Below are 144,179 nucleotides of genomic sequence, written 5' to 3'. Positions count from 1 at the left end.
CAGGCATAAACACAATTTAAATCTCCTCCCCATATCTGGGCAAAACACCACATTGGGCGAGCCGAGCATGCACGGCATGATAAAGCCAGTGTCTTGCCCAACCCAAATCAGCATGCCTCTGGCCTGCGCAGTGAAGCCCGCTGCATAGCAGGCACCCCACATGCGCCGCTGCGTAAGTAGCACACTCCCGGGAAGCAGGTGAGGTTTCTGCGGTATGGCAACATTTATGCTATGCTTTTGTAAATATACCCTCCTTTTGCACACTTTACTGCAATCATTCAGCCACCTGACATTCCAAGTGTGTAATTTCAAAAGCAAAGGGCACCTAGGGTCCACGCCTTCACCATCCTTGCCATCACCATTCCTCACAATTTACAAGAAGCATATTTCAGACCATGCATTGCAGTAAGCTCTCGCCAGTGCACATTTTATGGTTTTGTTGAACATAACACAACCCCACTCACATCCATAAGCCATCCTGATCCTACCCTTAACCCAAATAATATAACCCGATTCGAAACAATGTGGAGCACACATGGGGACAGATGTTGCCCTGACGAACTCCCCCACTACACTAAGGTGCAGGGAGCAGCTACCAGGCATAGTGTGCCTAAACATGTACCACAAATGTCAATTACTGGGTACTCCAGCCGCCACTCGGCCTCCTAAAAGATACTAATCTGCCATCTGGGTCCCATGCAGCTCTGCCAATGCAGCAAGTTGCACATCTAGGCCGCAGTACCTCACAACTGTCCTAACACAAGTTAAACCCAGCAGGACATCCACAGTCATAACCCGGGGACTCCATCTCCGGCATCCCAAGCAGCAAACAAGTAGAACATGAGCATTAGTTACCCCCACATATTCACGGAGCATGAGGGACCAGCCACCTAAACAGGGGCCACAAAGTCATAGAACAAATACCTGTAACCAGTTCATGAGGCAGAAAGGGTGTTAGTCATGCTACTCCAGGTCCTGCGATGCCACCAGTTCTCCCTCCTCTGACCACAGCGAGCACCGCCGAGCTCTTGCAACCACACATTGCTTAAAAGACACTGCTGTACCTGTTTGGGGTCACTCATGATCTTGGCCTTCCCATCCACCGTCACCCACAGGCGAGCAAGGTATAGCATTGCATATTCCAGGTGCAGTTCTTGCAACTTGTGCTTGGCCGGAATAAATAGTCTCCACGCCTTCTGGACATGCTGAGTGATATCCGGTAAAAGAGATAGTTAAGCGCCTTTGTGGCCAAGTACCATGAGATCCCAGGACCAGCAGAGCACCAGGTCCGATCCCTGTAGTTCACCAGCCTCGCTATGATCAGGGGAGGGCTTGCCCCTGTCACCATACGTGGTGCATGGGAGCGGTAGATGCGCTTAACCACAAATATATCAGAAAAAGTCTCATGCCCTAGAAGATCCAAGAGTATTGCTCTACATACCTTGCCATGTTGCTGACGTACAATCCGGAGTTGCTCCAGCATGACGAGCTTCCAGATCCTCTTCTTTAGCTTGCAAGGAAGAGTGTCTTCTCCATCTGTTTCCGGGATGCAGAGGCAGTAACCTGTTCATCCTCAACCTCCAATATGCACCTCTCCACCATGTCGTCACTCTGCATGCTTGTCCAGAGGCTCCAACATCCGATCCATCTGGAAGGACAATGCATCGATCTTACCAACGATTTTAGTGATTCTGTGCTGCATAGTGGACAGGATTAGTTGCAACTCAATGCCAATCTCCTGCCCTCAAGTGCCCTGTCCTGCCTCTAGCATGAATGCACCATCGTCAGGGGGTTTGGGAGCATTGGGAGCCCTTCGCTGCTCGACCTGCAGCCCTAAGTGCACCCTAAGTGCACCAGGTATGCCCAGAAATGGGTCCTGGGCTCACTGTGCCACTGGAATCAACAGTTTAAGTAATAGTAGCTTGGTTTGGTCAGGCAATGCAGCAAGCTACCCCACATAGTAACCACATTAATTATCTGCAGAAAAATTAATTAATAATTGTTCTAGTCCTGATGATGATCCCTATTATTTTCGAGCTTGGGATCGAAACGCCGTCGACATACTGATTAGTGCCACTTCTAATCTACAGATAATTAATGTGGTTACTATGTGGGGTAGCTTGCTGCATTGCATGACCAAGCCAAGCCCCCATTGCTCAAACTGTTGCCTGTGTCCTTTTGTAGTGTATGCTTAATGTTTATTGTTTCCTTGTTTCCTACATATCGGGTGCAGGACTGTGTCCCGTTAAAATTGTTTGTGTTCCTATTGTAACAAAATTTCTCCTATTTTGAAAATTAAAATTCTTTGTCCGGCTGGACATTGAAACACTATAGTACCCATTAAGGCCTATATTGTATCTGTTTTCGTTTCTATATGTTCTACTAAGGACCACTGTTTCAAAAAAGAATCAATTCCCGAGGTCCCTAGTTACTTGTCGGGCACCCTTGTTCGTCATAACAGACTGGAATCAAGCTATCCTGGCTGAAGAGGGGTGAAACCCCGAAACTGGTCGTAAGATGCTTGTTTCCGGTCCGGGGAGGTCCTGGTTTGGCAATTTGGGCTGGACTGTTCTCATGAGGCACAGGGTCAAGACTGATTTGCATATGACCAGGTCTAAACTGGGGTGGCATGGTGAGCAAAAGAATGATGGATTTAACCCAGATCTCTTGACTGGGGGTGAATGTTTTGATTTGTTCTGCATTCCACCCATCAATTGTGTGTCTTTTCCTTTCTCGCCCTAAGTGTGCCAGGTATGCCCACGTGGGTACTGGGCTCACTGTGCCACTGGAATCAAGTTATCCTGGCTAAAGAGGGGTGAAACCCCGAAACCAGTCCTAGGATGCTTGTTTATGATCCAGGGAGGACCTGTCTTGGCAGTTCGGGCTAGACTGTTCCCACAAGGCACAGGGTCAAGACTGATGTGCATAGGGCCAGGTGTAAACTGGGGTGGCATGGTGAGCAAAATAATGATGGATATAACTGAGATCTCTTGACTGGGGGTGAATGTTTGATTTGTTCTGCATTCCACCCATCAATTGTGTGTCTTTTGCTTTCTCGCCCTAAGTGCGCCAGGTATGCCCAGACGTGGGTCCTGGGCTCACTGTGCCACTGGAATCAAGCTATCCTGGCTGAAGAGGGGTGAAACCCCGAAACCGGTCCTAGGATGCTTGTTGCGGTCCAGGGAGGACCTGGCTTGGCAGTTCGGGCTGGACTGTTCCCATGAGGCACAGGGTCAAAACTGATTTGCATATGGCCAGGTCTCAACTGGGGTGGCATGGTGAGAAAAAGAATGATGGATTTAACCCAGATCTCTTGCCTGGCGGTGAATGTTTTGATTTGTTCTGCATTCCACCCATCAATTGTGTGTCTTTTCCTTTCTCGCCCTAAGTGTGCCAGGTATGCCCAGACGTGGGTCCTGGGCTCACTGTGCCACTGGAATCAAGTTATCCTGGCTAAAGAGGGGTGAAACCCCGAAACCAGTCCTAGGATGCTTGTTTATGATCCAGGGAGGACCTGTCTTGGCAGTTCGGGCTAGACTGTTCCCACAAGGCACAGGGTCAAGACTGATGTGCATAGGGCCAGGTGTAAACTGGGGTGGCATGGTGAGCAAAATAATGATGGATATAACTGAGATCTCTTGACTGGGGGTGAATGTTTGATTTGTTCTGCATTCCACCCATCAATTGTGTGTCTTTTGCTTTCTCGCCCTAAGTGCGCCAGGTATGCCCAGACGTGGGTCCTGGGCTCACTGTGCCACTGGAATCAAGCTATCCTGGCTGAAGAGGGGTGAAACCCCGAAACCGGTCCTAGGATGCTTGTTGCGGTCCAGGGAGGACCTGGCTTGGCAGTTCGGGCTGGACTGTTCCCATGAGGCACAGGGTCAAAACTGATTTGCATATGGCCAGGTCTCAACTGGGGTGGCATGGTGAGAAAAAGAATGATGGATTTAACCCAGATCTCTTGCCTGGCGGTGAATGTTTTGATTTGTTCTGCATTCCCTCCTTCAATTGTGTGTCTTTTGCTTTCTCGCCCTAAGTGCGCCAGGTATGCCTAGACGTGGGTCCTGGGCTCACTGTGCCACTGGAATCAAGCTATCCTGGCTGAAGAGGGGTGAAACCCCAAAACCGGTCCTAGCATGCTTGTTTATGGTCCAGGGAGGACCTGTCTCGGCAGTTCGGGCTGGACTGTTCCCATGAGGCACAGGGTCAAAACTGATTTGCATATGGCCAGGTCTCAACTGGGGTGGCATGGTGAGAAAAAGAATGATGAATTTAACCCAGATCACTTGCCTGGCGGTGAATGTTTTGATTTGTTCTGCATTCCCTCCTTCAATTGTGCGTCTTTTGCTTTCTCGCCCTAAGTGCGCCAGGTATGCCTAGACGTGGGTCCTGGGCTCACTGTGCCACTGGAATGAAGCTATCCTGGCTGAAGAGGGGTGAAACCCCAAAACCGGTCCTAGCATGCTTGTTTATGGTCCAGGGAGGACCTGTCTCGGCAGTTCGGGCTGGACTGTTCCCATGAGGCACAGGGTCAAGACTAGTTTGCATATGACCAGGTCTCAACTGGGGTGGCATGGTGAGAAAAAGAATGATGGATTTAACCCAGATCTCTTGCCTGGCGGTGAATGTTTTGATTTGTTCTGCATTCCACCCATCAATTGTGTGTCTTTTCCTTTCTCGCCCTAAGTGTGCCAGGTATGCCCAGACGTGGGTCCTGGGCTCACTGTGCCACTGGAATCAAGTTATCCTGGCTAAAGAGGGGTGAAACCCCGAAACCAGTCCTAGGATGCTTGTTTATGATCCAGGTAGGACCTGTCTTGGCAGTTCGGGCTAGACTGTTCCCACAAGGCACAGGGTCAAGACTGATGTGCATAGGGCCAGGTGTAAACTGGGGTGGCATGGTGAGCAAAATAATGATGGATATAACTGAGATCTCTTGACTGGGGGTGAATGTTTGATTTGTTCTGCATTCCACCCATCAATTGTGTGTCTTTTGCTTTCTCGCCCTAAGTGCGCCAGGTATGCCCAGACGTGGGTCCTGGGCTCACTGTGCCACTGGAATCAAGCTATCCTGGCTGAAGAGGGGTGAAACCCCGAAACCGGTCCTAGGATGCTTGTTGCGGTCCAAGGAGGACCTGGCTTGGCAGTTCGGGCTGGACTGTTCCCATGAGGCACAGGGTCAAAACTGATTTGCATATGGCCAGGTCTCAACTGGGGTGGCATGGTGAGAAAAAGAATGATGGATTTAACCCAGATCTCTTGCCTGGCGGTGAATGTTTTGATTTGTTCTGCATTCCCTCCTTCAATTGTGTGTCTTTTGCTTTCTCGCCCTAAGTGCGCCAGGTATGCCTAGACGTGGGTCCTGGGCTCACTGTGCCACTGGAATCAAGCTATCCTGGCTGAAGAGGGGTGAAACCCCAAAACCGGTCCTAGCATGCTTGTTTATGGTCCAGGGAGGACCTGTCTCGGCAGTTCGGGCTGGACTGTTCCCATGAGGTACAGGGTCAAAACTCATTTGCATATGGCCAGGTCTCAACTGGGGTGGCATGGTGAGAAAAAGAATGATGAATTTAACCCAGATCACTTGCCTGGCGGTGAATGTTTTGATTTGTTCTGCATTCCCTCCTTGAATTGTGTGTCTTTTGCTTTCTCGCCCTAAGTGCGCCAGGTATGCCTAGACGTGGGTCCTGGGCTCACTGTGCCACTGGAATGAAGCTATCCTGGCTGAAGAGGGGTGAAACCCCAAAACCGGTCCTAGCATGCTTGTTTATGGTCCAGGGAGGACCTGTCTCGGCAGTTCGGGCTGGACTGTTCCCATGAGGCACAGGGTCAAAACTGATTTGCATATGGCCAGGTCTCAACTGGGGTGGCATGGTGAGAAAAAGAATGATGAATTTAACCCAGATCACTTGCCTGGCGGTGAATGTTTTGATTTGTTCTGCATTCCCTCCTTCAATTGTGTGTCTTTTGCTTTCTCGCCCTAAGTGCGCCAGGTATGCCTAGACGTGGGTCCTGGGCTCACTGTGCCACTGGAATGAAGCTATCCTGGCTGAAGAGGGGTGAAACCCCAAAACCGGTCCTAGCATGCTTGTTTATGGTCCAGGGAGGACCTGTCTCGGCAGTTCGGGCTGGACTGTTCCCATGAGGCACAGGGTCAAGACTAGTTTGCATATGACCAGGTCTAAACTGGGGTGGCATGGTGAGCAAAAGAATGATGAATTTAACCCAGATCTCTTGACTGGGGTGAATGTTTTGATTTGTTCTGCATTCCGTCCATCAATTGTGTGTCTGTTACAAACTGCAGCTTGGGCTGCAGTTTGGCCATTTTGCCCATTATGAGGAATTCTCCCCCCCCAAGCCACAGCAGAAGGCACCACTAGTTGTACAGGCATAGCAAGGAAATGACCAGTAGGTAGGCGATATGTCCAAACGGCCGCTCCCAGGCTAGGGCCAAGCAGACCCCTCAACTCCTACAGCCACCACATCCGCAGGGGCAGCCCATGGAACAGGTCCAGCTCAGAGCAGTGCCCTAGCACTGCAGGAGGCAGTGCTCCAGCTGTCCATCGAAGCCCGCCGTGAACCCCCTGTTCCAGTCTATGCACATGCATACAAGCTAGTCTAAATGAAGAGGCGTCCTGTGCCACCACAATTGGCCTTCCTGCACCAATGGAGCCCAAGCAACACTGTTGTAGTCTCGCTCACTCCAGCCTGGCCCTGACACAAGGTCCAATTTGTTCACCGACATGGCGTGGGCATGATAGTGGCTCCAGGTACCTGCAGAGATGGGTAGCGATTACGACTAGGATCCACCACAGCAGGTGACCCCATTCAGCTCTCGCTGGCCCTTTGACAGCATCACTCTTTGCAGGGAGTCTGATATATGCCAATCAATCAGTCAATCACGGCATTTGTATTGCGCGCTACTCACCCGGAAGGGTCTCAAGGCGCTGGGGGAGAGGGGGACGTTACTGCTCGAACAGCCAGGTCTTGAGCTGCTTCCTGAAGGAGAGATGGTCTTGGGTCAGTCGAAGGTGGGGGAAGGTCCGGGAGGCATGGGAGCGAGATCTGGGGCACCCAATACAGGCTCACATTGGATGTACTGCTGCACTCAGATTAAAGCAGTATCCCTAAATAGCAGGCATAAATTATTACATTTTCATTATTTATGGAGGGTTTACATGACACCTGCAAGACTCCATTCAATTGACCCCAATTGTCCGCACAACTGTGGGAGTCCACAGGTGGATTTCTCTCATTTAACCTGGAACTGTGCTACGATTAAGGATCTCTGGAGAGCCATTTTTTGACTATTATCCCAGATGACTCACTTGGACATAGCTACCAAACCCGAGGTAACTTTATTGGGATATGTGCATACCATGTCTAAGGGGTCGCGCAGATTCATTACTATCGCATTGTCGCGGGAAATAGCTCTCAAATGGGGTAGTAGATCCTCATCCACAGTAAAGGCTTGGCTAGCTAGTCTAACTAACTGTAACACAAATAATGAACTGTATGCCACTACCCTCCCCCTGCTTTCCGTCCAAAAGACATCTAGGGTCCCCTCAAAGTGTGGTAAACAACAAGCTGACAGCAAGATATATTTAATACTTTAGCGACAAAATGAATAGGGCCCAGATATATGTAAAACCAGTGTGTAATATCTAAATAAATATTACATAGACATTTTGTTTTATTATGAAGTTATTTTTTCTTTATTTCAATTTTTTATATATATATATATAGAACTTCTCATCATTATGCGTTTTCATCACATTTAACAAACACTGTTTCTGGTTTTTATCTTTTAACCCTTTATATATAGTGATTCTTTTTGTACACACACTTGATAGTTTTTACAAACAAACAACCCAATCAATACTATACATAATACATTTAAAAAGCTAAAGGAGGAGTTTTATCATAATGTTAAGGCTGGCGGTCGATTAAAAAAGGGGGGCACAACGCGCGTTTCGGCGTTAAAGCCTTCTTCGGGTGAACGCTTTTCTTTATCTCGTATCCTTTTCCACCCTCAAATCCAGACTTTGAGGGTCACAGTTTTTGGGATATTTCTTAATGGGTCTTATGGAAAATCATGGATTGATACTAGAATATTATTCAGCCATATAGGCAGCACCAGTGGTTTCTGTTATTCTCCGATGTGCCATCAATGGAGAGAACTTGGTGACAGTGGATTACTTCTTTACTTCATAAAATTCTGAATACTTTGCTTGCAAGATATTGTCACAGGGCAGATTGGAGCAGGTTGACCAGATAGAATTTTTAGGGTAATGAAACCATTTCTCTTTCCATCTTCTGATTAGTACTCTGATGATATTCCTGAGATGGAATCGTTAGCTGCCGCAGTAGGTGGTTCGCTCTTTCCCAGCAAAGAAGAGATACCATGCCTAAGGGGTCGGTCAGATTCATTACTATCACATTTTCGTGGGAAATAGCACTCAAAAGGGGTAGTAGATCCTCACCCCCAGTAAAGGCTTAGCTAGCTAGTCTAACTTACTGTAACACAAATAGTGAACTGTATGCCACTACCCTCCCCCTGCTTTCCGTCCGAAAGACATCTGGCGTCCCCTCAAAGTGTTCCTGCATAGCACGAGTTCGCCTGCCCCCACACAAAATCGACAGGTATTGTCCTGACAGGGGTGGGCTGAACCTGAAGCATCCAGTTGTCTATACGATACACATCCCCATACCCTGTAATGGATGGTGACTCAGATGCAGGAAATGGCCAAGAAACCATGTATTTGGTAGTGAGCAAATGTTAAGAAATGACATTGTGACTACCCTGTTCCACAATGCGACACATGACTGTGCATGATCTGTCTGTGTAAGTTTGTGATACTGATTGATGTACTCTAGAGGTGAATTATCATATATTGTTTTTACTCATGCAGAAAATGATGAATAAAAAATAAAATAAAAACTTTGATCACACTATGAGCTTTGCAGAGATACGCTTTTCTTTTTGTAAATGAAGCAATACGTCTATTTAGATTTGTTAGGACACAACATGTTATGTATATTGGTTATGATCAGTGATGAGAAACAGACGAAATATAGTTAGTTAGTTAGATAGTTTAGCACTTTGAGAAAGTAGAAAGAAGATGTATTTGTACATCACAGTTTTTCAAGTATCTTGTATGGGTCTTAGTACCGTTTGGGATACTTTGTAATGATCTGTTTGCTTAAATGCGTTTTAATGCACTACACTCTTTGTCACTTGTCTTTTTGCATGTATATAACATTTATTCATTATCTGTGTTTGTACTTGTTTGCTCTGATTGTTTATATGTTTTTAGCAGCCCTTAAGAAGTCCCTATGTTTAGGGACGAAACGCATTGTGTGTCATTGCCCCTGTTTTTGAACTGCAAAACAAAGAAATAAAAAATGAATTTTCAGAAAATGTCAAATGTTTTGCGATGTCTAGTTCCTCTTTGGAGGGACATTTTTTCAAATGAGAAATTTTCAATGTTTTTGCTATTCAAGTGTGTGCCTCTCCCCATGGTTTATACTTTGTTAAAAACCAGGGTCTCTTGGACGATTGGGCCTATTAGAGAGCACCTACAGTCTGTGGGGACTATACATTACAATCATTCTGGTAGCGTTTTGTCTCAACTCATCCATTCATGTCTGGATGAGGGCAACTCCCTATACCTAGGGAGCCCAAAATAGATGACAATACCACTGCAGGTAGCCTTGAACGCTGCTGCGGGGACTCTCTTCACAATCCCCAGACACTTGTCAGATGCACTAGTGTTAGTATCCCTGCAATGGACACTGACTCACAATAGAATCCAGTTCAAAACACTCTGGGGCAGATTTACAATAACTGGCGCATCCCCAGGGATGCGCCATTTATTGTGCGCCGCAGCTCCGCCACCCATGGTGCGCCGCATTTACAATGCGGCGCATCATGGAGCAAAAACGGCGCAGATGCGTGACGCATCTGTGCCGTAAAGGCGGTGCATTGCTGGAGTTGCGTCGCAAGCGCGACGCAGCTCCAGCAATGCTCTGGGGGGCCCTATCTGTCCAATGCTGCGTCAAGCCTTATGCCTGCTTCAAGCAGGTGCAGGGTTTTGACGCAGCATTGGCCTAAAAGTGCCTGCGTGAAATCTTGTACATTTCACGCAGGCACTTTTGCGAGGCGCACCTGCCCCGGAAAGCCCACCCTGCGCCGGAACGCCCACAGGTGGCGCAGGGCTTTACAACGTTACGCATCTACCTAGATGTGTCACGTTGTAAATGGGTCGCAGGGATGCGCCACGTTTACGCCGCTGTTGCGTGACGCAACGGGGCGTAAACGTGGCGCAAGTCTGACATAAATCTGGCCCTCTGTCTGGTGCATTACGCCATCCATAAGAAAGGCCCCATGCATATTCATCACTTGGTGACACCTTATACGCCAAACAGATAATTGCAGTAAGGGCAATAACAATCCGACACCTGCTTTCCCTAACAGAGGTACCCTCTGCTCATCCTTCCCCACCAAAACTGCGCCATCTTGTAGTCACAGCCGCACAATCACCACCAATGTAGTGTCAGGACACTCGCATTCCCCATACACCCTCACAATCACTTGTTTTCTTAGATAAGTGACTTCGCTTTGCATTACCTCATGATACTCCTCTAATCGGACCTTGATGTCACCCAACAGACTCTGCTCTGCCATCTCTCTGTGTGCCCATTCTAGGCTTGCTAGTTTTGCTTCCAACCATCCCCAAAGTGACCAAAGCATACCAGCGTGCTTTGATATGGTAAACCATGAAAGCCTCCCAGTCTTAAGCAAATTTCTACACAGATCCAATGATGGCATTAAAATATTGATCAATCACCTTTGTAAGCTCCTTCCAGAACACAGCGTCCAGAAGTGAGTACTGTAGGAATCTCCAGCAGAATGCAGGAAGCCATGCACTATCCAGTTGAAGCACCTGCGAGTGATCTTAGTATGTGTGCGACAATGGCTCCCACCGCTGGACATGTGGCACCAACCTCTGGGACATTGACCAATACTCTATACACATGTGAGTATTGTGTACCATAGAGCAATGGATATACCCCTCACCCATGGGAAACCTATGTTGCCAAACATCCAGCAGTCCAGACTGCTCCCCAATATTCAGCAATACAGCACACTCGAAGGCGGACTGTCAAAGCCGCACTTCACAGTTCTGTTACTTATTCTGTATATTTTAAATGCAGATCGGCACAACAATTTCTGCACCTGCCGTCGTTCGGTGAAACTGCAACTCAGAACAGAAATCTTGAATTTTGGAATCATGCACTAACAAACGTATTCTCCACAATCAATAAGGATATGTGTAAGCTCCGATAATCCTTTTAATTCTTTATTTATTCATTCAATTCAGATTCTTTGCATCAACGCACAACATCCACCCAACACGTTTCGTTCAGTTTACACTTGAACTTCATCAGGGCTTTTACAATAATAACTCATTGGGTTGTCCAAATTCCTCTCAAAATGCTTCATATGTAAAATATGGCATGTATAAATTTCCTAAATATGTATTTCCATCACGTCCAGAGCAGGCAAACTTCGAAGAAACATCTGCCCATATCAAGGCCATGGGTATGATAGCACGTCAAATATGCCTGAATCCTGTCCCTGTTATGGTAAGGTGAGTGCCACCTCCTGTGCCTCCTCGTCTTGGCAACCCATCACTAATTGTTGGTGTCAAAGAAGCTCGGTAGGTATATGAACTTGGATATGTGATGGAGTCTCCTCCATTGACGACAAGGACACTGCATTTCTCTGAATCACCAGTACCATTATTTGGTGGCACTTCACAAAAGAGAGTACTTACGTTTGATAGTGCTGGGTTAACTCTGCAATCTGAGTTGCATATAAATAAGTGGGATTTACTGCTATAAAAGCCTGTGCCATTCACTCTCAATATCTGGCCACCACCAAAGCTACCTCAAGAGTAATGAAACTGTAGTTGACCGGTGCTCCCAAGGTAAATAAGAAAGTGATTGCTCCCCAATATCATTGATAGCATGGGCCGCAGCAAAAGGGCTACCTCTGTGGACCCGGGAACAATTCCAGTCCAGGCATAAACACAATTTAAATCTCCTCCCCATATCTGGGCAAAACACCACATTGGGCGAGCCGAGCATGCACGGCATGATAAAGCCAGTGTCTCGCCCAACCCAAATCAGCATGCCTCTGGCCTGCGCAGTGAAGCCCGCTGCATAACAGGCACCCCACATGCGCCGCTGCGTAAGTAGCACACTCCCGGGAAGCAGGTGAGGTTTCTGCGGTATGGCAACATTTATGCTATGCTTTTGTAAATATGCCCTCCTTTTGCACACTTTACTGCAATCATTCAGCCACCTGACATTCCAAGTGTGTAATTTCAACAGCAAAGGGCACCTAGGGTCCACGCCTTCACCATCCTTGCCATCACCATTCCTCACAACTTACAAGAAGCATATTTCAGACCATGCATTGCAGTAAGCTCTCGCCAGTGCACATTTTATGGTTTTGTTGAACATAACACAACCCCACTCACATCCATAAGCCATCCTGATCCTACCCTTAACCCAAATAATATAACCCGATTCGAAACAATGTGGAGCACACATGGGGACAGATGTTGCCCTGACGAACTCCCCCACTACACTAAGGTGCAGGGAGCAGCTACCAGGCATAGTGTGCCTAAACATGTACCACAAATGTCAATTACTGGGTACTCCAGCCGCCACTCGGCCTCCTAAAAGATACTAATCTGCCATCTGGGTCCCATGCAGCTCTGCCAATGCAGCAAGTTGCACACCTAGGCCGCAGTACCTCACAACTGTCCTAACACAAGTTAAACCCAGCAGGACATCCACAGTCATAACCCGGGGCCTCCATCTCCGGCATCCCAAGCAGCAAACCAGTAGAACATGAGCATTAGTTACCCCCACATATTTACGGATCATGAGGGACCAGCCACCTAAACAGGGGCCACACAGTCATAGAACAAATACTTGTAACCAGTTCATGAGGCAGAAAGGGTGTTAGTCATGCTACTCCAGGTCCTGCGTTGCCACCAGTTCTCCCTCCTCTGACCACGGCGAGCACCGCCAAGCTCTTACAACCACACATTGCTTAAAAGACACTGCTGTACCTGTTTGGGGTCACTCATGATCTTGGCCTTCCCATCCACCGTCACCCACAGGCGAGCAAGGTATAGCATTGCATATTCCAGGTGCAGTTCTTGCAACTTGTGCTTGGCCGGAATAAATAGTCTCCACGCCTTCTGGACATGCTGAGTGATATCCGGTAAAAGAGATAGTTAAGCGCCTTTGTGGCCAAGTACCATGAGATCCCAGGACCAGCAGAGCACCAGGTCCGATCCCTGTAGTTCACCAGCCTCGCTATGATCAGGGGAGGACTTGCCCCTGTCACCATACGTGGTGCATGGGAGCGGTAGATGCGCTTAACCACAAATATATCAGAAAAAGTCTCATGCCCTAGAAGATCCATGAGTATTGCTCTACATACCTTGCCATGTTGCCGACCTACAATCCGGAGTTGCTCCAGCATGACGAGCTTCCAGATCCTCTTCTTTAGCTTGCAAGGAAGAGTGTCTTCTCCATCTGTTTCTGGGATGCAGAGGCAGTAACCTGTTCATCCTCAACCTCCAATATGCACCTCTCCGCCATGTCGTCACTCTGCATGCTTGTCCAGATGCTCCAACATCCGATCCATCTGGAAGGACAATGCGTCAATCTTACCAACGATTTTAGTGATTCTGTGCTGCATAGTGGACAGGATTCGTTGCAACTCAATGCCAATCTCCTGCCCTCAAGTGCCCTGTCCTGCCTCTAGCATGAATGCACCATCGTCAGGGGATTTGGGAGCCTTGGGAGCCTTTCGCTGCTCGACCTGCAGCCCTAAGTGCACCAGGTATGCCCAGAAATGGGTCCTGTGCTCACTGTGCCACTGGAATCAACAGTTTAAGCAATGGGAGCTTGGTTTGGTCAGGCAATGCAGCAAGCTACCCCACATAGTAACCACATTAATTATCTGCAGAAAAATTAATTAATAATTGTTCTAGTCCTGATGATGATCCCTATTATTTTCGAGCTTGGGATCGAAACGCCGTCGACATACTGATTAGTGCCACTAATTTCTAATCTACAGATAATTAATGTGGTTACTATGTGGGGTAGGTTGCTGCATTGCATGACCAAGCCAAGCTCCCATTTCTCAAACTGTTGCCTGCGTCCTTTTGTATTGTATGCTTAATGTTTACTGTTTCCTTGTTTCCTACATATCGGGTGCAGGACTGTGTCCCGTTAAAATTGTTTGTGTTCCTATTGTAACAAAATTTCTATTTTGAAAATTAAAATTCTTTGTCCGGCTGGACATTGAAACACTATAGTACCCATTAAGGCCTATATTGTATCTGTTTTCGTTTCTATATGTTCTACTAAGGACCACTGTTTCAAAAAAGAATCAATTCCCTAGGTCCCTAGTTACTTGTCGGGCACCCTTGTTCATCATAACAGACTGGAATCAAGCTATCCTGGCTGAAGAGGGGTGAAACCCCGAAACTGGTCGTAAGATGCTTGTTTCCGGTTCGGGGAGGTCCTGGCTCGGCAATTTGGGCTGGACTGTTCCCATGAGGCACAGGGTCAAGACTGATTTGCATATGACCAGGTCTAAACTGGGGTGGCATGGTGAGCAAAAGAATGATGGATTTAACCCAGATCTCTTGACTGGGGGTGAATGTTTTGATTTGTTCTGCATTCCACCCATCAATTGTGTGTCTTTTCCTTTCTCGCCCTAAGTGTGCCAGGTATGCCCAGACGTGGGTCCTGGGCTCACTGTGCCACTGGAATCAAGTTATCCTGGCTAAAGAGGGGCGAAACCCCGAAACCAGTCCTAGGATGCTTGTTTATGGTCCGGGGAGGACCTGTCTTGGCAGTTCGGGCTAGACTGTTCCCACAAGGCACAGGGTAAAGTCTGATGTGCATAGGGCCAGGTGTAAACTGGGGTGGCATGGTGAGCAAAATAATGATGGATATAACTGAGATCTCTTGACTGGGGGTGAATGTTTGATTTGTTCTGCATTCCACCCATCAATTGTGTGTCTTTTGCTTTCTCGCCCTAAGTGCGCCAGGTATGCCCAGGCGTGGGTCCTGGGCTCACTGTGCCACTGGCATCAAGCTATCCTGGCTGAAGAGGGGTGAAACACCGAAACTGGTCCTAGGATGCTTGTTCCGGTCCAGGGAGGACCTGGCTTGGCAGTTCGGGCTGGACTGTTCCCATGAGGCACAGGGTCAAAACTGATTTGCATATGGCCAGGTATGAACTGGGGTGGCATGGTGAGAAAAAGAATGATGGATTTAACCCAGATCTCTTGCCTGGGGGGTGAATGTTTTGATTTGTTCTGCATTCCCTCCTTCAATTGTGTGTCTTTTGCTTTCTCGCCCTAAGTGCGCCTGGTATGCCTAGACGTGGGTCCTGGGCTCACTGTGCCACTGGAATGAAGCTTTCCTGGCTGAAGAGGGGTGAAACCCCAAAACCGGTCCTAGCATGCTTGTTTATGGTCCAGGGAGGACCTGTCTCGGCAGTTCGGGCTGGACTGTTCCCATGAGGCACAGGGTCAAGACTAGTTTGCATATGGCCAGGCCCAAACTGGGGTGGCATGGTGAGCAAAAGAATGATGGATATAACCCAGATCTCTTGACTGGGGGTGAATGTTTTGATTTGTTCTGCATTCCGTCCATCAATTGTGTGTCTGTTACGAACTGCAGCTTGGGCTGCAGTTTGGCCATTTTGCCCATTATGAGGAATTGTCCCCCCCAAGCCACAGCAGAAAGCACCACTAGTTGTACAGGCACAGCAAGGAAATGACCAGTAGGTAGGCGATATGTCCAAACGGCCGCTCCCAGGCTAGGGCCAAGCAGACCCCTCAACTCCTACAGCCACCACATCCGCAGGGGCAGCCCATGGAACAGGTCCACCTCAGAGCAGTCCACTGTCCACACATCCGTGCCCTAACACTGCAGGAGGCAGTGCTCCAGCTGTCCATCGAAGCCCGCCGTGAACCCCCTGTTCCAGTCTATGCACATGCTTACAAGCTAGTCTAAATGAAGAGGTGTCCTGTGCCACCACAATTGGCCTTCCAGCGCCAATGGAGCCCAAGCAACACTGTAGTAGTCTCGCTCACTCCTGCCTGGCCCTGACACAAGGTCCAATTTGTTCACCGACATGGCGTGGGCATGATAGTGGCGCCAGGTACCTGCAGAGATGGGTAGCGATTACGACTAGGATCCACCACAGCAGGTGACCCCATTCAGCTCTCGCTGGCCCTTTGACAGCATCAGTCTTTGCAGGGAGTCTGATATATGCCAACAGGGCCAGATACAGTTTGCAGCTCCGAACGTGGTCGCTCCGGTCTCGACAAGCATTTAGGCCTCACAACGACGAACCCTCCTCCAGGTGGCCCAGCAATCTTAGGGGGCCAGAGGCCACTGTGACGCTCTTGGTGCCCTGATGAGGTGATATTGATACAGCGATTTGGCTCACCCAGTGGCCCCGGGGCCTGGCGCCCCTTACTTGTTTACAAGTGGCTTAATTTTCTCTCTCAAGCCAACCTCAAAGGTCAGGCATACCCCTGTTTCTAGGGTCGGGTAGCGATGTAGCAAGCCCCCTCACTGCCTGCGTGGCCAGAAAGTGTGCCAGGCCCAGAACGGTTCCCGCACCACAGCAAGCAGGCATCACAGAACTCTTTCCTACTCTGCCGCCCACGATTAACCCCATTAGGTGCTCCAGCACCAATTGTAAGCGGAGTCCCGCTCCCAGTACAGTTACTATCGCTGTAGGGAATCAAGGAGACGGCTGTGGCAGCAACATAGCCAACTTGAGCACAAGTATTTTGTTGGATTAGTATGCGGCCGAAAGAGCGTGTTTAAATGGTGGCCGTCTTCAGGCCAGGCAAGCTCCGTTCCTGAACTAGTCTGGGGTGGCTTGTGTTACAGTGCAGAGGGGACCTGGCCTTGCACTTTGGTCTGGATTGTTCCTAATGATGCAGGGCCAAGGTTGAGTTGCATATGGCAGATTCCTGCCTGAGGTTGCATGGTGGGCAAAAAACAATGGACTGGAATGCAACCCAGAGTAATCATCAGTAGCTGAAATTAATTCAAGATGTGTATTGTATTGTATTTTGATTTATATATTGTCTACTACTCCTGATGGGGTATTAACACATTTTATGGTAAGTAGAACGATACTCCTGGACCTTGGTTAATAGGTAATTGTTAGGAATTGGCCTGGAAGTCCTCTTTCTCCTACCATGTACACAGCACCCATGTGACGAGCCGGGCGGGGTTAAAAGGGTTGTTTTCCCTGTTCCCGGTGCTCGTTATCTTGAATTGTGGTTCCTGGTTCGTGCTGGGAGCTGTTTTGGTACCTTAGGATCCTTGCTGCATTCACGAGCTCGTGGCATTCCCCATTTTGTGTGTTGGCTCCTGTTAATCCCTGTAAACCCTTGTTCAACCCAGACCCTCCCTATCCCCTCCTATTTTCTTGCTTCCCTCGACCTCCTGTTTGGTTTTTTGTATTTGGGTCCCTGAGGTTAGTTGTTTGTTCGTCTTGTCTGTGTTGTGTGTTAGTTCTCACTTTTTTGCTTTGGGGTGACTTTTATCCCGGCTGGGATTAAGAGGTGCTGGGGCTCCGGCGCTTCTTGTGGAACTCGGGTGATCCGGCTGGATTGTCCGGTTGTTCCTGCTGTTTGATTATTGGTCCCGGTGACGCAGACGCTGTTCCGCACTTCCGCCTCTTGTGCAGGCTGTCCACCTCTTTGTGCGGAGGCGGAGTGCTGGTTCAGGCGTTTCCGGGTATTGGAAGAGAGCACAACGGAGCTTGTGTTGTGCTGCGAGTAGATCCCGTTCTGACCCGAATTCGGTCTTTGTTCCAGGCGGTATGCTAGAAAGTCACTAAATCCAGTTAAAAGGAGGTTTTTATAGTCGTTCTAACGACTTTTTCCTCCTTTTCCATTGTCCCCCATTTGGTCTCTGGTTACCTGTGGCACTTATCCCTGCCGTCTCGCCCACCCTCCCCTCCTTTTTTGGTCCCGGACCTCTGCTTTTGCTCTCCTGCATTCTGCTTGCTGGCTTTGGAATCATATACTCCAGGACGGAGTACTCCACCCTGCGACTATTACAAGTAACGGTGGTAAGGAGGAGTGTTATAGGGTGGTGTGTGGGTGCATGAGGGGAGAAAGAGGGCTTTTTTGTATTCATATTGCTGATATCTGCTTTTTGTGTGCAGACGGTGTTCCAGACTGTTCCTTGTGATAATGTACGTGGAGTGACGTGGTCCCTGCAGTAGGACTCTACCCCTAGGAGAGAAGATCTGGGATTCCTTGTCTGTCCTTCCCTTATTCCCGCCCCCTGTCCCTTGCTATTCTGTTGGCTCATGGTACTATTTATGGTATGCGCCACGGAGTGGTAGGTTCAGAGGAACGGGGTTATCTTCGCTCCTGCAGTGCATGGGTATAGCTGGTCAGGAACTAACAGAATAACGAGCCCACGTAATAATTGCACTGCCTGAGCGACGATGGATGAGGACGTGGGGGCTACGGCTGGTACTACCCCCACTTTGCAGGATGTCATGGGTGCCTTGACTGCCCTCCAAAGCCAGATCCATGAGTTGCGACAAGAGAACGTGGCTATGAAGCAAGAGGTTGGGGCACTACTTAGTAGGGAAAGAGTGCAGCTTAGGACTCCTCAGGCCCAGGTGATACACCCAGCCACTTTCCAATATTCTGGTGGGCAAGGGCAGGGAGCCAGTGGGGGGGTACCGGTGGCGGTTACCGTGAATACTCCGGTTCCGGTCCCTTTGGCACCACCTGAAAGGTTTGTAGGGGATAGCGCCAAATTTGGCACATTCATGAACCAATGTCAACTGCACTTTATGTGCAAACCTACTGCTTTTCCTAATGATTCGGCTAAAGTGGCGTTCACAATCTCATACTTGGCTGGTACAGCGGCACAGTGGGCTATACCTCTCGTAGACAGGGATGATCCGGTATTAACAAACTATCCTGCATTTAAGGAACTAATGCGTGGTTTGTTTGCAAAGCACGCCTTTATGCAGGCAAGTGACGCAGAATTATTAAAGTTAAGACAAGGGCGCCAGGATTTATTGACATATATTTCCACCTTTAATCGCTTGGTGTCAAAGACACATTGGCCCGAAGATAAGAGGACTTCTTTATTTTATCAGGGACTGTCCGAAGATCTAAAGGACATAGTCTCACAGGTCGTAGACCCCCCTATTGACTGTGCGGCTTTTATTGACCTCGTAGTTAAACTTAACCATCGCCTAGCGGAGAGACGGGGAGAGAAAAGCCGTTATCAGGCGCCAAGGGGAGGGTTTGTGAGGCCCGATCATAAGTCCTTGGGAGCAGGAGAGACAAAGAGTGTGTCTGAACCTATGGAGATAGGTGGAGTAAGGGGGCCTTTGTCCGATGAGGAGAAGAAACGAAGAAGAGAGATGGGACTCTGTTTGTACTGTGGCCAGGGTGGGCATTTTGCGAGGGAATGTCCCGTGAAACCCTCTGGAACCTCTTATGGAAAGAGAGTGGCCTGTTTGTATCATGAAGGGAAGGATCAACAGTACAGTGTACTTGGAGCAGTAGATATGGCCCCTAGGCACTTCATTATTAATGCTCATTTGGCGTTGTACAGTGGAAAAGTGCCGGTATCGGTTTTGTTGGATTCAGGGGCAACAGGCAATTTCCTTGACATTACGTTGGCTAAGAAATTGAATGTTCCATGTTGTGTAAAGGACCAGCCGGAACCTGTGCGGGCGATTGATGGCACTGAATTGACATCGGGTTCTATTACTAAACGGACGGTGCCTTTGTGTCTGGTGTGTGAGAATGGGCATTCGGAGATGGTGTGTTTTGACCTCATTGATGCTCCCTCTTTCGGGATGGTCTTGGGCGTGCCGTGGTTGCAGGAGCACAATCCCAGGATAGATTGGGTACAAAGGCTAGTGTCTCTTGATTCCTCGTATTGTTTGAAGCACTGCTATAAGGATGCAGGTGAAAAGGAGTTGTCGTTGTCCTGTGCTGCCACTGGTATGGACACAGTGCCTTTGCAATATCAGGAGTTCAGGGAGGTATTCGATGTAGAAGAGGCGCAGGGTTTGCCCCCACATAGATCATTCGATTGTAAGATCGATCTTATTCCTGGGGCACCTCTTCCTTGTAGTAGGGTGTATGCTCTCTCTGAGCCGGAGGAGTTGCACTTGAAGGTGTATCTTGATGAGATGCTACGTCAGGGGTTTATTCGTCCATCGTGTTCGCCCGTTTCTTCGGCTATCTTTTTTATTCCGAAGAAAGAAGGTACTTTGCGGGCGTGTGTGGATTACCGCACACTAAATAAAGCCACTGTCAAAAATAAATACCCGCTTCCACTCATCCCCGTGTTACTAGATCAGCTGCGCAGCGCAAGGGTGTTCACCAAGTTGGACTTGCGTGGCGCCTATCATCTGGTGCGTGTGCGAACTGGGGATGAGTGGAAAACTGCTTTTAAAACAAAACATGGCCTTTATGAATACTGTGTGATGCCGTTCGGGCTATGTAATGCGCCGGCGGCATTCCAGTATTTCATAAATGAGGTGTTGCGGGAGTTCCTGGATCGGAGCGTGATTGTGTATCTAGATGATATACTGATCTTTTCGGAGACAGGGGCCGAGCATCAGCAACATGTGGTCCAGGTTTTGCGCAAGTTGCGGGAGCACCATCTTTATGCGAAACTGACAAAATGCCAGTTTAGTACTACTCAAGTAGAGTTTCTGGGATTTGTGGTGTCTGCTGGAGGGGTGCGGATGGATCCGCGAAAGATCGAGGCCATTATCACCTGGCCTGTTCCAACGTCTGTAAAACATATACAGGTGTTGTTGGGGTTCGCCAATTTCTACAGGCGTTTTATCTCGCACTTCTCAGATATTGTGGCTCCCCTGACTCAGCTGGTACGTAAAGGGGTATCCTTTGAGTGGTCTCCAGAGGCGCAGGGGGCGTTTCGGCGGTTGTTGGGGGCATTTACATCGGCACCCGTGTTGATCCATCCTGATCCGGCTCTACCCTTTTTTGTGGAGACGGATGCGTCAATGTGTGCAGTAGGTGGAGTGCTGTCCCAGAGAGTGGCCGAGACAGGTTGTATGCATCCTATTGCCTACTTCTCTAAGACCCTACTGCCTGCGGAGCGCAATTATACTGTGGCTGAAAGGGAGCTATTAGCAGTTAAGTTGTCTTTTGAGGAATGGAGGCATTATCTGTGGGGGGCACGACACACCGTTACCATTTACACGGATCATAAAAATTTGGAGTTCTTCCGTTCGGCGCGAGCCTTGACGCCACGCCAAATGCGGTAGGTTCTTTTTTTTAATGAGTTTGACTTCATCATTACGTATAGACCAGCAGCGCAGCAGGTTAAATCTGAAGCCTTGTCCCGTATCCATGTGGATCCCAAAGAGCTATCTCAGGAAAAAGAGAGTAGGCCTATGATATCTGAAGACAGGATTGTTGGGGCTGTGGAAAACGAGGCGTTTATTACATCAGTTAAGCGTCAACTGCGTGAGATGGATCTTACACCATGGTTGTCTCTGCCTCAGGCATCAGTTCAGGATGGATTGTTGTATTATGAGGATCGGTTGTTTGTACCCCCTGTTTTAAGAGATCAGGTCATGGAGTGGTGTCATTCATCTGCCTTGGTGGCACACCCTGGGACCCCTAAGACTAAGGAGATGTGTACAAGATGGTTTTGGTGGGATTCATTGGCCAAGGATGTACAGGGGTATGTTGCGGCTTGTCCGGTATGTGCCATCAGTAAGCCTTCACATAGTAAACCATCGGGTCTGTTGCAACCTCTGGAGGTTCCCCCTTCTCCGTGGCATACCATCAGCATGGATTTTGTGACCGATCTTCCGTCTGTTTCTGGGTTTACTGCTATATTGGTGGTGGTTGACTTGTTTACGAAAATGGCTCATTTTATTCCTCTTCCGAAGATCCCTACAGCCAGGGAAATGGCTTTGGTTTTCATGTCTTCCATTGTGCGAATCCATGGGTTGCCTTCTGCGGTCGTGACAGACAGGGGGGCTCAGTTCGTTTCACATTTTTGGAAGGAATTGTGTTCAGTGTTGCGGGTGGACGTCAGATTGTCATCCGCGTATCATCCACAATCTGACGGACAGACCGAACGCACCAATCAGACCATGGAACAGTACCTTCGGTGTTTAACGGCTTCACTGGCTTGTGATTGGGTGATGGCTCTTCCTATTGCTGAGTTTGCGTATAACAACAGTCAGCACTCAGCCTTAGGCATGACACCCTTTTACTGTTCATTAGGTTATCATCCCAGGGCGATGGCAATTCAGCCTACGGGACGTGTGCCAGCCATAGATGACGTTTGTGACCGTCTGGGCAAGATATGGGCGATTGCCCGGGAGCAGTTGTTGACAGCTAAGGCTACTATGAAGTTGCAGGCGGACAAACATCGTGTCCCTGCACCTGGGTATCAAGTTGGAGACCAGGTATGGGTAGCAACTAAGAATTTGAGGCTTGGGGGATCCCGTAAATTACAACCTAGGTATGCAGGACCGTTCTCGATCATACAGATTATAAATCCCGTTGCCATGAAATTAGATCTGCCCGGAGATTATATGGTTCATCCAGTATTTCATACGTCCCTGCTGAAGCCCTATATACCATCCTCACAGGTCATACCACCTCCTCCCCCTGTAATAGTGGACGGACAGAAAGAGTATGAGGTTCGGGCTATCCTGGATTCAGAAAGACGAAAGGGGCGTCTTTTCTATTTGATAGACTGGAAAGGGTATGCCCCCGAGGACCGTACATGGGAGCCGGCTGGGGGAGTGCACTCTCCTCGCCTGATCCGTATGTTCCATCGGCAACATCCGTCTAAGCCCTGCCCTGTGGGGAGGATCGTTGGGAGGGGGTACTGTTAGGAATTGGCCTGGAAGTCCTCTTTCTCCTACCATGTACACAGCACCCATGTGACGAGCCGGGCGGGGTTAAAAGGGTTGTTTTCCCTGTTCCCGGTGCTCGTTATCTTGAATTGTGGTTCCTGGTTCGTGCTGGGAGCTGTTTTGGTACCTTAGGATCCTTGCTGCATTCACGAGCTCGTGGCATTCCCCATTTTGTGTGTTGGCTCCTGTTAATCCCTGTAAACCCTTGTTCAACCCAGACCCTCCCTATCCCCTCCTATTTTCTTGCTTCCCTCGACCTCCTGTTTGGTTTTTTGTATTTGGGTCCCTGAGGTTAGTTGTTTGTTCGTCTTGTCTGTGTTGTGTGTTAGTTCTCACTTTTTTGCTTTGGGGTGACTTTTATCCCGGCTGGGATTAAGAGGTGCTGGGGCTCCGGCGCTTCTTGTGGAACTCGGGTGATCCGGCTGGATTGTCCGGTTGTTCCTGCTGTTTGATTATTGGTCCCGGTGACGCAGACGCTGTTCCGCACTTCCGCCTCTTGTGCAGGCTGTCCACCTCTTTGTGCGGAGGCGGAGTGCTGGTTCAGGCGTTTCCGGGTATTGGAAGAGCGCACAACGGAGCTTGTGTTGTGCTGCGAGTAGATCCCGTTCTGACCCGAATTCGGTCTTTGTTCCAGGCGGTATGCTAGAAAGTCACTAAATCCAGTTAAAAGGAGGTTTTTTTAGTCGTTCTAACGACTTTTTCCTCCTTTTCCATTGTCCCCCATTTGGTCTCTGGTTACCTGTGGCACTTATCCCTGCCGTCTCGCCCACCCTCCCCTCCTTTTTTGGTCCCGGACCTCTGCTTTTGCTCTCCTGCATTCTGCTTGCTGGCTTTGGAATCATATACTCCAGGACGGAGTACTCCACCCTGCGACTATTACAAGTAACGGTGGTAAGGAGGAGTGTTATAGGGTGGTGTGTGGGTGCATGAGGGGAGAAAGAGGGCTTTTTTGTATTCATATTGCTGATATCTGCTTTTTGTGTGCAGACGGTGTTCCAGACTGTTCCTTGTGATAATGTACGTGGAGTGACGTGGTCCCTGCAGTAGGACTCTACCCCTAGGAGAGAAGATCTGGGATTCCTTGTCTGTCCTTCCCTTATTCCCGCCCCCTGTCCCTTGCTATTCTGTTGGCTCATGGTACTATTTATGGTATGCGCCACGGAGTGGTAGGTTCAGAGGAACGGGGTTATCTTCGCTCCTGCAGTGCATGGGTATAGCTGGTCAGGAACTAACAGTAATGTAGTAGTGAGATGGTTTGTGGGTTTAGTCTTGTGTTCTGGAAGGCTACCCATCCATGCATTACCACAGTAGGTTCATGGCGTGGTTTGGGGGCATTAGCTGTGATTTCTAAAAGAGTGGGGTGTATTCACTCATCACTGTTTTATTTTCCTTAGTCTGCCCATCGGTATCTGTTCCCATCCAAATAGCCTTCCCCCAGTTTTCAATGAGACATGCTCCACTTGTCATGCTTAGACATCTCTAGCGCTCCGTTGTGCAAACCTTTTATTTCTACTATGCATTGAGTGGGCTTTGGGTTAGCCCCTTTATTATGATTTGTTGGCTTCAGTGTCTGTCTCACTTCCCTGCTCCTGATTCGATGGCTTTCCTCCATATACTTGTGTTTGTCCCACCCATGAGCATTTTAGATTAGTTGTATCCTTTCAGTGCTGACTTCCGTGGATAAGTTTTAGTTTTAGGTCTATTCACAGACAAGTGTTGCTGAAAGACCACTGGTCACTACCTACCCCCTACACACAATTCCCAGATACACAGAAAGGGGCTTGTATGCAACCCTTTTCAGTCATTTGCTTGGTTGGCTGATCCTCCATTAGACACCGGCTAGCTGGCTGTCTGTGATATTTAGGGAAACCCACGAAATATTGCATACATTTACTACCATTGCATTTTTCCTTTGGGAGTACGGCGGTAAGTATTTTCTCTGCAGTCTCTGTAGCAGTCAGAAAGCTGGTCTGACGGCTGCAAAGAGGAGCCCGAAGGTTTAGGCCAGCAGGAGTCATACAGCTGTGATGTGATGTTGTCCGTATGTGACAGAGTGAGGACAACAGTGCCAGTCCTTCTCTGTAGAACGCCTGTGCTTTCCACCCCTGCTGCTGACGCCATAAGCTCCAGCGCCATGGGCCCGGAGACACTGTTTGAACTCCCTCACGTGGCACGGAGCAGCAGCCTTGTCACTTGGCATTTTTCTTCGGCACTGTAGAGTACACGGTGCTGGCGGCAAAGAAGTGACACTCACACTATGGTAACTCTCACAGCAGCTGAGCCCGCTCGCTCAGCTGCCCCTTTTTAGGTCTCGCCTACGCAGCGCACATGCAGTGCATAGGAGGAGACCTTTAGGAATCCAAAAACGTGCACGCTTTGCATTGCATTGCTTTCAATGGCAACACGTGCACGTTTGGTGATTCCCTTGTGGGAGCGAGCTTTGAAACCATCTGTTTGTAATTAACTTGCAAACAGATGATGTCCTTTCTCGCTCCCGCAAAGGAAATGCTATGTGTGCTCCCCCACCCGCCCCACTTGTTTTACTACTATTAAAGTTAACCATTTCCTCTGAAGCTCGAGCAAGGGCAAGCAGCGTTGGCTGCAGAAGTGGGGTGGCCCCAGGTTTGGACAGCGTGGACTGCATTTCCCTGCTTGAACACCGCTACTAGGTCAAGCAGCCTATAAGTAAAAGCAGAAACAAAAGACAACAAGAGTGCCAGGCTGCTCTGGATAATTCCCGTGTCAGTGAGTCAGGAGAATCTGCCAAAACTGAAAGAGGAGGACTGGTGAGTCACCGATCCTTCATTCCAGTACCGGCGATAGCAAGACCCGTATCCAGCGCGTCCCGCCGCCGCACAGTCTGCTGGCCTCTACCATGGCCCTCAAGCGGATACATAAGGTGGGCATTGCAAACATCCTAACAATAGAGGCGGCACGGCGAGCTGACTGCCCAACTCTACGACTCTTCCAGGCAGATAGTGTTACTTACAAGGTCTCTGTGGAATTAGCCCGTGATCACACATCTATGACTTCTGGGGCAATACGTTGCCAGGTTCCCCGGTAAAGTTTCCCAGTACCCTGTTTCTGGTAATTGGATTAGGTTGCGCGGTTACACCGTCACCGATGTGTGTTCGAGGGTGCTTTTCATCCCTCCCATTCACCCGCCATACCTCTCTTGCTTCCGCCTTGCGAAGCGTTGAGGACTCGGCCTTGAAACCTGGCAGTTGAAAGCAGAAAGTCAACGCTACCTTGCTATTTTAGGCTTCACTGGCATGTGCTATAGTTCTTTATCTGACTATCCCATATACCTTCACATACAACCCATAAAGCAGAAACTAACGAAAAGAGCACTCGCCCCAAACACACCCCATATATGGAAGGGTCTAATAAATAAATTGCACATGAAGCTGGAATAAGACCTGAAGCCTAAGTAGAGGCGGCTTTTGTCCACCTGCCTGTATTTAATAGACTGTAGGAAAGCTGACATCTATCGGCACCTAAAAGCCGTGTAAATGGCAGACGTGCTATATGTAAACTGTGTAACATAAAACCCAAACATTGAGAGTAATCTTTTGTTACTTAATGCCTTTTAGGGTGTCATACCTTTGAGCAAGCACATGTCTGTTGTCTGGTACTTTGTGTTTCACTATGCACATCTGGTATTGGCTCAAATATGTGCGCATGCAAAGTCTTGTTGGTTGAATAGCCTTGACTACATGAAAATGAGACATGACGTGAAACCACTTGGACAATATATTTTTATGAGGATCTCATATGTCTTCTTTAAACAACATATTAAGGGTGCTCTAATAATATTTATTGACTCATTCTTACTTACTAATTTGCCTTATCACGTAGTGGGCGAATTACAGCTTGGATTTGCCACAATAAGTGTAATTCATGTTTAGTTGAATTCACTGAAGAATGAATCTTGGTGCCTTGCTTAGGTCATTCATGAGCTCACTACGTGTTTATATAGTCTATCACTAAATCACAGCACTACTTCAAAACATGAGGTTTGACTGCTTTCTACAGGGTTAAAGTAGGTGCTGCTGTTGGCCAGAGTTTTGCTTCTTTCTCTCCACATGCACAGTTTGAAAACCACTGTTTAGAGTAGGGAGTGTCCTTGTTAAGCTGTTGCAGGGGCGTAACAACCCCCCCCCCCAGCCCCCGCGGTGTGGGGGGATCCCACTCTTCAGTCAATTAAGGGGCCCCCTCAGCTCTTCGTAGAGGCTTGCTCGAAAGCAAGCCCCTATGTCTCTGAAGTAGCCTCTAAAGCAGCCTGCACTGAGCTGCTCCTGGTGACCCAGGACTGAAGAGATAGAAAGTAACATGTTACATTGTTTCTCTTCAGTCAGAGCCAGTCCGGAACAAGGATGGGTGTCCCAGAGACAGCAGGAGGCAGCACAGAGCCTCAGGAGAAGGATTGCAGCTCCCTCCAGGAACAGGATCTGCTGGGAAGCATTGCACGGTAAACAAGCATTTGCAATATATGGTTTTGCAAACAATGCATTTGCATATATGCTTGTCATATATGGTTTGGATTGGAGTAGTTAGTTGTGGAATTGTGTTGTGTGGATAGGATCAGTGTAGTGAAATAATGTGGCATGGTGTGCAGTATAATTATGTGGATAGTAATTGTGTGATATTGAGTGTACTGGAATTATGTGGAGTGGGATTGTGTGCCATGGAGTGGGATTGTGTGTCTTGGAGAGATATTATCGGGAATGGTATTTTGTGTTGTGGAATGGTATGTAGTGGAGTTTACTTATGTGGTGTGCTGTTAAATATTGTAGCATGCAATATGGAGTGGAGCATAATTATGTGGAGGTAAATTATGTGGTGCTGAGTGGTATTATGTGGAGTGTAATTATGTTGTGTGATGAATTGTGTGGGGTGAATTGTGGAATTGTGTGAAGTGTGGAATTATGTGGCATGGTGTGGTGTATAATTGTGCGGAGTGGAATTATGCAGTATGTTGCAGAGTTGTATTTTGTGGAGGGTAATTATGTGTTTTTGAGTAGAGTGTAAATATGTTGCGTGAAGTGTAATTATATAGGTTGAAGTGGAATTATGTGTAGTTGAGTTGTGTGGAGTGTAATTATATGGTTTGAAGTGGTATTAAGTTGTGTGGAATGTTATTATGTGATGTGGAATTATGTGGTGTGGAGTATGGAGTGAAGTGGAAATATGTGTTTTTTTATTATTAGGATTGTAATTATGTGGTATGTTGTAGGGTAAAATTATTTATAGTAGAATTGTGTGGCACAGAATTATGAGATGTTCAAATGTGCTGTGTGTGGTAGACTTAGCATAGCTGCAAGGTTTCAGCTTGCGATGTGTGACATTTTAATAATTTCAGTGTAATTATGAGTGACATTTCAACGATTATGAGTGACACTTTCTCGTGAGCAAAATCAAGCAATGAAGAGGAGGGAAACACATAAATACTAGAAATTACGCCCATTTGAGCAACTAGAAACCGTCACTGATCTAAAGTGCGCTAACAGCAGGCTTCTGAAAACTGAGCAGAGTCAGACTGTGTGAATGTCGCCCATTATTACAGTTAAATTATGAAAACTTTACACTTACCAATCTGAAACCTTGGCATCTATGAGTGAATCAGTAAGAAAATGTGCTCTAATTGAGGTGTATTCCTCTGCACCCTCATGGTGACCAGCTTACCAGGTGCCCTTGCAAACATGCTAGCGCCAAGCAGTTTTCCATCAGCTACATGTTAATGTAACTCTACAAAATAAATACATAGGATGTTTTCTGCAGAAATCGGAGGTTTCCCAGTGCCAGGTGCCACTTAATCCAGCACTTTAAAAGTGGCACTTCATTCAAGGTCCAATCAAGCCTTCCATAATGTCTGCTTACTCTGTGTTAGAAATGCTGCAACGTTGTTTTTAAATGCTAATCTGTGGTCAGATTAAACCTTCCAAAAAGAGCTGCTTTCATCCATGAGTATTCAGTCCGTTTCTGGGATGCTAATATCACAGTAAGACCCAGTGACTTACCCTCTAGTGCCTCCTCAGTGATCTTCTTTCGAAGGTAGGGTGCAACGGAAATCTAACATGTTTTAGGACTATGTGGTCTAGACTGCCCTGGTCTGTTATGTTATGTTATGTTAACTGTTTTGTAAAGCGCAAACAGCTGCCCCAGCAACGGGGCGTCCCGGCGCTAGAACCATAACCCAGCCAGCTGAAACGAGAGACGAGACCTACAAAGCGGGAAAGAGATGGGTTTTGGTCGCTCTGCGGAAGGCTAACATATTGTCAATGCATCGGATGTGGAAGGGAAGGGAGTTCCATAACTTGGCCCCCAGTAGTTTGAAGGAGCGCCCTCCGATGCGGCAGAACTTTATGTGGGGTACCATGGCTAGGTGTTGCCCCTTGGACCGGAGATTCCGTTTGGGAATATAGGGGGTCAACAGTGAACGGAGGAGCTCTGGACCTTCGTTCTTCAGGATTTTAAAGGCGAATATGAGGGCCTTGAATTGGATGCGGGCTTCGATGGGTAGCCAATGAAGTCTATGAATGGTCGCTCTCGCTGAGCACCTTCTAGGAAGACCTACTATAGCCCTTGCAGCCGAATTCTGGATCCGTTGGAATCTCTTTATTTCAGCTTTGTTTGCTCCTAGCAGCAGGACACTCGCGTAGTCCAGCCTGGACAAGATGGTAGATTGTACGATAAGTTGTCGCGTTTTGGAGTCAAAGTAACCTAAGATGGAGTTGAGACTTCTCAGTAATCCAATGCAAGTTGCGGCAACTTTTTTGGTGTGCGACTGGAAGCTAAGAGTAGAGTCCAGCCACACTCCTAGATTTTTTGCTAGAGTTTTCGGGAGGGGTGCTGGGCCCAATGATTGGGGCCACCAGAGGTCATTCCAGTTGTCACTGTTTTTCCCCATTATCAGCACCTCGGTTTTGCCACCGTTAAGTTGGAGGCAGTTTGCTGTCATCCACTTCGCGACGGCAGTCAGTCCATCCCTGAATCTAGTGGCCTCGGGAGAGGGGGCCTCATTGAGGCTGATGACCAACTGAGTGTCGTCGGCGTACGACACCATTGTGAGGCCCCATGTCTTGGCAACCTCTGCCAAAGGTTGCATATATAGGTTAAACAAGGAGGGACTGAGGGCAGAGCCCTGTGGGACTCCTTGTCCTATGTCTTGGGGTTGGGAGATAAACGGAGGGGCAGATACCCTGAATGATCTGTTGGTTAGAAATGATCGGAACCATTGAAGCGCCGAATCTACGATCCCGATGTTTTCAAGGCGTTTTAGTAGGATGGCATGGGAGACCGTATCAAAGGCCGCGCTGAGATCGAGCAGTATCAGCGCGGCGCTTTTACCGGTGTCCATAATTTCCCGTAAATTTTCCGTAGAGGTGAGGAGCGCGGATTCCGTGCTATGGCCCGGCCTGAACCCGTGTTGGGAGGGGTCCAGGATGTTGTTTTTTGCCATGTGATCACTGAGAATTTTGTTCGCGTGGGCTTCCGCTAGTTTTGCGACCCATGGGAGCAGTGAAACGGGCCGGTAGTTCTCCGGTTTAGAGGGGTCTAGGGAAGGTTTTTTTATAATCGGCGTAACCCAGGCCTGTTTCCAGCAGGTGGGTACCGCGGCAGTGGAAAATGAGAGATTAAGGAGTGAGGTCAGCGAGAATTCCAAAGCTCCCAGGAAGTGAATTGGCCTCATCGGGTCTGTGGGGGCACCAGATTTCACCTTCTTACAGAGTTTGGTAAGTTCTTCACCGGAGATAGCGGGTAGGCAAGTGAGCCTGGAGTCTCCAAAGGTGGCGTTGGGGGGGCTGGTGTCCTCAGGACTATCCTGGGTGAAGGCGTTGTAAATTTTCTTCACTTTTTCCGTGAAGAAGGTGGCTAGGTCTTCACATTGCTGCTTGGAGGTGATGTGAGAAGCCGGCTTGTCTCCATTTTGCAGTTTTTGCACGATTTGGAAGATAGTTTTCGTGGGGTTGGGGCTAGCTTTTATCTCAGTAGTGTAGAAGGCAGCACGGGCTACCCGGATTGCCTTGTGGTATGTTCTGAGAGTGGCCAAGTATGCGTTTTTGTCCTCCTGCTTGTATTCCTTCCTCCATTGCCGTTCCGCTTTTTTACAAGTCTTCCTCATCATTTTGAGGTTCTCATCGTACCAGGGGTTGGAAGGGTTGTTTCGCCCTTTTGTCCACTTGGCTGGTATAATGGCGTCCAGTCCCTTGGTGATCCAGTCCTGGAAGGACGCATATGAAGTTTCAATGTCGTTTGTATCCTCCAAGTTAGGTTCCCCTAGGTTGACCGCTAAATCACATTGTTGGAGTTTGTGCCAAGGTCGTTTTAGGCACGAGGTGGGTGGCTTTTTTACGGGAGGGGAGTTGTTCGGGATTGAGAGGGTTACTAACGAGTGGTCCGTCCAGGCCATGGGTTTGGGGTCGTCAGCTTTGGCCTCTGGTATGTTAGTAAATACCGGGTCAAGCAAATGGCCCGCAACATGTGTGGGGGTTCGGACGAGCTGAATTAGCTGCAGGGCAGCTAGGTCTGCAATGAAGTTGCTGATTTTAGCATCCGACAAATCGTCTAGGTGGAGATTGAGATCTCCTAAGATCGTGAAGTTGGCCGAGCCAGTGATCATAGCGTGTGCTGTCTCAGTAAGCTCTTCAGTGAATTTCGTAGAAGGCCCCGGGGGTCTGTAAATAAAAAGGCCAGAGAGAGTGCAATGGGGACTTGTGGAAATTTTGAAGCGAGCGCATTCGCTGTCCGCAATACTTTCCTTTTGAAAGGAGCAGGAAAAGGAGGATCTATGGATGGCGGCAATGCCACCTCCTCTTGAATCTCTATTGATGCAAGTCATAGAGAACCCATCCGGTATTGCTAGATTGGGGATGCTAGTTAGGTCGTCTTTAAGCCAGGTTTCACACAGAAACATTATGTCTGGGTTCTCGTCCATTAGAAGAGTTCTTACCTCCGCGTGGTGTTTGGCCAGAGATCTGACATTCAGCTGCATGATGGTAAGTGACGTTTCCTTTCTTTTGTTCTCTTTGTGGCTGATAGGGCGTGGTTCAGGTATGACCAGATTACAATTTTTACAGTGAAGGGCGGTTCGACCAATGCATCCCTCTATATTATTACATCTAGTGCCAAGGTTGAGCGACCATAGTATATTGCTGTCATATACATATGATTTTTGGGCAGGGGGTCTGGCGAGAGGCGAGGACTTGGCGAGGACGGGCGCAGACGGGCTTGCCTTAGGCGCGCCTTCGGCGCGCAAACGGCGCTCCCGCTGCGCTCGTCCGCTGCGCTTCCTCTGTAAGCACATTTGTAGGTCAGGGAGTGGGGGCGTGGCCTCCAGTGGGCGTGGTCACCGCGCACGCCACAGGTGATGGCGGCTGTGAGCGAGGAGCTGGGGGCAGCGAGCAGCTATCAAGTCAGCTGAGCGCTGAAGCGCTAAAAGGTGAAAGCGAGTGAGTGCTGGATTTAGGGCTTCGTCGTGAGTTTAAAAAATACAATTTTTCGTGTTTCGTCTATTTAGCAAGGAGTGTGAGGAGAGGAGATCCGAGCCTGAAGCAGTGTGTGCAGTGGTGCAGCTGATGCTCCCAGACTAGAGTTAGGCCCCAGCTCCCTGCGCCACGGTAGGCACCTAGACCCTCCACACAATCAGCTCGTCTGCGAAGCAAAGTCTTTAGGTGCATTATTACAACACCTACTGGACAGAGGGGGCCCTGAGGCCTCTTCTGTGTGTGTTTAAATTGGTACTCCTCGGCCTGTGACCAGCAGGCAGAGGCCCGAATTTTGGAAGCTAGATGAGGCAATGTAGTAGACTGTTAAAGCATTCCTCTCGATAGACTCTAGTCAAAAGAGGAGCATTGAGGACTGCGGGAGGGCCAGCAGGCGTTGGATGGCTGCTAGGTGACTGACCACAGTAACAGGTGGACCTACGAGAGATGACTGGAGGCGCTAACCCTTGGAGGAGCAATAGTTCATGGCAGTAAGGGGAGGGGAGGTTATGCCTATGCACTCCAAGAGTGTATGGTGCGGTGTCAATACAATGTCACCTGGTTACAGTAACGCTTTCAGAAACCATTGTCACTCATTTAGCAATTACTCAATGTAACACCCGTTATCAGTGCAGGTATATATCTATCTTGCATCTGAAGAAATCAATGCTCTGACACAGGTAAGAGTTACCAATACACCTAGGTCACAGGCGTTACACGACCTTCACAATTAGCATTTTTGTTTTTCATTCCGGTATGTCTGCTTCTGAAAGTAGCTTTTACCATCATGTGAAAGTTTGGAAGAAAACAAGTAGGAATCAGCCTGGAAACAGACTCCTGCATCTTATTAGTTTAACACTTACTCATCCTCCATGCAGAGCGGCCGTTTTTGCACATCGCTCCCCGCAGGGAGGTGGAGTTATCCCGGGTCACATCACCCACTCCAGAGCTCCGGTGCCCTTCTCAATCCCCTAGCTTCAGTCAGGAAAAAGTCCTTGCATATGTCGCACTTGAAATGGCTGACATCGTAGGGCTGCCGTTGCATGGCGCACGCCTTCAACAAATTCTCGCAAGACCTAACTTTATGGACATACTACGGAAATACGGAAAAATGTTGTGGCCATAGAAAAGGTATATTTATTACAGGTCTACCACACAGGCAGCTGTACTGCATAACACCATTTACATCGTTGAGTTTAGGAGACAGGGGAAGTGTAGGAAAGTGGGTTTCTGTTGCAGTAACCCACCCACTTTTTGCCAGACTACTGATGCACTTTTACTTGGTGTATCCTGGGTCCCTACCAATCAGGCTCCCAGGGTCTGTGTTCTTTCCCCATAACAAACCCAATTGGCATCTCTGGCCACAGGTCAGCCCCTGTTAAATGGTACCCAGGGCACTGTGACCAGAGGAGGCCTCTAAGGGCTGCAGCACTTATAATACCACCCTTAGAGGTCCTGTACCACTACACTCACACACTGCCTTTGCAGGCTGCATGTTATGGTTGAGAACAAAGTGAAGAGTAGACATGGCACACATCCCTGTGTAATAGCAAGTTATCCCTTTGCACTCCTTTCTTCTGTTTTCATACATTAGATTGCTGTTTATTTATTGGCGCTATGTCTGTCGCACGCTGTCCTTGCGTGCCTTGAATAAACTTAAACTTGTGGTGAGAAGGATCACCTTCACACAAAGGCGTGCGCTCGTTTCTGTTTGAAACTCTCGAGTTTCTTCACTCTTTTAAGTCCTAAATGTTCAAACCAATTTTTAACAAATATTTTCAAACGAGTCCATTCTTTATAAGACGATGTTTTATTCAATCACATTTTCAATTCATAATCACTATCTTCTTATGAATTCATTCTCATTGAAGTTATTCTTACAATTTCAATACCCAATGCATTTCGGGTCAGATGTTTTGACCCTTCATCAGGGGTCTGTAAAAGAAAAGGATAATACAGGACCAATGAAAACACCCATGAGTTATATTACTAAATACTTGCTGTCATATCAAATACATTTATCAGAAAAAAGTAAACATCATTTCATACAAAACCGGTGAAAAATCATAGCATCTCTGAGTGGCTGTACTAGATGTAAATAAATGTCCAATGCTGTGAAAAAATTGTCATGCTATATGGAACATGTAGATTAACTGCTGAGGTGCACTGTTTTAATGTGTTAATCGGTGGTAACTGTTATATGAGATGACGTGGTGAAGTGTTGCAATGGAGGCTCGCGGGAAGAAAAGTTCTAACGCATAGCTTTACGCTAACTCCTGTTCTTAGCTCTTAATATACATAGTTACCGGTAGTGTGAATCGGTGAAAGTTTGCTGGCGTGATGAAAGTAATGCCTTCAATATCGAAGGCTAGTGACCAAACAGTTTAAACGCGTAGCCTTAAAACAATTGTTAATCTTGATTAAACTATTGGCGACCATAACAATCGACGGTTATCCATCTGCGTTATGTTTAAATATTAAATACCTTCTGCGATAAAGCAGTAAAAAGATTCAAACGACTTACGATTAGAAAAGGTTCACGGTAACTCTCTCGGCGGTCAGTGATCTCGCATCTGTGGAAGATGTGGATTTAGCCTATGATAACTATGCTACCCTGTTAACTCTCGTCACGTGACATGAGTATGTTGACTTAACTTAAAAAAACACATCCCTGTGTGCCATGCCTACAACCCACTGCCCTGGCATACATCAGTCACCCCTCTAGCTGGGTGCACTATACCAGTGGTAAGGGCACAGGTGCATGAGCTCTGTACCCCTACAGTGTCTAAGTCCATTCTTAGACATTGTAAGTGCAGGGCTGCCATTAAGAGTATATGGTGCTGGGAGTTTGTCATTGCGAACTCCACAGCACCATAATGGCTACACTGAAAACTGAGTAGTTTGGTATCAAACTTCACAGCACATTAAACCCACGCTCGCTGCTTTCAGCAACTGGTCCCCACTGGTTCCGCTCCCCACTTTGGACGGGGGAACCGGCAGGAAAAACAAGTGAGGAAGAGAGGTGTGCCCACCTCTGCCAACTCCACCCCTGAGGTGGCGGAGGCGAGGTGAAGCACAACTCTGAGTGACTGCCATCTTGAGGATGGGGGTTCCAACCAACCAGGGACAGGCTTGTGCCCCCTCCCACTGGAGGGTGGCCCAATAGGGGATGTACCCACCCCAGGGAAGGGGTCCATTGGTCCTGCCCTCTACCTACCTGTAACGCCCCTAAATCTAGTATTTAGGGGGCACCCTGAACCTTCCTTCCTCAGATCCAGAAACGACAAGAAGAAAAGAAGAAGAACCGTACAGCCGTGCAGCCAGCTAACAAGAGGAAGACGCCCACTGACTTAGAACCCAGCCCTACAGGTCTGTCTCCTCTCGAACTTGCTCCTGCACAACCCCGGTGTATCCTGCAACCAGCACCCTCAAAAACCCCGGAGGACCTGCCTGCCTTCACTCCCAAAAACTGCTTCTCCCGTGAACACAGGGTTTGTTCAACTGCAACCTCTGGCAGCAGCCAGAGACTGCAAATCCAGCCCACTCTGCACTTGCCTCAAGCCTCCAGCCGACGCCAGCAGTCTAAATCCAGAAGGCCCTCCCTAACCGCGACCAGGAGCTGGTATGAAGATCCAACCCCAAAAAGGCACCCCTGCACCCGACACCCCACGGATTTGTGTGCCCAAACTGACGGTGCCTAACCAACCCTTAACTTCCCAACTTACCTCTCAAAGTGGTGATCGCACCCAGAAGTCCTTCGTCTCCCTGCCTGCAATGCTTTTGAAAACAACAGGGCGCCCGACGTTGAAACAGCACTCTGCACCCGGCCGCCTCAGTGCCGCTTTTGTGCTACCTTGTTTCCCCATTTGCCCTCACCTAAACGCTAGGAGCTTTGCTCCCACAACCCGGGGGAGCAGTGGGCGGCGGTCACAGGTTCGCAGTGACATCCGAGGGGTGGTTTTAAAGGCGGGCAGAAAAGCATAACTGCAGGTTATGTAGGGGTGAGAGTAGAGGTAATACATGTGTTAGTGGCAGGCATGAAGGCGGTGCTCTGTGTTTGGAGGTGGTTAACTGATCGGGCTTCGCTTGAAAGTTGGTCATTAAGTAGGAGGATGTGTTTGGTGGGCGGCTGGAGGCAGTGTTATGTAACTTTGCTGGAGGGTGCAGTAGCAGTATTTACTGATGTATGTAAATCGCCCGATGAAAGGGCGGATGTGACAAATGGAGGAACCAGAATCCTTTTTTTATGGCTGGGGTGAGCCCCTGCAGTATGGCGGGTCGCTGGCCCGAGAGCTCTTGACTGATGCGGAGAATGGGTGCCCCACTCCATGTACTTTGCAGGAAGGCCCCCTCAAGTTTCGTTACGTCACTGAGCTGTTGGGCTCCTTAAAATTAGGATTTTTAGCAACAAAACGTGCACTGTAATCAATGGAAATATATAATTTCTAGTCACACAGGCAAGGTTGCTATGTGAAGAAATATTTTTGGTTTCTAGGTGGCTAATCTATGAACTCCATCCCAGATTATGTTCGTGGCATTTATTGCTTTTTAATCTAATCTCTTGACTTGTTATGGTTGGGTCCTGATGAACGTTATTTCTGCCTGTAGCCCAAATGATCCTTACTCAATAGTTTTGCAAACCAGGAGTCGAAAGGACAAGTAGACACTGCACTAGTAAATTACTGTGTTGCAATTCATGAAAGTTAAAAGTTTAAAACTGGCATTCTTAGAAAGTTTCAACGTGCATGGATTCAATGAGAAACCTTAAGGGCCTCGGATATTTCATTCCGTCTACTGATGGCAATAGTCGTAAACTAGTAGAAGGAGCAGTTTTTTTTGTCCCTAATCTCCCCTCTCCCTAGCTGAGAATGCACAAATCTTTGTCAGATATTCAGATCTGTTAATAGAGACTGATTTATGAAGAATTTTGAGACCCTTAAATTGATTCCATGGGGTCAGTGGAGAACTAGAGAGGGACAGTCCTTACTGTATTTGTTATTGCACTATATGCTTTATTCTTTATGACTTGCAGGTTATCTACGGTGTAAATTTTTCATCAAAAAGGGGAATTCCTAATATTGCTTTAAAACAATAAGGGCCTTGGCAGTTCTAGACTGATCTGCTTAAGACTAAAGGTGATGATCTGCTTAGCGGCCTCTGGGTATGGTGAAAGAAAGATAGTTATGGCTTTTCATAAACATCTTGAAATTCATGTTCTGATGAGTTGATCCAGGGACTGGGCAAGAATGCTGCTTAACTTTGGAAAAACGCAAGAAAGATCCACATTAGTAAATATTTATTGTATTTGCTCTTTCCATTCACAATCCGAGCCTTTCTCTTGGGCAGAATTGGGACTGAGAGCCTCTTGATACTAACCCAAACACTGCTCAACAGTGTGGGGTGCTCAGACACGTGTTAGTCAGCTGACAAATTGTACACAATAAACTGGGCCACCTACATCAGCAATATAGTTGGATAGCGGGCACCTTCCCAAATGTTTCTACCAAAAAGAATATTTAAAATTGGGTGGTATTTCGTATGCAAGAACTGTAGATTATTATATCTATTTTTCGATGACGATTTTTTTAATATATGACTTTGGCTTATTAATATTTTAATTGTATGTGTTTTAGTTTCATTGTATTGTGTTATCTTTTATGATTTAACCTAAAACCGTAATTAGATTGTCTGACTTCTTCTTTTTCAAAAGAAGAGCTACTCGATTTCCTTCATAACATTGGGATACACCAAATGTTACAAATACACTGGGTGGGGTGTGTCCAAAATGGCAACTGAGTAGGAGCCTCATATCCCCGCTCTGCGCCCTAGAAAAGTCCCCCTCATGTCCTCTTGCCCGGGCCCTCCTAGCTACCATTGGGCTGCAGATGTTGAGCGAGCGATTTCGAGGTCTGTGTCTGAAGAGGAGCTAGGGCCTGCAGCTGCATCGCGAAGACCTGGAGCTGAGGAATTGCATGGCGCGCCGGGGTGGGTGGCCCGAATACTGATGCTGGGCAGCGGACTCCGTGTACCACTGTGCCCGGGTGAGCGGCCGTTACATGGCTTGGCTGGGAGGTGGCCCGTGGCCCAGGAGTGACAGTTGGCACAGCTACAATATGGGCACACCTTCGAGGATTGGTCTTCAGCCCCTTGTGCCCCCCGTTGTGGAATTAGACTGCAGGGTTGCGGCCTGGATGGCCCATTAGCACGTGGCTGCCTAGCCTGACGGAGGAGGACACCAGTGGGAGTGTTTCTGGGCGCCAACCCATCTGAGAGAATAGGGCAGAGGACTGCCTTTTTTTTTTTTTTTTTCTTTTCTTTTTTTCTTTTTTTATTTCAAGCTTTTTCAGCATCTAATAACAAAATTAATGCTGGAATCCCCCGTGTCTCAAAATAATCCAGAGATTCAGTTAGATAATGCATATTCGTTATCAATTGTCTACCTGCAATGAATCCATTTTGACCAGGATGTATCAAATCTGTTGAAATTTGGTTAAACCGGATTGAGAGTAATTTTGTAGCAATTTTATAATCAGAATTTAATAAAGTGATTGGGCGGTATGAATTAGGATCTTTGGCTTCATTCCCCTTCTTCAAAAAGCTAACCACCGTGCCAGGCAGAGGACTGCCTTGAGGAACTGGCGTGCTGACACCTGTTGAGGCCCTTTGACTTTAAGCTGATAGAAGCGAGGTGAGACTGAGACGGGTGAACACCCCTCCAAGGCCAGTATAGACATTGAGCTCTGCTTCGGGGCAGAGCGGCTACAATCACACTGCCTGTTATTCAAGACCGAGCCGGAGGTTCCCAAGGCATATAGTGGATGGCATCAGACAGGAACAAGAAAGATGCCAACTTGAAGGACACCTATGCGAAAGCAGCTGCTAAGAAGGTGGCAGGGACGGTACGAGTTGGGGAGGCAGACAGACTTTTCTCCCAATAGGCTGTTACATGGGGCGGCAGAGGCACCCTTCACCCATGCCTGTATGTAGGACTGGTTGGAGAAAGCTACACAGTGACACAGCCATCCTGCTGGATGCCTTTTATAAAGATCTGGTGGGATGTGAGTTGGGGGTAGAAGTCAGCAAATCTGTACGCTGTAACCTGCAGGTGGCTCCAGGGAAGTAAAATTGAAACACTTGGGCAGAAGGTTCTCGAGCCGCTCGACCTAAGCATAGACCTCCGATGCCACTTAGACGACCTGGTCCCAGTTTTAATTCTATTTTATAATGACTTTGCAAAGACTGGAGCCTTTGCCCCATCCATGCAGAAAGCAGTGGTAACTGTTATACACAATCTTGGGAAAGACCCCCTGCACTGTTCTTCCTACAGGCCCATATCACTACTGAATGTCGATGCGAAGATCTTTGCAGGGATATTAGCCCAGAGGCTGGTTCCGTACATGCTGGGGCTGATAGACCCAGGCCTAACTGGTTACATTCCTGATAGTGGGTGCAGTGACAACACTAAGCAACTCCTACACCTCCTGGATACAATTAAGTGAGTAGGCGCCCCTACGTTCCTACTCTCCATCAATGCTGAAAAAAAATTGGACTGAGTCCATTGGCTAGCAGCGACACTAGAAACAAGCATTTGCAATGCAACAGGTCTCGCATTTGCGAGAGTTTAAGCTATTGGCATTATAAATGACAATGCCTTTTATTTGGGTAACAAGTGCTATATGAATGCAATTCTTTCTTCCCCTTTCATCCCTCCGCTATCCTTCTCACTCCAAGTAACTGACTAATATCCACCACTGAAATTACTTCATATTTCACCATATTAATTCACCACTAATCCTTTGTAGGCTTCCTGAATAGTGTGCGTCAACAAGCGCTATATAAATACAAACCTTTGTCCTCCTCTATCCTTCTGCTATCATTCCAAATCCAATTAACTGACTAACCTAACCACCACTTAAAATGTACTTGCATGTTTCACTATACTAATTCAACACTAATCCTCTATGGGTCCCGGAGTAGCGTGCTACTCGCCGAAAAAGCGCTTCCACGCCTCGTCAGGGGTAGTAAGCGCTATATAAATGCAATTACAATACAATACAATACAATACATATATAAAAGGCAGTCATTTACAATGCCAATATCTCAAACTCGCGTAAATGCGAGACATATTGCATTGCAAATGCTTGTTATTGACTCTTGACCTGATGAGCCTGGGACAGTTTGGAAGCAGATGCAACACTACAGCCCCATACACACATGTTTAAAACAGACAAAGACCAACAAACCTAATCTGCACCACCATAAGCAACTAGGCCCCATCCATAGAAAACTATAACCTACTCCAAAAACGGCCCTCAAACCCCAACACAATTAAATATTCTAGCACAACCTACACCCCGGATAACCCAAGCCTAGAGTAACGCCCTGCCCTACGCCTCGGGCGCATGCAATGACTCTCCCTAATCATACATACAAGACAACACACTACCAATACACACACATCAGCAGCTACAACCAGCCCCACGACAGTGGGGTACATTCTAGGACCTGTATCACATACCGTGTCACTGTCTGTATGGACTTGCAACTGGCCCAGTGAGCACAGTGGAATGAGCAGGGTTGCTCTGCTTGGCCCTTGGCCTGTCTACCCCATTGCACCTGCAGCCTGTGCTCATGGTTCAAACGAGTGGCTCATTTGTAAGTCGGCTTATCTGGAGTCCCAGCTGAGAAGCAAGCAACAAGTACAACGCATTTCTGTCTTCCAGATGTTGCACCCAGGCTTCACGATCTGGCTGCTCACAGCCATCTGCCCCGTTTCTGCAGCCTAATCTCAGAACCTAATTCATCATATAGTTCTGGACCTTCAAGGTCTGTGCCGTCTATGCTTTCTTCAGACTCTCTTCAAACATTTTTTTCCTAACAAGAAGCACTTTACCAGCTTGTAACATTCATTGTGAAAATCTGCACTTAGATGGTGCAAAGCAGCAAGCAGTGATGTATGTTAGTGTAAGCTATGCAACTACGGGGTGGACACCCGCATTATTACTGATGCCCACCTTCCCTCAAACCACAATCTAAGTCTCATTGGCATCTCCTCTGGGTTAGTCTCTTAGATGGTACTCACCTCTGGTTTAGGGGCAGCCTGTTGAAGGTTGAGTGGTATCAGGGGTTCCAGGAGCCATCACGCAAGCATGTAAATAAGGCCCATCATATTTAGTTTCAAATAAAAAGTCACTTACTGGGGTGGAGTGGGTCACCCAGAGCCCAAGGCCACCATGCCATGGCACCCGAGGCACTTGTTAGCTCCTCCCCTCTGAAGGACTCGTATTCACAGCAGCTGGCTTGGAGTTAATCTTTCTCACCTACAGAAAACTTGCAAGATAATTTGTTTTTCTGCCCTTCTGTTTTCTTGCTCCTGGTTCTGTGTTGTTTAGCACCCGTCCAGACGCCAGGTGTGTGGTTCCCACCCTGATAGGATGGCTGCTTTCCATATAAAAGGTAAGTCACCGCTGAGGCACATGTGGATTCTCACCTCGAGCACAGCAATGGGGAAGATGCTTCTGTGGGCTGGTAAGTGTCACCAGATCCGTCCCCTACAGAGGACTGATAGAATCCCAGTCTTTGGCCTTTGTGTGTCAGTGCAGATCATCCCATGAATTCGCTTACCAGCCTATACAATTCACAATATTTGCTCTGTCTGGACAGGGACAAGAGGGAGTGTTGGCTGTTTAATATTCCCCAGCCTGAAGGTTTGTAGTCACAGGCGTTGGCTGCCTCCAGTTCACCCACAGCAGGCACTCCTTGTCCCCTTGATGGCAGAGGCCACGAACCGCATCACCACAGACTGGTGTGAGCCCTAATCTCTCCAGGACATGCCCTGCAAAAGGGACATTTCTCAGACCCGACTTAGTTCATGGCCTCTGGTCGCCCCAGGTAAACAACCTTTACAGCGCAACTTTTACCACGCAGTGCCTTTACAACGCAACTTTTACAACGCAAACCATTACAACGCATTGCGCTGGGGGGCGTTCTAGGATAGGGAATAGGTTTAATGTACTATCCAACACCTTCCCTACTATCCACGGGGACTGGAGTTGGAATAGTAAATTAAACAATTCACTATCCAGCGCCTAAAAGCAATATGCGTTGTAAAGGTATGCGTTGTAAAACTTGCGATGTAAAGGTAGGCGTTGTAAAAGTATGCGTTGTAACGTCATACATCCGTCCCCCCAAAGTCAGCCCTCCCAGTGTCCCTAGTTACCAGACCCCAGACTGCATCATCATGGATGTGAACCCTCCTCGCCCAGAGTTGGCGGCTTCACGTGTGGCACACACACTGGAACAACAGCTTTTGTAGAACAGGTTCTGGAGACTTTGGATTTTTTTTTACGGGGAAGTATGCTCATTCCTTAGGATAGCCAGCCAATCAGATGAGTGTATTCACCTTGGAAAGCAGAGGGCACTCTGGCCTTACCAGCCAGCTGTAGCATAGTCACTCTTTAGCTCGGCGATCAGACCTTCAGGATCAGGCAGCCAGTTCTGGCTTTTCAGCCACCAGTACTTTCCGTACTGGGATTCTGAAGCCTACATGTATAATGCTAAAGAAATGTGTCAAGTGTCAGAAGGCAAAGTGCATCGACTAAAAGTTTAGTACAATCCCTGGGAGTCACACGCCACATGAGGCCATAATACAGGTATGTATGAAGACGTATAAGGTCGACCATTCCCATCCAGTCTGCTCATGTGATTCTCCTGACTCACAGACCTACAGGGACAAACTCCCACATCTCTATTTTCAGTTCACCCGCATGTTTTTGTTCCAGTCATAAAGAATGTAGTTATACGTTTTGTCTCAGACACCCTTCCATTGGCATGGTCCATGCATTCACTGCTCTTTCCATGTTAACATCTTTTGTTCCTCAGAATCCCCTTCAATCACATTTTGACGTTTTACTCCTGGGGAACCCCTTTTTCACCCTACATCTCCTCTCTTTTATGTGCCTGCTGAACCTGAAATGTGAAGTTCTGACGCGTGTTTGAAACCACTGCAGTTACCTCAGGTGTGCCTTGAGGCTAAGCTCTGAAGTACTGAGTCCTCGTGGGCAGCTGAGCATATATAACTTACATAAGTCTTTCCACCCCAGACTGTACCTGCACCTCAGCTTTAAGAAAGAAGCATCCTACATGAAAGAGTAGAGTCCCGCCTCATCACCATGGCTAAAACTTGTTTCATTTCACTCTCTGGCTTATACTGATACCTTTTCCTATTGGGTCTCAACACTCCAACATCATATTCTAACCTTCATCTACCAAAATGTCCTATTACAGTTCATATTGAGACTTCTTTTTCCTGAGTATTTCTGGACTATCCTCACATGGTGACATCTTACTGCACCTCCATTAACCTTGATCAATGGTTGAGTAATGAGGTGTGACGAATGGCTGACCTAAGGTCCGTGGTCAGGGAGGCAAGTGATCTGTAAATATACCCCAACAGGCTTGTTGTCACTACTGGTATGAGCATTAGAAATGAGATATTAAGCAAGCCTTTTATGGGCATTGCTAGGTCTTGCAGAGTGTTCTTACATTTAAAGTGATCCGAGGGTATTCTTTTCTACACGGGCTGGCCTCCTAGATGTAATCTCTATTCCGTGGGGACATTCAGTGCATTGTGATCTGTGAGCGGAGCATAGAAAGCGAGCAGTACAAGTAAATTGGATAGTAAAAATGTTACTTGGGCATGCTATATAACTTCATGTGCTCCATAGAAGGCTTTCATTTGTCACTTATTCCTTCATAGGTAGACAGTGTAGAGAACCATCAGGGCTGGTGGGATTCAACCACATCTGCTTAGCATTATTAATAGACACACCCCATGTTCTACCTCAATGATAAAATCAACATGATCAATTGGGTGGACCAAAGTATACAGAATTACAGTCGTTTATCCAAAAAACTGGAGCAGTTTGTTAGCATGATGAAGAATAACAGCTGCGGTCTCCTTTTTGTGGTGGGGGCCACTGTTGGTTTAGAATCAATATTTTATACTTGAATTCCATACCGCTTTGGCAGGGCTGGGGGGAGAAACAGGTCAAAAAGTGGATTCTTAGATTGGAGAGCCATTAAAAGAGGCCAAGGGCCAGATGTAGGTAATTCATATTTACCGACTCTTAAATACCGAATTTTACCGATTCGGTATTTAAGAGTCGGTAAATATGAAGGGGGGAGATGTAGGTATTACAGATTCTGTAAATACCGAAACGTTAAGATTCGGTATTTACCGATTCTGTAATTACAGAATCGGTATTTCCCATTGATTCCTATGGGCTTTGAACCCATAGGAATCAATGGGAAATACCAATTCTGTAATTACAGAATCGGTAAATACCGATTTTAGCAAGGGTGCAGGGGGTGTCACTTTGACACCCTCTAGCACCCCAAAGACGGGCATGTGAGCCATGTGGCAGACAGACATGCCCTAAGGGCATGTCTGTCTGTCACATGGCTAGGTGTGCATGCACACATGTGCATGCACACCTGGATTCGGTATTTTACCACACAATTGGATTGTGTGATAAAATACCGAATTTGTAAGGCCTTTGGGACTCTGAAGAGTCCCACCTACATCTGAAAGTTTCCGAATCGGTAAAAATACCGATTCGGTAAATTTACCGAATCTGTAAAATATGCTCCCTACATACCAAAAACCCATTTACCGGTCGATTTCGGCCGTTACCGGTCGGTAAATGGCTCCTACATCTGGCCCCAAGATCCCTGTTTTTGACCCATTTAATGTTACCCAGTGGTGGCGCGTGCAAGCCTCTACTGCTTGCATGCATGTGCATCAAGTGTTCTATGAGTCCACCGAGATTGCTTCCCAACTTCCGACCAACATGGATATCATCAGCCCACACATAAAAAACAAATCTAAAATATTCCACTAAATAGGCCAAAAGATACACATACAAATTACAAGGCGTTGCTGAAAGGCCCGTTCTCTGTGAATTTTCGCGGGTTCCTGCGTTAGGTGTGGATTGAAATGGAAGGATGGCAGTCACCTCATGTACAGAGATATATATATTTTTATTTATTTAAAGAGTTTTATAAAGCGCTGGCTAGACCCGGAGGTATCAGAGCGCTTTACATGAGAATCAGCAGTGTAACAGAAAAAGTTCAACGATTAAACAAAAAATCCACAAAGATAGGCAATACAATTAGGAGAGGAGGGAAAGGGGAGAGAAAAGTAATGGAGGGGGCAGGGGAGGTGAGAGAAGAGAGGATAGGGAAGAGACAATACGGAGAGACGAAAAAAAGTCTGTCTAAAGACCGACTGGGTAGGTGATGACCAAGGAGGGAATCCACGGCCCATCTCCCCTATAGCTAAACCAGGTAGCTCCATAGGGCATTTAGACAAAAAAGTTCAGTCTCAATACATTGAGAGTGGGGAGATGGAGAGACATAAATAGAGGGAGGATGCGGGAGGAGACGACAGGAGGGAAGAAAGGAACTGCAACAATGTGGTTCTACAATAAAACAGAAAAAGATCAACAATTACACATTACATCAAACAATCCGCAATACATTGGGAGAGGAGAGAAAGGAGAGATGGTGTCGGCGCTTCGAAGGGCTCTGATGATTCGCAGTGTCAAACGAGGTTTAATAGCTCGAGTACCACAATGCCATCTTTATCCACTAGCAGCCAGAGACCATTCAAGGTGAGCATCACAAACAATTCTGCACACATGTCAGGATGAAATCCAGTTTGATGGTCGTGGAGTCTGGCATTACTCTCAATACATTCTTTGAGTCAGCCAACCATCACCCAGTCTACTGACATACGGTGAGCTTGAGACAGGTCAGTAGATGGCTGGGTCTGACATATCCGAGAACGGCTTTTTCATTAGGGTATTTACTACTGCCTTCTTAAGGAGGATTGGAAGTGTACCTGGAGTGAGAGTTAAATTTATGATAAGGAGAAGTTAATCTTTCATTATTGGGAAAAGAGTTTTATATAGCATTGCAGAACATGGGCCATGCAGTGACCCTAACAGGCTGCTAGCGTTCGCTAGGCGCATTAGATTTTCTGCTTCAAGCGATAGACAAGATTTGAAAAATGAGGGGAGCGCCATATCGTATTGTGTTAGTATCTGGTAATTTGAGAAGTATTTTTGAGCAGGATGATAGGGTGTTTTGGGCTAAGGCTCTTTGTGCCAAAGATTCACAACATGCAATAGATGTAGTGGAATAAATTGAATGACTTTCGTTACCCGACTACAGTCACAGAACATCTTCTCTACCTAATAGGCAGATGTAGCTTTTGATTTGCAGATCATATAATCTGGCCTGTTTTCGCCAATTTGCTTTACCTTCTAAAGCCATGTGCACCACACCAGGAGTGCCCTCGCTTCTAGAGTATATGATCTGTCTACCATCTGTCGTAGGGGGTTTGGGTTATTGCCAACATTTGTCAATGTCAGGTAAAATAATGTATAAACGAATCTAATTTAAAATTGGTGTGGCTGGGGTTAGGGTGATATGCCACATGTAGTTCAAAGGAGGCAACATAATTGCCTCTTAATCTGGCAATACAAAGTTCTAAAGAGGGTCGAGTGCCATGATCTATTTCCTGATTTTAATGTTTTGTTAGCAGATTACAGTGACCCCTCCTCTCCACCGCCGTTCCTTGGTCTCTATTTTGTATCACAATTTGGAAGCCATTTGTCAATAAACAATTAAACACTGGACCACAGTCACCGGAACAGTACTCGAGAAGGAAGCTTCCGTAATGTACAACACATCCGGATCATAGGCAACAAAGATATTGTGCGTACATGACATATTTTTCACAGTTGAACCTGTATTAATTAAGATGCCCAAAATGAGTATTAATTATGAGACAATTAATACCCGTTCGCCTTAGTATCTCACTGTTGTTAACCACCTTTTTTTTGTTCTCTCCCCCTCCGATGCACTGTTTACTTATTTTTCATGCTGTATTTTTTTTTTTATCTCTGGTTTGCTTCCTTACTGCCTGCCCACTATGTATTGCAATTTCCTTCTGTTTTTTACATTGTGTATGTAAAGCGCTCTGATACCTACGGGTCGAGCTAGCGCTATATAAATCTTTAAAAAAAAATTGTGGAGATAAACAACAGATGACCCGGTGCAGACTCGTAGAGGGCAATATAAGCGCCACTAGTCAGACTCATTAAAAGATGGGGCAGCCTTTTGCTGTATCATGAATCTTGAATCTCCATGTGCAGATGTCTGCTGCTACTACATAATTCATCATGACACAATATTTCTTTTGCAGGGTTGGCCCTTTTGCTGCAGGTGCAGATGGGTAAGTGCATAAGGTTCTTTCTCTGTACATGCGCACAAGAAAACTACTTGAAGTATTTGATATATATGCCCATGTTGTGTTTGCTGAGAATACATACACCTTTCATTACATTTCTGTACGGCTAAATTACATTTTAATACTATTTCTTAAAGACCAAGAATTTTTCACATGATTTTTAGGTCTGCATGAAACAGTTTTTAGCTGTCTCACAAGACCGGAGGGGGGCAAAATATATATCCCCTCGGTCATTGGTCGTTGTAAATGTAATTTATGTATGTACTGAGCAGCCCACATTCATCATTGTGACTAGTATTTATGTCATACTGAGCTTTTCCTCTATACAAACATATGCCTGTTTCATTAGTAATGCAATTTTATGAGTCCACCTCGGTGGCGCGGACACAGCATGGCAAAGAAGTCTGTCACTGGAGAGACAGAAATCACCCTGACAAACATACCACTTCATTTAGCTGGTGTGCTGTGAGGCGTACACAGCGAAACCACCACTTCACGCGACTAGGCACACCTGTATTCAGTGGGTCCACAAGTGGGATGGGTATACCGGGCATGGGTCCCTTGCTCACAGTGCCACTGGATTCAAGCTAGCCTGGCTGAAGAAGGGTAATACCCAGAAACCGGTCCTCGGAAGCTTGTTTCTGGTCCAGTGAGGACCTGGCTTGGCAGTTCGGTCTGGACTGTTCCCATGAGGTCAGAGTCAAAACTGATTTGCATATGGCTGGGTCTAAACTGGGGTGGCATGGTGAGCAAAAGAACAATGGATTCAAGCCAGATCTCTTGACTGGGGGTGAATGTATGATTTAATCAGCATTCCGTCCATCATTTATTTGGGTAGCATGCATCCAACAAAGGGTCTGTGATACCTTCCCATGGTGGGAGTAATCGGTCATGCACCCACAATAGGTGAGCTGGGAGGCCAGTAAAGAAATGCTAGAGAGAGATCCATGTTAAATAACAATTGGTTCTGTCGGGGATTGAACTATTTTTTTGTACACAACGTGTATTCCATATAACTTTTCTTGTTTAGTTATATCTATACTTATTTATATATAAACATCACACTCCACACATTATGAAATATCAAAAAAAGAGAAAGGTTCTGATTCAACAATCCCTTTATACAAATTAATTATTAACATTTAAAAAAGGCAGTCCATACATAAGAATTACAAAAGCAGGTGCATAAGTGAATAAATTGTGATCACGTGTTATTTAGTGTATAATACAATGAAACGATTTGCTACTAAAATTAAAAAGAATATAGGTCCAAAATTAGTTTCATTTTACAGACAGTACAATTATTTTTGTTTTCCTGCTGTGGTAATACAGGGACCAATTCGTGAAATTTACGTCGACGTTTCGACCCAGGAGGTGCGGTGCTGTCTTATTAGCGACCAGTTCGGGTCTTCATCAGGACGGAAGGAAGAGGGGACAACCTGAAGTTTCTTTTTAGGGAAGGGTTTCGGGGCGTCCTGTTTTTGCCTCAAAGTAAGGTATTCTTTGTGTTCTAGCGTGGTTTCTCACGGGTTTGTCACCGGCCGGTGTACAAATCAATTCGTGAATGTGCAGATAATTTGCTATCTTTTGCGTTTCACCAGGCGTCGGATCTTTTTATGTGAGTCGCCACCCTACGGTGAAACTTTCGAGTCCGTGGTGCCGCAGCCGCGATCACTTGATGGACAGTAACAGCACACGTCTGTTCTGGAACGTGTGCTGTTACTGTCCATCAAGTGATCGCGGCTGCGGCACCACGGACTCGAAAGTTTCACCGTAGGGTGGCGACTCACATAAAAAGATCCGACGCCTGGTGAAACGCAAAAGATAGCAAATTATCTGCACATTCACGAATTGATTTGTACACCGGCCGGTGACAAACCCGTGAGAAACCACGCTAGAACACAAATAATACCTTACTTTGAGGCAAAAACAGGACGCCCCGAAACCCTTCCCTAAAAAGAAACTTCAGGTTGTCCCCTCTTCCTTCCGTCCTGATGAAGACCCGAACTGGTCGCTAATAAGACAGCACCGCACCTCCTGGGTCGAAACGTCGACGTAAATTTCACGAATTGGTCCCTGTATTACCACAGCAGGAAAACAAAAATAATTGTACTGTCTGTAAAATGAAACTAATTTTGGACCTATATTCTTTTTAATTTTAGTAGCAAATCGTTTCATTGTATTATACACTAAATAACACGTGATCACAATTTATTCACTTATGCACCTGCTTTTGTAATTCTTATGTATGGACTGCCTTTTTTAAATGTTAATAATTAATTTGTATAAAGGGATTGTTGAATCAGAACCTTTCTCTTTTTTTGATATTTCATAATGTGTGGAGTGTGATGTTTATATATAAATAAGTATAGATATAACTAAACAAGAAAAGTTATATGGAATACACGTTGTGTACAAAAAAATAGTTCAATCCCCGACAGAACCAATTGTTATTTAACATTGTGTACCCAGGTTCTGAGGGTTACTGGGTTACCCCATTACAAGTAAAAGAGAGAGATCCATGGCCCCTCTCCATGGGTGAGGAGGTCGGAGGCAACCACAGAGCTCCATGCAATCACTGATCTATCTATGCACTCATTCATTCAACCATTAACTTGTTCTCGCATAACCCTCCCACCCACTCAACCAACCATGGAACCAGACAATTAATGCTGAAGCAATTCTTCTCATAAAAATGTCAGGCCTATTGGCATTGTCAGTGCTTTCTTTGATTACTTTTCAAAACCTACTGGCCTATATTTCCACACCCTCACTTTTCCGAAGCGAACACTGCACTTGGCCTCGCTACAAACCAGAGTCATTTGGTGACATATGGTTCTTCTTCACGCTCAATTGGCCTTTCTGCCCTGGGTTTGGTTGACATGTAGGTTAATGCTATAATGTATTTACCTAACTATGGCACGTTCCTTGGTATCAGCCCAGAGGTCTGAAGCACCTCTTGACAACAAAGGCCTGAGTTCTTTTCAGAGCGTTAACTAATTCATATGAAGGGGAGTGAGTGTAGGTGGATGGGGCACTGCCTGTGGAAGGCCGTCAAGGCTGGGAAAGAGTCAGTCACAAATACCTCTCAGTGCTGCCTCAGATGTTAGGATGACTTGGTGAGTCGAATGCCTGCTGCTTAAACAGGCAGTGATCTACAGCTCACAAGTTCGAATCTCATCAAGGCCAACTCAGCCTTTCATCCTTTCGAGGATGGTAGATTGAGTTCCATTAAACTGGGTAACAGTAACACCTGTCATTTACAGTGCAAACGAACGGTACTCTCTATATTAAAAACAAAGTATTATCATAAGGAGGACATCAGCTGCCTTGGAATCATTTGAACAAAATGCCAAATGTTTTCCAAAGACTTTAAAGGGTACCCCCACCCAAGCACTCCCCCCCAATTACACTAATGAAACGTTCCAGCTACCTTTAGTCGCAGTGACACCCAGCTCTAGGGCACCCCACTGCCATTTCCCTAAGGCACATCTTCCCTTTGTGCCTCAGGTGCCTCACTGATGTGCCCTACAGTGCCCCCATTCCCCAATGCAATGTTACCTCTATCCCCACCCCTGTTGTCACAGGAACCGAGAATGAAGATGTGGTCAGGCTTTATAACAGGTTCTTTTCATGATGGTTTATAACAAATGCAATACAATACTCACAGACTCACGCAGTCTCACTCTGACCTACCCAGTCTCACTCATGCTCACTTACTCTCACTCAGTTCCATTCAGATTCACTCGGTGTCTCGCTGACTCACTCAGTAGTACTCATTCTGACTCAATCTCACTGTGACTCACTCATTTCCGCTCAGTCTCACTCTGACTCACTCATTCTCCCAGATTCACTCATTCTCACTCTAGCTCACTGAGCCTCAATTATTTACAGCCTATCTCATTCACTCACTCTGACCTACTCATTCGCACTGATGCACCCATCCCACCGATTCTGATTCACTGAATATCACCCTGACTCACTCATGCTCATTCAGTCTCACTCATTCATACTCAATCAATCTTACTCTAACTGGCCTAGACTCACTCATTCTCACTCTGACTCATTCTGTCCCACTCATTCAATGACTCACTAAGACTCACTCAGACTGTGACTCACTCAATCTCACATACAGTACAACTCAGTTACACTCACTGTCATTCTCCCTCACTCTCATTTAATCTCAATCGTACTCTCTTCCTATCCCTCATTATCACTCTAACTCACTCCTTCACTGACTCTCACTATCACTCACACATTGACACACAGACATGCTCACACATGCACATGCTCTCTCACAGACACATGTTCCGTATCCATTGGTGGCTGGCAGCCACGGGCGGTAGTAGGTGTAACTGCAGGGCGGTGACGTGGGGAGGGGGAGGGGCAGGGTGGGGGGTAGTAATGTATGGATGACGGACTTTAACAGGTAATTAAGCATTTAAATAAATAAAGCGAATTTCGTTGTGTGCACTGCATCACCAAATGCGATGCAGAGCGCGCATTTCGATTTATTTATTTATATGTTTACTTACCTGTTAAAGTCCGTCATCCATACATTACTACCCCCCCCCCCCCACGTCACCGCCCTGCAGTTACACCTACTACTGGCTGTGGCTGGTGGCTGGTGCCATTTGAAAACCCTACAATCTTCAGAGAAAATGAGTATGCTTTGCTTACTTTCCTTGGTAAGTATTCAAGATCTAGTCCTAACATAGCTGGGGCCGGACAGAGCCCTGCGGAGGCCATTATTATTACCGTTGAGTCTTGATAGGCGGCGCGTGTCTAACTAGAATCAGGAAATGCTCAAAGCATTGATAATTGGTCTCTAGGGAGATAGTCCGAGTAGATGGCTTCCACTAGTGTCATTCTGCGTCTACTATGTAGAAGGCTGCTCGGTGTCAGCAGAGACAGGCGCCCGTCTGCAGAGAGGTTTTAAGGCATGGACAAAGTGGGCTCTGGCCCAGGGCCCCGGCCTTTGAGAGAGACCCTGATAGAGCCAGCTCTGCTCTGCATAGAGTGTCTTGCCCGGATGACCTTTAATTATTCTTAATCAGATTGTTTTAAATCACATTTTTCTTTAATTTATTTTTGTGTTTGATGTGTCAGTCTTTTACAGACATTTTGCATAGAAATTGTGTTTGTGTTATGCAACATCCTTAAAAATCTTCTTTTAGATGAAAACAGGACCTCGCATATGCGAAATGGGAGGGTGTCATAGATTATTTGCAGTAATATTAGTGAGCTGCTGCTGTGTTACAATATTTAAATCGCAGTTCACTATTCCTGAATATTAGATGTAAATACATTTAGAATTTGGAGAGTGTGCCTGTGCACTGTCAGTAACATAGTGAAAGAGGGCATGAAAGAGCTGGTATGGGATCATAAATTCAAAGATGTACTGAACAGGTGTCCATAGTTGCCAATATTTGAAAAAATAATCGCAGGACTCTTTGCAGTACAGGGTTGTTACAGATAGAAAGTTATTGTTGCGTACCTGTGTGTAATAAAGAGGAACAGTTTCTTCAACAATATTACCTGGAACAGTTTCCAGCTTGCCGTGAAAACGGGACAATTGGCAACTATGCCCCCCCCCCCCCAAATACGTTTGGACCATGGCCCCCAAAATCCTTAAAATGTCCCTGCCTGTCTGAGCTCTAGCCCACATTGCAAAAAAGGTGATTTTTGGTGAGGCGATCTTGACGAAAACCATCTAGCTCAACAGACATAAGCTCATGAATCAAACCCCCTTCATTCACATGATAACCTATAACCTCTGAATATACTTTGGCAATGATGTGAGTTAGACTAATAGCCCTATACTTTCTGGGCAGACTAATAAGATGGGTTTTACATTAGTATCTTTCCATGAATGTCACTTACCCGAAGACAAAATGGAGAAGACTAGCGAGCCCAGCACTCAAAGCTTGACTTTGAAGGAGTTGGAGCTTGTAACCACTGGGGTTGCGGGGGCCTTTGTTACGCCACTGCCAGTGCTGCTCTCAATAGCATGAGAGCAGCGCCAGGACTGGTCTGAGGGGCTTAGTTTGCTGCTCAGACAGTACCTGGGAGTCTGTGCTGTTTTTCAAACACGGCCTAAGACGGCTGGCAAAACCGGCATGCTCACTTACAGTGTGTCCTACTCATCCCCTGCAGGCTGTGACAACAGCCAAGCCCCACCCCGCCCAGACTTGGCTGGTTCTAGAGGGAAAGGGGAAAAATAAAATGATAATAAAATGAATTTATTATCATTTTATTTTTCCCGTTCCCCTCAGCTGGCTCGCAGCAGGGGCGATCCTCTTCTGTCATAGTGGAGGAGCAGCCACCAGTGGGAGCTTGAACCGCAGGCCAGACTGATAGTTTTCAGTTGCAGGAAAACAAATAAACAGCTCTGAATCCGAAAGGAGAATAAACTTGCAGCAGATTGTAGAAAAGACATCAGGTCCTCAACAGGTTTAGTTCCAGGATTTGGGTTTATTTCAGGATAGGTGGAACAGCTTGACAACCACAGACTGGCAACAGGCGCAGTCCAGCTCCAACTGCCCAATACAGAATCTTACCCACTGAACCAGGATAGAACATTCTATGTTCTAAGAAGCTCGCGTGCCAAGAAGCACACAAGCAGCATACAACACACCTCCCCTCCCTGAAAAACAAAAACAAAAAAAACTAAGCACAAACATAATCTTTCATTTTTACAGGAGGACGCGAAACACGTGAACTTCTCCTAGGTACACAGTCCGCAACTCTTTGCACAAATTCATCTTGACTAACAGGACCAAATTCGACACCACCATGATCACACAAAACATCAGTGTTGTCGACAAGCTCCTGTGAATCAAGAATGGTAACAACAGGTTCATTAGAACAAGCAGAATCAATAGGCAGAACCTTCTGTGAACTTTGCAGAGCACTAAAATCATCCAAAAAAATTGATCATTATCCTCATCATAAACATGAGAAAAACATTTCTTAGTATTTAACAACGATTTGTCAGATCTAACAACAGATACACGTCTAAAATTCCAAATTTTCCCCCCTTCAACATGTACAGCCTTACTGAATACTTCAATCACTCTAACAGGGTCCGACCACTTAGCCCAACTCTTAGCAAGAGAGCTTCCAAATTTCACACGCACCAAATCACCAACTCTGACCTTGTGACTTAAGACTCTTTTGTTGGAACATTTACCCATTTTCTCTTGATAAATTTTAACACGTTCTCTCACTTTCTTGACATCAAAACCAGACAAAGCAAAGCAGACTCATCAGATTTTAACCACCAAGGTAACAATTTAGAGCCAGCTTTGCGACCCCTTAATAATTCGAAAGGAGAACACCCTGTCACAGAATTGGGCGAAATGCGATAAGTGAGCAAAGTGGCGCATAATGCTTTTTTCCAGTTCAAATTATTCTTAACAGCTAACTGAATGGATTCCTTTACAACTCTATTAAAGCGCTCAGTTTGACCATTCACTTGAGGATTATAATTAGAAACCCTCTTGTGAGAGATACCATGCTCTTTAAAAAATATTTAAATCTCACTGCTAATAAACTGCGTTCCATTATCAGAAATAATCTCTGAAGGGAGACCCTCACGACTAAAAACATTGTTAAGAAAATCAATAACCTGACTAGAGGTAATCCTTTCTACAATTTTAACCTCTGGCCATTTCGAAAAATAGTCAATCAAAACTAACCCGTAAACCTCTTTACAACCAGACAAATTTAAAGGACCAATAATGTCAATCCCTAATTGACAACCACGGACTGGCAACAGGCGCAGTCCAGCTCCAACTGCCCAATACAGAATCTTACCCACTGAACCAGGATAGAACATTCTACGTTCTAAGAAGCTCGCGTGCCAAGAAGCACACAAGCAGCATACAACACAGATCTTTTTAGCTCTCCCGCCCACTGTTCACAACAAAAGCCAACAACTTTCCAATATGAGTGAATGTGAAGCACCTTTTCACTCCACGCAGTGTGAAACACATCTTGCAGCGTTCAAGCTCCCATTTACTCATTGACTGACTTCTAGTCATGTTTTTGGTCTCCTGTTTAACACTACAGAGGCATCCTATTTGCATGCCTATAAGTCATATTTGCAGCACTTTCCTTAGATAATTAGACAGTATCATGGACGTCAATTCACCAAAATGCCATGGGTAATGGAAGTTACAACACACACCATTTGACTTTTACTTTGACTCACATACACATGCTTACACATACTAACACATTCACACACTATTGTGCACGTAAGCACACTCTCAAACGCAAGCAAGCATACAACATACATTTCATAGCATTTTATACTTTAGCTTCAGATAGTCATATTTCAGCTAATGTACTCAATTTCTATTACACTAATAGTGAATATTATTATTCACTATTTGTATAATAAAAAATTTGACAGAAACCAGGCAAGTGAAGAGCTGCCCCTGTGTTCCAGGCCCTGATTTTGCAACCTCTGAGGCCAGGGGTCGCAAAAGCAGTGCCAGGGGTAGCTAGAGGCAATCAAGGGGTAGCAAGAGGCAATCAAAGGGTAGCAGCTGTGACCCCTGGTGATCTCGAAATGATGCCCATGGACAGCATAAGAAAGTTCAGGACATCCTTAAAGCAGCATGCAAGTTGTCAAGTAAGCATCTGTGTATTTTTAACGTCTCAGTGAACATGCTCCATACTTTTTATGTCTGGCATTAACCATGTACCTTTTGATTTTAGTACAATTACAATTATATACAAAATATGCTGACAAACTATTTACAAACCAAAAGTGAACTACAGTGAACGAATACAGTTCAGTGAGCTAGCAGAAGAGACCTTCTGGCACATGCATCAACATTGGAGTTTGCGATTCCTTAATTGCGAAAAATAAGGAATCGCAATTAAGGAATCGCAAACTGCAATGCATCAAGAAATCGCTAAATAAATTGCGATTTCTTAAAATTCCTTAATTGCGATTCTCAATTTAAGAATCGCAATTAAGGAATCCCTTCCCATTCATTCCTATGGGCCTAGAGGCCCATAGGAATGAATGGGAAGACATTCTCATTTTGCGAATCGCAATTAAAGAATCGCAAAATGAGAATGCAATTTCAAGGGTGCAGGGGGGGTCCAAAGGACACCCTGTTGCACCCCTGAAATTAGCCATTAAGTAAATTGTTCACACACACATGCCCCAAAGGCATGTGTGTGTGTAAAATGGCACTTTGAAAAATGCACTTTTGTGCATTTTTCAAAGTTTTCGCAAATTACCATGAAGGTCAACTTCATGGTAATTTGCACCCCTTATTTACGAATTCCCAAATTTGAACAGTTTTATGCATTGCATTTAAGGAATCTCAATTTGAGATTCCTTAAATGCAATCGCAATTTAAGAAATCGCAATTTAGCGATTTCTTAAATTTGCGAGAACAACAAAATGCATAATGCATCCCAAAAATGGAAATTGCATTCGCAAATGGCCGAATTTTGTGATTTGCACCATTTGCGAATGCAATTTCCTTTGATGCATGTGCCCGCTTGACTGATCACAAAATTAGAACAGCAAGCACAACGTGAATGGAAAAAACACAAACACAACTTTGCTCGATTATGCTAATGCCTTGTATCTTGGCCTGCTAGAATATGCTATCCATAGATTGCAAGTGGTGCTAAACGCTGTGGTCACCTCCTTCTGAATCCACCAAAGAGAACGAGGATCTTGAGTCATCTTTCCTCTCTGCACTGGCTCCCAGTAAAGAAGAGAATTCTGTTCGAAGTTGATTTTTCGTGCTCTCCTCAATATTGGTCCTGGCTATCTGGCTTCCCATACTCTAGTCTTTTCTACAATCCTGTGAGGCGCTTTGGCCAGAGTGCCAAGAGTGAGACTGTCAACGACTGGCATGCACTCCTTTCCCTTGTTAGGGCCACCTAAATGGAACTCTCTTTCGATGCATCTGAGACAGGAAGCTTCGGAACCTGCTTTCAGGAAGGGATTGAAAACGTGGTTATTCACACTGTAATTTGGATTGCTCTTGAATTAGTGCAGGGACACTCCTAGGAGCTTCTGAGTGCTTTATATATTTGCTTCATCATCATGTTCTGCAGAAATAATAAACAGTGAACATGCAGGTGGAGACATCCCTTTAGAACAAGGTGTAGTTAAGACCTGAGGCCTTGTTAGCATAAGCCAGGAAAAGACACTTCAACATGTCATAGTGAATGTGTTTCAAAGGTTATGGCATCAAATATGAGTATACATGTAAATTCAAGTGTAGATCCGCATTTTACTCAATGCTAATAATACACAATTATATAAATGCACAAAAAAAATCCCACAGCTGTTTTCTATAATATACAGTACGCATGGGGCACATTGCAAATCTGTTTTTCAATCCCACATTACACATAACACACATTGCCATGATAGCACTCACATTGCCATGTATGTAAAGTGCACAAGGCCCTGCCCATTTCCACATGTACAGTACATACAGCATATATTGCCAAGTCAATTCCCTCAATGTGCGGCTCCCACAGAACATGGCATGTTCGATTTCACATTGCAGGTTTGAAAGCACCGTTGCCTTCACAGTTTCCAAATGCCTGTTATGGATTTCGAACGTTGCCTCCAAAGGTTGGTTACTATCCTATATGTGAAGCTCACACAGCATTCCTATTTCCATACTGCCATGTGTGTAGCACAGATTGCTATGTCAGCATCCACCTTGTCCTATATGTAAGGCAGACATTGCCATGCCCTGCTGTACGCTCTCGCATAGATCGAACCCATGTTGCCATGGCAGCTTGAACATTTGATGAGTAAAGAAATCATTTCCCTTTATGCAGCACATGTGGCTGGGCCTGTTTACACAATGTCAATTTGAGATGCACGATCACCAGGCCCATTTCCACCATCCCAACTATTTACCATACTTTACCATGTAAAACTCACTGCTGAGGTGCTGCTGGGGCTCAAAGCCCGCCAGCTCCACCAAGACCCAGAGCTGACTATTGAACACGGATGCCTGGACCCACAGGGCACAGGGCAGGCCTTTACCATACTGGCCAGCCAAGCAGATGTGGTGGTGTGCCCCACTGACGCCATCTTCAACATTCTCATTGAACAGGCAGCGTGCTGGGTGGAAGGGTAACACTTTCCATCATGCATGTGGAGACATGTATTTTAAGACGCTTTGTAAATGAGGTAGAGTGTCTTAGCGCAGAGTGTGGTTTGCTCTAAGTACACAAGAGCCTCTGTACTCTTAAAATTAATTTGTTTTTCAAAATGTTTGGTGGTTGGTAGATGCTCACTGCTTGGGAGCACTGGGACCATTTTATTACTACTGTGAGCTAGAGGACTGTGACAGGTGCCAGACCAGGCCTGAATTATATAGAGCTTCACCCGGTATATTCAAGGTGGTCCCCAGGACCAATAAAGTGTTGGCCTTTGGCATACCTTTTCTAGAGGCAAGGATCCTATTGGAGGTGGAACCAAAAAACCTTTGCCATCCTCTGCAACCACCCACACCATCCTCTGTTCTCCCTTTCTAGGCTCAACCTACAAATTGGCCTGCTACTTCACCAACTGGTCGCAGTACAGAGAAGCACCAGCAACATACTGGCCAGCAGATGTGGACCCAATGCTGTGCACACACATCATCTACGCTTTTGCCAGCATGGAGAACCACAAGATCGCCACTTATGAAGAGAATGACCCAGAGCTCTACCTGCAGGTCAACGCCCTCAAGGAGAAGTCAGTAATTATTACTCTACATTTAAATGCATTTCCACCTTTGTAGTTAAGGTTGACACTAGGCTCCTTAGAAAAAACATTTTTTTGCATTATTAATGCCCTCCATGGACAAATAAACACCAAACGTTGGAAACTCAAGGTGCAAAGTCAAGGTGCAAAAGAAGCACTTTTCTGTATAATGGTATAAAGGTAAAAATTTCCAAAGGCAATATTAGCTAAGGGAAAAAAAGCCACAATGAATGTACACTAAATTAGGTAGCATTGTGTGATTGCTTTCATTTGTTACTTTTGGTGGGTTTGGAATATAAATTAAAAATAAAAGTGGCTTTTGTGCATGCATGCCTCACCTACAATTGGTGGCATGCTTCATCACCGAGTCCCGTCTATATCCAAGGCGTGGTCGGACTTTCTGATTTTCCCTCTCAGTGGTTTGGAATACTGAAATATTAAACAAGCACCAAAACCCTGAAAACAGCTAATATTGGGTTCATTTGCAGCAGCGGCTCCGCCGATAAGGAGCGTTCCTCCACTTTTCTGTGAGTAGTACAAAAAGGAAAAATAAATTGATAATAGCTCAATGTTATCCGTTTATTTTTCCCTATTGGCTTCAGGGCGAGGCAGGCTGGGCTGACCAGAGCAGGGGCTAGGGGCGGAGTGGTTGGCACTCTCTAAGTGCACATGACTGTTTGGCTGGTCATCTTGTGCAGGCCAAATCGTCATGCGCACTTAGCATGTACACCACCCGACTGTATTGCACAGCCTGGGTGGAGAACATGCACAGGCTCCCACTCCCAGTCTGAGCGCTGAACCACGGCGCTCTGACCAATCATGAAGCTGCTGTCATGCTGTTGACAGCAGCGTTGTGATTGGCTAGGGGAGCCTGTGTGCTTCTTGCTTTCTGCATCAACGTCGGAAGAGGACCGAGAGACAGTGGCCTGTCTGCAGGTAAGTGGATTTCTTTTTTTATCCCTCTCTCCCCCTGTCCCGCTAACCCCGTTAAGCAGCAGCTGCCACGGTTAATTTGTCATTTTTAAATCTCTTCCCAGTATTTGTAAAAATATGAAGACTAAAACATAAACATGTTGCACGGAACATTGTAGTTCATTACAGTTGCAGGTCCTGGCTCGGCAAATGTGTTAGTAGTAAGATTAAGGCTCCTAAATGTCTTAGAACATTGATGACCTCTGATACTCATTACGTCAAAAAGTCATCATTATTGTCCTTCATGGCCTCGGACAAAAGTTCACAATTTTAAGTACTCACTATGCTGGCACCATTAATAGCTATTACTGGTTGGGTCTATTAGTACTTTAATCCTATTTTGTATTGGGTAGGCTATTGGATAATTTGCAGTTGCCGATTATGAAAATAAAAAGTGGGTTAAATTCAAATTTCATATATCAAAGTTAACATGTAATATCGAACAGTGAAAGAAAAATGCTCATTCATAAACCAATTTTTAAGAGCTTTGTACATTTTCAGCGTTGTATAATCAGTGAACATGCAATTGACATCTCTATACATATATTCTTCTCCCTGGGTAATCTAGTTTTGCTCTGAAACTTATAAATGAATACGTTTTATTCCAAAAGATCGCACATTAGCAGTATGTGCCACCATCACTGATTATATAATTTGGACATCTGAAAACACGTGCAATGTGCTTGAACATATCTTATTTAGGCGCTTATGTGTGTAAAATAACATAATTTAGTATAAAAAGTGGGGGTGGGTGTAAATTGTGTAATTCCTAGTAGCATACTCACACAGAATTACTTAAAGTTTCTGCAAGATTGTGCTGAATTATGCAAAAAGAGTAATTCTGCATTTAGCCCTATTTTCTTAGTGCAAACGTGCCTCCTAACGTCCCCTACCCACACATTTGGTTTGCCTTATTCCTTTTTTGGGGCATCTCAACATTTTTATGATTTCTGGTAAATAACTAAACTGATCAAGAAACATGAAACTAATTATAGATCTTTAGTATTCCAACAATTTGCCATAATCGCAAGGGCAATAAAATAATAAAGTCTGATATTAGGTAAGGCCATCCCTCCATAGTCTTTATTAAGCTCTAATTTTTTAATGTGTATTTTACTTTTTTGCATCTCTGGACAGTGATTAGATATTATTAGTGAGGCAGTATGTTCTAAATCTATTTTCAATTTTAGTATAGATAATATAGCCCTTAAAAGCAGATTTGAACGTGTCCCAAACAACAGCAAGTTTGCTATGGCTATGTTTATCTATAAAAATACCTTAATGAAACTGCCCATATCTTGTATCAGAGATTCATCCTGAAATAATAATTTGCCAAACATCCATCTGGATATATATATCTCCAGATATTCAGGCACTCAGTTGACATATGTTAGAAGCAGTGTCACTCAGTAGTACACACAAATAGTAATTTAGCTTAGTATATATCTATAAGTCTCAAAAACGTTTGTGAAACACTTACACTCACTTGAGGATATCATCAGTAATGTCATTTGAGATGTCATCAGTGATGTCACTGACCATGTCATGAGTGATGTAATATGTGAGGTTATTAGCAGTGCAATACGGGGCTTGAGTTATAGTTAGCTCAGGTAACTGCTGAATTTAAATGGTTTTCTATGAGTGGAATCTTAGCCTAACTATAACGTCCTTACAAGTGTCTCAGGAGGTGATAATGTTAAGCCTCTCAGGTGAGATTTTGAACTGAAACTCATCATTCTAAATAATAAAACTGTTTTTTGCTCCATAGGAATCCCGAACTACGCACCCTGTTGGCGATTGGAGGATGGACCTTTGGTACTGCGAAGTAAGAACTGCTTTTAGAATCAGAACGTTCTACTTCGGGATGAGAGTGTGGTCAGTGATCAACATTTACAAACCAACAGAGAGTGGAGCTGGGAGGAGATAGTGAGTAAGACTATGAAGGAGACAGTGAAGTTTGAGAAGATGTTCCATGAAGTTAGAAAAGGGAATAATCAGTGAGATTAGAGATGGACATAGGTCTAAACTCGGGGGTTGAAAAGGGACTTATAAAGTTAAGTTGTAGATGATTACTGAAATTTGTGGTTGTACTTCTGTTCAAGTGGTAGACCGAAGCTGGGGATGATATTACTGATATTTAATGAGGTTTCAAACTTTCATTGAAGTTGAAATTGATAAGTTGTCACAAAGTTAGAAATGTCAATACTGATTACCACAGTGATTGTTGTTGAGGATCCAGAGTAGAAAATATGCCCATGTAGCAAGCACCTTTTGATTGATCTGTGTTGTAGATTCACAGCTATGTCTTCCTCTGCGGCGAACCGTAAAATATTCATTGATTCGGTGATTGACTGGCTTCGTTTGTATGGGTTCGACGGACTGGACCTGGACTGGGAGTACCCAGGGCATGCGGACAGAGGGAGCCCTCCAGAGGACAAGCAGCGCTTCACCATCCTGGTTCAGGTCAGTGAACATGTATAAAGATGAAATCTATGCAGAGACGGTCCTACCTGTAGGGAGCAGCTGAGGCCATTCCTAAAACTGTCACAGGCAGAGTAAATGGCTAAACTCTGGATGAACTTGTCATTAGAAGCCTTTTCAGACAGCAGGGGGTTGTCTTGTCACATTGAGATTGTGCAATTTCCCTATGTCTTTGAAAGGATAGTAGAACTGGGACAGAGCCAGTGATCAGCACACATTTAACTCTCTGTGCTGTCGTATTGGCTAATACGTCACACACTGCCCATGTGCCTTCTAGCCCCGCTCGCTGTGTCCAAGTGCCTCCCTCGCCTATGTGTAGCCTCAGCTTCTCACAAGGGCCATTGGTGCCCATTTGCCTCACACTGTATTTTTACTCAACACAAGCCGCTCATACTGTCAACTCGTGCAGCTGTGGTTGTGTCTTATTCCTGAAACCGTCTCTCCATCAACCCTCTATCTCCTGCTTTTCCCAATTTCTCCATGTATCCTTGGACCCCCTCACTGCATCCATTTGGCCCCGGCTCCTCACACTGGGCCAAAATTTAAAAAATCTGACTGTGTATATAGCAGATGGACCCACACAAAGATTCACAAACTCTGAAAGCAGCTCTAAAAATGGATTCACAGAGCCAGGATGGCCATCCTCTTGCATGCACTGATGTCACTCATAAGCATTCATTAGTAACAGCTCGAGGGTTAATGAGTGTTTCCAGGGGAGCAGCAGGCTATTTAGTCGAGGGAATGTAATGTAAATTAGGTGAACATTCATCGAAATACTACTCCAGGGTGTAACTCAAGCCACTGCAGCCTTGAGGCGTGGAGGGACCTCACCCCTTTGGGGGCCCCAAAACACCTCAGAGGTCCCAAACACGTCAGGGGTACCCATTCAGGCCAAGGTCAATGAATATCTGTCAGCTATGGGAGACGCAGGGGCCCCTCATCACATTCCACAGAGGAGACCCCTCAGTTTACATCATGCCGCTGTACTACTCTCTGGGTATACACTGAGATTAAATAATAGTTGTGAAAGCAAACAAACATCCTAATTCCAGGCAGGTTCCAGGTTTCCGCGCGTCTACTCTCCAAACTAGGATTAGGAGTAACAAGCATGGTGCAAAAGTTGCAAATCACAAACTAGTCTGAAGCACGCCAAATAAGTCTGTAAATCGCGTACAAAAGCTTAAATCTCCTCAATGAATTTGCAACTGCCCAGGTACCCATAAATGTACAATTTATTTTCTGAATCAGACTCACTCTCTCTCCATGTGCTCCTGTCTCTTCAACCTGTGCCCATGTGTGCCCATCTCCCTAGGTTGCCTGCCATGTGGGTCCATCTTTTTTTTATATGTGACCTGGCTTCCTCCCGGGCACATGTCCTTGCACTTTATCCTCTGTACACTGTTCACGTGAGAGTGCATTTCACACTGTTTGTCCCTCTGCTCCTCACACTGTGCTCATGTGCCTCTGGTGAGCACACACTTTTTGCCTTTCCGCCTTACTACAGAGCTCCCACCAGTGCCTCCCTGTGTGCCCCCAGCTACTCTAACTGTCTATACTTTCCTTACCCCTCATAGTATGTCCATATTGCCTCTTCCACTGCCTGTTCATGCTGCCCCCTCCTCGCTCTGTAAGCTTGTGCCAGTGGCCATGACTCCTCCCATGGTCTCTTGTGAGTCCCAGGCTCCTCCCATGCTTTTGTTTCATGGCTTCACACGGTAAGCATGTCCCATAGCTTCGTCCTGTGCCAGTCCATATGCCCCTCCTCCCCACACGCTGTCCATCTTCCACGTCTTCCCATACCGCCTTTCCATGTTCCGTAGCCCCGCTAAGTGATGGACAGTGAGATGTGTTCACACCCTAAATTTCACCTCGCGGAATAAGTAGATGCCACCCTACTCTTGTCCAATCTCTCCATACCTCTAAATGCCACACAGAAATTGTAAGTGAATGTCTGCTGGTCTGGGGATAATGAGGTCTTCTTAGTACAGTGCTTGGGAAAAGTGTGGCCATTTGTAGGATTTTTCTGGGCTCCTCTGCTAATCCTTGCATCACGCGACCCCTTGCAGCACGTCTAGCATCCTAGAACCATTGCTGTAGTAGACGAGTGAGAGTTTGTGGCTTGATCCTCAGCAAGCTATAACCACTCAGGGCCTCGTTTACAATAATTTCATGCACGGCAGCGCAGTAAGCCTTCCTGCTGCGCTGCCGTGCGTCACAATAAAAGGGCAGGAATATGTTGTATCTACAAGATGCGGTGCATTCCTGTCCTTCTCCCCTGCACTGGCACACAAACAGCAGCTGTGCACAAGCGCAGACACCCTTGCGTCATTTTGCAAGGGTGCCTGCGCTGAGGGGATGATTGTTTCTGTGCAGAAAGAGACACCTTCCTCTGCAGCATGCATAGAAAAAGTAAAAAACGAGGAAAAATAAAAGAATTTCTCCTCATTGCACCTCCTTACGCCTCCCTTGGGAAGGCGTAGGATTCTGACGCATTCCCACGTTTACAAAATGTTGTAAATCTGGGAATGCCTAAAGTTACATGGATATTGCGTGGGAACACCCACAGCAACACCTGTGGAACGCCCCTTTCACGCAGAGGTATGTGTGAAAGGGAATTTTTTTTACAAGACCATGAAAAGTCATGCAGGGTGACTTACTTGGCCTTTGTTAATATGGGGAAGACCATTGTGCTGCCGGTGCATCAATAAAAGTGACGTACAGATGGCGTAATGGGCTAGTAAATAAGCCCCTCGAACAGGTCATGTAACAGGAAGATGGTAAGTTAGGAGTAACAGTGTAGGTGAACAAATGAAACGGTGAGAAGGTTTCACAATCTCCCAGGTCCCCTTAGTTAGGATATTGATCATGGTGACGTACTGTTGCAGAAAAATATCCTTTGCGGTTTACTGTAATGCATAACAATTGTGACTCTTACCTGTATTTTTAACCAGGAACTGCTTGAAGCTTTTGAAGCCGAAGGCAAAGCGACAGGGCGCCCCAGACTGCTTGTCGCTGCGGCTGTGTCTGGTGCCAAAGGAACCATTGACACTGGATACGAAATTAAGAAACTTGGAGAGTAAGTACACCAAATGGCCCGGACGACCACCATCAAAAGGAAACTGATGCAATCTTGCACTTTAGGAAGACATTTCATGTACACAAAGTCTTTCACTGGAAGGTCTTAGTTGGTATTTATATCCTCACTCTAGAGTTCCACCAGAATGTTGTACTCCTCACCTTTTTTACCTTGTGTGTCAAAGATCTCTTGTGGCACCTTCCCTAGGGCGGATGGGAGTAAACCCACAGTAGGGGTGATGGCCATAGAGTTGGCTTATGGAGACTGATTAACGTTGGTGGCGTAAGAGCGCCTGGTACCTAGTTTGGGAAATCTCATTTTAACTTATTACAATCAAAAGTTATTAGTGCCTGTGGCATTTGTGTGGTACATGGAGCCTGTAAGCTTTTTCAGGCGGTGTACCATCTTCTCTGATGAGACCTGATGGTAGGGCTTTTCTCCATGGTGTATTTGACTCTCCAGCAGCAGCTTAAGTAAGAAGGTAATGGTCACTAGCAGGTGGTATAATTTTGGGGCCAGATAATGCAATGAAATATAACTACTCAGAATCAGAAGGGGGGGGGAGGACAGGCAGCATTTAGAGTTTAACTTAGTAATTGCAGGTTTTGCTCACCATATCTAGTTGTTTATTCAGTATCAAGTTGTCACCTAAGGAATTAAACCTATTTTTTTTTGGCTAGTTTGTAAGAATATTCTTACTCTAAATATTGGGGTAACAGTGGAAATAGGATTGGGTTTACCCAGAGTGTGTAGGGCCTACAATTCTTCGTTAACTTGTGCTCCTTTTGTTGTGGAATTGCTGAGGGCCACCTAGAATTCATTTGTGAAGGCACTGTTCGCTGTGGTGCTGCACCAGTTTTTACAGTGTGGAAAATCTGACATATTGATTTTCTAATGTCTGTATATCCAGCTGAGTCTCAAAAGTCTCGACACGCATAACTTGCTGTACTTAGATAAGTCATTGTGTCTTTTTTTGTTGTTGTAAGGCTTCTAGATTTCATCAGTGTAATGACCTATGACTTCCATGGACCCTGGGACAGGACCACCGGCTTCAACAGTCCTCTGAATAAAGGAAGCAACGACTGGGGAGGCTATGCATACTACAACTGCGTAAGAGGACTTTTCCATCTGTCCTGGCTGCTCTCTAATATATCTCTTGACATGTTTAAAAGTATTGAGGGGCAGATTTACAAGACCCTAGCACCACTTTTGCGTAACTTTCCCCATGTTAAAAATGACGCAAAAGTGGCGCACGGCCTTGTAAATAAGCCCCAGAGTTTTTTAGAGTTTGGCAGATGCCTCGTCCGCCAAACTCATGGTTCGTCCCTGTCATTTAAAAGTGCCATGGTTCAGCAGGTGGAACCACAGCTGGCTTTCTGGCCTGAAACCATAGACTAACGGCCCACCCAGAATAGTGCAGTTGGTTAATGTAGGTCAGGGGCACCGCCTCCTTAGGGCGGTCCATGTGCAGTCAATTGTTTCTGTTCAGGATCGCCCGGGAAAGCCTGAAGTCCTAAACAGCAAGCAACAGAAATGACCCCCATGTGGTGGGAGAAAACTCGGCGCATCAGGGCCAACCTTTGATTTTTTTGACTTTCAATTATAAACTTTTGGAAGTTTGCTTTTGAAAACCAATATACGTTGCCAAAGGTGGTGCCCATTCGGCAAAGGATCAGTGCTTTCAGTGGTGCCACCACAGTGGCTTCACTGTTAAACACGAGTTACCGGCAGGAAGCCGAGGATTTCTAAATCTGGTGACCAGTCTCCCAGAAGAGGAGCAGGGACCATAACGTCCTCTGACCTGGTTTGCCAGTGCTTTGTCCACCAGAATCTAATTGACATCAAATCTGTTATGATAACAAAACATTTATCTAAAGGGGACAGTTGGCATTGTTGAGTAATGCATTAATGACTGTAGCAGTAATGGCTGTTCTTTGTGAACTGTAAAAGCCACTGTTTCATTTATGTATCAACTTTAGGACTTGGGCGTTGCTAAATATAGGATGTAAGCACATTGTGCAGCAAACTTTGATGTGTTCCATAACACTCTCTCTCACTCTTGACCATATTGCTGTGATTGTATCTCCAGGAGTATGCTATGAATTACTGGAAGGAGAAGGGTGCACCAGCAGACAAGCTACTGATGGGATTTCCAACATATGGGCGGTCATTCACCATTCCTGGCTATGACACAAAGCCGGGAGCTCAGATCAATGGCCCAGGGACCGCTGGTGAATATACCAAGGAGCCAGGCATCTTAACCTATTTTGAGGTGAGCTTCCCTTGCAAATTCTTAACACCAAAGTGTCATTTTCTACCTGAATTTGAGATGAATGAATGAATAAATGAATGGTTTTATAGAGTACACAGCTGCTCAAACCTGAGCATCCCAGTGCTGAAGATCAGTCAGCGGTTAAGCGGAGTAAGAAGAACAAGAGTAGCTATGAGTAAAAGAGGCAGGTTTTGATTTGTGGCTGAAAAAATGGTCAGATGTAACAGAGCGAATGTGCAATGGCAAGGAGTTCCAGAGTTTGGCAGCACCAAAATCGAAGGAATGACCACCATCATGGGATCTGTGGAATCAAGGAGAAGTAAGATGTCTACGACCAAATAATCCCCAAGGCTCTGGCAGTGCATACAAGGAAAATGTATCCAGAAGATATTTGGGGCCTTTGTCTTGAACTGCGCTAATGGAAAAAAAAAACCTAAAATTGGATTATCCTGATAATGGGATGCCAGTGAAGGAGTTTAGTGATGGTAAAGTAGGCTGCCATTTAGGAATGTTAAGGATCAATCGAGCAGCGGAATTCTGTACAACTTGATGGTGCTGTATCGAATATTTAGAGCTGCCCAGCAAGAGGAACTTACCATAGTCAGGTCTAAGGGTAATTAAAGTATCTACCATTCTTTTGCCAGCAGTGGAAGCAATCTACTCAAATAATGTTTGAAGGGATTTCTTAAGAAAGAAACAGGTGGCAGATAGGGAGGTGGCCTGTGGGGAAAAAGAGAGATTGGCATCAGTTCTGGTGCCCAGATTTTTGGATGCATGATGGTTTTGGATGATGGCCAGGTTCTTTTGGACTCCACGCAAGAGGCCAAATCAAAGATGCCCATCTGAAAAGAATGAGCTCCCTTTTATATGAGTTAAATTTGAGGTAGCTGGAAATCATAGATTTGGCTGCTAAGGAAAGACAGTCTTCAAAGAACACTTGGAATAGGGCATGCTGAATATAATGAGACTGACGGCTGAGTCTTGCAGAGGTCTGATGGGCAGGTCATGTTGCATAAACTGAGTCTCTGGCTTAGCTCTACAAGGTTTGCTTTCACACCTACAAGCGACATGAGTGAACTTAGCTCAATGTACAACACAGGTTTTTGCAGCCCGCAGAACCTCATCCAATACACAGTTGCGTCAATGTTTTTGGGTTACTACCAGTCCCTAAACAGGGATCTAGGGACACTGTGGTGTTTAAAAACAAACCATGGTAACATTGATATCCATAGCACCTAACACCCTAAAACCTACTTCTATGCACCATGCTAGGAGAGCATGGAATGTAAAATAGCTTGCAGCTAGATTGTCTTAGAAATAATGGGCACACTGCATACCTGGTTTGTAGCAGAACTCTGTAATTGTCAGGAGTCAGGGAGGTTGTATTTCCTGAAAAGGGCAAACACGCATTCAGCATCATCATCAACTCCTTCTGGGCTTGGTATCAGCAATTTTTTTCCTTACATCTTTATTTTGAATTTTATTGGGGATGTGGACACACACTTTGATATCACAGTCCCTTACAATATACATTATTAAACATACAACTTGACAGCGAAATTCGGAAAAAACAGATGCAAGTGGCCGTAGCAGTGTTCGTCGTATGCTCAGGTCCAAAACATTTGCCTCAACTTTGTCCTATTATGGATTCAGAGGTTGACACACAAGGTAGACATGTGCTGGTGCAGGGGTTATTGGACGGGGTGGATATAACATTCTGAATACCTACACTTCCAATGTTGAGGACAGGGAGTTCTTCCCAAACATGCAAACACTGATGGGTAATATGGTGATGCGACTGTTGTGGTGGGGGACTTCAATTGTGTCCAAGACCCATTTATAGATTGACGGCCAACCAGCGGTATGACTAAACTAGGTATGGTGGACACTCTAACTGATGTTATGAATAATTTGCAATGTGTAGATGTGTGGAGAGATTGTTATCCAACAGGGTGGGAATATTCCTGCTATTCGGCCAAACATAATACTTACAGCCGTTTAGACCGTGCCTTGGGTACATCTAATATGCAGCTAGATATACAGAAGGTAGTCTACCTGGGTAGGTTCTTATCTGACCACTCCCCATGCTACTGGAGTGGAATGGAGCCTGGACGCAATCTTACGGGAGACTTTGACGATTGCAGATGAAGACATTGCTGGATGTGTCATTTAGACAGGCCCTTGGTGAAAAGATTACAGAATTTTTTATGTGTAATTGGGGCACCATGACGAGCAGGGGCATGGAGTGGGAGGCGCTCAAAGCGGTTATACCTGGGGAATGTTTTATTAAGATAAGTGGTCTGCGTAGACAGCTGCAGGCCAAACTGGGGGACCTTGAGAAGCAATTAGCGGAGGCCCAGCAGTTGGATGAGGAGAGCCCAGATATAGCTGACTCCTTAGTTGAAATCAAAAGACATCTTGGGGATACATGGGACAGATTAGATAAGACGAGAGCACAGGCAGAAACTACACCGAGAGGGACCCCGAATAGGTAGATGGCTAGCCTGGCTACTTAGGAGAGGGACAGAGAAACCCCCATCATGACTCTCCGCCGTGGTGACGGAACCATGGTCAATACACAGTGACTTATTACTGAAATCTTGAAGGACCACCTAGTAGACCTTTACAGGGGAGGTGTGACTGCTGATGATATGACAGTGCCAGATTATTCAGCAAGTAAGGAACTTTCTGATTTGCCATCCCTCTTACGAGACGAGCTAAAGTCAGATATTACTCTTGAGGAAGTGAAACAGGTGGTTACTGATATGAATTGCAGAAAGTCACCCGGGGTGATGGATTCCCGGTAGAGTTCTGCCAGGCATATAAGGCGCAGCTGGCGGGACTGCTGTTAAAAGTATTTCAAGAGGCAAGGGGGAGTGGTGTGTTACCCCACAACACTTAGGGAAGGGGAAGTATGTTTGGTACCCAAGTCGGGGGGATGTGTAATGGATCCATCATATAGTCCTCTCACAATGCTGAATGTGGACATTAAAGTATTTTGTAAACTGCTGTCGAATTGCCTGCCAGCTGCGATGGGAACACTGGTCCATGAGGACCAGTGTGGTTTTATACTAGGACGTAGTATGGCCCTCAATTTGCGTAAGGTTGCCCACGTCATACACGAGACCAGCATTGATAATGCAGAAATGGCACTTGTGTCAGTAGATATAACTAAAGCATTTGACACAGTAGAATGGGGTTACTTACAACACATCCTAGAGAAGATGGGCTTTGGCCCCCGTTTTTGACACTGAGTGAAAATACTATACACTACACCCAGAGCAAGGGTACACAGTGGAGGTCTGATGCCATCCGCGTGGGATGTGCAACGTGGCACCCGACAGGGATGCCCACTCTCAACATTACTCTTTGCCTTAGCAATGGAGCCGCTGGTGGGTTTCCTCCGGGCTGCAATGAATGATGCAGGTATTAAGGTGGGGGATGTGACGCACCTCATTTCACTCTATGCTGATGTGCTGTTCTACATGTGGGGCCCTTGGAAGCGGTACCATTGCTTCTGTCCAACGTGGAGACATTTGAGATGGTGGGGGGATTTCGGGTTAATAGAAGTAAATCTGTATTGTTCTCAATAGGGGCACTGGTGGGAATCCAGGACACAGATCATTGGTGTTGCATTGGGAGATGGATGCCTTTTGATATCTTGGAATCAGGGTGCGTCACGCAGTAGCAGTTGAGCTGCGGCACTGCATAGAGCCATAGTTGAGTGGCTTGACTAATTTGGTACATTTCTGGAACACATTCTGATCTCTATGGTGGGAAGAGTGCTGTGGCAAAGATGGTGATCCTCCCCTGGTGTCTGTCTATTAAACAGAATGTCTTCTTTATGCTCCCATGCACCCTGTTTAAGATGGTGGACAATTTGTTGGTCTCTCATGTCTGGGCTGGAGGAAGGAGCTGTGTGGTATTGCCCCAACTCAAGTGTGATATGTTGGAGGTTGGAATGGATTTGTCAGACTTGGGGCTTTATTATTTCGCTTCAAAATTACAGCATGAGGTGAGAGCAAGCATGAGGATGATAACTGGGAGAAGAGGTTGCTCCGTGGCACCTATGATAAGTATCCTTTGAGGGAACTTCTTATGTGCAGATATTGGACACTGCATGATGCCCCTATCTGGTCCGACAGGTAGCAGAACTTTATGAGCGAGTGGTAATGGGGGTGCTCAAGCGACTGCCATTTGCTGGAGAATTGGGTATATGGACGTTGCTCCAATTTAAACACATTGCGGAAGAAATGTCAGTGATGCGATGGAGAGAAGGAGGCTGTGAAAAGATGGAGGATTTATACCAAGGGAAGACCTTCCTTACATTCGTGGAGGCTTCGAGAGGCATTTGTGCTGGGACGGGGTAATTCCTGCATTATGCTAAACTGTTGCATACAGTGCCACAGATTTGGACCAACTTCCCGGCTGCCCATCGGGTGAAGAACATATTGCAGTTGATACTGACAGTTGGGCCGGCCAGCCATTCAGTGATGCACCTCTGCAACGCACTTAAGACTGATATAGTTTAGAGGGAGCCAGTGGCAAGGCGGACATGGGAGGGGAGTTGTCCGAGCAGCTTCCTGACTCGGATTGGGATGCAGCATCTGAGCTGTCAATTTAAGTTAACTCATGTTAGACCTGGCATCCTTGGTGTGGTTTCTCCTGTCTTTTTTTGACTCTGCCTCCTATATTTCTGCTGTGCTGTGAGATAGATTCCATTTTTGCTGGTCTAGATGCTTTTGGCACTTTGACACTGCTGATCAGTGCCAAAGTGCAAGCGCACCCAATGTAACTTGTGCATATGGATTCGTGTTTCCATAATTGGCTTGTTTGACTTACTACTAAGTCCCTAGTCCAATACACTGTATGTGCCCAGACCATGTTAGTCAAAAGCTGCTAGTGGGCCTGCAGCACTGATTGTGCCACCCACACCAGCAGCCTTTCAAAGGGGTCTCAGACCTGCCCCTGCAGTGTCTGCGCGCAGTCTCTACTGCCATGTTGACCTGGCAAGCGCACCTACTTGCAGGCCCTAAGCTTCCCTATTCTTACATGTGAGACACCTCTAAGCAATGCCCAAGAAGTGAACAATGCACCACCACGACTTGCACCGCAGCCCCAATGCCTGCTGATGCCGTCAACGAGGCTGCTGGCTGCACTGGAGCCAAGGGCACCACTCGTGATGCACCACCCTGACTCGCATCGCAGCCCCAACCTCACTGACGCTGATGCTTCATCATCGCGGAGCCAATACCTGACGTGGGTGACCTCCCGAATCCATTGACCCTGTATCGTAGTAAGGAACTGATGCCTCAACGCCACTGTGACGTCACCTCCCCTGCAACAGTAAGGAACCAACATCTCACTTCCCCTGCATCGCAGTAAGGAACCAACGCCTCACTTCCCCTGTTGTCATAAGGAACCGACATCACCTAGCGCCAACGAAGCATCACCTCCCTGGCGCCGTGAATTGCCTTTATTTTCATCGTTTGCCAAGGTACTATTCCTTGGGGTCCGAGCGACTCTGAGCCTGATGCCGTGCTGCTCACGGTTGGCGCCGTACTTTGGGATTTTCATCTGTCACAAGTCATATTAGTCCCAGGTGCAGCTATTTGTTGCTACAAGCTTTATTTTGTGAGTAAACTATTTTTGGTCATCTCCTGATCGATGTATGGTGGATTTTTGTTGTTTTGGTCTTGTTTTGATTACATAAAGATTTCCTGTTTTTCTAAACTGGTGTGATGTCCATTTGTAGTGTTTTCACTGTATTACTGTATGTGTACACAAATACTTTACGCACTGCCTTTGAGATAATCCTGCCTGCTCATGCCAAGCTACCAAGGGGGTGAGCAGGGGTTGTCTAAGGGCGTAACTCCCTTACCCTGACTAGAAGCAAGGGTCCCTATTAAGACAAAGGTGCAAACCATTGAGAACTAAAGACCCCCATTTAAAACAACTCACTTTAATTTTTTGCACCGCACGTACATTATGCTGATTAAACTTAGTAAGATGTATAGTGGTAGGGGAGCAGTCTGTCCTAGGTGTGGGTGTGAGGGTGCTACCTTCTTGTACATAGTGTACGACTGTCTGAGAAACGGGAGTTTTGGCAGCAGGTAGTGATGAAACATCAGGCGATGGTGTTTGAGGAATACCCTCAGATGTGCCACCTAGGCATTATTAAAAAGCCTAGTAAGTGGAAGATGTACTGGAAATTCCTACAGTTAGTATTGTTATTGGCCAGGAGGAGAATAGCCATTGGGTGGATGGGTGCTAAAGCACCCTCTGTTAAATTGTGGCATAGGGATGTGGTAGAGTTGGCGATTGCAGAGGAGGTCCATATGAAATTTAGTCACAGAGATGATAATCTAAAGGAGGATCTGGACACCTGAACCACTTTATAGGGGAGTATACACAGGAATCGGGATTAAATGATTACGCAGACCACACAATCACAGGGGAAAGTGAATCATAATGGATTCATTACTTCTGAAAGTAAGGTTGAGCAGGGAGGTTTATGAAATACATGTGCTGAGCAGGCTTCAGCACTACTGAAGGCTTCTGGGAGAGTGATGAACTTGGTGAGGTGTTTGGAAATGCTTCACTTTTATTGTATCCTGTATCATTGATGATGCTAAATTGACATATAGACTGTCCCAAGTTGTGTTTTTTATAATGTTAATTTCTTAATATGGCTTATCTATAGATCAAAAGAACATTGTTATATATGTCAGAGATGTACTATCTTGTACTGCCCTTGCTCTGGGCATCTTTCAATCAATCAATCAATCATGCCATTTGTATAGCGCACTACTCACCCGGGAGGGTCTCAAGGCGCTTGGGGGGAGGGGTATGCTACTGCTCGAACAGCCAGGTCTTGAGTTGTTTCCTGAAGGCGAGATGGTCCTGGGTCAGCCGAAGGTGGATGGGGAGGGAGTTCCAAATCTTTCTGTATAATGCGTAATAAACAGAATAAAACAAAAGTTAGGTTGAGAAACTATCTTAATCAGGAAATTTGCCTAGTGGTAGAGAGTGTACAGTTTTAACAAGCAGGTGATTTACCCCACCCATATAACAGGACTTATTCAGAAAATATTTTTTTGCAACAAGTCAGATCTAAAGGTTGAATATATCTTACCTATTACAGTCAATTTTTATTTAGAATCTGTCTCGTTCACTAATGCTATAAAAAAACATGTGCAATGACAAAAAGTCCAAGCATGGAATAAAATTTTCAAAACAGCCCTGGCAGACGTTTTAACCAGATCCTACCCCCGATTTATGAAAGACTCTAAGCCAACTGTAGAGACATATTCGGAGTGGTTAAGAGCTGCTGTTACCAATCTCACCCTTGTTAAAACTAGCAAAAATTACAGAAGAAGATCATCTGCCCCCCTGGCTCTCTGCTCAGTTTAAGGAACTAACACAAAAATATATAAGGCAGGATAAGTGTGGAGGAAATACTACCGTAGGGGCGAAAAGATTAAATATCATAATTTATCCAAGAATATGAAAATCTGATTGTTATTGAGAAAAGCAAATATTTATCAGAGAGAATTAATTGAGCTACGATTTCCACATGAGAACTCTTTAAAACAGTTTAGATACTTTCCAGATTATTTTCAAACTGCACTATGGTCCCTTGTCAGCTGGCCTGTGATCAACTTGTGGGTTTCTTGAAAAATAGGGTGGAGGAAATCCATGGCAAATTAAATATGAATGGCAGGCCTTTGGTTTCATCACTGGAATCAAACAGTACAATTCCTGGTAAAAATACCATTGTTAAGTTTTCCCTTCTTATGGAGGAAAGAGTAGCTCAACTGATAGGCCATACAAAATCTGGGGCCCCGTCTGACCCTTGCCCCCCCCAAAAAAAAATTGTTCATGAGGTTGCTGGGGTGATTACTCCCCCAAACTATGCTATTAAACTCCATTTTGGATTCTTGACCCTTTCCTATGGAAAAAGGCTTCTATTCTCCCACTATTTTGAACAAACCTTCATTAGATCTAAAAAAAAGTGAAGGACTATATTTCTATATTTTTTTCTACAGAGTTTTACATAGCGCGAACTTGACCAGATGGTAGCTTGTATCAGAGCGCTTTACAAAGCACCAGTTGCGTTAAATGAGGACACATTGATTTTTGTGAGGCACGGGGAGATTACGTGATTTGCCCAGAATCACAGGATCTTCAGCGTCATTGCCGAGACTCGAACCCGGATCCCCAGATTCAAGGTCGACCGCCCTAGCGGTTAGGCCAACTCCTCTCCCCTATTTCTTGGTTACCTTTTCCAGCTAAGATCCTTGAAAAACATATGAACATCTCACTGTCTAAATTAGTGGAGGAGAAAGGAATCCTAGATTCAGCACAATATAGTTTTAGGTTAAATCACAGCACAGAGTCCACTCTGGTTGTGGCTTTTGAGGAGCTGAGAAGTACCCAGGATAATATAGGCAAGGCATCAATGATCCTATTGGATCTATCGGCAGCCTTTGACACCATTAACCATAAGTTTTTGCTAGATCACTTGGTAGAAAGTGGAGTTGGAGGCTCAGCTTTGGAGCGGTTTCATTCCTTTATTTCACACAGAGAACAATCACTGGCCTTGGGGGATTGGATTTCTAAGTCCTTTACACTGCTATATGGAGTCCCTCAGGGCTCATCGCTGAACTCCACACTGTTGAACATTTATGTGGGACCCCTGACAAGACTAATTTGGTCATTTGGTTTTGCTCCAGTAGCATATGCAGATGACACACAAATTGTTGTTTATATCTCGAATGGTATTGATGAGACAGCACACCGCTTCAATGGATGTATGAGAGCCATTAAACAATGGATGAACGATAACAGTCTTATGCTTAATACGGCTAAAACTGAGGTTCACCTTTTAGCAAGGAATTGGTCTCTTGGGATCAATACTGGTGGCCCCAGACGCTTGGCTCTCCTCCCACTCCGGTATCTTTTTCAGGAATTTGGGAATAATCTTGGTTCCCAGTTTGTTCTTCAACGCACAGATTAATAAACTCACCTCCTCTGGTTTTGCGTAAGATCAGGAAGATTCTTCCATTCATCCCTTTGAACTAAAAAAATCAGTGGTCACAGCCTTGGTGTTATCAGGGCTGGATTATTGTAATGCCTTATAATTAGGCATTCACCAGCTCAAGACGGGTAAAGAGAATTGCAAAGTTCAAGGCAGTGTCTGGGACATTACGAAAGCTTAACTGACCTCATGTGAAGAAAAGAGTCAGTTTCAAGGCCTTATGCTTGGATCAAAATACCCTGTATAGGGATAGCCCAGCCTACTTGAATAAAGGGCCTAGCAGGCCTCTACATTTGACTAATTCTAGGACAGCAATGTCGGTAAAATCAAAAAAAGGAATTGGGGAAGTAGGAGTTTTATTTACTCCACAGCACAACGGTGGAATAACCGACCTGAACACATAAGAGACCAGTCTTTTTTTTAGCTTCAGGAAACAGCTGAAAACTTAGTTATTCTCTTGCTCAATGTGAATAGATGCAAGCAGTAAGTCTGAGTTTTGCAATCGTTCTTTATTCAGTGCAGTAGATAGACATTAGTGCCAAGATGCCATTGGCATTCGAGCGCTTGACAAAACAAATCAATATTAATATCTCTGGAATCAGGTAGTCTAACTCCTGGCTTACTCAGTTTGATAAGCACAACACTACTGAGTACATTCTGATTACCTTATCTTTTACTTTCCCACCAGGAATATGAAATGTCCCCATGAAAAGATTGGAACAAGTCATCAATTTCCTCATTTTTGCAACTATCTAAATTTGACAGGATAGTTGAACTGCATTTCTTCCATTTTATACAATGCACGTCGACTTTTGGATGTTGTCCCAGAACTCAGCTCTTTGTCTCGATAGTTTGCTATAGTCATATTTTTTTTAACCTGAGTTTGGATTTCTTTGGAAGAATTCTAGATGTGTCTATTCTCAAGATTTTGACTTCAAATTTTCAATTCCCTTACTCTCTAATTTAACATTTTCTTACGCAACATCCCCCAACAATAGCTGCCATAAATACATCTCATAATATTGACATGGATAAATATTATGCCTCATTTTTGGGCAAGAAATGAGTAATACCTTCTCTGGTAGTTTTCAAGTCTATAAGACATGGTTTCATGGAAACATAACAAGTCAACAATGGGATGACGTCAACCTACACAAAAGACACTGGTAGATGTAGCATGTTTGTTAAATAAGGAACCTCATCTATCTGAGTAAGAAGGTAGTTTAAGTACTCATGGACAAAAAGGAATAGTTTAACCATTTGTGCATTAGCATACCAGTTGCGCTACCAGATGCTAAAAAAAAGCTTCACCAGCTTCACCAAGCGAAGGTTTTCAATTTAGAATCTTCTATTTAAAGGGAAGTGCCTTTAAACGGATGTGTTATCAGAAATAAAGCCAACTCACTGAGAATAGCACGAAATGGTGTTCATGGTGACATGCCCCGAGCCAATCACCAATTTTGTCCATCATGTTTCAGTGTTCCAAATTGAGAGCCTCAACAGTATTCAGCCCAAAAAGTCAATAGTGGGACGATTTTGTCCTCATGGATCTTCAAGACTGGGGTCAGTGAAAAACCCTCATAAGCATTATAAAATGTGTACACAGTTTCTTAATGGGGATAGCTTTCCAACTACGAGAAGCAATATGAACCTAGATAGCCTAGATAGTTAAATGTGACAATTATCTTATTTTTTTTTACCATTAATAGGCCTTGTGCTAGCGTCATTTTTTACAAGGCAACAATATTTTGATTTTGGATGTAACTGTGTGCAGATGCTTTATGGCGGCATATAGAACCAAATTATCCAGGTGAACCTGGACCAAATTATACTGGCCTTTTGCTGTTTGGTGAGGGAGGCATTGTCTGCATACATAAGCAACAGTGTAAATTCTTCCCCAATTTTAGGAGTGCAAGTTCCCCTTCACAATACTAAGAGGAAAACCTGAAGGAAAGATATTGAAAAGAGCTACTTATTCCGTTACTGAGACTTTTTATTTTTCAAAATTGTTGCTAACTGGCCCTTTTCTTTCAAACTTTGTTTTGCCATATCATCCTGATTAAATTGCACTTTACAAAGTCTTTGTTCAACCAACATCCTTCTACATATCTCCCTGTTGAGGGCTGGATGCTCACCTGCAATCAGGGTCTGGGCCTTCATCTGTCTGATGTGACAGCGATTGTTTCCGGAAGCCACAATGTCACCACATACTAGAATATGTGGTAGGCAAGTGCCTCTGAGGGGCTGTCATCTTTTAGGAGAAAAAATACAAAGTTGTAAATAACCTCCTTGCTGGATGAAGATTTCAAAGGACTGAAGAAACCAGAAACAAAGGAGTCTAAATTTGAAATCCGCCTGGAGCAGAGAGTCAGGATCAGCAATTGGAGAGAGAGAGAGGAAAAAGCAAAGGAACACAACTTTGTTGAGACACATTCTCTAACCAGGTGGAAGCCCTTATATAATGAAGGAACAGAAAAAGGAAATTACATCAAACACCACAAACCAGGAAACATAATGAACTGAGACAATTAGGAAGACACCAAGGTAAAAACAGCCATGATACAAAAGGAGAAGAAATGAGGGATTAAGCCCGAACTGGAGAAGCTGTGGGATAATTTGACTGCCATTTTGAAGCTAGAGGAACAAGGAGAAGCAGCCAGGGGCACTAGGTGAGTGAGACTCATAGACTGCAAATGCGGGCTTCTTGCAGCATTCTCTGCAGCCCAGCAACCAAAGGACCATGCAAGGTGCCACAGGTTTCAGTGCCCTGCCGGCTGAAACCCTGCAGCCCAACACTCCCAGGCAATTACTTTTTTCCCCAACTGGGTTTTCCTTAATATTGATCAAATACAGTGTAGAATATCATTAACCGGCCTCTAGTCATTGGCTATGTCACTGGGATGAGGAGTAAAGGTTTGGAGATAAAGCTATTAAGGAACGCACATAAAAGCTGTACTGTAATTTCAAATGAACTAAGCGTTTCACTAGGATTTATTTGTTCCTATAACCCTTTGTTTGTCCAAGATAGGCATATGACATGGGGGAAGTTTTTTTTTCAAATAAAAAAAAAGATCAACTTAAATATAGTTACAAAAACATGAAATCTTATGTACAAAATTATTGTCTGTCACAGAATTGTCGAGTTGAGGAAGGAGAAAATCACTAAAGAAACCACCATGGAACATAACACATTCTCGTGTATGAAGTGCTCATTCAATTTAGGAGAAATAAGAGGCCCAAAAAGTCCCATTGCTTGTTACAGATCCTCTATACGATTAAAAAAAGCTTTAGTCTACATGCAAGTTTCTATAAAAGTCCATCTTATCAATCTATATCTCCTGTATGAAGATATACCCTTTCAGTCTTTTAGAGTGCTTCCTGATTTTCATTTTTTTAGCGTATGGTTCAAAGCTTTCACATTTAAAGACAAACTTATTAAACTACCTCTCTTCAACACCCAAACATTGGTTGAAGGTACAAGTGACTCTCACCAAAGGAACGCCATGTAGCAAATTCAACTATGGTCAACACTATTCAACTCCATTGTGATGAAAAAACAGGTATAACAATTACCACTACACCATTAATCAGTCTCTCCTATGCAATCATAGTCAAACACCTCCAACAAAAAGGTCTCAAAAGCATCTAGGTCACCAAGAAAAATAATAACAGAACAGAAGAAAAGATAGAGCAAATATGAATCCTTTCCTGCACACCCTGGTGCCTCCACCACGAATCTTAAAGAAGGACACACCGGTTGACAATTGCTCACCAACCCTCTAACATGCAACATAATTGATTATTATGTTCATTCCAGTGGGCAAACCAGAGCTTCTAAACAAGGTTTGAACAGTTTGCTATTGTGTCAACTAGAGTTTTCAATGCCATCCTGGAAGGGGGAGAGGTCCCACCTTCCTGGAAGGGCGCTGAAATCATCCCCATTTTAAAAAAGGAGAAAAGGGCTCCCCCGAAAATTATAGACACATCAGTCTCATTGATGTTTCCCAAAAAATCTTTGGGAAGGTTATACTAGTCAGAATCCAACAATGGATGGAGAACAATCATGTACTTTCTGACCTTCAGGCGGGCTTCAGGAAGTCCATGAGCACAACGGATCAGGTCCTCAGATTCCTCATTTTAATTTGGAAGGAAGTGGCCACCTTTACGTGGACTTAAAAACAGCTTTTGATTCCCTCAATAGAATCCAACTGTGGTCCGTCTTGATAGATATGGGTCTACCACCATACCTGCTTAACATCCTGGTTCGCTTGCATGTAAACAACTTTGCAAAGGTTAGATGGAACACGAATGGTGGACTCACGGGCAATATAAATATCCAAAAAGGTGTCAGCAGGGTGTGTCCTGGCCCCTACTCTATTCACACTTTTTGTGAATGGAATTATAGACGAGCTCTTAAATTGCGATGGAGACCCTCCTAAAATGCCAGGCAGAACTGTCCCCTGTTTGCTATTTGCGGATGACACCCTATTGATTGCAAAAACGCCAAGAGGAATCCAGAACCTCCTCAATAGATTTGAGGGGGCCTGTAACTTGAGGGGGCTTGTAATCAATTGTAGTAAGACCAAATACATGGTGTTTAATCCCTACAAACATCACAAGGGAATGTTGCTCCTCAACTCCCAAAGTCTGGAGCGGGTAAAATCCTTTGACTATCTTGGGGTTCGAATAAATGAAAGTGTAGCTTGGTCGGACCAAATAGAAAAGAGCACTCTAACACTCCAACATATAGATAGTGCAATAAACAAGAGGGTCAAAATTTCCACATACAGACCAGTATCCCCACTGATACAACTCCATAGAGCAAAAGGGCTAGGTGCAGAGCTCCATGTAGTGGAACTTTGGGGCTTAGAAAACCTAAAAAGTCTAGTTCTTGCGGAAAATAGATTCATCAGGATAATTTTAAATTTACCCATGAACACCCCTCCTTTACCCCTGAGATTGGACTTTGGCCTTAGATCCATTGCCCACTTCGCCATCTTGAAGGTATTAACCTTTTGGATCAGGATCTGGGTTAATAACTCTCAAGTTCCTTAGAGAAGCTAACGGAGCTAATTACCCTCCACAAAATGAGCGGGAGTGTTAAATGGCTATGAGGGATCAGAGATTGGTTCCATAAACTTAGTTTGGGTTTTATCTGGGATTGCACAGAAGGTATTAAAAAAGGGATGGTGTCCATACTGAAAAAGAGGTTTTGGGATTACCAAGACCAGTGCACTTTAAATGTGAATACTCAATGCACACTGACCTCTGCTTTTCTTCAAATAAAACCTAGTCATAGTTTTGAAATGTTCCTTGATGAGGTTGAACCACCCCAGGCGAGAATGCTGTTTTTACAATTCAGATACTGCACTCTGGCTTTAAATTCAGTAAAGAGTATATGGGGTCATAACTTACTCCTCTCAACATGTCCTATGTGTCACTCTGCTATAGAGACTAGTAGTCACCTTATTCTCTATTGCACAGCCTATACAGATTTGCGTAAGATCTGGATCGCACCAATTTGCCGTCTGTTATCATGTCGAAGTCCAGCAGATGCAATGAGAATTTTTAATTCAGAGTCGACCAGATGGCTTGTTTTTGCACTTTCAAGATTCTTGTTGCATGTGTAGTGGAGGAGAGCGAAGGCTATGAAAAACTGTTGAGCTGGTAAATTGTGATAATGAACTGTGGCACTTTAGGCATTTGCAAAAAGGCAAACTAATTGTGATCATTACTATGGTAATCAATGCATTTTTGCTTGTAAATACATCATAGGGACTGTGTTTTACCAGGTTTTAAATGTACATGCTGCTACTTTCTCTTTTTTAAATTCTTTTTATGATGAAATTGATCATATCCACCAACTGTGATGTTTTTTAATTGTTTTTACCTTGTTATGGTCATAAAATTGATCGAATAAAATTTGACTTACTTACTATTGTGTCAATATTCGTAGGTTACATTTGCATAGCATCAAACATTGAAAATGGAGGATCTGATACTGTAATTTTCACAATCTGTAGATTTCTTTTGATTACTCAAACATATGTCAGCTGTGGCTAAGAGACCCAATGGAGTGTTTCAGGATGTAGCATATGTTGTAAACAAGATAGTACCAAGCCCCAAGTTCAAATAACTTCTCCTTCCACTATCTTGTCAAGAAACTGTACAGGTATTTCCTAGGTTAAAGAATAAAAGTGTTTTCCCTTTCTGTAATCTTCTCTTGGGATGCACCTTCAAAGCCATATCTTAGATGCATCGCAATCAAAGCTCAGGCTGCTATGCAACATGGCTTAAAGTACAGAAAAAAAGCAATATGATTAGACCAACCGTGGCTGTGTCATAGTGCTTTGTTTTTCTTTACTTTTAGCCATGTTGTACAGCAGCTCGCGCTGCTGTGCCACATGTCTAAATAAACATTGACAAAGCCAATTGATCTCGCATAGGCGAAACCAATTGCTGATTCTGATTTTATTTTGCTGATTCAATTTTTTGGTCAGTAATGATGGAGTAAATGGGTAAACATTATCTATATTCCTTCAATCAGTGAGGAAACACTTCTAAATCAGTGTGCAGTAGAACATAGGAATTGCCCACGATGATGCATATGCCATGTACTTTATCAGTGCTTTTCACTTTAGAATAGAACACAATTAGAAGCTGATGGGATTCCTTTATCCTCAGAATTGCTTCAATAACTTAAAGAAGGAAAACGCAAACTAGTTGTACTCTCATTTACTGCCATCCTCCCACCAAGGTTAGTAGCTTGAGGATTCTGCTGTTAAATATTATTGAAGTATTGTTGTGAGGTGATATTTGGAGTACAGTTAACGATCGGTAACTAGGAATTTTATTTTAGGCCTATTTCGGACTAGTTAGGAGCGGGCCGTGCAGGTAAGAGCAGTGGGGCGGTGGGGCTGATTTGGGGGAGTGGGGGAAAATTTGACAGACGTACATGAGGGAAAATTGAATAGATAATTAATTTCCCCTCATAGTCATCGTCTTTCGAAATCCCCACAGCCCTACTGCTCTTACCTGCACGGGTGGCAGCTGGGACTAGTATTGTTAAGTGGGTTCTGGACATGCAGGATTGTCACCCCTTTAAAGCTAATGTCCGCAACCTTTATTGACCTCTCCAAAGTCATCCAATCTATATCCAACTGACCATGGCCTTTACAAATTGATGTATTACAAGTCACTTACAACAATCTCACCGACATCCCAAGGGGCAGAAGGTTTTGCCTCGGCAGACCACACATTTACCAATACTGACAATACTCATGCGTATATCTTCTACTGCAAAGGGGTGGCCGGCATCTGCTATACTCTGTATGACCCCATTATAACTGATAGGAAATAGGAAATGTTATCATCATTGTCCTGAATTTACCCTGTGTGTCTGAATCAAATGGTTCATACATTAATCCAGTATTGGAAATCCTAAATTGTGCTAAGTATGCGCTTGATGTCATGGACCAAGAGCCTATCATAGCAACGTTTAAGGCTTTTGATACAAAATTTGTGACTTTTTCTGAAAAATAGGATTTGGAAAAAGGGAAACTTTAAAAAAGTCAATGGGACCATCAAGACTATTCCAGGAATTGCATTCTACTGCTATTAACAAAACTTGAAGCTTCAAAAGTAAGACAGATGTGTGCTTTGCTTCACAGGCATCAAGGTGTAAATGCATTATTTTCAGTTGTGTTTTAAGTCTACTGGTAGTGTTGTGTGTGCCACGGAATCCGCAGCCAGCAGCTGTCACACAAGTTGTCAAAGGGTTGCATTGTATGCATTACATTTTTGTCCCGTGTCCCAGGCTTCTGTCAGCTGCATATTCCAACTGTGAAACAAGAACTCAGACACCCAACCACCCCGTGACGGGTCCCGGGGAGAGGTCCTTTGTACGACCTGGACAACACCATCTTTTCCCCCACTCCTGATTTCACTCTGGCCATACTTGAGAAAAAAAGGATCACACACTGGTTACAATATTCAAAAGCAGTGTCACTCCAAACCTTGCATTATTAGTTTGAAAAAGAAAGCTCACAAAAACTTTCTGATGTTTATAGCATAGATCCTTTGTTGGAATTCTGGAATGGTGCCCCTTATGTATAGACCTACAGCGCTACGAGGCTACCATTGTGTCTTTTAGGGGTTTGATCCAAAATGTGATACTTCTTCACAAATATAGGACTTCCTCCTCAGAAGTTTAAATAAAATCCATGAGGAGTCAAAACTGAGACAGGTTTCATGCTTGATGATTGTTTTGCAGACTCCCAGCTCATATAAGGTAATTATGTTTGGTGAAGAATATGCCTGTATTGTGAAGTTCCTGGAGTGATTGCTGATATACTGAGAAGCTTTCAAAGATAAAGCCTGGCATCATGTCGTCAGGGGTAGCAAGCGCTATATAAATGCAATTACAATACAATGCAATACATTACAATATCTAGTCTTAATAAACTGTGGATATCTAGAATTGTGGCTGATGGGTATCAATATTAATGTTGCAGGGCCTCCCTCATTGTCTTATTTTCAGATTAAGTGATTGTTTACTCTTTTGGTAGATCTGCCCCTTTCTGGAAGGTGCAACTGACAACTGGGAAAGTGTCAAAAAGGTCCCCTACGCCTACAAGGGCAACCAGTGGGTGAGCTACGACAATGTGCTGAGCTACCAGTACAAGGTGAGTGTTCCGCCTTACTGTAGGTCTTGTAACACATGGATTACTTACTGGTGTTTTTGTTTGTCTGAGTCTCTTCTGCTACCTCATTGAGATCTTGGAAAATATTACCCACTTGGGCAACGGTTGGACACAGGGTAAGGTCTGTGTGTATGTATGTCCAATGTGGTTGCAGTTCTAGCATTTGAACCTGAAATGTTGCTGCTAGTGGTTTCTGTTTCATCTCAGAAATCTGCAGGGAAACACACAGAGTCTTATACCCTGCTCACTCTATTGTGTCTTCAACATGTCCAAAGCATGCAGAACCCTGGTCATGAATAGAGAACTCCTCACTTATTTTAGCAGCTATATTGGTAGTCTGTCATCAGTATGAGACCTCTTGGCATCTAGCATGTAGGCCAGCAATATTCCAGTTTTTTCATGTTATATCCTTGCCCCGACACTGTGCCGACATTGTAGACTTCACGTAACCCTAAGCCTGATGCCAAATTCTTTACAGAGATTAGTCGCTGGGATTCCTCAGCTCCTGATGTTACTTTGGCTATCCCTAAAGGTGAACTTATGATCATCTATCAAGCAGAATTTACCCTGCTTCCCGTTCAAAACTGCTGCCGTGGAGGATGTTGAAATAATGGTCTCCGTTCCTCGCCTTACTCCCATCTTGTCTTTCTCTGGCGGCACTTATTTGCCAGCTCCTAGGGCACCCAAGTGAATTCATCAACTCATTAATAGATATAATTGCTCCCCATATAATGAACTTCTCGAATGTTTCCATTTTAAGGGACTTAAAATGTCATATTGATAGCCCTCATCGCTCCTACGATGTTGGAAGGCTGCGCCATTCTCAGTCTTTTCTAGCGCATTCTGCTCTCTACCTGTGTCACTTAGCATAGTCTAGATCCCATTTTCTAACCTCATGAATATCAGTTACCAGTGATACCTTTTTCTGACCAATATGTAGTCCCAATCACTCAATCAATCAATCAGGGGTTTGTTAAGCGCGACTACTCACCCATAAGGGTCTAAAGGTGCAAGAGGTAGAGGGGGTGCAGGTTCCATTCCATCAAGGAGGGGGTCTGTCGAAGAGCCAGGTTTTAAGGTTTCTTGCGAAGATTGGGAGCGATGTTGTCTGTCTGAGGTGGAGTGGAAAAGCGTTCCAGGCTTTGGCTGCAAGGAAGGAGAAGGAGAGGCCTCCCGATCACGTCTTTCTGGTGCGGGGGACCATGGTGGAGGAGAGCTGGGATGATCCTAGGGTTCTTTGGGGTGCTTGCAATTTGAGTCGGCTGTTCAGGTATGCTGGTCCGGCGCCATGGAGGGCCATGTGTGCGTGGGTGAGTATCTTGAAGGTGATTTTCGCCTCGACGGGGAGCCAGTGGAGTGTGTGCAGGTGGTTTGAGATGTGGCAGTGTTTTGGCAGGTTGAGGACCAGTCTTGTGGCGGCATTCTGGATGTTCTGTAGCTTGTGGGTGAGCTTTTTGTTTATTCCGGTGTAGAGTGTGTTGCCGTAGTCAATTCTGCAGGTGACCAGGGTGTGAGTGACGGTCTTTCTGTGTCCATTTTGAGCTTGGAGTCCACGATGATTCCCAGGTTGCGTGCGTGGTCCGTGGGGGTTGACGGGTTTTCGATGGTGGGGGGCCACCAGGTATCGCTCCAGGCATTGGGGTTTGGGACCATGATGAATACTTCTGTTTTGTTGGTGTTTAGTTATAGGCAGCTGTTTTTCATCCATTTGACGATGGCTTCCATGCCTTCTCAAAAGTTGTGTCTGGCGCCGTTGAGTTAGCTTGATAGGGAGAGGATGAGTTGAGTGTTGTCTGCGTATGATACAATGTTGAGTCCGTAGGTTCTGACGATGAGGGCGAGTGGAGCCATGTAGACGTTGAAAAGCGTTGGGCTGAGGGAGGAGCCCTGGGGGACTCCGCAGGTGGTAGGTGTAGGGTCCGAGAGGAAAGGGGGTGTCTGACCCACTTCGTTCTGCCGGAGAGGAAAGAGCGTATCCAGTCAAGGACCTTGTCCTGGATTCCTGCGTCATGGAGTCTGCGTATTAGGGTGCGGTGAGAGACTGTGTCAAACGCCACTGAGAGGTCGAGGAGGATGAGGGCTACTGTTTCTCCTTAGTCCAGTAGGGTATGGATGTCGTCTGTTGCGGCGAGGAGGGCGGTTTCCATACTGTGGTTTTTTCTGAAGCCGCATTGGGAGAAGTCGAGGATGTTGTGTTTTTAGATAAATGTGGTGAGTTGGCTGTTGATGGCTTTCTCGATGACTTTTGCTGGGAACTGGGGCAGGGAGATGGGTCTGTAGTTTTTGAGGTCGGTAGGGTCTGCTGAGGGTTTCTTCAGGAGGGGGTTGATCTCGGCATGCTTCCAGTCGTCAGGGAACGAGGCGGATACCAGAGAGTGGTTGATGATGTGGCGGAGCATGGGTACGATGGTGTTGGTGGCTCTGTTGAAGATGTGGTGAGGCAGGGGTCCGTGGGGGCCCCTAAGTGGATCAAATTCATTGTCTTCAGTGTGTCTTCAGTGGTGAGGGCTGTCCAGTTGTCAATTGCTGGTTTCCGGGTGTTGGGGGTGGTTGGTGAGGGTTCAGTGTGTTGGTTGTCTTCGTCGAAGTTGTCGTAGATGCTCTTGATTTTGTGGTGGAAAAAGATGCTGAGTTTGTTGCAGAGGTCTTGTGAGGGAGGGATGTCAGTAGACTCGCTGGTAGGTTGGGTGATCTCCTTGATGCTGAAGAGTTCCTTGCTGTTGTGCGTGTGGGTGGAGATTCTGTCTTCAATCGCTTTTTTCCACATTTCTCTGATGAGTTGGTGGTGGGATTTGGTGGCGGCTCTGAAGTTGTTGTGGGCTTCTGTGGATTTGGTGTTCCTCCAGGCCTTTCCGAGGCGGCGGCAAGTGTGTCTGGACTCTCGAAGTTCAATGGTAAACCATCTGGCTTTCTTGGCGTGGGTATTGTTGTTTTTCCTGAGGGGGGCTATGGTGTTGGCGCTGTCCGAGATCCATCTATGCAGGGTTTGGGCTGCTTTGTTTGGGTCATCATTTTCCGCAATGGTTGGCGTGGAATTGTTGAGTGAGGAGGTGCGCTGGTCGTCAGTGACTTTGGTCCAGTTTCTTCGTGGCAGCAGGTGCTGGTGTCTGTGGATGGTGGGTGTTCTGAAGGTGAAGTGGGCGCAACGATGGTCGGTCCATGTGAGTTCGGTGGTGTGGCTGAAGGTGATGGAGTCCCCTCCTCTATAGCTTTGTCTAAGAAAGATGTTTGCAATCTTACTATGTCTTTGTGCATGCTTCGGCCTAGATGACCATAGAGAAGCTTATGAGAGCCTTATAGAACACCCTCATAAACATAGCTATGCAATCTCTGATGAGGCAGACAACCTCAGCAGGTGGATTACCTCATTACTGGACTCAACTTCTCCTATCAAAATGATCTGTTCCCAACATAAAATGGTCTTATCACCGTGGTTCTCAGGAATGGAGAATACAGCTCAATGTCATTTATTTATTTATTTATTTAGTGTGTTTTGGTATCGCGCACAGCTACCCCAACGGGGTGTCCCGGCGCTCCTGTATAACTACATGCAGACCTTTGGTGGTTATTTGAGGCAGAAGTAACTCAGCAGAACAGGTGAGTTTTGAGTGCTCGCCGGAAAGGTTGTTCATCTTTGATCAGCTGGATGGCATTAGGAAGTTTATTCCATAGGGCCGCTGTCAACACTGGGAAAGTTTTCCCACCTGAGCGGGATTTCCTGAATCTGGGAACCGACAGGAAGTTTTTTGACGAGGAACGTAGAGTCCTGAAGTTATTATAAGGGATCAAACAGGAAGACAGATATGCGGAGCCTTTACCCTGCATTGCCCGATGAGCTAGTACCAAAGCTTTAAATTCGGCCCTCTTTTGCAGTGGTAGCCAGTGGAGTTTGCGGCGGTGAGGGGAAATGTTCTCACGTTGGGGAAGACCGATAACCAATCGCACCGCCGCATTCTGTACTGTCTGAAGGCGATGACTGAGCCCTGCAGACAGGCCAGAGTAGAGGCCATTGGCGTAGTCCAGGTGTGAAGTGATCAACGCCTGGACTACAATCTTCCTGGTGTTACTCGGCAGAATGTGAATGAACTTTTTTATCATTCTAATCTTGGCTAGACAGGCAGTGGAGACTGTATGCACTTGATGATAAAAATTGAGGTTGGAGTCCCATCTCACTCCAAGATTTTTCACCGAGTCTTTTGGGAGGGGGGGGGAGTACTTAAGTCGGTAGGCCACCAAATATTAGGGTCCAGTGGAGAAGGCTGGTGAAAAAAGAGAACCTCCGTTTTCCCAGCATTCAATCTAAGAAAATTATTGTCCATCCAGTGGGCAATTGTACGAAGGCAATTTTTTAATGGATCAAAAGTTGAGGGGGAGATGTTATTAAATGAAAACATAAGCTGGATATCATCAGCATAGGAGGTGACCTTTATACCAGTTTGGGTGATGATATCAAAAAGTGGGGAAAAATAAACATTAAATAAGAGGGGGCTCAGCGAGGAGCCCTGAGGGACTCCCCACCGAAGTGGACGACTTTCAGAAATGAATGGGGGGGTAAACACTGCCTGGGTCCGGCTAGACAAGAAGGATAAAATCCATCCTAAGGCCGTACCCTGAATACCTTTTGAATGCAGGCGATCAAGGAGGAGGGGGTGGGAGACGGTGTCGAATGCTGCCGACAAGTCCAGCAGCACCAACACCGCTCTTGATCCCTCGTCCAGCCTCCATCTTACTGCGTCTGACATCTCGATGAGAGCCGACTCAGTGCTGTATCCTGGTCTAAAGCCGTGCTGAGAATCGTGAAAGGCACCTGATGTTTCAAGACAGCTAGCTAGTTGTTGTTGAGCAAGTCTTTCTAGTACTTTAGCAGGGGCAGGCAGTAGAGAAATGGACCTGTAGTTGGCAGGATCACAGGGATCGGCGCTGGCCTTCTTAATTATTGGAACCAGGCGTGCTTGTTTCCAGGTGTCGGGGAAAACTCCCAACTGTAATGAGTCATTCCATATTCTGTTCAGAAAGGGATTAAGGATGGGAGCTAAGGATTTGTAATGTTTAGCCGGCCATGGGTCCAGCGGAGAGCCAGATTTAATTTTAAGAAGTTCTGCAAGAGATTGTTCCAGAGAAATCTCTGCAAAATCAACGAACAGGGACTCAGGGCCAGATGGAGAGATGGGTATAGGACTTTTATATACTGAAGTGTTGGTAGAGAAAGAATCATGAATGGTGGCTATTTTATTCTCGAAAAAGACAGAGAGATTATCACAGAGAGTCTGTGATACCACTGGAGGTCGTTTCAATGCCAGGGGATCTGTGAAGGATCTGACTGTCTCAAATATTTCCCTTGATGAACCTTGGGAACGATTGATTTTTTCTTCTAAGAATAGTCTTTTATGTTCAATGATCTTTTTCCTATAGTTTTTCAAGGCGGCTTTGTAAAGAATTTTACGATCTGGTGAGAAGGTGAATCTCCAACGTCTCTCAAGATGTTTACATTCTGATTTGAGCTTGCGAAGATCATTCGAATACCATGGGGCCGAGGGAGCAGAGCGATAGGTTTTTATGGGCCTAATAGGGGCGATCTGATCGATTGCCGAAGTAATGTGGTCATTAATGTGTGTTAATCGTGTATCAAGGTCAAGGCTCGTATCAAAGTGGTCAACAGATAAGAGATGAGGAGCTAGGCTATCATGAGAAATCCTACTCCAGTTTCTGTCCAGTTGTTTAGCCGGACGGACATGACGATTTGTGCAGTGGCAGGGAAATATGAGAGGTATAAGCAGGTGATCCGACCAGACTATAGGAACAGGATTGAGTGTGACTAGGCCTACCAGGTTCGTACAGATTAAATCAAGAGTGTGGCCTGCTTTGTGCGTTGGACCACTAACAACTTGATTCAATCCGCCGTCAGCCAGAGTGGACAGAAAATTAAGGGAGGCAGTATCCTCCATATTGTCAACATCAAGATTGAAATCCCCAAGGAGGGTGAAATTGGCATAACGCAGTGAAGCTTGTAGGGCGTAATCCAAGAAGACTGGAAGGGGGGATAGTTTAGAATTGGGAGGTCATTGTAAACATTTTAAACAAGGTGAGTGATGGAATGCTGGAATTAATCTCAGCCACCAGTGATCACTCAGGCACATTCCAGTCCATCATTTCATGCCTACCAAGCACTCTAGACAATGGCCCGCCTCATTCAAATCAGTCCTGACCCAAATCTTCATGAGAACAATCTGTCCCAAACTGCTAGGTGAGGCCCTCTCCAGAAGGGAGAACAAGCAACCTCAGACTGGTTTCACCCTAGTTGGGGCTCATCAGTAGGATGTAGCTTGAGTCCTATGGCACAGTGAGCCCAGGACCTATATCTAGGCACACGTGTCATATGTAGGGCATCAACTACAATAAACAACCAGATGGTGGATGAAATGATTGAACTAATCTCAGGCACTAGCGAGCTCTTGGGCTGCATTCAGTCCATCCTTTTTTCTCTACTGTGCCACTCTAGACAAAGGCTGCATTCCACGGGATTCGGACGAGTTCCTCACGTGGCAGAATCGACTGCCGTACATGCTCGTCGTGACCATCTGATTGCAGGTAGGCCTAATTGCGGGACTGCTACTGTCCATAGACACACTTTACATAGATTGATAGCACAATGTTGGCCGTTCTCATGCCGCTGTTACCCCGCCTGGAGTACACAGTCACAGCCTTCACTCCATCTCCCCTGCCAGATGCATTTCCAGGAATCCCACCCTGACCCCTTCACCACTTACCTGCTTCAGTAAAATGACTGGATCCACACGTGGCTCAAACTTCTCCGACCACCCGTCAGTGTTACCGGGCGATCTGCAGTCACTCATGTCTTGCCACTGGAGATCCTCCGCACTCTACTGTGGACCCTCTGTCCTCCTAATCTGGTCTGAGGTACTGCCAGTCACCTGCGACCTTTCCTAGTCACTTATGAGCTCCCCAGTTCGGAGGTGAGCCCCCTGATGCCACAGCTTGTAATACCTGTTACTGGACTGAGCTGGCTGCAGAACAGGGGCAGAGGTGAGCGGCAGGAGGGAGAGGAGGCAGACAGCTGCTTTCTCTGAGGCACCTTCCTTTCTGTCTCCAGTTCGGAATCGACGGCTACATCTCCTAGCGACCACCTATGGCAGCTTTTCAGCCCGGCGAGCACGGTTTTGGGTAAACCACTTTCGCACACTTGCTGAAACCAGATTGATAAAGAACAATACAGTGCCTGCGTGTAAAATGCTAATTCGCCTGTATTGAGAAGTCACCCCCACCTCCCATGCTTGATGCTGCAGCGGTGCTCATTATGGGCAAGCATCCTTTCGCACGCTGAAATGTGAAAGGTGGGCACTAGCAGCCTATTGGCCCCACCTAAAACTTGCAGCAGGGGATATAGGTCAACATGAGCACGCACTGCCCTTCTCCAGACTGAATAACGCAAAGGCAGAAAAAGGACTTTTGCATTTCCTGTGAGACTCCAACCTACAGGCTGAAAGACACTTCCAGTAGAGAAGTCGAGCGACTGGACTGCATCGAGTTCAAGAACTTACAGGAACAATAGAGTGTGGGAGTGAGGTGTACAGCACCATCTGCTAATGGTGGCAGCGCATTTTGGGAGAGGTTTATACAGACTCTACCTCTTTTTCACTCATGCAGACATCAGACTGAAGCTGGAGGGAGATGTATTGGAGGGAGTAAGAAGAATTAGAGGGGGAAAGGCAGTGAACTCCGCCACACGGGGGAGTTGGTGGCGTTTTATGCCAAACTCCACGCTCCAAGCGGAGCGGAGTTTAACACCCACCATTAGAAATGGCTACGTTCCTACTTAACCAACAGATCACAATTGGTTTCTCTTACACCTTCTAAACCTACTTTCTTTCTTCTTCCCTATGGAGTTCCTCCAGAATACCCACCAATCCCCACATTGTTCAGTGTTTACATATACCTCTTACTGAGTTAGTCCAAATTTAAGGATTTAGCATATTATCATATGTTGATTACACTCAGTTGATAAGATATCAGGCTCTCTAACTGCCACAGATGAACTTCAGGGCATGCATGTCAGAGGCCGCAAAATGAATGAATGGCAGCTGCCTTAAACATAATAGTGAAAACACTGAGGTATTGTGATTTGGCAAACACCACTCTGGTCTAATAAATGGCAGACTTAAGATCTTGGCTACCCTGCTGTTCCCCATTCATGATTAGATAACTTGGGATCCCATCTGATCAAAACTTTTCTTTTGCTTGTCAGTTTTCATATGCCTCTGCAACCTGCTTATCGCTACTGAGTGACCTTAGGAATGTTCTTACTTTCATGGCCATTACTATTTGTAAAAGAGTAGTTCATACCTTTATCACTGCATGGCTAAATTATAGCTATTCCATTTATTTGGGTCTTCTAGGATGCCATCTGAGTCAATGGCTTCAAACTGTCCAAACTTCAGCCTTATGCCTTATACTCAAAATTTCACCGGTTACCTGTACACAAGCACAAAAGGTCCAGAACAGGGGTCAGATCCTTGGTCTCCTTGGCATATTCTCTATGGAACTCATTTGATCTCCACTTTATGAAATTAGAATCTGCTTTGAGAAAAAAAACTTAAAATGTGGCTCTTTAACTTCCCTTAGTATATTGATCCTTTGCCCCCATCTGTGCTTCTCTGCCTTGACTAGTGCCAAGACTGCCTTATTTGAATATCAACTGCACTCAAATATTTTAATTAATTCACCTAAAGTTTTCAGTAGAGTCAACAGTCCCATCCTTCACTCCATCCATCCACCAAGTAGCAGTGTTCAGGAAGGCTTATCAGCCTCTCTTGCTAAGCAAAGGGCCTCATTGAATATCAAAAAGAGCACTGTCTTGCGTCCCTCACTTTAGTGTCTATGGGGCATATGTAGGTAATCTCCATTTTGCGATTCTGAAATAGCAATTTTTAAGGAATCGCTATTTGAGAATCGCAAAATGGAATGTTGGTAATAATTCGCAACTTTTTTGCGATGACCTAATATTCCTTAATTGCGAATCACAATTTAGGAATGAGTGTCCCATTCATTCGTATGGGCCAAGAGGCCCATAGGAATGAAGGGGGATACATTCTCAAATTGCTATTTTCTATGAGAAAATCGCAATTTGAAAATCGCAATTCCAAGGGTGCCAGGGTGTCCAAAGGACACCTGTTGCACCCCTGGAATGTGCCTGTAAGTACATGTGGTACAAAAGGGGGTGGTGATGGACGGAGCATCTGAATCAATCAAACACTCACAGCCAGTCAAAAGATGCTAATGACAAGGTCAGCTCGTCATGCAGTTTACTGGAGCTGTGCTTATGACGAGTTGACCTTGTCATGAACAATGGGAATTCATGAAGTTTAGCACCCAGCGGGAATTGCCTTAGCAGGCAAGGTGTTAATCCATCACCGTTCTTTAGCCCACTCTGCCACCCCAGTTCAGACATGGCTATATGCAAATCAGTCTGACCCTGTGCCTCATGGGAACAGTCCAGCCCGACTGGGCTAAAGAACGGTGATGGATTAAACCGAGATCTTTTGACTAGGTGTGAGTGTTTAATTGATTCAGATGCTCCGTCCATCACCACCCCCTTTTGTACCGCTGTAAGTACACATGGCACCTTGAATTTAAAAAAAAAATGCATTTTTAAAGGAAATCGCAAAATACCATCTACTTGGAGTAGGTAGTATTTTGCGATTCCTTAAGCCTGAATCGCATTTTTTAATTGACTCCTACATAGCATTTAAGGAATCGCAAAGTTGCGATTCCTTAAATGCTTGAGCAAAATAAGGAATCGCAATTTTTGCGAGTCCTTATTTTGCTAATATGCACCTACATATCAAAACGCCGTTTGCCATTCGCAAACGCTGAAATTCGCGAATCGCAAACGGCTACCTACATATGCCCCAATGTCTCCTCCCTACAGCTTCAGAAATGTGAGCAAATCACTTCTTCTCTCTGGAAACACAACCTCACCTCCATAGTGTGCAAATCCAGGCCATGGGTAGCCTAAATGCATTCCAAAGGCCTCCATTAATCTGGAACACTCACACACGCAATGCGTGTACCACACAGGCTACATATATCAAACACAGATAACATGCACTCAGGATTTTAGAGCATAAAAATGAGTATGCACATAAAAGTAGAACTTTAAACAAGTGGGCCAGTAGACTTCCACTCCAGTGACTCAGATATGAAGGCCTGGTCACATAATGGATTCTCAAAACATGGTAAGCTGCCACCACCCCACTAAATGCTAAACCAATACCAGTCCCAGTAATCCTGTGTCGGTCAATGTGGGCACACTTAGGACACCTTTGATTCGTCCCTCCCCAAGACCAGGTCCTAGCCGTGGGCCGCTCCGCATGCATTAGAGTAACATTACTGGAGGTACAAATCAAAAGTTAGTATACCAGATACTTGCAGCCGGGCTTTCATGGCAGGGGAGCACCCCTGTACACCATGCAGCCGATATTCATGTCCCAATAGAATCAGTTGTATATTTACAAGTTTTCTCTTTTCCTCATTGGTTTTATATTTAGCTAAATCATTTAAATCTTTTTCTATGTCTTAATGCACCAAATAGCATAAATACTATTTCAAAGCTGGTCTTTGTGATTACGTATTTCTAGAGTAGTGATCATTAGTTATCATTGAACTAAAAATTCCGTTAGCAACGTTTTGGAACTTCACAGAACTTCTTTAGTAAGCAAACGTCTCTTCAAAAAGACTTCTTTGCTTGAGCTTTTTCCATCAAAACATGTTTATGTCTGAGAACTTGTCAACAAAAAGTAGATCCTAAATCCACTACTTTACTCTGTTCCATAACACAATCCCTCACAGCAAAACCCCACCATCTGACTGCACCTTTACTAAACAGCACACTCCCACCATCTCCATCTGTGCTCCATCTCATCCCCACACACTCCGTCAATATATCCCTCATCCTTCAGACACACACTATCTCTTTGCCACAGCTCAACTAGCTGGCACTCTCCTACACAGCACAACCATCGCTTTTCATCAACTGCTGAGGTTAGAGCTCCAAAGCTAGACCTTCATGCTCCTTCTGCTACGTACACCACATCCAGTTTTCACAAATGCAAAAGAATTGCAGATTCTCCTTGCAAGTTGTGAAGAAGAATCCTGATGTTATTAAAGACAAGGAGGTGATTTAGTATGCAGTCTAATTTCTTACTATTTATTTACAGATTTTGAAACCACTACATATACCATAATGCATTTCAGTTTACAAAACCATAAATATCAAAAAGTACCTATAATGCTCAGTCTATATATACAGACTATTAACTACTGTGTCCACCTCTGTTCTTGATGCAAAGAAGTTAAAATCTGACCTTTCTAAGAAACACAAATAATTGAAGTCTAAAACATAAACATATAACGTTGCCTAATTCTTTCTCAGATTCCATTTGTGGTCCACATAGTGGCGTCCAAAGCTACTTACAAGCTTAGTTGGTCAGCCTGAAGTTTGATTTGATGGCGTACACCAGATAACAGAATAATAATACAGCGGAAGCATAATACTCGCCTCCTTATCTTTAAGAAAAGCAGGGCTCTCCTTCACAACTGAGTATGAGAATCTGCAATACAATTTTATTACAACAAAGGAGGCTGTTATTATGCATTTTAACACATTTTGACTATAGTTGTTGCTGCATGTTCCATCGGCTTGCAATAGAAAGCCATAATTGTTGAAACCCAAGATCAACCAGAATTTTTGGGGGATATCTTCCAGACTGGAACCCACCCAAATGCCTTAGAAGCCATTGCTTTTCTTGCGCTCTTTGGTCTGCTCAAATGTGACTTTAGACTGGCCAGACAATGAAAATGCAGGTCCTAACCCTGCCCAGGCATCTTACTACACACAGTTGTGGATCAGAGTAGAAACTTGGAATGTGTTTGTATGTATGTAGATCATAATTTTGGATGGCGCATTACATTAAACTGAACACCACCTGGAGAAAAACGTATTCTATCAGTATCCAAAGCTCTAACCATTTGACACTCTTCTGAATTACACCAGACATACTAGCATTACTAATTAATAATTATCAAACAGAAGATTTAATTGTAAACTTTCATTATCTATCCATGATTCAAATACATCAACACTTTATTCACATCCCACATACAAGTATACCTGGGATTATGAAGGACTAATTATCTAATCCCTTTCATCAACCTTCATACTAATGGATGTTTGCTTACAGGCTTTCCCTCCACCTTTTCATACCGTACTGAAATGGCTGACTTGTATCCATTAATGGTTCTATATAGGACTTATCCACTGCTAAGGAAGTGAAGACCTTTAGATTACCAATCAAAATGAGATTCTTACCCCATTCCAAGCACATGGAACAACAGGATACCCATGCTGATCTATATGATTTAAGTTTACCCTGGGCCCATGATGCTTTGATGTACCCTGAAGCATATTTTGAAAGGCCTGGTAAGTCTGTTAGTGGCCTGAAAGATTGAAATCTAGTAGCTGTAGATTGCCTCATATGGCTAGAATATGGATCAGAGCCTGCAGGTTCACAACATGAAAGCAACACCACGATTGGATAGAGCAGGCTCTCCCAACGCTCCTAGGATCACTGGAGGCCTGCGCTTTGTCTAACCCAGCTGTTTAAGACAGCTAGTTTAGAGAACTTTAAAATGCGCATGTCTGGCTGGCCCGCCCATGATGGGCGGCCAAAGAGACATGAGCATTTTAAAGCGCATAGTTCTCTCCTGCTGCCACGCGACAGCACTAGCCCTACCATGTCCTTAACATTAGTTCAGGACGGGTTGCAGGAAAATGAAACAGTAATACATTTACTTTATTACCGTTTTATTTTTCTGCTTTGGGTCTTGTGGGGCGACACTCCTCTGCTCAAATTGAGGAGCTGCCCCTGCGCAAATGTCATTCTTGCACTCATTGGTCTGCTCAAATATGACTTTAGACTGGCCAGACAATGAAAATGCAGGTCCTAATATCTCTGTCACCTATGCAGAATTGTTCAGTCACTGGTGCAAAGAAAGTATTATGCTTTCCTTATTTTGTTTTGATAATATGTTAACATTGTTTGCCCTGTCATACTATACTGCAATGCAAAACAAGTTGATAACAAATAAAGAACACAGGCCCAGTGCAAGGCAATTCTGGATGGTTGTCTAAAGCACTATCAACAAGGAAGCACAAACTTGTCATAGAAAATAAAAAGAAATATCAAATATGGCACAAGTCCTACCCCTGGCCCTATTCGATTTATGAGGTTTAACTCTGCCTGGTTATGTAACTTCAAACACACACCTATTAAGAATACAACAACATACATGGATGGGTCTTTTCACAACTTTTCTCTATGTATTTACAGGTCAAGTTTGTGAGGGAGCAAGGATTTGGAGGCGGCATGGTCTGGGCCATCGACCAGGATGACTTTGCGGGTACTTTCTGCAACCAGGGCCCGTACCCTCTTATAAACAAGCTCAAGGAGTTCCTTGAAGGTAATGAGGACACAGGAGAAGGAGAAAAATCACAAAAGTGTTGAAAGTCCATGCTCAGCGTGGTGCTTAGATCCCGGCGTGACAACAGTCCTTCCGGTCTCCATCGGTGGCTACGGCCACTCACTGGTGTGAAGCGAGAGACGTGCAGGGTACTGTCAGAAGCACTCGTGCCTCTCTTAGAGCCACTAAGAGTGGAGAGTCCATCAACCTTTGGGTCTGCCATATATCGCTGTCTGTTCTAGGTCAGCTGTGATGAATTATCCCCTGACGTCAGGCTGAATTTTGAATTTGATAGTGATCAGAAACCAGATGAAAAGAGAGGTGCACTTCTTCCACTACCTCGGCATCCCAGGCAGGCAGAGACGTTTTAAGGCATGAGCACAGTGGGCTCTGGACCATGGCCCTTGCCTTTCAGGGGGCCTCCCCATAGAGCAAGCCCTGCTCTGCAGTCTTGCCCTGGTGACCTTGAATAATTTCTAAACAGATTGCTTTAAATACCGTTTCTGTTAAGGTATGTTAAGGTATGTTAATCTAGTTGGTTTGTGAGACTTTATTACAGACGTTTTGTAAAGGAATGTTGTTTTCATGTTTCATGTAATAGTCATGAAAAAGTTTATTTTGGGACGAAACACGACCTCGCATAGGAGAAATGGGAGGGTGGCACAGAGATTATTTGCAGTAATATTCTCGAGCTGCTGCTGTAACAATATTGACAACACACATAACTATCCCTGAATATTAGATGTAAACACATTTAGAATTTCGACGAATGTGCCTGTGCACTGCCAGTGACCTGGCCAAAGAGGGCATGAAAGAGCTGAAACGTATTCAGAACAGAAGCCCCCAAAATATATTTGGCCCAGGGCTCCCAAAATCCTTAAGATGTCTCTGCTGGCAGGTAAATCACTCCAAACACATTGCAAAGAAAGCCTGGTAATGATCACGGCACAGATGCCTCATTAGGAGGAGGTAGGGACCAAACAGGGACAGACTGGCCATAGCGGGCACCGGGCATTTCCCTGGTGGGCTGCAAGGGGGGGTCCAGTTTTGGGCACCTGGGGGGCGTTTTTGTTACGGGACAGGCAATATCGGTCCCCTGTAACAAAATCGGCCGAAACCGGCCCAAGCAAACAGCTCGGCCGCACACCCCCCTCCCTCCCAGGTGGCTGGTTGAGCTGTTTGCCAGGGGCGGTTTTGGTTCCCAGTCCGGCCCTGGGACCGAGCCTTTGTATTCTGAGAAATGTGGAGCCTTAAATTGAGTTTAGTGAAGCAGGACATCTGCCTAAAAGTGTCAGTTGATCCGTCCGCACAGTTAAGTGCCATTGATAGCGATGCACTTTTAATACAGGGGCCAACTCACTTGCCACTTTTTGTCAGCCATCATGAATCCATCCAACTCTAATTAAGGACCCTGGTCGCTCACTCACTGGACCTGGAAGTGAGCAGTGCCTGTGGGTTGTAGTTTGGGAGGCTAACCTTTGAATTCCTATACAAATGACATAGAAAGGACTTTGGATGAGTAGCTGCTGAACAGGCACTACTGGACCAGGCAGCTTTTCCTCGGTCAGGATAAACCTATGCTGTTGTAGGTAGAGCTTATTCTTATTTTCATTTATTGTGTGAATCGTTTACTTGTGCTTGGCTGCTGTATAAATTGATGTACCTTGGTAAAACAAACGATTAATGGTGGAAAGGTTATACCAATTCTCTACTGCAGCGTTTCCCAAACTGTGGGCATGAGCCGACTTTTGGTGGGCTGCTAAAGTCTGAGCAATAAATAAAGATGGTTATAAATTTGGTGTTTATCTTGTCACATTTAGGGGCACTTCAAAGGCAGAGGTGAAATGTCAGGCACGTCTTCTGATAAATTGCTGCTTATTCTTTTGGCACGTGGACTGGTATTTAAAGTGAACTATGTAACCATCTTGCTCGAGTACAGGGAGTGTGAAAGGAAAGGCTGTAGGATGTTGTATTTCCAGCAGCGGCCCATGCAGGTAAGCGCGGTGGAAGTGGGGCAGGGCAGGGCTAGGGGTGGGGGATGGAAGTGACAAAAGACTAAAAAGGTAACATAAATAAATAAATAAAACCTCTTACCTTGCGCTCATAGCATCGCCAGCTCGGCGATGCGGTGAGCACAAGGTAAGTGGTTTTATTTATTTATTTATTTTATTTGACCTATTTCATCATTTGTCACTTCCACCCCACCGCGCTTACCTGCACCGGCCATGACTGCGTATTTTTGCAACACACAGATAAATGTAAATACCTTTAAATGAACTGTATTTGCTCAGCAGTTAGGAAAGCAAAAATAAAACAGTTTTTTTGTATCACTGAAGTGTGCTGAAAACAGAGATGTAATAGGATCAAATCAAAACACTTATTTAGTGATGCACAAATGATAAATATTCACAGAAACCAGGATTCCACACATTATCCAGTGGCCCTGGCTATAATGCTACACTATGGGAGACATGACATCCGCCACATTTCAGACGGATTTTCCTGTACACTAAACTCTAAATAAAGCCTTTTGTTTTCCTGCTCTTTAGAGATACTCTTACTATGTACGATTATTCCACGCTAAAACAATGAATCAATTAAAGCATGACATCTGAGTCAAATCAAGGGTGGCAGTCTGTTTTATGCTAATACACCAACATGTAGAAGAGTTGTAAAGGAAGCAGCTTCAATTTGTGATATTTGGTTGAGCTATTGAGTTCCCACTAATAATGTCACACAAAATAAATACACATATTTATGACTGACTATCTAGTTTAGGATAAAAGTACTAAGCTCTTGATGTTTTCCGTTTTTGCTAGTTTTAGTGCATTTGCATGTTTCAAATCACTGTTTATCTACATGCTGCAGCCTCCACTTCCCAATAAAGAATGGTTAGCAACTGTATGACAGGCTTTGCTTGATAGTGAAAGGTCATAGGATGTCGCTTGCTTTGAGGTTACAGCGAGATAATAGGTGTATGATGTCATTACTGGCAGCCCTTAAATCTTGATGAAATGATACTAGTCAAATTAATATAATCCAAAATTCTCCAAATTCTTGAAACACGTTTGTTGTAATCAGTAATAAGTCATTGGTGAAATTGCTGTAGCACCCATTGCTTGCTATACATCATGTGAATAGGACTCTTTCACATATATCTGTATATATAAAAAATAGACTGATTCCTTAGTGGTTGAGGAAGAGCTTGTTCTAGATTAAAGGAGAGAGATTGCTTGGGGACCTCTTACTACAGGCACACAACCAGTTCTCAGTTACTCGGTGTCAAGTGAAAGAGCAATCTTCACTAAAAACATTGAGTGTAAACATCACTGGAGATGGCCATCCCTACTTGCAGAGCTTGAGTCTGTTGCTTACACTGGAAACAGGTACCAGGGTGATACATGTACTGTTCATCACATAAATGGAAGTTGACGTTAGTGACATGTTTGTGCTGGAAGCAACCCCAGCTCACAGATTCACTCAGAAACAGTCCTTCCTCCGGGCTGGTTAATTTAACTCAGTCCCTGACTAGATCCTGGGCAGAGAGGTTCGCAATAAAAACATTTCATAACTGCAATAAATCTTATCTAATCAGTCTTTTCTTCCATTTTCTTGCAGCACCTGAGATCTCACACCCAGATCCTGATGACACCACTACTCCGACCACCTCACCAACAGAAAGCACGCCCACTGTGCCCGTCGAGCCTGGGTTTTGTACTGGGAAGGCTGATGGCTTCTATGCCGATCCAGTAGACCCTTCTAGGTTCTACCAATGTGATGGTGGCAGAACATACCCTATGAAGTGTGCTAATGGGCTGGTGTTTGACACCAGCTGCTCTTGCTGTAATTGGCCGCCCAGGAGGGAAACCTGATTTATGGGTCTTTGGAGCAAAGATGCTGTAGAAATCACATGCAAATAAATTCAATTTATCAATGAACTCTATATAAAGTTCATAACTCATTGGTTTACTCTCGACCATGGTTTTTTCACAAACAGCAGATACGTCTAAACATCTATCAGGACAGGAATATTCGTAGTTTGGGCACTTTTTACATGTACCTATAGGACTCTGTTCTGCTCACATCCACACATCTGTGCAGTTTTAATTTGCCTTTAGGATCAGTTGAGCCAGTTATTTTTATTGGCGAACATACACATAATATATAGTATAGTATAGTTAAAGTTGATAAGTTCTGCCAAACGTCCCTCACCAGATGCCTTATTTCGATTTACTTAGTCAGGAGGGCAAGGAGGGTAGAGAAGAGAGAACTACACCATCATCAAAGCAGCATTACCATCTCATGTTGAGGAAAGGAGCAGTGGTGCTAAGTAGTAATATGGCTGAATGCAGTAGTGGCCATAGGGTAGTGCACTACTAAGCTACAAACACATGTAAACTTCAAGATTTATCAGTCAGGTGCTAGAATACAGAAGATTCAACATACAGTAAAAGAATGCAGTACATGAAACACCATTCAAGTATCACTTATAGGATGAAAATCATGCTACTGTACATAATCAAGAACAGTCACAATTTCTCCCCGTGGAAAATAAGGTGGGAGGGTGGCTACGGACTTAAATTCATGTTCTAGGTGAACTTCAACTGCACTAAGGACAGAGGTTTCCTTGAAGACAGTCAAAGATTGGTTTATACTTTCTTGCTCTTGGTGCCCTGGGTTAGTTTATGGTTGCTGTAAAATGGAACTAGTACAAAAAAAGACCTAGACTGTATAAGCACTTATTACCTTCAACCTTGTTTAGGATATATCGTTTGTTGCATTCTTTTTGCAAGCTTGATGGTGCCAATGATGAGAACAGGGCTATCCTGGCGAGTACCAGTCAGGCTCCCGTTGGTGGTGCACCCGTGAGGTGCCATCTCGCTCTTGCACACCTTTTTTTCGGTTTAGCACAATATATTTTGGACACGAAAGCAGGTGTGGTATGAGTGGTCTCACAACTGTATCTTAGTCATTGAGAATCAGGCAATGGTTTAAATAAAGCACTATCCCAGGGCATATCGACTATCCCATTAACGATTAAAAGGGGAGTAAGGTTTGCAAAAAGAATGCAACAAACGATATATCCTAAACAAGGTTGAAGGTATTAAGTGCTTATACACTCTAGGTCTTTTTTTGTACTAGTTGCATATTGAGTGGAGGGCGACCTATGACTAGCTTTACCCTCTAAGCTCCTACCTTTTTTTGAATGCTGTAAAATGGAGCCACAATGTCTCGGGTACAAATGGCTCGAATGATTCAAGGATGAGGTTGGCCGACCTCAGCCAACAGAACACCCCTGAATGTTCTAAGGTGAAAAGGGATGAAATTAAAATGTATGTTCCTCCAGGGCCTAAGGAAGTGTGGTACGTGCTGCCAAATAGTTATTCCTGCTGGAAGCTCATCAAAAGGTAAATCCCTCAATATTACTCAAACATTTCATCGTCCTCAGATGAAGCAGTTTATGATCAGTTTCAGCATGGTCACCTGGGTTGCAGAGTCACAATTCCTGGGCAGGTTGTCTTCGTGGATTCACTCTTCTGCAATTCGGGGTCAGGAAGACTTTAGTCATGTCTCCCTGATCAGTACAGTTCCAGCTCTCAAAGGCAGCTCAAGAGTTTGTCTTCCAGGCAGGACACAGCAGCAAAACTTATTCTAACCTTGAGGGGGACACAGATTCAAGACCCTGGTCACTTCTCTCTCTCTAGAAGTTCATACCAATGGAAGCTAAAGACTCCACAGGGGCAGCGTATTTTTTTTTTAAGTTTGAGTTTATTGAAAAACAAACAGAACAAAAATGAAGTAAACAGTTAAAATCATACAACCATACATGTTGTATGATAAAAGAAAATATAAACTGGTAAAAGCAATACAAAATATATAAGTTCAAAGAAGAAAATCAGTCAAATATACAAATAGAAATATCATCGTAAGCATAACAATATCTGAAAATAAGAAGATCAAATAAAACAGCAATCAAAAGACAATTGGCAATTAGCTAAGAAAAGTGGTAAAAAGGCAGTGGGGGAATTCAAGGTGGTTTCTGTACTTCATCTGAATTAGATTTAGACGTAGTGGACGAAGAAGCAACTAAAGATAAGTAATTGGTTAGGGGTAGCCAGAGGAGATCTCTTTTGATTGCCAGGGAAATGGGAGAAACATAATTAGTATCTAGGCGATGATGGAAACGAACCGCAGTCCACCAAGAGCGAAAGGTGACATTATTCGCCTGTTTCCAATTGGAGGTGATGAGATGAAAGGCAATAGCAATCAAAAGGTCGAGGAGCTTATATTTTTGTGAAGATTGGGGCCAAAGAGGGGAAAGAGTACCCAGAAAGATGTGAGTAACGGAGAAAGGAATTTGGACATTAAAAATTGTTTGAATTTGCGTCCAAATAAGTTTCCAGAACTGGAGTATAGGTGAACATTCAAATAGATTATGTTTTAAATCAGCAGTAGAGTATGAGCAAGACCAACAAATAGAAGGAGTGTTAGATGAAAAAGTGGACAAAATCAATGGAGTAAATAAAATCCGTTTATAAATAAAAAAAGGGTTTGGGTGGTATTAGCGGCTCTAGAGGTCTTATGAATCTTTAACCATATCTTATCCCAAAGAGAAACAGGACAATCCTGAGAGAGAGCATTTTCCCAAGCCATCTCAATTTTAATTTTAGATCTGTCCAATAAATGTTGAAGGGATTTATAGAGAAAAGAAGCAGAGGGAGAATGGTCTAATGCAGAGGATACAGTTTGAGATATAGTGGGGATATTATTGGTGACGGGTAAAGATTGAAGGTATTGAAGAAGGATGGGACAAAGTAAATTATGCTGTGAACGAGATGACAAAGATAAGGAAAATTGAGATTGGAGATCAGAGAAGGGGAGAGGTTGGTTGTTGGAAAGAAGTTGAAAATCCATCGTAGACCTTTGGAATTACAAGACTTCCAGTATATGGAACGATTACGGATCCGAAGATGTTTATTATGCCAAATAGGCTGTAGATGAATAGAAGTAATAGAGGGATAAGAGGAGGACAGAAAAGGGAGAAGTAGATTACCAGAGTGGAAAATGACAGGGTTTCGAAGAGAAGTCGTGTTGGATGTGAAGGAGAAAAATTCTCTGAAATCAAAGGTAGTAACAAAGGAAGATTCTATTTTTAGCCGGAGAGGATGATAAAAGGTGAGATCAGTGGAAATCCAACGTGCAGCTTGTTTCAAGGAAAAAGCTCTATGATAAGTTTTAAAATCAGGGAAGCGTAGTCCACCATTAGATTTAGCCTTCTTCTTCGGGGCGACAAGAGCTATATGAGAACGTTTGCCTTTCCACAGGAATTTGAGTAGTGTAGAATCGATCTTCTTAAAATAATAGTCAGGAATATGAATAGGAATCATGGAGATAATGTATAATATAAGCGGTGATAACATCATTTTAATTGAATCGAGACAACCCCACCAAGATAGAAATAAAGGGTTCCATCGGGTAGTGCTATTATTCAATTTTTGGGTTATAGAATCAAAGTTTATTGTAAGAGTGTCAGACAAGAGAGGAGCAAACCAAATTCCCAAGTATTTAATCTTAGAAGGTTGCCAAGAGAAACCAGAATGTTCGAAAAGATGTTTTTGGCATAAGTGATTTAAAGGTAGGATTTCATATTTGTCAACATTAAGACGATACCCAGAAACTTTAGAGAAAGAAGAAACCTGTTGAAGGAAGAAATGAAGAGAGCTCTCAGGATCGGAACAGTATAAAGAATATCGTCCGCGTAAACTGAAAGCTTAACTTGTTTGGAACCGAAATGGAAACCAGAGATATTATCGTCAAGTCGAATCTTGGTGAGAAAAGGTTCTGAAGCCAAAACAAATAATAAAGGGCACAATAGACAGCTTTGTCTAACACCTCTGTGCAAAGAAAAAGAATCAGAAACCATACCATTAGCAAATATTGATGCTTGAAGACTGGAATAAAGTAGGGAGATAAAAGAAATAAATTTAGGCAGGAAACCAGCCCATTTAAGAGCATTAAACATAAAATCCCAGGTAATCCTATCAAATGCTTTCTCCGCGTCCAAAGAGATAGCAGACAAAGGATGATTGAGCGAAGAAGCATTACTTATAAAATTTAAAAAAGATGCAGGAATTATCAGAAGAAATTCTTCCTTTGACAAAACCTGATACTAAAGCTTTATGATGTATGGAAGCAGTAAATAGAGAATGCATTTTGGTTGTACAGAATGTATGGAAGCAGTAAATAGAGAATGCATTTTGGTTGTACAGAATTTAACTTTGGAATTTCTATCTAATATGGGGTCAAGGATTTGGTTACAGTCACCACCAAAAATAATGTAATCATCATTAAGTAAGTACAATTGTTCTGAGATTTTAGGCCAAAAAGATTTATCAACCCCGGTAGGGGCGTATACATTAAAAATAACTTAGGAATTTTATCTATAAGGAGTTTATCAATTACCCAACGACCATCAACATCACAGTCATGATAAACAGTAGAAACATTTAACTTTTTATGACACAAAATCATAACGCCATTTTTCTTACCCATAGCAGATGGGTTATAGAATCAAAGTTTATTTTAAGAGTGTCAGACAAGAGAGGAGCAAACCAAATTCCCAAGTATTTAATCTTACAAGGTTGCCAAGAGAAACCAGAATGTTCTAAAGATGTTTTTGGCATAAGTGATTTAAAGGTAGGATTTCACATTTGTCAACATTAAGACGATACCCAGAAACTTTAGAGAAAGAAGAAACCTGTTGGAGGAAGAAATGAAGAGAGCTCTCAGGATCAGAACAGTATAAAGAATATTGTCCGCGTAAACTGAAAGCTTAACTTGTTTGTAACCGAAATGGAAACCAGAGATATTATCGTCAAGTTGAATCTTGGTGAGAAAAGGTTCTAAAGCCAATACAAATAATAAAGGGGACAATGGACAGCCTTGTCTAACACCTCTGCACAAAGAAAAAGAATCAGAAACCATACCATTAGCAAATATTGATGCTTGAAGACCGGAATAAAGTAGGGAGATAAAAGAAATAAATTTAGACAGGAAACCAGCCCATTTAAGAGCATTAAACATAAAATCCTAGGTAATCCTATCAAATGCTTTCTCCGCGTCCAAAGAGATAGCAGACAAAGGATGATTGAGCGAAGAAGCTTTAATTAAAAAATTTAAAAAAGATGCAGGAATTATCAGAAGAAATTCTTCCTTTGACAAATCCTGATTGTTCAGGGCCAATTAAGTCAGGTAAAAGTGGATCCAACCTAAGAGCCAACATTTTGGCAACAATCTTATAATCAGTATTTACCAAAGAAATAGGACGATAGTTCTTGCATAAAGAATGATCCTTATCTTCCTTAGGGATTAAACAAATCAAGGCTTCTTGAAACGTACCTCGTGAAGAACCTGAGTCAAGAAAGGATTGAAATAAAAGTAAAAGATTTGGTAGGAGAAGTGAAGCAAAATGATTATAAAATTCAATGGTAAAACCACCAGGACCGAGTGCTTTTCCACAACGTAAAACCGATACAGCATGAGAGATTTCAGCAAGCGAGATGTCCGATTCCAAGGGTCCAAAATCAACATAGGTGGAGGGAGGTGAGGGTATAGATTGGAAATAGGAAAGAAGATCAACCATATCTTGAGTAGTTTTAGGAGTATAAAGATTTTTATAGAAGGCAACAAATTAATTTAGAATATCTATGTCTTTGAATAAGGAAACACCAGTAGGACTTTGAATAGATTCAATTTTTGTTCGTTCTTTTCGTACTTACAGATAATTGGCTAGTAATTTTCTCATTTTATTTTGTCCTCCATAATAGAGGGAATTACATTTTAATAATAAAATTGGAGGCCGCGTCTGTGGTTAATTTATTAAAAGTGAATTTGGCATCAATAAGGTCCTTAAGAGAGGATTCAGTATTTGAATGGTAATATGTATATTAAAGGAGTTTGATTTTATTAAGAAGTTGAGTCGATTTAGCTTCCATAAGCTTTTTCTTCTGTGAGACAAAATTGATAATAAAACCTCTAGCAGCCGCTTTGAAAGAATCCCACACCATAAGAAAAGAGGAGTCTGGGGTATGATTAATCACAAAAAACTCATTGTCAAAAGCAGTTAATTTGGTAAAGAAAATAGGATAGAGAAGTAATGAATTGTTAAATCTCCATTGGCTAGGGTGGGGGGAAAAGGGAATGAGGTCAATAACAACATGAACAGGAGCATGATCTGAAATTAAAATGGAACCAATGTCAGAGGAAGTGGCATGTTGAGCTAATGACTTACTTAGAAAAAGGTAATTTATACGGGATTGGGAATGATGGGAAGGAGAATAAAAACTATATTCTCTAAGGACTGGATGGCATAATCTCCAAATGTCTACTAAAGCTTTATGATGTATGGAAGCAGTAAATTGAGAATGCATTTTGGTTGTACAGAATTTAACTTTGGAATTTCTATCTAATATGGGGTCAAGGATTTGGTTACAGTCACCACCAAAAATAATGTAATCATCATTAAGTAAGTACAATTGTTCTGAGATTTTAGGCCAAAAAGATTTATCAACACCGGTAGGGGCGTATACATAAAAAATAACTATAGGAATTTTATCTATAAGGAATTTATCAATTACCCAACGACCATCAACATCACAGTCATGAGAAACAGTAGAAACATTTAACTTTTTATGACACAAAATCATAATGCCATTTTTCTTACCCATAACAGGGGAATTAAATACATATCCCACCCAACGTCGCTTAAGTTTCAAGGCCTCATTCTCTGAAAGATGGGATTCTTGGAGTAGGGCAACATCAGTTTTAAGCTTGGCTAAATGAGACAATACCCGCTGCCTTTTAATTGGGTTATTTAAACCTTTAACGTTCCAGGTAGTAACTGGGAATGTGAATCAATAGGAGAAAGTGTGAACATAAAATATGCTTACTAGAGCAACCAAGAAAAGTTGTAGAGAAAAATTGTGAAGAGGAAAAAACAGAATAAAAGAGAAGAGAAAGTGAGAACAAAGAGAGCAGAAAAAGGAGAAAAATTGAGAAAACAATAAAGAAGAGAAAAAGATAAAGAAAGAGAAGACAGTACATGTCAAATACAGACGACTGAAAAACATACCTACAAATACAAAACGAAAGCGATGGTGACGGAGCCAGAGGACGACGACGACAACAGCGAGAGCAAACATCACCGAACAACCGCTGCAAGTACATCAGAACTTCATATAACATATGGGACACATCGGGAGAGGTAGAAGGACCGTAACACCTGTACAAAGGAAGAAGAAAGTTAATAATTGTGGAAAGGAAAATGGGACAAAAGGAATACATAGAAAACATATTAGGTACAATTGAACAAAAAGGTAAATAAATTGACAATCAATAAAAGAAAACATGACAAGAAAACAGCCACAAGACCAAAACCATAGGGAACAGATTAGACAATTCTTGAAGTGTCCATAACATCCGCTCCGTGATGCCGAAGGAACTCTTGTAATGCCACTGGATCTTCAAATGTGGTAGTCTTGTCCTTGTAAGTAACCTGGAAGAGGCAAGGATGAAGCAAACCATATCTGGCGTTAGGAGCTCTTAACTGTGGACGCATATCAGAAACTTTTTCGGACGGTCAGCTGTTGCTTTAGCTACGTCCTGTGAGAGGAATTGACGATGACCTTCCCACATGATCTGCTTTTTAGATTTGGCAGCTGATAGGACTTGTAGAAGGTCAGTATATTGTAGGAACAGAATAATAACGCCCCGGGGTTTGTTAGATATCTTAGGTCAAAGTCTATGAGCTCCTTGAATGTTAAAGGAGGAAGAAGCAGGTAATTTCAGAATTTTTGGGAGAAATGATTGAAAAAAGGCAGTAGGATTGGATTCTTCAGAATGTTCTGGAAGTCCATAAAGTCGAAGATTATTCCTACGATTCCGATTTTCCAAATCCTCTGCTTGCCTCTTGAGCTGCAAAATATCTGCCTCCATATAAGAGATGCAAGAGCATGAGGACTGAAGAGATTCTGTTGATTGTTCCACAATAAGAATACGAGATTCCAGTGAGGACCATTTGTCATGCAAAAATTGTCAAGTTTTAGTGGTTTCTTCCATGAACGGTTCGAGAGCTTGAATGTCCTCCAGAATTAGATCAATTAGAGGTCGAGGTCGACGAAGAGCCTGGTGAAGGATGGTCTTTCTTTAAGCGTTTTGTAGACGTGGCCGTTGTTGGAAGTTTACCTGAAGCTTGCGTTTTAGAAATTGCTCCTGAGAGAGAATCAGATTTCTGCGTGGGGATGTCCTCCATGTCGTGTAAATTGGAGTCAGAGTCAGAACAAATAGGCTTGGCAGAGAGCTTAATGTTTTGCAGTTTCCCCATGAAGAAGCAAGTAAATAATATGAAAGAGGCTCTCAAAGACAAGTCTTAAACTGCAACTCAATGCCAGTTTTTAGAAGTTATTTGTAAGAAGTAAGAACATTGAGAGGGTATGCAACATGCAACATGCAGTTCAAGAGTCAAAAAAGAGAGAGCATTGTTGTGAGGAGAAAAATGCACAAAAAATCATTAAAAGGCATTTAAAAGGAGGTATAGAACCAAACACTGGAGTGTTGCTTCATTAAATAGGCAATTATGGCCAGTTATGAGGAGGAGAAAGTCTTTCCACAGAGCATTGCGCTTGCGGCAGGAGTAGAGTGGAAAGGAATACAAAATGGTGGCCGAAATCTGGCGCGCCGAGTTGCGCTGAAATTCAGGTGCAGGAGACCTCAAAATAAATCCACAAGCAAAGCGCAAGGCTCACCTAATCTTCAAAACAAAGAGTTCAGATCCGCCGGCATAAAACGCCTGAAAATGCTGCTGAAATCAGTTCAGGAACGGAGGTCGGCAGAGGAACGCCGCAGCTACGCCGCCATCTTTTGCTGCGCACAAGCCATGCCCCCGAGGCAGCGTATTTTTAAAAGTGAAGGCACTTGCTGTCATCTCAAGCCAATAATAATGTGTGCCACCTTCAAAAATCACAACTCATACCAACTAATGCATGCACACCTCTGGTTATTTCTACACTGGGTGGAAGGAAAGTAGCAACTACCCTGAAGAATGTGCATTATGTTATGTTATGTTATGCTATGTTATAAAGACTTTTATAACGCGCTCTGTTACTAGCAAGTATCCTGGCGCGGAGAGAGAGGTGGCAGAGATAACGAGGGGGGGGCAGGCAGTTATAGGTTCATATTAAACAGATGCATTTTCAGCCCTTTCTTAAAGGCGGAAGTGGTTTGGGCAGCCTTAAGATGTAATGGAAGAACGTTCCAGGCCCTGGCAGCCCTGACTGAAATGGACTGGCCTCCAACCCTGGAAAGCTTAAATCTAGGCACGGTCATTTGGCACTGATTAGCCGAGCGGAGACAGCGCTTCGGAACATACAGGGTAATCCGTTTCCTCAGATACACAGGTACGAGCTGATGGATCGCTCGGAAAGAGAAAACCAGAGTTTTAAACATAATCCGATGCGCCACCGGAAGCCAATGGAGGCTGCGTAAGTGAGGGCGGAAGCTAGACCTCCTGGGCCGTTTAAACAGAAGTCGCACAGCCGCATTTTGAATAACCTGAAGCCGTTGGATCAAATATGCAGGTAAGCCTCTAAACAGGGCATTCGCGTAGTCAAGCCTAGAAAGGATTAAAGCACGCGACACAGTCTCTTTGGCCTCTCTCGGAAGGAGTGGAAAATCCTATGTAAGGCTTTGAGAGTAGCAAAACACACACCCGTGAGTTTTTTGATGTGGTCCTCAAACTTGATATCACTCCCAAACCAGACCCCCAGGTTCTTAACAGGGCCGCCCATGGTATTGGGGCAAGGCAGATCTGGTGGCCCTAGGAGGTTTCTAAAATTATCCGGAAAGGAACCATAAAAGAGAACCTCGGACTTGTCTTCATTGCACTTGAGCTGGGCAGGTGCTAGCCAGCGAAAGACAGATGAAAGGCAAAGCCGAACAGTCGACGTGTCCAAGTTATCCTTTGGCCAAGTGAACAAGAGCTGGGTGTCGTCGGCGTAAGCCATTATTTTAGCCCCCAACTGTTCGGCCAAATGAATCAGAGGCGTCAGATATACATTAAAAAGTAGGGGGCTCAAAGTAGACCCCTGTGGGACACCTGTAGTAAGTTTCTTAGGCAAGGAGGCATGGGGTGGCATCCAGACCTGTTGCGTCCTGTCATCCAGGAATGATGTCAGCCAATCAAGAGCTAATCCAGAGATGCCAACGACAGCCAGTCTGGTGAGGAGTAGGGTATGGGGCACCGTATCGAAGGCGGCAGAGAGGTCTAGTAAAATCAGAACCGCTCTGCCACCTCCATCTAGGCACTCCCGGATCACCTCCGAAATCTCAACCAGCGCCGTTTCGGTGCTATAGGCAGATCGGAACCCTTATTGAGCCGGGTGCAGAGCCTGAGATGACTTAATAAAACGGTCTAACTGTCTGAAAGCAATCTTTTCACAGACTTTAGCCAAAGCTGGCAACAGTGAGATAGGCCGATAGCTGGATGGAGCGGCCGGATCCAATCGGTCATTTTTAGTAGCGGCAGAGGTTTGGCTTGCTTCCAGCATGACGGGACAGTTGCAGAGGAGAAGGAGAGATTAACAATCTGGGTGACCTCTTTACATACCGTATCCGCCACCCCCCCAAGGACCCTCGCTGGGCACGGGTCAGAAGGGGACCCCGACTTCAGGGCCTCCAGTACTGCTAGGATGTCGGACTCAGTGGAGGGAGAGAAGACAGCAAACTGCTCAGCTGGCTTAGGCCCGGAAAGACGGGGTAGTGCTAAAGAGTACTTGGATCCGTCACAGACTGCTCGCAAGTCCTCTTGAATCTTAGCAATTTTATCAGTGAAGAAAGAGGAGAGCTCTTCACACCAGTGATCCAATGAGGGCAGCATAGGTTGCGCCGCACATGGTGATACAAAGCTCTGAACAATAGAAAAAATGTCTTTACTATTGTTGTTTGCTTTTTCAATTCTCCCTGCATAATAGCTACTCTTGGCTGATCTAATCGCAGCACAGTAGTCCTTTTGGGCAGCGCGCAACTCACTCTTTGCCTCGGGCAGGTAGGCTTGTCTCCACACCCGTTCGAGTTACATCCAAGTTTCAATTCCCGTAGGGTGTGGGAAAATCATGGTTTGGAAGGGGTAGACCGTAGCCTATGAATACCGCCATTGTTAATAGAGGCCGCTGACCCCTGTTCCATCCATGTGTTAAAGGTACTAACTGCCGCACCAATCTCCGAGGTCAAAATCGGACGATTTGGGGATAGGGATTCCGACAGGGTGACTAAGTTGATCCTCTGGGAGTGTGCAAGTGGGGGGGGTACCCTCTATCCCCGTGGCTCTGTCCAAGGACCAGGAGAACCTGATCAGCTCATGGTCAGACCATGTCACGCTCTCATGACAGGTCATTACAAGATCAAAGAGAGATACTGTGCAGCCGAATACCCCTTAGAATATCCCATTGTTGGGCAGGTCCCATGACAATACAAAAAAAGGGAAGGAACAGTTGGCCATAAAGATGTGCACTGGAACATGCACAGGTAATGCATTCAAAGCAGGGGAAAGCTATTTCTGGACAGATATGGTAACAGGGCTGCACATGCATGACATTTCTCGCCAGTCCTTTGTTTCATGAACGTCTCTTGGCTCTAAGAAGGTGCCCCCAACCTCCTTTGACAGTCTGCATCTGCCATATCAAAACTCACTACCATTTCCATGCACACTCTAGTGGATTTCCACTCCCTTCACTGCCCTTGTGTAAGTAAAAGGCATAACTCTAATAGGCATTACTAAAGCCAATAGATTTGGCCCTTGAAAAGTGCAGGCACACAGACATAACATGCACACACTGCTGCCCTCACATAGGTGCACTCACAAAGGCCAATGCCTCGACCACTTACTGTGCACTCACAAACGTCAATATTCATCCTTTGTTCACACAGCCACGCCACACAATGCACTCACAAAACATTTTGGCTAGCCTGCACACTCATAAACACACTGGTCTCACACAGGTACACCACTCACTAGGTAGGAGTAGAGTTGGGACAGAGGGTAGCATAGGAGGCACATATGTATCTGGTGAATCCCTAACATGTTGGTGTGGTGTTCACATCACTGGACTAAAATGCATTAGTGACACATTATAGTGCCACCCTGAACTCCCCACAATGATGCATGCTGAACGAGGAGCTGCATAGCAGCAAGCATGAGGGCAGTGAGAGTGCATTCTCCGGGCTGCCTGAGAGCCTGCTGACAGTGTTTAGGAATACAATGAGGCCTCTTTATACTGACATGGACAAGTTGCAAAGTAACAACTACTTCAATTATTGGCACATGGAAACCAGAGCCCGAGTCCTGTGGCAGTTTTCCAGCAAGGCACCACCCCACTATGGCTATGCGGTGTGCTTATTGGCCCCCTTAGGCACTGAGCAGCACGCAGCAACTTTCATTTGTAATTGCCACACCTGCCGCTAGAATGCCACCTCCTCAGTAAATGAGCAACCCCTCAGTCCTACTTCGTGAATGAGGTCTCATGAGTGAATGGCAACAGCAAAAGATGCTTTACAAGTGCTGCACTCATCCCCCTCAGGAGCCACGCCCCACAGACAAGCCGCTGCCCAGGCGAAGCACAGATGAAAACACTACTTGTCCTTCACATGTGTTGGGCGGTGGGGGCCACAGGCATTTGTATCTGGTGTCTTTAAAAGGCACTGTTGACCAGTGTGTGACTGAGAGTCACTGGACTGCCCAGCATCACTGTCTGTGACACCAAAGTCAAGAGAGACTGACTGAGGTGCAGAGCAGCCGAACTACCAGTATGACACCAGTATGACCATTGACTCCAGCATCATTGAGGCAATTAGCAGAGAATTTCAGTCCACCACTGCTAGAGACCACTACAGCTGAGACTCAGCATTTCCCAGAAGTTGGTAAGTTGCTACTAGTCCACGTAGGACAAGCACTGGCCAGAGAGTGGTCATGATGTCTGATTGGAGACTGTGCTGTATATCTATAGGAGTTTGGATGTAATGGTCAGCCTTGTGCAGGTACCTAGCTTCCTTTGGTGCAGCAGCTGCAGTGGTACTGGGGCCCATAGGCCTGAGGTACCCATGACTGAACCCTGATTATTATATTTCATAATGCAAACTGCAGCCAGCAGACCCATTACCATACTTGCACTAGGGTCAATGACCCTTTGGCTTTGCTACTGGTCTTGTGGTAAGTGTATGTTTTGTCTATTGTACTGCAAGTAAGTGCTGCATTGCAGCAACTGTTAAATGTAGGATCTCAGGAGATTGTGCAAGTGTATGGGAGCATTTTGGAGAATAGTGTTTTGAAGGAGGATGTGTAGGGCAGAAAACTGAAGAAGGCCAGCGGCAATTGTTTACACTACTATCGTCTTACATATGGGAAGTAATGTAGATTTTCCTAGTTGTTATGACGGAAAGTCTTAATTTTATTAAAGACACGGAGGCGAGTATTATGCATTCTTATCTTGCATATTTATTACAGCAGCCAAGATAAGTGAAACCACAGTTCCCAGAGGGCCAGGCGACAACTGGGCCATGGGAACGAGAAAAAACGATAACTCAGTAACCAATGACCATACGGAACATAGATAAGAGACCAAACTGACTGCGCAGCTTCCTCTTTTCGCTGGCGAGCTGGTCAGATAACATTCGAAAACAAAGGAAAAATAGCCAAAATTAAAGAAAAAGCCAAAGTCCAGGAACAGACATCTTGAACCAAAAGGAGCCAGGGCATCAGTCCAACGTGGGCATCCGCAGAGGGTTCCATAAGAGCCGGAGGGACAGTCCAAGAGGGTGAGGAATGAAACCGCTGGAGAGAAGACCTCCTATGATGAAGCAGGTGGCAAGGCCGGATTCGCTGCAGGGAGGGAGAACACATGTTAGTAGTGTAGCGGTGGGATAATACTCACCTCCGTGTCTTTAATAAAATTAAGACTTTCCGTCATAACAACTAGGAAAATCTACATTTTATGGCAAGACCGGAGGCTCCTATTATGCTTGTTCAAAGCATATCAATAACATCAGAGGCTACCGAATGAATCGGCTTACAATAAAACATACGAAAAATACTGTCATTGGAGCAATCGGCTGATCTCAGAATGTCCTCCAAGCGGGAGCCAGACCAAAAGGCCTTCGAAGCCATGGCTCCCCTGGCCGAATGCGCTCCGAAAACGGAGACGTCAATACCGGCAAGGGACATAACCCAACGAACCCACCTGGCAAGAGTAGGGGAGGAGACAGGAAGGTGGGGTTTTCAGAAAGAGATAAGGAGTTAGGAACAAGAGGGCGCTCTGAGATCAGCTGTTTTCTGTTCGTACACCTTCAAACACTGTCCTACACATAATTGGGGGGAATAGGAAAATAAGGATAAAAAACAGAGTCTAAATTAGTCTTGGTTCGTCTGCGAATCTGGAACAACACACCTGTAGGGGAAAATTGACGAGAAGAAACATCTAAAGCTCTAACATCAGATACTCTTTTAATGGATATTAAACATAATAATATAGTAAGCTTAGCAGATAACATTTTGAGAGATAAGGCAGAATTTTCTGGCCAGTCCGTAAACAGTTTAAGCACCACAGAAACATCCCATAAAAAGGTATACTTAGCCAACGGAGGTTTGGAGCAGCAAACACCTTAGAGGAGGCGACAAATCAAAGGATGAACGCCAACTGGTTTGCCATCGATCTGGGCGTGGTTGAGAGAAATGGCTGAACGATAGAGGTTGATAGTACGATAAGCCTTGCCGGCACTGGCTTCAGAAGCCAAAAAATTTACGATGAAATTCAGAGGGGCTGAAAAGGGATCAATATTCCTTTCCAAACACCAGCTTGTCCAAAGAGACCAGGCGGATTTGTATGCTTTGGAAGTTCCAGGGGCCCAGGCTTGGCTGATAAAGAGAGCAGCCTCTTGCGAAATGAGGATGTTAGAAGAGGAAGGCCGGAAACTTTCCAGGCCGACAGAGTCAAGGAGTTGTCCAGGATGAGATTGTGGCGATCGCCTTGGGGATTGAGAAGAAGATCCTCGAAGGATGGGAGAAGAACTGTAAAGTCTATCGCCATCTCCAGAAGAGAGGGGAACCAGATCTGAGCTTGCCAAAAGGGAGCAACTAACATCAGAGAGGTGGACTGTCGGCGAACTTGAGAAAGTACTCTGTTGATCATGAGGAAAGGAGGTAAGGCATAGTTGAGGTGACAAGACCAATCCTGAAGGAAGGCATCCGTTGCCAGGGCCAGGGGGTCTGGCCGCCAACTGAAGAACCGGGGCAATTGTGAGTTGAGCCGGGAAGCAAAGAGATCGATAGAGAAGGGACCCCATTTGTGAGAAAGAGAAAGGAAAACGGAGGGACAAAGCTTCCAATCGCTGGAGTCTCGGAGGAACCTCGAGCACCAATCCGCCACTGAGTTGAGGTCTCCTGGGAGATACTCTGGTGTTAAGGAAAGCTGATGAGCTAGACAGTACTCCCACAGGCTTTTCGCTAAATCCGCTAGAGGTTTGGATTTGGTCCCACCAACATGATTGATATAGCGGACCGCAGAAACATTGTCCATACGCAGGAGGATGGAACAACGGATTCTGTCTGTTGACAGGCTTTGAATCGCAAAGGAACCTGCAAGCATCTCTAAACAATTGATGTGTAATTTGGACTCCTCTGAAGACCATGTACCTCCAGTCGAGATTGGACCACATCGGGCGCCCCAACCCGACAGGCTGGCATCGGATTCTCAAACAAGATCTGGGGCTGAGGCGAAGATAGTGCGCCCGTTCCACGCATCTAAATGGTCTATCCACCATTGAAGTTTGTTGCGGGATTCGAGATCTAGGGCGATGAGATCTGCGTAGGCAAGACCTTGGCGAAGATGCCTGATTTTTAGTCTTTGGAGAGCACGATAGTGGATAGGACCTGGGAAGATGGCCTGAATGGAAGAGGAGAGAAAACCGACGATCCTGGCCAGAGACCTAAGGGACAGAAGAGAGGACTGAAGGACGGAAGCAATCTCCGCTTTGATTCTGGAAACCTTGGAAAGAGGAAGACGGAGAGACGCAGCTACTGAGTCCACTAGGAAACCCAAGAACTCCATGTTCTGAGATGGAGTCAGAGACATCTTCTCGACATTGATGAGAAGCCAAGGTCGAGGAGAAGAGACCGAGTCGTCTGTAAATCTGACAGCAGACACTGTCTGTCTGAGTTCAAGATCAGAATGTCGTCTAAGTAGATGATGAGTCTGATCACGAGAGAGCGAAGAAAGGCGACCACTGGCCTCAATAGTTTTGTGAAGCACCATGGTGCCGAAGAGAGACCAAAGGGAAGAGAGGTGAAACAGTAGGTCACTACTGACCAATGAAATTGCACGAGTTTCCAATGGGACTGGTGAATAGGAACAGTAAGATAGGCATCCTGCAGGTCCAAATGAACCATCCAATCCTTGGGACGAAGAGCGTCCCGTAAATGAAGAATTGTCTCCATTTTGAAGTGACGGTACACCACAAACTGGTTGAACCACTTCAAGTTGATTACTGGACGTAGCTTCTTGTTTTTCTTTTGTACCAGAAAAATGGAGCTTAGAAAGCCTGAGGAGTCGAAGGGAAAAATTCGGATGGCTTGTTTCAGAAGTAAAGAATTGACCTTGTTTGAGATTAGATCGGCCATATGGGAGGAGAAGACGAGAGGAGGAGGGAAAGAGGTCTGGACAGGCGGCGAAGAGAGTTCTATAAGATAGCCCTGAACAGTGTTTAAGACCCAGGGGTCTGAAGTTATAGTGTGCGATTTTGCCAAAAAGAGTTTTAGGCGACCCCCTACAGGAGGGGAAAAAGAAGGGCTTACCTTGCTGGTTGGAGTTGGAGTTGCGGTAGCTTTTTTGTTCTCTGCCCCGGAAGCCACGGCCTCGTTGTGGGTAGAATTGGGGTTTGTAATCCTGTGTGTTACTGTAGGAACCTCTGGAGCCTTGGTTGTAAGGACGGCCGGAAGAGCGGCCCCTGCTCGTCCGGCCCGTCCAAAAACACGAGGGGTAAAGACCTTTTTGATGGACTGTTGGGCTTTGTCCAAAGAGGCAAAGGTAGAGACGAACCTGCTGAGGTCACGAACCAGGTTGTCACCAAAAAGGAGACCGTTAGCTTTGGAGCCGAGATCCATATGGGCGAGATTGGCGAGTTTGGGATCCAATTTGATCAAGAGGCCTTTGCGTCTCTCGTGAGTAATGGCCGAATTGGCGTTACCTAGGAGGTAAAAGGCCCGTTGTGCCCACAAAGAAATGTCTTCAGCAGAGAGTTCGGAACCTTCCAGGCGGGCGGACTCCGCCATATCAAAGATCCGGGCCAGAGGACCCACAATATCCAACAGTTTGTCCTGGCACGTGGACCATGCCTTATCTACCCCTTTGCGGGGGTCCTTGCCAAATTTGGAGAAGAAAGTGAGAAGGGGCTGATCGATGGAGGGAACCAGGGTGATTTTGTCAGACAGGGTGGGTTTTGGACATTCAGATTTGAGTCGGGACCGAACCGCGGTCTCCAGGGGAAGGCGCAGACGTTCCGAGATATATTCCCCAACATGATGAGAGGGAAGCCATTCAGTGGAATTGGGATGACCAATGGAGGAGGGATCAAACATGGGGAGACCCTCAGAGTCGTAGACCGGCTCAAAAGTGAAGGAATCGGACTTGGCAAGTTTGGAAGGGGGGGTCAACAACATCGAAAAGGTCAAACAAATCATCAGCGTCAGCCATATCATCATCCGTGTCCAAGACGGTGGAAAAAACAATTTTTTAATTGATGACTCTGCGTGCTTTGACTTTTGCTTTCTCTTGCCCTCGGAGCCAACAAACCCCTCCTTGCCAGGAGGCCTGGGAGGCACTAAGTCCTCAGTCATCAGCGAGGAAGACTCGCTAGTCAACAGTGACGCTTTTTTTAGGAGCACGAACAGAAGCAGAGTCGTCCACCTTACGCTTTCTGCTATCCCCCGCAGATTGGGCCAGAGCCTTGGACATCATAATGAGCATGGTATGTTCCATAGTTTTGGACATGCGTCTCATAGACAGTTCAACCGCATGCTCCACAGAATTGTTAATAAATGTATTCAAATCCTGTTTAAATGAATCATTGTCCTCTTTTGTAGGGACCTACAGAGAAAAAGACAAGGCAGTCAGGGGTTAAAATGAAGCAATGGAGCACTGGGGGCGTGTACGGGGGCGGGTCGAGCACCGGGACGAGCACCAAAGGAAGAGCTGACGAGAGGCAAGGAGCGGTGAAGGAGAAGGCAGGCTGTGTCGCGGGCTAAACCCTCAGAGGAAGGTGGGAAGAGAGGCGCGAAGACGCGCGTGAGAAGCAGCACCGGGATATACCACCAGCCCGGGCTGGGGGGGGGGGAGGCTGCTCAATGCCGAGCAACTGTAAAGCAAAGGAGCGCGTCAAGCGCTAATGATAAGCGCAAAGCAGCGCAACACCAAATAAAAACATGCAATAAGCACAATTATCAATAAACCAAGCACAACGCAGTTATAAATACTGGGAGCAAAGATAAGAGACACTTATCTGACTGCGAGCAGCAAGAAAAGAGGAAGCTGCGCAGTCAGTTTGGTCTCTTATCTATGTTCCTTATGGTGATTGGTTACTGAGTTATCGTTTTTCTTGTTCCCATGGCCCAGTTGTCGCCTGGCCCTCTGGAAACTGGGGTTTCACTTATCTTGGCTGCTGTAATAAATATGCAAGATAAGAATGCATAATAGGAGCCTCCGGTCTTGCAATAAAATTAGTGACTTTCTATTTTAGGGGGCCAAGTTATTTTTAAAACTTCCTATTCCTCAAAAGGATGTGAGTTCTGATATTTATATCTTTCCATGCACTTCATTGCTTTCTTTTACTCACAGGAAAGTGTCACTCTAAGTGTAACACATTTGATCTGTGAATGTTACTCATAAGTAAACTGAAACCGTGGAAATGTCACACATAAGGAATCTGTAAACTTGGCAGCAATGCTGGTGCATCGGTCCAGTAGAGCAATTCAAAGGTGCTGGGGGAAACTTCACAAAGGGCCATATGTATCAAGCCAAATTGAGTTCGCTAACGCCGAAATTCGCAGAATTTCGGCGTTTGCGAATGCAATTTGTACAATTGGTATGTATGAAGGAAATCTGCTTTAGAAATAAGGAATCGCAAGATTTGCGATTCCTTATCTTGCGATTGCATTTAAGGAATCGCAAATTTTGCGATTCCTTAAATGCAATGTAAGAAGCCAAAAAAATTAGCAAATTGGCCTTAAGGAATCGCAAATTACCACCAACTTCTAGTTGGTGGTAAGTTGCGAATTCCTTTCAAAATGCATATTTTTTTAATTTTCTAAGCGCCATGTTACGCACATACATGCCCTTAGGGCATGTATGTGCGCCACATGTGCACCCATGCTGATTTCAGGGGTGCAACAGGGTGTCCTTTGGACACCCCTGCACCCTTGAAAATATTCACAATTTGCGATTAGCAAATTGCGAATCGCAAATTTCCCCTTCATTCCTATGGGCCTCCTGGCCCATAGAAATGAATGGGAAATTATTCCTTAATTGCAATTAGCAATTTGCTAATCGCAATTAAGGAATTTTTAGAAATCGCTAAAAAGAAGCTAATTTCTACATACATACCATTTTGCGATTTCTAAATAGCCATTCCTTAAAAATCGCTATTTAGGAATCGCAAAATGGAATGTTGATACATATGGCCCTAAAGCCTGAATGTCCACTGGGGTTATCTTATCTCCCATCAGCCACACTTGGGTTAATACAGGGGATTATGTGAGTCTTGGAGACGTTTGCAGGAAAGAGTCTTTGCATTTAAAAAACCCACTTGCCTTCTAAAAAACAAGAAAGTACTTTTCTTTGTATTGCAAGTATGTAAATGTGGGATACTTGTAAAGCGCACTGTTACTCTACCCGAGTGTCCTGGCGCTGTAGACCACTGGGGAACCCGTCCTGGTTTTCCCTGTGAGATGGTCCCTTTCTGGGTATCTCCAGGGTGAAAAAACACAAAGTCCTGCGCACTCAAAATAAGTGTACAACATAGTAAGCCACTTGTATGCAGTTGAATAGAATTATGTCCAACGTCGAATCTTGTATTTTCATATATATCTCCTTTTATTTGATCATCACACCAATGGTAATGTACAGCCAGCCGACACGTGTTTCGTTGTAGGTCTGTACATGCACAGATGCTACAACTCTTCAGGGCTGGAAAAATACAAAAAGGATGACCTGTAGCCAGCCTGCTTAAAACCGTTCAAATAATGGATATATAGAATTGTCCACCTCCATGTGACATTTAATATCCAGAAACAAAAACCTAATCCTGTGGAACCCTCAAGTGGTAGAAAGAATTTGAATTGTATTCACTATTATTACGCTTTGTCAAAGTAGCTACAGTTGCAAATATTTACTTTTTATAATTTTATTGTGTCCCTTTTTGTGTATAGGACTTACACGGGTGTCGGTTTCACTATCTTTTATCACAAGGTACAACTGGAAATGTTTACGATAATACAGTTATTCTTTCATTTATTTCTGTTTCTATCACTTGAGGGTTCCACAGGATTATTTATTTATTTATTATTTATTTAGAAGTTTTCTATAGCGCTAACAAGACCCGAAGGTAGCAGAGCGCTTTACAGTAAAAGGAAAGGCATGGTGAGCAAAAAGATACGTAACAAATAAAGGCAGTCCTCAAAGACAATATTGGGGGAGGAGAAGTTCGTAACAGTAGGACTTTTGGTAGAAGGATACAGAGATAACACATAGTTCAGAGGGAGATCCTAGTTATCTAGGACCTAGGGAACGGGTGAGGAACAAGGATTTGAGTTGGATCTTGAAGTCCGGATAGGAAGGTAGAGTTCTGATATGAGGGGGGATAGAGTTCCATATTTTGGGGGCATTTCCAGTGAAGGAGCAGTCCGCAGTTTTCTTCTTTCTGGTTTTTGGTGGGATGAGCAACAGGGAGTTGGAGCTTCTCAAATATCTGCTTTGGCCTGCTTTTGTGAGCTTGTTTGCCAAGTATTCTGGTTTACCGGTGTGGAGGGCCTTGTGTGTTAGGCAGGCCGTTCTGAAGGAGCTACGCATTTCCACCGGGAGCCATTCAAGTTCTTTGAGTGCTGGGGAGATGTGGTCAAATTTTTTGCATCCTGTGATCATTCTTGCTGCCGCATGTAGTGTTGTTTTTAATGGAGCCAAGTGTGATTTGGGTATACCTGTAAGGATTGAGTTCCCATAGTCCAGTCTAGATAGAACTAGAGATTGAGTGGCTAGTTTAAGGTCTTTGTTTGGAATGAAAGGTTTTATTTTGTTCAGCAGTCTGAGGTTGAAGAAAGCACTTTTTGCCGAGTTCTTAATGTGGTTTGTCAGGTTAATTTGGGGTCAAGGGTGAAACCCAGAGATTTGACGGAATCAGTTGGCGTGAGAGAACCTTTAAGAGCATCGATCGACTTCAGCCATTCAGTGATTTGAGGATTGTATTCTTTGTTTGAGATGAGAAGAGTTTCGGTCTTGTCGGGATTGAGTTTCAGATGGTTTTTTGTCAGCCAGTCTTGAACATCTTTTAAGCCAGCATTTAGTCTGTGGATGTCATTAAGTGAAGAGGTTTCCAGGTAAATCTGCGTGTCATCCGCGTAGAGGTGGAAGAGGATATTGGCATTCCTGAGTAGTTTGGCGAGCGGTTCCATATAGATGTTGAAGAGCTGAGGTGAAAGTACTGATCCTTGGGGGACACCCTTGTTGACTTGCTGCATTTCGGAGGTGAAGTTCTTCAGTTTTATTATTTGCGAACGGTTGTGGAGAAAGGAAGAAAACCAATCAAGAACTACTTCGCCGAGGCCAGCTCTTGCTTGCAGAGTTTTGATGAGGAGCTTATGGTCTACCGTGTCGAAAGCTGCGGATAGATCAAGGAGTATGAGAAGGCAGCACTTGTCAGCGTCAAGAGAACCGTGAATGTCATCTATGATGTTCAGCATCGCGGTTTCTGTGCTGCGGCCTTGTCTGAAGCCAGATTGGAGGGGGTCGAGGAGATTGATGTTATCCAGATGATGAGTCAGTTGCAGGAGAACACAGCGTTCCAGTGTTTTGGCGAGTAGAGGGAGGTTAGATATCGGTCTGAAATTGTTCAAGTCTGCTGAGTCAATTTCCGGGTTTTTTCAGCAAAGGAGTGACTTGTCTCATTTTTAGACAGTCAGGGACCACTCCGCTTTGTAGGGAGCTGTTTATGATTTTGCCCCAGATAGGTGCTAAAGTGAGCTTCATTTTTTTGACTAGTGAGGGAGGAATGGGGTCTGAGATGTGAGCTGATGGTTTGGAGGTCGAGATCAGCGAGATTATCTCAGTTTCCTGCACGTGGCGAAAGTTTAGCCACGGGGGGGGGAGGGGCCAGAGAGGAGGGTCTGAGGGATGGCCGCGTTACTGATGTCTAGAGATAGTTAAATTTTTAGGACCTTGTCGTTGAAGAAGCTGGCGAAGTTGTCGCAAAGTTCTTTGGACGCTTGCAGGGGTGAGGGCAGAGGCTTGGATGTTTGGTGTCTGATTATGTTGAAGAGCTCCTTAGGTCTGTTTGTGGAGTTGGCTAGAGCCTCTCGGAAGAAGCTGGATTTCTTGTTTTTGATATCGTTGTTATACTTCTTGCGGGCTGTGTTTAGTTGTAGGCGAAGGGTGGCTGTTGGGTTGTTTCTCCACTTTCTTTCTTTGGCTCTCAATGATCTTCTTTCTGCGTTGAGGTCCGCATTGAACCACGTTCTAGATGGGGTGGCACGGCTTCTTTTGAGCTTTGGAGGAGCTAGATGATCGAGAATGGAGACTAGCTCAGAGTTGTAGTGGTCAATGAGTTCGTTGGTCGAAAGGTGTGGGGAGTTGTCTAGAAAAAGTGAACTTAGCTGCCCTTCTAGAATGTCTATGGGGACTTGGGAGAGGTTTCTTGACCATTTGGGTGGGTCTTGGGGAGGTTTAAGCGGGATGATGGGGTGATTAATGTGAAATAGGATCATATGGTGATCTGTCCAGTCAACAGGGAGTATGTGGTTGATCGTGATTGAATTCTTTTGTGCAATGATGGCGTCCAGTGTGGCTCCTTTGTAATGTGTCTCCTCGGTGCAATGTTGAGTGAGGTTGTTATCGGTGAGGAGGTTGGATAGTGATCTAATTAGAGGGTTATGGGATTCATTCCATCGGAGATTCAGGTCACCAAGAATTATGTTTTTGGAATCGTCGAGAGCGTCTTGAGCGATCAGGTTGGATAGTTGGTCTCCAAACTCATTGTTTCTGCCCGGGGGGGTGATAAAGAAGATGGCAGAGTAGAGAGTCATTGTCTTTGGTTTTGATGGAAGCGGATAGGCATTCAAATGAGTTGTATTCAAAGGGGGAGGTTTCTGTGATGTTCCAGCTGTCCTTGTGGATGATAGCAACTCCACCTCCTCATTGATTAGGTTTTTGTTTCTGGATATTAAATGTCACATGGAGGTGGACAATTCTATATATCCATGATTTGAACGGTGTTAAGCAGGCTGGCTACAGGTCATCCTTTTTGTATTTTTCCAGCCCTGAAGAGTTGTAGCATCTGTGCATGTACAGACCTACAACGAAACACGTGTCGGCTGGCTGTACATTACCATTGGTGTGATGATCAAATAAAAGGAGATATATATGAAAATACAAGACTCGACGTTGGACATAATTCTATTCAACTGCATACAAGTGGCTTACTACGTTGTACACTTATTTTGAGTGCGCAGGACTTTGTGTTTTATATGTTTGATGTGTTTTGGGCACATTTAAATTGAGGGGTTCTGTTGGGTCCCCCCTCCCTGCCTGCACCAGCAATCCGGAACCTATCTAGCCATCCACGTTAATACTGTTTGAGCGCCCGTGAAAACCCGTAAACTTAATACCCATTTTCTGTTGTGCTTATCTCCAGGGTGAAACCAGGCATCCCCGGCATCTGTGGGGGGCCGTTGTAGAGATGAGGCAAGCTTAATGCCCAGAGTTACCGAGTGTGTTCCCTGGTTAGAGTAGGCACTGAGACGAGAATTATCGAGTCCGTTGACCCTGGTCAAAGACCCTGCCGCGTCGGAAGCTTTGCACAGATCTGCTACCTTGGAACAGGAAAACATTATAGACTATGCAAAATACCATTTCAAGATAGTGCGATGGTTTTTACCCTGCAGTAGTGATGCCTGGTGCTCTGTATGAGAAAGTTGTGGTTCAGTACTAATGGCAGTGGAGCTGCTGGTACATTCATTACTCAATCAGCACTAGTCTGCAGGTGAGGTGCTGGGAGACGAACTAAAGGAAATATCTGCTAAAGTCTTGCTCCTCTGAATGCAGAGTAACAAAGTCTGCAGGCAAAATATTATTATTTAGACTACCTGACATACTAATTAATGACCAGTGGTTGTGTACTAGCAGAGCCAAACATTGGCAACAAAGCCATGGCTAAAGAGGGCTGATCCACTGCCCAATTGTATGTATGCTGTTCTGAAGGGCTGGACCAGTAGGTGACTGACACTATGATGAATAACTGAAGTGGGCTTACTAAAGGCCCATTTTCTCTAAACAAGATTACGGATCCGTTTTTAGAACACATGAGGCTGGTGAGACAGCTAAAACAGTATTTTGGATAACCCTAAAACACATATAAATAGATAGATCACAGGAACCAGGAGAGCAGTTAATCCTCGACTCACACGCCTAGGACCTACACCACTGGTCAGAGCAACACAATCTTCCATGAAAGACATGGAACAAGGGGGGTACTGCAGGACCACGGCAAGTTTCCTTCAAAGATGTAGAACAAGCGTGTACTGCAGTGCCAGCCAGCACACGCTTCCTTCAAAGACATGGAACAAGTTTGCTCATTCAGAGCCAGTCAGCACAAGCTTCCTTCAAAGACATAGAACAAATGTGGTACTGCAGGGACAGTGTAAGCTTTTTTCAAAGACATGGAATGAGTGTAGTGCTGCAAGGCCAGCCAGTACAAGCTTCCCTCACATGCACAGAACGTGGACCGCATCTGCAGCATCAGCTCAAGCCTGTGTGTAAACACAGGGTAAAACTGAGGGATAAACGTACTCACTTAATACTCCAAAGGCAGCTGCTTTCCTTTGTATTCACTTCCGGCAGCAGCACTGCAAAGCGTCTTCAAGTAGCTTCTCCTGCTGCAGTCCAGTTTCTAGCTGGATAAAACAGCCATGGCCAGGGGACCATCCAGCACTTTACAACTGTAGTAAACAATATCCTGTGCATGCTCTTCCAAGAACATGGTATTTCAACAAGCAAGCACTGATGCTCTGCCCACCTTATGAAAGGGAAGATTGAGGGAGGGTATGTGATTCAGAAGGCTACCTCACAGGGGTCAATGGCAGTAATGCAGGACTCTCTTATTTCAGTTCCACCAATTAAATCCATAAACCCAAGGTCATTGGCATAGGACTGCTTTAAGTCAACTGTTTCATCTATTACTATTGACTGAAGCATCAATCTCATGAAGAGGATCAATAAAACACAACTACACTAAAGGGATAATTCACTTTCCATACAGAAGAATCATAGGACTCCTTTAGAAAAGAAAGTGTGATGGAGCCAGTTGTCCTGTTCTTTAGCCCATTCCTTCCAGTATAACATCTCAATAGTCTTTTTTGTGTGGAATCTAGACATAGTGCCACCAAGGTACAACTAGGGCAAAATGCAGAAAGTTAGATTTTGACATTATTTATGGGAGCTTACTTTGTCCGGGGGTATTGATACAAAATGTGCGAGATCTGGTTTCTTTATTTTTAATAAAGGAAAATTGGTTTCTTTTCCATGACTTAAAGTGAGTGTTCAGAAAACATGCATGTCTGTTGAAAAATGCTGGAAACTGCATGACCTTTAATGGATGCAAGAGATAGGTATGTTCATTTCAGACCAGGATTTCCTTTCTTCGTGAAAGCAGAGGGAAGCTGCTGGCATGTTTTCAGATGGTATTTATCCCGAATTGTCTGGAGCAAACAAGTGTTATGTGGAAATGTTAAATTAAATTATTGTGAAGTTAATTCCCATACAATAAGATAAACATGACACATTATTTGCATCGAATGTACTGAAATACAACAGGATATATTGTCATAACATGATGGTAGCATCAAATATACACCAGCAAAGCAGTGTTTTGTAAAACCTCTGTACAAAAGTACAAAGTGCTGTTGGAGTGTGATGTAAATGTACCTTTATTTTAGAAGTCCCTTCTTGATAATAGACAGATACAGCGGACACATGTTTCATCAGGTTGACGTCAATGCTGTAGGAACAAATATTTCTCTTGTAGGCGATCTCAATTGATAGTCATAAGCAACTGAATAGTCCTTCCCACGTGCAGGGACCCCGGAGCACTTTTTCACAATATATCTTAAGTGTAGATGTTCATCTTTCTTCAGGAAGTTGGCTGCAACGGCCCAGTTCTTCATCTTGTACTTAAAAAAGGGGCAAGAAGAATTGTATATGTGTATAATTTCATGATGTTTTTATAAAACAGCATAAATCTTTCGCAACCCCTTTTTGATGGAGTACAGAGATGAGGAAGAGCAGTAGAGTGTACCCCAGTAGGCTATCATTATATGAGTTAAACATGGAGGCTGTGCCTTTAAGAACTCAGGGACCACCTGTAGCCTATCATGCTCAGCAGGTGGCAGTTGCTGTAGTTATTTTTTCTGGCTCCTGCTGACAGGATCCTGGAGCATTGAGCTCAGCCAATTTTGGCTTTTTTTTCTAGACAATTGTCAGAAATTATGGTAGACAACCATTTCACTCAACAATTTTGGTCACTCCTTGGCTTTTTCTGTTTTTCAGTTTTTTCTTGACAAAAAACTAAGGTATTTAGTCCGATAAAATGTCTTCTTTATTTGATAAATCCCCAGCCTGTGGGAGAAAGAAGGCTAAAACTGATCCTCATGAGGTTTGCATCATCTGCCTCCCAGAAAGTCATGTTCTTGAATCTTGTCACCATTGCAGTAACTTTTCAAGATGTACCATGAGGGAAATGGAGAAAATTCACCTCCGTGTCATCTCAGAGTGATGAAGATAACAAGTGCAGTCTGAAGGTCGGACCTCAGAGCGAGGGGAGGGTCAGTCCTCTACCAGGTCTCTGTCAACTGTCTCTGAAGGGTGTGCAAGGAAAAAATCTGCAGAAAAAATAATTGGTCACAGCTAACGTCAAGAGGATGATGGCGAGGTACGGAGCCCACCTGCTCACCGTCAACAGCCAGTTCAAGGTCTATTGACTACCATTGCCATCAAGGTCCAGATCGATGTCGAGGTACCACCATAAGTCTCTGTCAAGGACCACATCGTTGTTGAGGTGCTGTCAAAGATCACCATTGAGAAGTAGATTGACGTTGACGGCAATCGATGTTGAGAAGTCTTCCAATGTTGACAAGAATACAGGAGGCAAGAAAAAAGAGGAGACTTATTTATTAATCCCCAGACTCAGAGTATTCTAGGACATACTTCAAGGTCTCAAGCCAACTTCTCCACCACCAGTGTCATCTTCTCCTCCACCACCTCCGCCACTACCATCACCACCTCCTCCAAGGCCTGCTATATCGGTATCAATCTCCCATACTGAGACCCAGATCTCTGTCCAGAACATGCCATCATTCAAGTCAATACAGCTCCAGGCACTTACCTCCATCAACCAGGCACTCCTGCAATCGTCACTATTCACGATGGTCTTGTTCAATACATCTTTCCAACGATACATCCTCCATTTCTACCAGATGATACTCTCAGAAACTTTAGGATTCCCCACCACCTTTGCATTTCACCGGTGGATAATATCACCATGTTCCAGGAGGTCTTGGTGAGGGCCATTGTAGCATATTCCTAAAGGCTGCATAATCTTTGCTTTCTTAAGTGACTGTGCAGGCCTTCCTGAATAAATGCGAACATATACACTTAGGAAGATATTTTGTGAAAAATTGCTCAGGGTTCCCCGCATGTGGGTGAGACTATTCAGTGCTTATGACTTCAATGGCGATTCCCCTACAAAAGAACTGGAGTTACAGGTAAGAAGCTATTCCTTATGTAACATATGATCGATTATTTGATAGAAGAACCACTGTCTTAACTCTACCTTAAAAGTGCCAAAGATAATCATGTTAAAAGTGAAAAAGAAATAAGTGTAAGTCCTTTATAGATTCTCCAATAGATGACCTGAGCAGAACAAACTGTACAAAAGTACCATATAACAGTGAAATATACCAAAGACTATTTACCCAATCCCTAATCTTCTGTATATAGTGAGTAAAGTGCATCCATGCATAAGATATTAGTAAAAACCGAGTTGGTAAGGTACCAGTGAGTTCTGTCCATACATCGGAGATAGTTCTGCTCACCTTATGAAAGGGAAGATTGAGGGAGGGGATGTGATTCAGAAGGCTACCTCACAGGGTTCAATGGCAGAAATGCAGGACTCTGTTATTTCAGTTCTACCAATTAAATCCATAAACCCAAGGTCATTGGCATAGGACTGCTTTAAGTCAACTGTTTCATCTATTACTATTGACTGAAGCATCAATCTCATGAAGAGGATCAATAAAACACAACTACACTAAATGGATAATTCACTTTCCATACAGAAGAATCATAGGACTCCTTTAGAAAAGGAAGTGTGATGGAGCCAGTTGTCCTGTTCTTTAGCCCATTCCTTCCAGTATAACATTTCAATAGTCTTTTTGTGTGGAATCTAGACCTAGTGCCACCAAGGTACAACTAGGGCAAAATGCAGAAAGTTAGATTTTGACATTATTTATGGGAGCTTACTTTGTCAAGGGGTATTGATACAAAATGTGCGAGATCTGGTTTCTTTATTTTTAATAAAGGAAAATTGGTTTCTTTTCCATGACTTAAAGTGAATGTTCAGAAAACATGCATGTCTGTTGAAAAATGCTGGAAACTGCATGACCTTTAATGGATGCAAGAGAGAGGTATGTTCATTTCAGACTAGGATTTCCTTTCTTCGTGAAAGCAGAGGGAAGCTGCTGGCATGTTTTCAGATGGTATATATCCCGACTTGTCTGGAGCAAACAAGTGTTATGTGGAAATGTTAAATTAAATTATTGTAAAGTTAATTCCCATACAATAAGATAAACATGACGCATTATTTGCATCCAATGTACTGAAATACAACAGGATATATTGTCATAACATGATGGTAGCATCAAATATACACCAGCGAAGCAGTGTTTTGTAAAAACTCTGTACAAAAGTACAAAGTGCTGTTGGAGTGTGATGTAAATGTACCTTTATTTTAGAAGTCCCTTCTTGATAATAGACAGATACAGCGGACACATGTTTCATCAGGTTGACGTCAAGGCTGTAGGAACAAATATTTCTCTTGTAGGCGATCTCAATTGATAGTCATAAGCACTGAATAGTCCTTCCCACGTGCAGGGACCCCGGAGCACTTTTTCACAATATATCTTAAGTGTAGATGTTCATCTTTCTTCAGGAAGTTGGCTGCAACGGCCCAGTTCTTCATCTTGTACTTAAAAAAGGGGCAAGAAGAATTGTATATGTGTATAATTTCATGATGTTTTTATAAAACAGCATAAATCTTTCACAACCCCTTTTTGATGGAGTATAGAGATGAGGAAGAGCAGTAGAGTGTACCCCAGTAGGCTATCATTATATGAGTTAAACATGGAGGCTGTGCCTTTAAGAACTCAGGGACCACCTGTAGCCTATCATGCTCAGCAGGTGGCAGTTGCTGTAGTTCTTGTTTCTGGCTCCTGCTGACAGGATCCTGGAGCATTAAGCTCAGGCAATTTTGGCTTTTTTTCTAGACAATTGTCAGAAATTTTGGTAGAAACCATTTCACTCAACAATTTTGGTCACTCCTTGGCTTTTTCTGTTTTTTGTTTTTCAGTTTTTTCCTGACAAAAAATTAAGGTATTTAGTCCGATAAAATTTCTTCTTTATTTGATAAATCCCCAGCCTGTGGGAGAAAGAAGGCTAAAACTGATCCTCATGAGGTTTGCATCATCTGCCTCCCAGAAAGTCATGTTCTTGAATCTTGTCACCATTGTAGGAACTTTTCAAGATGTGCCCTGAGGGAAATGGAGAAAATTCACCTCCGTGTCATCTCAGAGTGATGAAGATAACAAGTGCAGTCTGAAGGTCGGACCTCAGAGCGAGGGGAGGGTCAGTCCTCTACCAGGTCTCTGGCAAATGTCTCTAAAGGGTGTGCAAGGAAAAAATCTGCAGAAAAAAATCATTGGTCACAGCTAACGTCAAGAGGTTGATGGCGAGGTACGGAGCCCACCTGCTCACCGTCAACAGCCAGTTCAAGGTCTATTGACTACCATTGCCATCAAGGTCCAGATCGATGTCGAGGTACCACCATAAGTCTCTGTCAAGGACCACATCGTTGTTGAGGTGCTGTCAAAGATCACCATTGAGAAGTTGATTGACGTCGACGGCAATCGATGTTGAGAAGTCTTCCAATGTTGACAAGAATACAGGAGGCAAGAAAAAAGAGGAGACTTATTTATTCATCCCAGACTCAGAGTATTCTAGGACATACTTCAAGGTCTCAAGCCAACTTCTCCACCAGCAGTGTCATCTTCTCCTCCACCACCTCCGCCACTACCATCACCACCTCCTCCAAGGCCTGCAATATCGGTATCAATCTCCCATACTGAGACCCAGATCTCTGTCCAGAACATGCCATCATTCAAGTCAATACAGCTCCAGGCACTTACCTCCATCTACCAGGCACTCCCGCAATCGTCACTATACACAATGGTCTTGTTCAATACATCTTTCCACCGATACATCCTCCATTTCTACCAGATGATACTCTCAGAAACTTTAGGATTCCCCACCACCTTTGCATTTCACCGGTGGATAATATCACCATGTTCCAGGAGGTCTTGGTGAGGGCCATTGTAGCATATTCCTAAAGGCTGCATAATCTTTGCTTTCTTAAGTGACTGTGCAGGCCTTCCTGAATAAATGCGAACATATACACTTAGGAAGATATTTTGTGAAAAAATGCTCAGGGTTCCCCGCATGTGGGTGAGACTATTCAGTGCTTATGACTTCAATGGCGATTCCCCTACAAAAGAACTGGAGTTACAGGTAAGAAGCTATTCCTTATGTAACATATGATCGATTATTTGATAGAAGAACCACTGTCTTAACTCTACCTTAAAAGTGCCAAAGATAATCATGTTAAAAGTGCAAAAGAAATAAGTGTAAGTCCTTTATAGATTCTCCAATAGATGACCTGAGCAGAACAAACTGTACAAAAGTACCATATAACAGTGAAATATACCAAAGACTATTTACCCAATCCCTAATCTTCTGTATGTAGTGAGTAAAGTGCATCCATGCATAAGATATTAGTAAAAACTGAGTTGGTAAGGTACCAGTGAGTTCTGTCCATACATCGGAGATAGTAACAGAAAAACAGAGAGAGAGACCCTCCATCGAGTAAACCACTCAAGAAAAACAGCAAAACGTATAAACAAAAGTCGTTGATGTTAAAACCGGAACCATTACTAAGGTGTACTCATTAAAAAAAAAGGTGTACTCATTAAAGATTGTAACAAATCACATAAGTGTTCAGACATCCAAGTCATAGAACCTGCACCAACAAGATATAGTCCACCACAATAAACTTTTAATCCAGCTGTAGAATGTGATCCTAAATATAAATAATTATCATAAACCTGTTAAGTAGGAACTATTTCTTTGAGGACAATCGAAAGAAGAAATAAGCCTGTCTCTTTCTAATTTATGACTCTCCGAACTTAAATCCTTGAAATTTTTAATATCTCAAATCTTTATGGAGGCAGACAAAGGAGGTAAGATAGCAAATATGAACAGAACAGACTATATCCAAGAGAATGACAGACAATTGAGTGCTTACAAAACCTATTTAGGTCTACAGCCAAATCCCATCTTAGACCATACTAGGGTTATGACAAGACAGTTGAATAAAAAGTGTGATCAATGTCTGATTACTGATCTAGTATACAGATATTTGAACCAAACGTTTTCTACATTTCCATATATCTAGATACTCTCAAAGGACAGAAATCTGCATCATTCCACCTGGGTCAACCCAATATTTCTGGTGTAGGCTATCCCCTATAGAAAATCTCTAAATATATGGACTATCTTACAATCTTATGTAGCCAATATTCCCTCATACCTACAAGATGCTAGAGATCTGTTGAATAAGTTGGCTGATATGGCCTTATTAGAAGAAATTACCTTTGCGACTTTGGATGTTTGCTCTTTGTTTACCTATATCCCTAAATACAAAAGGCTATGGTTATACAACACTTTCTTGAAAATAGGAAAACCATCATTTGGGAACTTTCTAAGAAGATAATTGACATAATAGATCTGTAAATTACCACAAATGGTACAGACAGATGCAAGGTGTAGCAATAGGGCCCGATGCTCACCTTTATATCCTAATCTCTCAATTGGCCCATTTTGAACAATTACATCTATAAAAGTCATGTATACCTGCACTAACATATAACATCTTGTTTTGGGACAAGTATAGTGACAACATTTTTCTAATTTGGACAGCCACTGATGACTCATTATGGATTTTGTTAATATCTTAACAATGATTATGATCCGAACTTTACATATCAATACAGCAACACTTCTATTGAAAATGAGGATGTAGCCATTTATACATAGACTCAAACAATTAACTGTAAACTGTAAAATGCAATGCAATACATTTGACATGTGTAGTGAAGGCAGGGTCTTACTTACACACTTTGCTATGTTAGCATAGGCTTATTAGAAGTTTTAACACCATTTTACCTTTTTGCTGCTTTTGCTTACTATATGTAACTATTGTTGTAAGTTAGGCTGCTTGAATTGCTTCACATGAGAATGGCTTGTTTTCAAAGTTCCTAGCGTTGCATCTCGACCTTAGTCTGCACAGTGAGAGCTGAAGCCTCCAAGGTTATCAATACAATGTTAGGTGTTGTTCGGGCGGATCGGCTCATGCTCTAGACATAAAATGCACGCAACTGCAGCTAACTGAAATTCTGGTGTCTTTAATATCACACTGCATGCATGATTTAAAAACTTGGAGAAAAGCTGTTTCCAGAGAGACAGAGCTATTGCAGATCCTGATGTGATTCACTTCTGCTGATTTTGGAGGTATGAGGTCCCCTATTCAAGCCTAAGAGACCTTCTATATTTCATAACACATAGTTCCTAGCTAGGGAGGGTGGAATACAAGGCGCTATAGAACCTGTTCCCACCATCATTTTAATATGATTTCTCCTTTTGTGTTTTATGGAATTGTAACAATGCTGATCGTATTATTTTTAATCATAGGATATGATAGGATACACATTAATAATGCGCATGAATGCAAACAGCGTCTTGGCGCTAGTGTAAGGGAGGGCGTATTACCTAGATGTCAAACTATGCCTGTGAGAACAGCAGAGTTTTTAAAATCTTCCTGAAAATTCGATGATTAGGCTGCAGTCGAAAAGTAGGTGGCAGCTTATTCCATAATTTAGCTGCACGATGGGAGAATGTTTTTCAACCCCATCTAACTCTCCTGATTTTATCTACTTCCATGAGGCAGGCATTGCTAGATCTTAGTGTCCCAGCTGGAATATAGGGCCTGAAAAGTCTCTGCATATCCTTGGACCCTCCCCCATAGAGCACTTTCTGGACAGTGCATAAGGCCTTGAACTCCGCCCGTTGCTGTATGGGGAGACAATGGACGGCTCTAATTCCTTTGACGTAGAGCTGCCTTTGGGAATATTTAGCAGCAACCTAGCAGCTGCATTTTGCAAGGACTATAATTTGTTACTCTGGGATTTATCAATCCACAGAAGCAGCGCATTGCAGTGGTCTAATTTAGACAGCAGAAGGCCCACTACCACTGTCTTTTGCAGAGCCTAGCCAATGAAAGGGAAAATCTTTCTCAATTTTTTTACAAGGAAAAAACAGGAAGAGGTAAGACTATTTACCTGCGCTGAAAAATTGAGCTGACTATCAAAAATTATCCCCAGGTTTCTAACTTTAGGCACCGGCTTCAGGCACTCCCCTGCACTTGTTGGCCACCATGCAGAGTTCCACAGGAATTGTCCTGGACCAAATTCCATGACTTCCGTCTTGTCTGTATTAATCTTTAGGTAGGCTTGGTTCATCCAGGTCAGGATCTCCAAAAGGCACCCATGAAACCTGGCAGCAGTATCCTTGGGTTGTTTGGCCAATGAGATGATTAGCTGGGAATCATCCGCGTAGGATACCATCGCAAAGCCGTATTTCCTAACAAGTCTCGCCAGGGGGGTGACGTATATATTAAAAAGCGTCCACGAGAGCGCTGAACCCTGTGGGACGCCGCAAGGGAGAGTGAAACCCTCTGATTGCATTTCCTCCTAAACCAGCCTCTGTTCTCTTCCTTCCAAAAATGATGCATGGAGAGACATGGCTAAGCCCCCAATACCAATGTCCTGTAATCGTTGGACTAGCACAGAGTGATTTACAGTGTCGAAAGCTGCCGACAGATCTAACAAGACGAGAATCGCCGTACCTCCTCTGTCGACAGTCTTACGAATCTCCTCAGTTGCTACCGTAAGGGCAGTTTCTGTGGAATGGTGGGTTCTGAACCCGTGTTGGGTCGGGTCCACCAGATTGTTAACACCCAAGTACTCTGTTAGAGTATTATTTAGTATTTTCTCCAGCACTTTAGCTGCCATCTGAAGACCTGCTATAAGGCGATAGTTCTTAAGTTCCGAAGGATCGAAAGTGGATTTCTTCAGAATGGGTCTGATTATCGCTTTCTTCCAGGCAGTGGGATACTTTCCTGACTCAATCACCTGATTAATTAGAGTTAATTGGCCGACGATTTTGTTAGCCCCTAAATGCATAATGTCTGCTTAATCTCGCAAAAATACTGCATCTTAGAGCACGTCGTTAGAATAATATTTTAAACTTTATCGTGTCTCTTTTTTACCCATGTTGTGGACTGGTATGAGAATATAATGAAAGAGTGTTCTTGATTCCCACCGTTCCTGAGAGTAACCTTAGTCACATGTTCTGGGTTGTCTAATCATTGGTACCTTTGCTATAAGACGAAGAGCTAATGTGACACTGATGCTAGTCTGTTAGGGGTTCTAGGTACTGAGGTGAGTTTTTTGGTCCACCACAATTCACTGATGTCCTGGGTCTCTGTGCACAGTTCTGTGTCTGAGCAGAATACCTGCAACATGGCGTACCTAACGTAGTGGTCTTATTTTGAGACTCTCGAGTAGTGCTTATATCAGTCCACGGCCCCCTCATTATTGATCCGGTTGACGGTAGTGATGGATTCACCTACCTATAGTTGCATAGGTTTGTTCAAGCTTGATAATTTAAAAAGATTCGTACTTTGAATTACTGCCCATTAGTGCTCCATATCTTTTGCATTGTCTTTTCTCTACTGTGTCCTTATGGCTGACTTCGAGATCCCACAGCATAGTAGGGTGGCCGTCCGCAATCATTTGCTGATGTTTGGCGTCACTGTGGATGGCATGGCGGTAGTTTTCATGGTGAGCGCTGAAGCAGCATACCCGTTTGAGTTTTTCTACTCATGGGTTACATTTCCTGCGGTAAATGCGGTGTCTGGTACGTTTCACGTTTACACTCCCATGGCCGTGCCTCTAATGTACACCCCATATAGGACACTAGAGATTCCTATTAATGCTAGGCAGTACCGGGTTTAGTTTAATGGCGTCCTTCCCCAATCAGTGGCGGCGGTTCGGTTGGGCCCTTTGTCTATTACCGGGGCCACGTGGCCGGTTCTGGCCGGTTACACGCCGCATCCGTGTCACATGAAAGTCACTAAAGATGAGTTGCGTGTGCTCTATACCTCTTTCGTCATAGTGCACCGGGCTCTAGTGCAAAATGTTTCCTGCCACGTCCAGGCAGGGCCACCTGGCGCAACCAGCTGGACCGGCCGGGATGAAAATGAATCCCATCATGATTAATTCGGTTATGGGCAAGCGGCCCCAAGATAAGGATAATTTACCTTTTTGGCTTGCTGAGAAATGTGACCATCTGGAAGCAGTATTTCTTAATACGACTCCTGTTGAGAAGCACAGGATTCTAACGATAAGTTTGCAGAAAGACTTAATACCAGAGGTTCCTGATTGTGAAACCTGTGGTAAGATATTTGTGACAGTCTATACTAAGTGCTTCGGCACTCCGTCCATGGGTGTCCTACCCTTCGTCATTATGCGTGTCCAAGATGAACACGGAGCGGAAGCGGCTGTTGAATTGGGAATGAGACTCGTTAGAGCGTTTGAGGTTGTTTCTGATCTCATCCTTGCTAATGTTAAGGGGGATGCGGTGAACTTCCAGGTGTCTAATGCTTTGCGCAAAGTCCCCGATGCCGATAAGCCTCGGCAGTTAACGAAAATCATTGCTGATGCTTATAAGACCATTGGCTACAATGGTTTGGGTGTCAAGCCTTTTGCTAAGACAGCAGCGCAGAAGCAGACTAAGGTGGCGACTTCTATTAAAGATGAACGCACCACTGTTCCAAAGCAGAATTGGAATAAGAATAAAAAACAGGGGAAAAAGGAACAGAAACAGGGGTCACGTCCTTCTTCGCCAATACCTGCGTCTACTGAGCGCACGTACGATTTGCACAACCGCACTAATATTAAGTCACCTGATCGTTTTCAGGTTCCTGATCAACATTCTCCTCGCTCTTTGCAGGATACATTGGCCTCACCAACCGGTGGAGGAGACAGCAGCAGAGGTCCGGGTGCCCAACAAAGCTGTGAGCAGCCCGCAAGACTGAGGGTAAAGGTAAGCAAGACGACTCTCCGCGTCAAAGACCCAAGTTTCAGAAGAAGAAAGTTGCCACTTTAACAGCGAGGTATGCCACGGATAGTAAGAACGCAGCTTCGGAATCTGACATGGGTACTGATGCTGCTAGACTGCGAGGTGGAAATTACAGTAGTGCGGGAAGCATTGCATCCATTTCTGAAGGTGACAGCAACTGACACGTTCGTTGCTGTTGAGACAGCTGACACTAGAGTGGCTCCCCCTGAAAGACTTTATGAAATAGTCCTTTAAATTGAAGGTATCATACAACGTACAATAAAAGGGGTATTTTGGGAAAATCTGACTACTACCTATGACATTTTGTTAGCGGAGGCTAATTGGCCCCCATCCTTCGTTCTGTCTGCTCCGCAAGGGCAGGAGGTAATCCTCCCTGCTTTCACACACACAGTGCCAGAGGAGCAGGCCCTGAATTTTGCAGAAGAGGGGGCTAAGGTGCTGCACGGGCATTGTACTGTACTCAATGTGGTTGGGACAAATTTTCCCCCCCGACATGAGATACCATTGCGGTCTATGCCACAGCCTCAACCCCAATATCCCGTGCGACGTGAAGCGAAAGCTCCTGTTGCGGAAATCCTTGAACAATTGGAATATCATGGTGTAATTGAAACGTGTGTGTCTCCGATGAATAATCCTCTTTTTACTGTGACTAAGCCTGATGACTCGTACCGCTTGATATTGGAGTACCGGCACTTGAACTCTCATTGTCGGACCTGCACGGAACAGAATACTCACAGTTCTGCCATTGTGGATAGTCTCTGCGTAAGAGTTTAAAAACCGCACTTGACATATCCAATGGCTTTTTTAGCCATAACCTGTCCTTTCTTTGTAGTCAATGGATAGCTTTTTGCCTGTGCGGTAAACAAAAACAGTTCAGAAGATTAGCTATGGGCTATAAGAACAGTCCAGACATCTTTGCTGCCGGCATTGTCTCTCTTTTGGAGAGACTGGACCCTAATGCGTGTTCGTATGTTGATGACATTTATCTCACAGACGACGAATTATGGCCGCATCTCTGTCGCGTTGACCGCATCATTTGTATGTTTGCGAACTTCGGTTGCAAATTTAACTTTGCAAAATCCCACATTGCTGAGTACACAGTGTTGTTCCTGGGCTATGAACTCAACAATAAAGGTCGAGGTTTAGCACCTCACTTCTTGGAGAAATGCGCACAACTGCACAACAATTTCGGGCGTACTTACATTCCCGATTATGCCCAGCGTATTAAGCCGCTTTATGCCTTGGTACAGCCTACTTTCACCAAATCTTGCTGGCTGCCTGAACATTCTGCAATTTTACATAGTTTGCAGACTGATCTTCTTTAATCTAAATACTTACTGACTCGTGACAACCACACCAACCTGGTAAGAAGAATTGTGCCTGGGGCGGTGGGTTTCACGTACTTGACTTTTAATGAGGGTGACACAGTCTATCGCTTACAAGTCACACTTCGGCTGGAATGCGTTTTTCAACTGCAGTGCAGATGGCGATTCTGAAAGAACGGGCACTGTCGCAGGGTAAACGCATGTTAGTTGTTACAAACATGTTAGTTTGTCACCGCATTGGAGGCGGTGACAAAAGCCAGTGTACCAAATTCCAAAGCTTTGCACCCGAGGTGGATACAATGGGCCACGTCCTTGACATCTCCGGATGTCACGTTCATCTTTGATTCCTCTTCGCAAACTCAAGAGTTCTTGCAGTATGAATACGTTTATCCGGCTCCTCTGACCATATGCCCGCTAAAGGATTTCCATTGTATCATTTACACAGATGGATTGGCGCAGCCGGCGACGGATTCAAAACATGCTTATTCAGCGGCCTGCGCAATAGTGTTTAGTACTATGGTGAATGGAGAGTTCAAGTCCGATGTTGTGCATACACAGACATTAGGGGACTGTACCGCTCAATTGGCAGAGCTCCATGCTCTGGTGCCTGCACTGGAGTACGCTGACCCTTGTCTGACTACTCTTACTGTGAGTGACTCTTACTACTGTGTACAGTCTTACAATGACAATTTATTCTTTTGGACTCAGAATGACTATCGTGATTCCAAAGGTAGCATGATTAAACACAAAATGCTATGGGTTCGAGTGGCCGAGCTTAAAGAACGGCTGCCACTGGTGTTTGTAATTCATACTCTTGGTCACCAACGCATGGGCGTACACGCTGTTGATAAGCAGCCAAGACCGCAGTTGTGACATACTTAGAAGCAGCAGTTACACGTTCCAAAAGTAAGATTGATGATGACATCTTGGCAGCTATTGCCTCTACAGAGAAGGGAGGTAAATATCCTAGAGGTTTCCCTTCTAAATACTTTTATCTTTTAAGTCCTGATAAAGTTCCCTATGTGAGAATTAACGACTTTAGTGACAGTTTAATTCCCAACGCGGACCGCGGGCAGTCTTTGATAACAGCGGCTCACGAGGGCATGGCCTCTGCTCACGCCGGCGTGTCAGCTACTGTATCTCTTTTACAACAGCGTTACTGGTGGCGTGGATTATACAAACAGACGCATGATTATGTCCTTCATTGTGACATATGCCAGCAGATTAAACCTTCAACTGCTGTGCGCCTACCTCAGTCACAGTTGTACATATCTAATAAACCACTTGGGTGTGTTTATTTAGATCACTGCGGTCCTTTCTCCTCTGATATTGTGTATAAGTACATCTTAGTTGCAGTTGATTCGTGCACATGCTTTGTTTGGGTGTGGCCACAAAGGAGTACTGATGCCCGCACTGTCATCAGGGATTTGCGTGTCTTCATGGGAATTTTTCGATGTTGTACCTTTCATTCGGACCAGAGTCCAGCGTTCGCCTCTAAGGCCTACAAGGATGCCATGAGTTCTTTGGGGGTCCAAGTCAAATTTTCGTGTCTATACAGACCTGAGGGCAATAGTGTTGTGGTGCGAATGAACCGTGACTTAAAGCAATCCTTGACAGCTAAGGTTTTAGGTACAGGCTGGAACTGGCTCGCACATCTCTATAGCATACAGAGTGCACTTAAAAATCTCCCTTGGACGTCTCTGGGCGGGCGGACCACATACAAAATGCTCTTTGGCATCAAAATGTTTGTTCCGGACCTTGAGGGTCTAGACATGGCGGCGTCTGCCGCATCCTTTGACGTAGATAAACATTCTGCTGTTTTACAGAATCTACAAAAGACCAGAGACAGTCGTGCAAAGGAACATTTGCCCTCCACATCTGATACTGCTCTGAAGATTCCGGTAGTTGGCTGGCTACCCTGAGTTGGTGATCTGGTCAGAGAGAAGGTGGAGAACAAGAAGGAGTTTGGCCCCTCATATGCACCAGTTCCTGTGCTTGGAGTGAAGGGTACAAGAACAGTCATTTTACCTCCACTTCCTAGTCGCAAGGAAAACAGGTACATCTCCATTGATAATGTCAAATTACAGCGAGTGGCAGATTACTCTTTGTATGACTCCAGCGGTCTCTTGTCCAGCAATGCTGAGGAATTCTGTTGTGGCTCCGGCGTGTTCCACCAGGCCTGACGTTGCCATTGAGATGCCTGTAGTTACTGATCCTTTATTGAATACACCAGCTGGTGATCCCCT

General features: G+C 44.7%; 1 protein-coding gene across 1 annotated transcript; it reads left to right on the top strand.

Annotated features, from left to right (window-relative positions):
• Positions 1-42,006: 42,006 nt before the first annotated feature.
• On the top strand, positions 42,007-103,537 carry LOC144755602 (acidic mammalian chitinase-like). The gene is made up of 11 exons (XM_078644712.1): positions 42,007-42,046; positions 47,790-47,819; positions 59,376-59,577; positions 62,327-62,383; positions 62,850-63,021; positions 65,991-66,115; positions 67,102-67,225; positions 68,205-68,387; positions 85,995-86,111; positions 99,536-99,665; positions 103,284-103,537. Exons 1-11 carry the CDS (start codon positions 42,022-42,024, stop codon positions 103,535-103,537), a joined length of 1,419 nt encoding a protein of 472 aa, XP_078500838.1. The 5' UTR covers positions 42,007-42,021.
• Positions 103,538-144,179: the final 40,642 nt, after the last annotated feature.

Source organism: Lissotriton helveticus, chromosome 5_1 (genome assembly GCF_964261635.1).
Source record: "Lissotriton helveticus chromosome 5_1, aLisHel1.1, whole genome shotgun sequence".
Taxonomy (NCBI): domain Eukaryota; kingdom Metazoa; phylum Chordata; class Amphibia; order Caudata; family Salamandridae; genus Lissotriton; species Lissotriton helveticus.
The sequence above is the reverse complement of the archived record's forward strand: the minus strand, read 5'-3'. Positions and strand labels throughout refer to the sequence as shown.

Excerpts from the sequence above, each read along its gene's own strand:
- LOC144755602 (XM_078644712.1), top strand. The coding sequence starts at position 42,022 with ATGGGGAAGATGCTTCTGTGGGCTG. Across the intron at positions 68,388-85,994 it reads GCATCTTAACCTATTTTGAG|ATCTGCCCCTTTCTGGAAGG; the intron begins GTGAGCTTCCCT and ends CTCTTTTGGTAG. Across the intron at positions 99,666-103,283 it reads GCTCAAGGAGTTCCTTGAAG|CACCTGAGATCTCACACCCA; the intron begins GTAATGAGGACA and ends ATTTTCTTGCAG.